The sequence below is a fragment of the Electrona antarctica genome, assembly GCF_951216825.1.
Source record: "Electrona antarctica genome assembly, chromosome: 19".
Classification (NCBI taxonomy): Eukaryota; Metazoa; Chordata; class Actinopteri; order Myctophiformes; family Myctophidae; genus Electrona; species Electrona antarctica.
In genome coordinates, this window is record NC_136800.1 from 2,457,464 (window position 1) to 2,601,642 (window position 144,179).

The 144,179-nt window shown below is 43.1% G+C and overlaps 3 protein-coding genes across 3 annotated transcripts in view; all 3 read right to left on the reverse strand.

Moving 5' to 3' along the window:
* Positions 1 to 4,650: 4,650 nt before the first annotated feature.
* On the reverse strand, positions 4,651 to 11,055 carry LOC306912379 (RING finger protein 11-like). Its single transcript, XM_079488557.1, has 3 exons — positions 10,315 to 11,055; positions 9,413 to 9,582; positions 4,651 to 5,770 (listed from the first exon to the last, which is right to left on the reverse strand). The coding sequence occupies exons 1-3, from the start codon at positions 10,426 to 10,428 to the stop codon at positions 5,599 to 5,601; spliced, it is 456 nt and encodes a 151-aa protein (XP_079344683.1). The 5' UTR covers positions 10,429 to 11,055; the 3' UTR covers positions 4,651 to 5,598.
* Positions 11,056 to 11,774: 719 nt separating this feature from the next.
* cacna1eb (calcium channel, voltage-dependent, R type, alpha 1E subunit b) lies at positions 11,775 to 108,186 on the reverse strand. The gene is made up of 47 exons (XM_079530184.1): positions 107,859 to 108,186; positions 107,329 to 107,598; positions 101,692 to 101,797; positions 101,040 to 101,179; positions 71,668 to 71,771; positions 70,287 to 70,445; positions 60,791 to 60,981; positions 60,151 to 60,254; positions 59,389 to 59,504; positions 57,155 to 57,208; positions 54,350 to 54,421; positions 52,643 to 52,852; positions 52,286 to 52,398; positions 51,018 to 51,130; positions 49,279 to 49,410; positions 48,065 to 48,134; positions 47,173 to 47,290; positions 46,333 to 46,400; positions 46,152 to 46,186; positions 42,050 to 42,853; positions 41,229 to 41,524; positions 40,780 to 40,951; positions 39,602 to 39,731; positions 38,682 to 38,741; positions 38,374 to 38,480; positions 36,437 to 36,533; positions 34,946 to 35,106; positions 33,228 to 33,365; positions 31,164 to 31,365; positions 29,040 to 29,204; positions 28,309 to 28,419; positions 28,093 to 28,173; positions 27,816 to 27,935; positions 27,435 to 27,500; positions 26,935 to 27,026; positions 26,069 to 26,243; positions 25,817 to 25,944; positions 23,247 to 23,343; positions 23,013 to 23,118; positions 21,597 to 21,704; positions 20,581 to 20,681; positions 18,231 to 18,337; positions 17,510 to 17,609; positions 16,442 to 16,549; positions 15,658 to 15,796; positions 14,609 to 14,772; positions 11,775 to 13,885 (listed from the first exon to the last, which is right to left on the reverse strand). The coding sequence occupies exons 2-47, from the start codon at positions 107,595 to 107,597 to the stop codon at positions 13,343 to 13,345; spliced, it is 6,852 nt and encodes a 2,283-aa protein (XP_079386310.1). The 5' UTR covers position 107,598; positions 107,859 to 108,186; the 3' UTR covers positions 11,775 to 13,342.
* A 19,755-nt stretch (positions 108,187 to 127,941) lies between these two features.
* klhl14 (kelch-like family member 14) overlaps positions 127,942 to 144,179 on the reverse strand; it is a gene marked incomplete at its 5' end in the record, with an annotated part of 31,344 nt that continues 15,106 nt past the window's right edge. The window contains 6 exons of the mRNA XM_079530148.1: positions 127,942 to 128,130; positions 128,984 to 129,141; positions 135,423 to 135,581; positions 141,553 to 141,743; positions 142,950 to 143,028; positions 143,529 to 143,618. Of these exons, the coding sequence (XP_079386274.1) occupies positions 127,990 to 128,130; positions 128,984 to 129,141; positions 135,423 to 135,581; positions 141,553 to 141,743; positions 142,950 to 143,028; positions 143,529 to 143,618 (818 nt within the window). The 3' untranslated portion in view covers positions 127,942 to 127,989. The remainder of the gene's footprint in view (positions 128,131 to 128,983; positions 129,142 to 135,422; positions 135,582 to 141,552; positions 141,744 to 142,949; positions 143,029 to 143,528; positions 143,619 to 144,179) is intronic.

The following is a 144,179-nucleotide window of genomic DNA, read 5'->3' on the forward strand; positions in this document are numbered from 1 at the left end:
TGGTGTTTTATCATGGACATTAGTGAGGACCAATTATATGAAGAGATGTTGAAAAGTGGTGAAGTGGTCCTTTAACCACAGACTAGCACTATGCAGAGTCTTAGGGCCCTATTATGCATGTCTTAAGTACCAGGTCTTATTACTTAACTTAAGACCTGGAGGCGTGATCAATGCCATTTGGCTATTCTGAGTGGCCAAACAGCATTGACCACGCCTCCAGGTCTTAAGTTAAGTCATAAGACCTGGTACTTAAGACACGCATAATAGGGCCCTTAGTTGTGGGTCTTCAGTTTAGTTGCACTAGTTGTGCAGAGTCCATGGGCAGTATTATGCGTGTCTTAAGTACCAGGTCTTATTACTTAACTTAAGACCTGGAGGCGTGGTCAATATTATTTGGCCACTCAGAATAGCCAAATTGATCACGCATTGATCACGCCTCCAGGTCTTAAGTTAAGTCATAAGACCTGGTACTTAAGACACGCATAATACTGCCCCATGTGTCCATGTACTGCATGAATGTAGCATTAATACAGTGATGCAGGAAATTCTCTTTTCTGTTATAGTGTGTTCCGTTATATGTTATAATGTAAAATGTATCTGCCAATACTTCTGATAATAGAAAGATCTACCACTTGGTGATCTCTCAAGAAACATTTGCAAGGAAAATATTTCAGCAGGATCGCTGTTTAGTTTGATGGGAGCTCTCAGACTATTGAGCAGGAAGCAAGCTAATTTGAAAGTTTCAAAAACCTTAGTAAAAAGGCAAAGGTCTTCAGCTTTGATTTAAAAGAACAGAGTTGTAAACAAAATAAAAAATAATGCAGAATGTGACTGCACTACATCAATGTGACCAGAAGCTGGCAGTCATAACCACCGTTTAATGAAGCTCCAAAGTTTCAGAGCTTCAGAAATCATGGTTTTGCCCATTACTAGGAGACTCATTGGGACTAGAGTAGACAAACAACTAATTAAAATGTTATCGTACTGACAATTCACATATCTGACTTATAGCACAAAGTCACATATCAGCTGAAATGTTCACAATAAGGCAGCCTAACTGAAAATGAATGAGTCTCCATAAATTGAGTGCAAATTTGCCCTAAACGTCACATTATTTTGTGAAGTTTGTGTTAAAAATGACATGCTTTTATTACAATAAGGCAAAAGCTAGAGCATGGTTATACTTCACACAAAAGACGAAACTCTGAGCGTCATCAGGACCACTGACCATATTATGTTCTGCTGGGCTACCATTACAATTTCATGTATGACAGTGTTTACTGATCAACAGCATTCTCAGATGAGAAGTCTGGATATCCTAAATGTTTTTATATATAATATATATATATGTGTGTGTGTGTAGGCTATATATTTGTGTATCACAATAATATGGCTAATTTTACATTGAAAGGAGAACCATTATTTTATTACATTAGTCATGTGGTGTGTTAGCATTGCATAAATGTATGGACTGACGGAACATTTTAGAAATTCTGTAATCATGCTTCCATAAATATACCCATTGTCCTGTATTGAGCTTGCCTGGCTTAGCCAGACTCATACCATGGATTCACTGATGCTCAGTGGCGTGCACAGACATTTAGAGGGGCAGGTGCTCAAGTTAAAAAAGGGCACCTTGTGCAGCGCGTGGAACCGGCCGGTTGCCTTAATCCATTTTGGGCGGGAACCCCTTTTGGTGTTAGCATTATGTTATGCTTTAGCTATTGAAAAATAGCAGATCTACAAGCTCATAGCGCGCCACCGAGTGGCGCGCTATGAACTTGTAGATCTGCTATTTTTTTCTTTCAAAAGGGCACATTGCCAAAAGGGCAGGGGGTGCTCTAGCACCCCCTAGTGTCTATCTGTGCACGCCACTGCTGATGCTTGGGGAGGAAGCGTCAGTGAATCCACGGCATGAGTCTGGCCAAGCCAGGCCAAGCATTGAGCGGGAGGCTCAATGCTTGGCATATTTCACATATTTCTAAATTGCAATAAGGCAATACCAAACTGTGCTTTCTGATTTATTTTGCTTTACACGAGGGCTGACAAGCCTTCAAAAACAAACAAACAAGAGAACATAATTTTCTCAGAGTCCAGAGACAGTTTAAATACAAACACTGCAAAAGAAAGCTTAACAGAGAAAGGGTTATCTCAAATGTAACTGTCACACCATAAGAGACATCTCTCTATTCCACTCTTGAATTCAGTTGGGACAGAGGTTTGCATAGTCAGACATGAACCAGTGTAATAGTTAAATATTGAAGGTGGTCAACCTCTTAATACAAACTAGTCTATACAAGTATAACAAAAAATGTTAAGGTAGAAGGTAAACAAGGTAAACAAAAAAAAGCAAGAAAGTGATACCTCTAGTCTACAATATCATGTAACTATGCCACAAATCAAATGGAAACCATTCACTGCAGCCAAATTTGCTATATTGCAAAGATTAAGAAAAAGACAACCACAAGTCATACAGTGTACTACGATAGCAATAAAGAATGTGACTGACATTGCACGGACTTTAGAAGATGTAAAAGTAAACAATGTAGCATGATTATTTTCTAAAGCCAGCCCATTTTCAAGCAAACCTCTGTCCCATTATTTGCACGCAAAACACAAAGGATTGAGACGGGGCAGAACGAAACGAACCAGAGGTTCTCACGACTGAATCACAACCACAGAACTCATGAAATACATCTTCAGGATTACTTCACCGCGACGAGTTGATACAGTTGTGATCAAAAGTTTACATACGTTTGTAAAGGACATACTGTCATGATAGTCCTGACTTTCCAATAATTTGTTCAACTGTTATTTTTCTGTGATAGGTTGATTGGAGCAAATGCTTCTTTGTCATACAAAAAAATCTTGAATTTATTTGTATTTTTATGAATGTTTGAGGGTTTTCTGAAAATGTGACCAAATCTGCTGGTTCAAAAGAATACATACAGCAATGCTAATATTTGGTTGCATGTCCCTTGGCCATTTTCACCCCAATTAGACGCTTTTGGTAGCCATCCACAAGCTTCTGGCAAGCTTCTGGCTGAATCTTTGACCACTCCTCTTGACAGAATTGGTGCAGTTCATCTAAATGTGTTGGCATCCTTGCATGGACTTGTTTTTTCAGCACTGTCCACAACTCCACATGTTCTCAATGGGGTTTAGGTCAGGACTTTCTAAAACCTTAATTCGAGCCTGATTTAGCCATTCCTTTACCACTTTTGACGTGTGTTTGGGGTCATTGTCTTGTTGGAACACCCATCTGCACCCAAGACCCAAATTTCTGGCTGATGATTTGAGGTTGTCCTGAAGAATTTTGAGGTACTCCTCCTTCTTCATTATTCCATTTACTTTTTGTAAAGCACGAGTTCCATTGGCAGCGAAACAGGCCCATAGCATAATACTACCAGCACCATGCTTGACAGTAGGTGTGGTGTTCTTTGGGGTGAAAGGTCTCACCCTCTCGCCTCCAAACATATTGCTGGTCATTGTGGCCAAACAGCTCAATTTCTGTTTCATCCGAACACATCTGACCACAGAACTTTCCTCCAGAAGGCCTTGTCTTTGTCCATGTGATCAGCAGCAAACTTCAGTCGAGCCTTAAGGTGTCGCTTCTGGAGCAAGGGCTTCCTTCTTGCACGGCAGCCTCTCAGCCCATGACGATGTAAAATACGCTTGACTGTGGACACTGACACCTGTGTTCCAGCAGCTTCTAACTCATTGTAGACTTCCTTTTTGGTGGTTCGCGGTTGACTCTTGACCATCCTGACCAATCTTCTCTCAGCAGCAGGTGATAGCTTGCGCTTTCTTCCTGATCGTGGCAGTGACACAACTGTGCCATGCAGTTTATACTTAAACAATTGTTTGCACAGTTGATCTTGGGACCTGTAGCTGACTTGAAATGGCTCCAAGTGACTTTCCTGACTTGTTTAAGTCTATTATTCGCTTTTTCAGATCCATGCTGAGCTCCTTTGACTTTCCCATTTTATTGTTTGTGGGTTGTGGCCAAAAGAGCCCTAAATAAGGCTCAGAGAAGTGAACACATCAGATGTAGTCAATCATATTCACTCAGTTTAAGTTAAGAGGCCATGCCACAAAGCTAATTTGATTGACACAACTTTCTACATGACCATGGGACATAATATAATTGCTGTATGTATATTTATGAACCAGCAGATTTGGTCACATTTTCAGAAAACCCTTAAACATTCATGAAAATACAAATAAATTCAAGATTTTTTTGTATGACAAAGAAGTATTTGCTCCAATCAACCTATCACAGAAAAACAAGAGTTGAACAAATTATTGGAAAGTCAGGACTATCATGACAGTATGTCCTTTACAAACGTATGTAAACTTTTGATCACGACTGTAATAGCTTTATCAATTGTAACTTCTGCATTGCAGGGAGAGAAAAACAAAGGAGGAAAGAAATAATGATAGTGCAAGATTACAGGTATATATATTAATATATATTGTTTCCGTTATTATCCTATAATTAAAGTGCAAATCTCTGGATCAGATTAAGTGTGTGTGCAAGCATGTCTAATGTTAAACTGATCCGCCTGCCCATGCAGAAATGAGCCCTTTACATTGGCTGACAGCTATTTCTCCACCTCTTATGGTAAAAGACATTAACCTTACACAATGATAGTTCAAACAAACCGTGTTTTCTTGATCTTTTTTTTTTTTTTTTTACTAAACTCATTTTCTGGCCGTTTGGGACTGGCAGTGGGGCCATTGTGGTGTAATGGACAATCTGAATGCGGAGGAGAGGGAAAGCCCACATTCATTATTTAGACCACATTGAGGGTGGACTTTGGATGATCTCTGCATTGTTTACATACCAAGTTGAACTAGGAATAATAAGCTTTTCTTCTTTAACACTGCAACAGGGTAAACTTCAGTCATTACTGTATACACAACAAGGACATTTTTACCGCGCCACTTGTGACAGCATCTTTAGGGGATATGGCCCGGTTGGTGTGAAGGTGCTTCTCGTATATGTTACCTACCGAGGCCTCGAATGGAAACTATGAACACTTCTTAAATGGGAAAATATTTATCAATTGCTTATACGCCCAGTCCTCGAATGAATCAGCCATTACGGGTGAACAATGTCAGTTGGGATGGGACACCACAGAGACCTGCTCAGGTGGACTCGTCATCCATGCTGTGCTCAGGATGAAAAGTCATCCCAACAACTATCCCTCACCTCAGATATTCACACGATCAAGCAATCCATCAGCGGTGCCATAGAAACACACTTTCAGCGTGACATGGACATAATATAAACAGCCACGTCCGCTCGTCTGATAAGAGACAGTTGTCTTACTGCCATGTCCAATTATATCAACATAGGCCGGCTAATTCAGTGTTAAGACCAAGGGGACAGAGGGCCAACATTCTTTAAAGTGATTGTGTTGGATCATAATCACCAGTTCTAAAATAGTCTCTCGGGTTAGATAGCACCCAACACAACTTGCTGCTCCCCTCAGCGTTAGAAGAGGGCAGTGGTTTGGGTTTGTGTTTGGGGGAATCGTTCCTAAATGTGGGGAGGAGGAGTCAGTCAGTCAGACAGACAGACAGGGGCGCTGTTCAGTTGGTCTCGTAGGTGGAGAGCAGGGCGGCGTCCACAGGTTCCATGCAGGAGGGGCAAGTGAAGGACCTCATGAGCCAGTCGTCTATACAGTCCATGTGGTAGATGTGCATACAGGGCAGGAACCGGATGGGGTCTCCATACACAAAGTCCATCATACAGATGACACACCTGCAAAAGGGTGTACAACAATAATTACTTAGAGACCAGATTCTACATTTTGAATGTCATTTCTAAAAATCATATATCATATATATAAAAACAAAACGAAAAAACATATGTTTTTATATCAGCGATTATGTATTCGGCCGCTGACCCCCATCTGAATATGTTTTGAATCAAGGACCCCCAGAAGCAAAGATATGAGACAAAAACGTTTGCTGTGAAAGAATATACAGTATATTCAAAGATTTCCGCCACATTTTCACATTGTTTCCAAAAACAACAGATCTACAAGCTCGCTTGTAGATCACAAGTAGCCGCAATTTGCAACTCTTTTTAATAATGGGATGAATCTAGAGTTGCAATACCCTCCATTGACTCCCCATTCATCCAATTTGCGTTTGCGATCTGCTTGTATTAAATGACATTAAGCTCACCATTGCAGCCAAGCTTGAATTATCCTCTTTCAATCTGCCGAGCTTTTGTTTCATAAAAATCCACCGTAGACATGTTATGAGCTACTTTGTCAAGAAATTCTGTGCAGGTGATTCTTTGTATACGTGTTGGAGTTTGGAAGCACTCGTCAAAGTCACTGAATGGTCCTGCGTACCACCCGTTTAGAATTTGCACATAATGCAGGAGGCAGCAGCGCGACCCGTTAATAAAAACGAGTGATTCCAAACTCCAACACTTAGAAAAAGAATCACCTGCACAGAATTTCTTGAAAGAAAGTAGCTCATAACATGTCTACGGTGGATTTTTATGAAACAAAAGCTCGGCAGATTGAAAGAGGATAATTCAAGCTTGGCCTAGAGCTGCAATGTTGGGGAGTTTAACGTTGTTTAATACAATCAGATTGCAAACGCAAATTGGATGAATGGGGGGTCAATGGAGGGTATTGCAACTCTAGATTCATCCCATTATAAAAAAAATCTAGAGTTGCAAATTGCGGCTAGATCACAAGGCACAGATACGTTCCAGGTCGTATAAATGGGTGCTGGGTGACATGACACTAGATATTGTCTCCTGGGATTTTAACCCTTAGAAGAGCAAACACGCCAATTGGTGTCATGTAATTAAATTCCGAGCAAGGGCAATTTCTCGTTTTTTATTAATATGTTTAGATTAATATGCTCCGGAGCGCTGTTTATATTCCTGACCTTTATTTCGAACTCCATTACCCAGAATTCCCGTGTCACGTGACACATGTGTATGTTTTCCCAAACTGACGCCCACTCCCCAGTGAACAGGGGGGGTTGACTCCTCCGAGGTGGAGGAAGAGTTTTTCAGACAGTTTTGCAGTCGCCGCGCTGCAGCAAAAAAATCCATCCGAAAAATGATCCATCCGTGTCCAGTGGCATTCTCCAGTCCCAGCCCATTGGCCGGGCTGCAACATCCACCCTCGCGGATTACACGTGTGCCAAGGTTTTTTCTTCTCCCCACCGTCCTGAGGAGTTGTTACCACCAAGGCTGATGCCTTCGCTAAAAGGTAATTTTATTGTATTCGATGTCTAGTAAGACGATCCCTATATTTGGCCCGAGCCGACCTAGTGCTGATATCGGATAGATGTGGTAGAACCATATATGGATAGATCTAACTGGCTTAGTCATCGTGACGGGCATAGTCGGAGAATATATAACAAGGGTCGGTACTATAGGTGATCGACGTAGCTAACAAAAACATCTGATCAAATTAATTTATTGTGCTGTGTCTTTGTGGGCCGAGTCGTGGCATGATCGCTACAAATAGATGCTTGTATAATTAGTATCACGATAAAATAATATGGCGACATTAGAATGACACACCAATGAGTGATCGCGGGTAATGTAGCTGCCCAGGGTATATCCAGCACCATCTCGTCGCCACATTCCACTGGCTGTTGGCTAGTTGCTAACAAACACTGCACAAATGGTACTGGCTATTGGCCGGGCCACAAGCCCGGGCAATAGCCAGTATTGCCCGGGCAATATCATATCATGGGCACCAAGTCATATCAAAACAATGTCCTTGGATGTGTTTTTTTATCAAAACTGTGTTTCTTCATAACAGGTTTTTGAGATACATGCATGAATAGACAAGGTACTGATAAGACTGTAAACATGGTATATATCAAAATGTGGGTTAGAATGTCTAATTTTATCCAAAATAAAAATAGAGTTTCTATCATGTTCCAATTCAGAGCTATTGGCCATTTTATATGGATTGGTCAGATTGGTCATGACTGACCATGCTATTTATAGATGGCAAAATATCTACAGTGGTACATGTGATGATGTGAGAAACCTTTTTTTAAATTGAACTAGACAACTCACCCTTTAAAATGAGATATGGCATGGGTGTGTACGCCCAGCAGAAAAAAAGTTATTTGGAAAATAAAACTTGTCTTCAACCGGCCATAACTTTTTTTGTTGTCCTAGAAACACTACACAGTGTAAATGCAGGCTCTTTTAAATGGCTTCCAACACAAAAACTAAACATTTTATCAACTCAGTTAATTTTCTCACAACAGAGAATTTTCAATAAATCATTCAAAAACGCAATTCTCCCATAGAGAAGTCTAGCAACTACATCGATTTGACTTGAAACTCTGAAAGAGTTAAGACGATAGAATTCAGAAAGCTACACGGCCCTCACACCTACGTCGCACCACCAGTCCTGATATGACCATATATATGTAGATCTCTGCATCTGTCAGTGCTTGTCCCCTTTATGTCCATCTAACTATAAATGCACCATGTCTCTGTCTGTACGTACGTCTATATGTGTGTACGTCTGTAATGCAACTCGAGAACCGTTCGCCCCACCGACTTCAAATTCGACACTATGCGTTCCACACCCCCACAGGGAGTGCAATGCCCGGTATCGAGTCGGTCGGAGCCACGGTTGTCCAGAACAGCCACAAAAGGCCTCTGCCCGGGCTCTGGACCTGATCTCCATATGGAGCTGTTGTGTTCTGACATCATTCCGACGTCTGCATAGACTCCATATTTGGCCATGCCTGACAAAGAACTCCATATATGGGCATAAAAGGGACACAGACATACCTGTGGTGGGGCATGCATTTCCAAGTAGGCCAGGCCAGTGCCATGAAGATCTCTGTATCTGTCTCTTGTCCCTTTTTATTCTGATATAAGGACATCTATTTATCTGTCAACCCGTGTCTTTTATTTCCATATATGGAGATCCCGGATACCGTGACAGCAGCTCCACGTCCGCCCGCCGGCTGGTCTTAAGCTACCGGTAATTTAGGATATAGGATAGGATAAAAGGACATTGTAATATGGTCGGTGTGTACTTATAGTAATGTGATGTAACCCTCTTAACTTACTGTTCTATCACTTGCCTTTACCCACTTACGAAATAGGCGTTACTGATGATTAGTCATTAAAAATAATAATAAATATTTTATGAAAGCAGAAATAGTGGTCCACCACAATATAATGACAATATTATAGAGGTATTTGGTTGATATTTTGATTTTGTCACCCAACCTTCCTTACTCTTAAGCGTGGACAAATTAAACCAAATGGACCCGTAAAAGGTCCATTTGGTTCCATTTATACACTCAAGAGTTAACTGCACATTGAGGCTTTTCCAAGTGTCTACAATGTGTGATGTTAGGGACGAGTGCATCACTTCCAAAGACTCACTCTCGGATCTTTTTCTCTGAGCCGTCTTGGCCTCCGTCGTAAACGCCCCTGGGAAGGTGCTGGATGAGGCCGATGCGCTGAGCGATGCGCACCTGCTCCTCCTCTGTCAACTGGGTGGCCAGGCGGGACTGACTAGGGGTGGGATGGTACATGGGCATGTGAGCCTGCTCCTGGAAGACAGACACACACAGCAAATATTCATCCTAATGTACCAATCAGATTATTTTTATTTTATTTAACCTTTATTTAACCAGTAAAAAAAACACATTGAGACTGCATCTCTTTTTAAAGTGGGAACTGGCCAAGAGGCAGAATACATAATTACACTTTCAAACGCTAACATGTCAAGTTTTACAACAACCAAATAATAAATCCATGAACAAATACCTCCAGAAACCTATAGAAAATATACAATAATACTCAGAAATAGTACACTAACAAATAACCGGGTACAAGAACATTTGTACACAAAAAACACACATGTACACAAAGTACATTTATGGACGGGAACCAACAAAAACAATAAATATATTATAAACCACAGCAAATATTCATCCTAATGTACCAATCAGATATAAACCACAACAAGTGATAACTCAAAAGCATGTCAATACCCTCAATAAAGTCTAAACAATGGGGGGTGTATGTAATGTATATACTACATAATAGATTATCATAAAGATAACTATCAAAGGTGGTGATGTTGTCTTTCTTCAAATTAAAATCGATTATATTTTCATCTATAAGAATAATGTTTGTTTTTTTAAGTAATCTGTGAACAATGGTATGCATGTCTGCTGGTGCTGTAGCTATCATGGCAAGGCAGACTTTTCAGTTGTCACAAGAAAAGGTTCATATATATTGCCACTTTGGACGGTTCAAGGGAAACCAGCTGCTCTCACCTGGTAAGGCGGAGGTGGCTCGAGGTCTGGATCACCATAACTTGCTCTGTCTGACTGAGAATCGTGAAGCAGAGAAATGTCATCCGATGTCGGAGATTTGAGACAGTTGCCCATATCCCTTTCTCAGTCCTGGTTCTTGGGTCTTGCTAGCAAATCAACCAGCTATATATAAACGTTAGCGTTGTGGCTCAACCTGAGGCTCTTGAGGGCCAGTGCTGCTTACAACAACAACAAGGCAATGTTGTTTACTACCACACCACTTCGATACTATTAACCTAACGTTACTTTATCGAAAACACAGCGACTCAATGTTCGATTGTCAAGGACGATTCCCTGCGCATCTTCTCAAAAACGGCGTGTATGAAAGCAGCAGTCAGTCGTGGCACGCATCAGTGAACATGTTAACGCGTTAACAACCTGAAAACATCTCACAACAAAGAAACTGCCCCCTGCTAAAGGCTAGCACAACTGAACTAGCTACCCTCTCGCTAGCCACAGCTGAGCGACGACCACCACAACTACAATATTTAATCTCATCCCTCGGTTGTAAAACTATGTTCCGGAAAAATATTCACTCTGACCGCATCGGCGATTCTCATATTAAGAAACGCAATGTTTGTTTCGAGTTGACATCTAGCCTTGGCCCCTGTAACTTCGTGACTACCATGAAAACAACAGTTTTTAGTCTGTCAGGCTAGCAGCTCTCTTTCTTCTACCCGAGGAGACGGGCCATTGCATATGACGTAGTGTGGCTTTAATTTGTTGTGCTTCTTTTGGAGGGGGGGGTGTAGTCTACGTCCCATCGCCTGGAGGGACAGTCGCGCTGTGATTGGCTAATGCTCTGTTGACAGGCAAAGCAACCACTGACGCACGCACGCGCGCACACACACACGCACGCACACAGTTCATGTAAAGGCAAAAGGCTGGTGCCTGGTGAATGATCTGTTATTTGTTAGACCAAAAAGTGGTGACAATGAGCTTTTCTTTTTTTTTATCCCATACTTTTGTAACACATTTTTCACCCCGTGCCAATTGCCTAATCTGTAGTCCAAGGCGCTGGCCCACTCCCTCTACCAACCTGGGGAGAGCCCCGAACTGAGCTTCAATGCATGATCAGGACCGCTTCTTTAATATCACTTTATATTCTGACAAACTATTTAAATACACCCTTAATCATGATGGGCCTTACAACATGTTATAGCTAGTAGGGTATAGTAGCTCCTATGGACCAGATCTACTACATGATACCTACTTAAATATCAACCAAATTACAAACTTAAAAAGCTAACAGGGATGAAAAGCAGTTTAGCTTTCTGGGGCATATGGAAAGGCACAACTATAAGAGTGCAACTGAGGACACTTTTATTTGTATATACAACTATTGTACACATAAAAACCAAACAATTATTTGCATTCCAGGAACTTATAATACAAGTCTCAATGTTTTTGGTTATGCGAGTTTCACAAACTTAATTGGCCATCTTCAGGCAAATAAAAAGAAATACAAAAGACCTTAAAAATGAACATTCCAGAGATCCCTTTACCTTTCATAGCGCAGTGGCTTGTAAGGTTAATTTCTCTCTCAAATCACAGCATAATTGTCATGTACATTTTATTAGTAAGTCATGGAGTGATGGTGTGTCCTGTAGTCTATAGTTCTACAGTTGGAAAGGTGGAAACATTGTTTCCGTATTGTTAGCATGTCCAGTGGAGTCAGTCACATCACGTGAAATATCGCAGGTTCAAAGAGACAAACAATAAATATAACAATGTGTAGATGTAGATGTTCCCGTCTTACAGTACAGTTTTCCATTATGGTTAAAGCTGTTAAGTGATGGATTGAAGCTGCTGTGAGTGTAATTGTGCTCCATTAGTCCTCTGCAGTCAAGCCACTAGAAACCATATCACAGTATCACATGTTGAGATTAGAACCCCTGTTCTACATCAGTTGCATTACTTGAACTGGTAGAAATGCAACAAATGGGAATGCAGATCACCAAGAACGATGATTAAACGAAAGTTATGGATTTTAATGCAATTGCTTCATGTTCATTCTTGCCCTTATTTGTTTGTGTATTTTGCAAGAACATAATATAAGGATAAATGGAAGTTTGGTATGACTTTATGATAAAAAGTCAAACCAACAAAAAAAAAGCCTCTTTTGTATGTGTGAACTGTGAAGTATTCACTTATGGTATTCACATCTCAAACTTATTATGGTTGATCAATCTCTACTTATCTCCCTCTGTCTCTCTCTCTCTCTCGCCAAATAAATAACAATCCTAAAAGAGTTATCAAAAAAGGTTTGTCCACCATACCATTTTGGGCTCAGAAATTGCCCCTGCACATTCACTCAGACCGAATAAAATCCAGCATTATTGAGTGTAAATTATTACTATCTACATTGACTTGTAAGGGATCGGAATACAATCTCTATCGACGTCTGCATTGTGCATCAATCAGGTAAAAGAACTATGCTAGCTGCAAAATATGTGACAGCAGAGAGACAATCACATTGCGCATTTACAAAACCATGGATTCAAAAGATAGTTTATAAAGTTCTCCTTTTGCACATAGTTACATATTCACACATCCCACAGACGTACACTGTTAAAAGCAACACTGAATCATTGTTTGAAATACCTTCAGAAATGACAATATCTATACACAAATGACATACTCTATTCATTCCTTTCACTTATGTTGATTTACACCATATCCCATGGCTTTTTGAGATTCATTATTAGTATTACTATAAATAAATGTGACGAAATATAAATTCTGCATCAACGTTGGCGACCGTTTTTTTTTCCTTCTTTTTTTGTATGTTGATTTTATTCATATTGTAACAAACCCCCAGGAAATGTCATAGCTTTGAAGCAATGACGCAAAAAAGAAAATACATTGTCTCTCACTCTGTACACTGAAGCATACTGTCCTCTGACATCTTTCCTACTCCTTCCAACACCACAACATGCCCAGCCCGCCCGGTCCGTCCCGTCTCCCATGTGTTGTCTCTCTCTCTCTCTCAACACCTGTCATCCTCCTCTGTGTCACTGAGTGGATCATCGCAGCCAGAGACGGAGACAGTCTGCGCCAGTCGTTTGCGGAAGTGCCCGTTGGGTACCTGCCAGCCTGTCCGCGAGTGCGGCCGCGTGGAAGCGCTGACGGTGTTCGATCGTCCCAGGCTGTGGGCCACGGCGGCCTCGAACGTCAACGTCTCCATGGGGTCCGGACTGTGCTCCTCGTCCTGTGAGGTGCTGAGGAAGGGCTCGGAGGGGTAGCGTTGCGGCGGGGACTGAGGTCGGGCCGCCTCGCTCTGTCTCTCGCACCCCCCCGCCGAACCCTCTGGAGCCTCCCGCGTCGTGGGCTTGCTCCTTCTCCGAGTCTCTTGGCCGCCGCCGCCGCGTTCGTCGTCGTCTTCGCCGACGGAAGTGCGAGTCGTGCGACACACCAGAGGGGAGTAGGAGATGTGAGGGTGAGTGTGTGTCGGGGTCTGTGACAGAGGCCGGCGGCCACTGGGGGTGCTAGACTCTGAAGTGGATGGGACGGGACTCTCTGAGCTGTTGCCCTGGGAACAGGAATTTTAAAAAAAAAACAGCCATATATCATTCGTTCTACAGGATGTCCATACAGTATATGTCCTTATATCATTCTACACAGGATGTCCACTCAGAGATTGTCAAGGGAGTACATTTCTTAACTAGGAATAGGATGTTTTGCGATGACGTGAAAAGAAAGCCGTTGCCTTACGCCAGGGGTTCCCAAACTGTGGTGCGTGCACCCCTTGTGGTGCGCGAACACCCTCTAGGGGGTGCGTGACATGAAAAGGGTAATGGCGGTTTTATGGTGTTTATTTAGCACAAATTGCAAAATCCCATAAACCACTGTTGTAAGGAGATGTATAGAGCAGCTGTGGGAGTATACAGCAGTTGCATGTCTCTCAGTGCCGTGACATTCTTTGATTATTTGCCATCATATTAAAAGATTTAGCATTTTTGGCCAAATACAACAAGACTTAGTGTTTTGGGGGTGCATCAGCTAGGTCAGGAGGTAACAGGGGGTGCACGGCCAAAATAGTTTGGGGACCGCTGCCTTACACCGGGGCTCCACCGGGCGCGTCACCGTCGCGTCTCCGTCACCGTCAGGGAATGTTCCCTTTTTAATCAATGAAGGGTGGCTCCACTGCCCGCGTTGCGTGACATTAACGCGTGCATTAAAATTGAACCGGTGCGTTTTTTGACGCACGCGACGGAGACGCAACGCGTCCGGTGAAGCCCTGGCGTTACGCTACCTGTTTCTCCTCGGGGTGTGCTCTCTCCACACTGGATGAGCGGGAGGGCTGAAGGCTCCTTTCCTCCGAAGTGCAGCGAGACGCTCCTGGGGAGAGCAGGTGACGGCGCTCCTTGGATCGGCCACGCTCCCCGTCCCCCTGCTGCCAGCGGTCAGACCGAGACACTGGAGGACCACACAGACACGGTGTCCCGGTGTCCCGCAAGGACATGGATTAAGAGAATAGGACGGTGCATGCTTTTGATTAGACATACCATTGGTCCGATATCTCAAACCCTCACCCTCACCCTAACCTCCCACGGGGCAGCACACCTAAACCTAACCTTAACACCCTCCCAACCCTTAACGCACCCCTCACCAACCTTAATCCGGTCGTCTTAACGCACCCCTCACCATCCAGTCGGACCAATGCTATGTCTAACCAAAGTGAGTAAAGAGAGGGTTGATAACAGTTGAACAGATCAGATACAATCATATATCACTTCAACATTTAGAATACATTTGAACTAAGATGTGACCGCTATCTTGGACAAAATGGCTGCTATCAAATATGACATGCAGCTAGCTTCACACACAAATAAGAATATCACACCCGTGTGAAGTGACTAGTGAGGGGCGCTCTTATCATCGTATGTCATCATACAGTACATCATCTCATTCTCAACCTTGAGTGGCACATACAGCCCTCTCTGAGGGCTGTATCTGGCACCACCCCTTAACCCTTATCCCTAAACTAATTTGCCATTTTTTACTATTTTAGAAAACCTTTAAAATAGTTCAACTAGCCGATCTACAAGCTCGATGTAGATCGGCTAGTTGAACTATTTGAAAAACTTTTTCAAAATAGTAAAAAATGGCAAAAAGGTTTAGGGATATAAGGGATAAGGGGTGGCGCAAGATGGAGCCCTCTAGAGAGTTAAATGAACACTCCAGGTTTGACAGTTGCATGGCTAGCTAACTAGAGCACACAAAAGCACATGAGCACAGCAGAGCGCACGTCACGTGCACAGAGTTAAGCAGCTGTGACAGTGGTTTTGGAACATGACTAACCGGCGGCCTTGTAGCTCTTGTGACGAGGTCGATATGCCAGTTCGGGGCTCTTCTCGTCCTCCTCCTGCCATAAACCGTTCACCCGCTGGTCCGCAACAGTGGATGCAGAGCGCTTCATGGAACCACCTGCAACCTCTGTCTGCTTAAGCGTGCGCGCGCACACACACACACACACACACACACACACACACACACACACACACACACACACACACACACACACACACACACACACACACACACACACACACACACACACACACACACACACACACACACACACACACACACACAGGGTACATGCGGTGCACAGATGTAAAACAATGGAGGGAGAGACACAGACAATACACACAATAAATGCAGGAAACGTATATTATCTAATAGATAAATAAAAAAGCACAATACAACACTGGATCCATGCAGAGTTCCTTTTTGATTGCTGCCCATGCTGTTTGGGTAAACAGAGAATATATTATTGTATCCAGTCAGAGGTTTTACCCTCTCCTTATGGCCAATGAAACTAAAAGGACAAGTCAGTTGAGGTGTCAGCATTCCAAGACACACCATGCCGATGTTCGGAATCATTCACTGAATCTAAAATCAGACAAAACATCAGGCAAAAACAAGGCAGCCACAGGCCCCCAAACCGATGTTCTTCCATGTCACAATGAATAGTGCTTAGCCCAGGTCTTCTCTTCGTGTACGACACCACGTGCATACAAAGCACTTAAAGAGTTGTGAGTCCATGCAGCCGTCGTAGCCTCACAGTGGCTTTAGGGTGTACCTGTGGCTCTACAGCCAGACGGGGCATGGAAGAGGCCCGCATACACAGGCCCCTGAAGCCTAGCGGGAGCTCCAGTGTAGCTCCAATCACACTACTGCACGCCCCCACCTAGGTGAGACCAGAGACACAGAGAAAGGGAGGGTGACAACGGTCGCTTTCTGGAACGGGCAGGGCTGTAAACGTTTTATTCTTTTGTAATTTTATCACCGGGCCATCTATCACAGTTCATCACTAATTGCCATCCAATCAGAAGCCATTCCAGCCAAGAAAGGGACAGAGTAAGAGCTATAACGACAACAAAGGAGACCGACTCCCAAGGAGAAATAGTCAGGAAGAACACAATGCTACATGAGAAAAGAGCGAGTGAGATAGACTGAAAGAGAACAGAAAAAGGCAGAGAGAGAGCGTGACATGAGTGAAACAGTTAACAGGGAAAGAACCAAACCAATATTTCGGTTTGTTTTTTTAAGTACATGCAGTCATGCATGATCATACCGCCGGTGCATCGACCGCTACACAAACAGTGCGACAACATCATCCCGTCTGTGGGCCCAAAGACATTATTCCTCAGTGAAAGTTTACAGTGGAGAGGACAAACACTAATATGCAGTTACATGAGCTGACCACGCTGTCTCGTTCCTCCAGCCAAAGAAATACGACTGCCGACAGTCGACCAAGACAGCATAGAGACAACACAACGTGGAGGACGAGGCACCGGTTAGCCTGCGTCGGCCACTGGAACCTCCACGGGATCAAGACAAGGTAGACAGAGACATAGCATTGCCATGCTCTGCAAGGCATTAGTGAATTGAAGGTGGTTGCACACTGGACGCGTCTTTCGGAAAACCGACGGGAAAACGCAGCTAAAAATCCGAAAAACACGTCCAGTGTGCAGGGACCTTAACACTGGGAATTCACAATACTGTTGAAACACAAGGGCACAATGCTGTTTGAACATTTCATGAATGTTTAAATCACTATGAGTCCGTTTCACTGGTAGAAAATCCATAATTGCAAGGTCCAACATGCACCTAGGTATCATTTATGGCTGGTTCCTCCCCTTCTTACCAGAGTCTGGTCCTGGCTAGGTTCTACATCTGAACCCAAGGGCTGCAAAAAGAGCTCCTGGGGTGAGATGGGACTCAAAGCCACGAATCCTCCCCTGGTCCTACACACAGGGACAGAGACAAGCAGTAAAGACACAGGGGACTTGCATGCTCAGTCTCATAAAGTAATAGGCCTCACTCAGACCTTTGCAGCATTGCTGCATGCTTGTTGTATGAATGTTGTGAGTGTCATGGCCGCCCCAATGCATTTCCAATGGAAGTCAAATGGTTTGAGGACTACATTTTGGACTACAAGCTGTTGTATGGCTTTCGGCTGTGTTTCGACTGCGCCCCTCCCCCTCATACAACACAAGTGTTGTGTCAGACCATGTGACTCCCATTGGAAATGCATTGGGGCAAGCTGTGTCACACCCTTTGCATACAACAAGCATACAGCAATCTGCTGTAAAGGTCTGAGTGAGGCCTTACACTAAAGGTCCCTGCACACTGCTGTGTTTTTGGACACGAATATCGGGGGCCAATTCCAGGTGCGCCGTTCTTTCCACAGTTTTTCCCGAAAAACGGACCAGTTTGCAAGGACCTAATCCGAAAAACGCAGCAGTGTGCAAGCACACACGCGCACGCACGCACGCGCGCACGCACAAGCACACGCACGTGCATGCACACGCACACACGCACACACACACACACACACACACACAGCGAACAAAGCACAGACTCACAGGGCTGAGCCAGCGCTGAGGCTCATCATGGGCAGTGGTTGGGTGTTAGAGTAGATATCCTCAGGGAGGGTAGAGGCGTCCAGACGTTTGAACATCAAGCTACTCTTCTGAAGAAAACGGACACATACAATGTTGTAAATACGTCAACTACAGGTCACGGGCTTTCTTTTTTTTTGTGATTAGTATTTTATTGGATTTTCATTCAGACAAACAGAACACCCACAATACAGAACAAACAAACGAAGAAAAATAAAAAATAAAATAAACACAAAATAACACAAATCGTTACATTACAAGAAAGAAAAGAAAAGAAAAAAAAGGGAAAAAAAACACAACTAGGAGGGAAGGAAGGGGAGGGAGGCTGTGTTCTTCTCGATAGAGACATATGTGAGCAGGCGAAGATCTACTGTAGGGGGGAGGGGGGGCAGCCAGTAGTCTGTCATTACGTAGTGCTATCATACAGAAGGAATCTGTCCCACTTCTGGTGGAACTGATCTATCTTATTTTTCATAGAGAATGATACTCTTTCATATGACGCTGTACTGTTTAGTAAGTTATGCCATTCTGTGATTGATGGTACGTGGGCTGATTTCCATTCCAGGTCACGGGCTTTCTATACAGTGGTGGAAAGTAACTAAGTACTTTTACTTAAGTACTGTACTTAAGTACAATTTTAAGGTATTTGTACTTTACTTTTCCAATTTCCGATTTCCAATTTCCAGTACTTTTACGTCTACTCGTCTCGGAGCCAAAATGTGTACTTTTACTCCACTACAATTATTTGAAAACTTGAGTTACTAGTTACTTTGGCGATTTAAATTTTGATTAGAAAACATACATTAACCACTTCAACCCTATACATTTCGGCCATTTGAAAATAGCCGATCTACAAGCTCTCAATGCGTCGCAACGCAACACATTGAGAGCTTGTAGATCGGCTATTTTCAATCGCTTTTCTACACCTTTTGAACTTGTGAAATGGCACAGTCTGCAACATGAATACTTTACTTTTGTACTTTAAGTACATTTTGATGCCGATACTTTTGTACTTTTAAGTACATTTCAAATTCCGTACTTTTACTTTAACACAGTCATTGCGGGAGAAGGATTTCTACGTGGTTCAAATCCCAACGGTCCGATGCGGGAAAGGGATTTCTACGTTTACCGCATGTTTTTATTGATTACTTTCAATCGTCTTTCTACACACCCGGGCACTTTACCAACTAGCATTGGATGATAGCGCAACACTCCGATCACGTGATCCCAAAAAAAAAGAAAAAAAATGCCTCTCCCCCTCCCTTCCTGAAAACAGGATGGGAGGCAACCCCAGTATTGTCACGTAATGGCTGCTCGGAGACTCCCATGCAACTCCGGGCAAAAGAATGGCTTCATACCAAGCCGATCGTGTCTGTGCAATGGGGTGCACCTCTTCTTGTTTCTCTCTTTGTTTCAGGGAGGGGAGGGCTCTCTCCTCTGTGTTTCAACGGAGGGGTTGTGTGTGTAATCTGACCCGAGCGTGACTGCAGTGTCTGTCTGTCAGATTTCTGTCTCCTTTTTTCTTCATATTCAAACAAAAAAACTGATTGTATCGTCCCTCGGCGAGCGGTTATTTCTTTATCATGATGATCAACGCCGGTCAGATAGAACATTGCAAATGTGTTGTGTTGTTACGAGAGTTGGGAAGGCTTGACAGCAACACTAACCGCCTCACAACAGTCGTTCCTCCTCGGAGGGAAAAACAGCAGGCGAACACGGCTATCCGAGTTGTAACAATACACAGCGTCTGACATAAAACCGCTTCTAATTAGGCTTTCTGTTCAAGAAGAGTACGTTACTACAAAAGCAGGTGTTACATAAAGGTGCATATCTCCAGAATGGAAGATGGTAAAAAAATAAAAAAAATAAAAAAATAATTAGAGTGGACAAGTTACGCTTTCTTTTGAGGTATGCTGTGTGATTCTCGCTATAAGAGAACATTTACTGTCGGCTTAGGAAAAGTTTGTTCGTCCAATGCTATCATGTAGCAGCGAGGGCCATGAAGTTAATTAGAATGGTCAGCAAGCTAAGTGTTAACAAAGTAGTTCTAAATTGCAGTATTGGTACTTTTACTTAAGTAAAACAATTGAGTACTTTTTCCACCACTGCTTTTTATACTAACTCATGCATCATTTCCATGCTGGCAGGTGGCCACGTTGCGAGTGCTGTAAGTAAGTAAGTACAAATCCTTCAGGGTCCATTTGGTTCCATTTGTACACTCTTCTGAGTCAAATGAACACTGATGATTTTTACTGTGTGTGATTTTCAGGAGAGGAAAAAAAAAAGAGTGTGTCTATGTATGCGTTAAGCTGACCTGAGCTTCTAGCTGTTGCCTCAGTTTCTTGGCTTTGTTCGTTTTGAAGTAGTCCATAATCATCATGGAAGCATAGATCTTACCCACCGTCATGTCAGTGTCTGTGGGGACAGGCATACAGTGTAGATGTAGGCAGGCATCGTCATGCATTTAAATACACACTGGCAAGCAGTAGGCAGCCCTACATGTACACTTAAGACCAATTTAACCCAGACTACTGATTACTAACTACTAGTAATTGGTGTACTGACCATGGTATTACTGTCCTTAACTGACCAGCCAACTGGCCTGAACTGAACCCCACGGAGAATCTAGGTTGTATTGTTAAGAGGAAGGTGTGAGACATAAGACTGAACAATACAAATGAGTTTAAAGCTGCTATCAAAGCAAACCTGGGCTTCCATAACACCTCAACAGTGCCACAGGCTTATCACATCCATGCCAACGCCCCATTGATGAAATATTTAGTTTAAAAGTAGCCCAGATCACGTATTGAGTGCATACATTAACATACCTTTCAGATGGTCGACATTTCTGTATTATAAATGTTTTTTAAAATAGTCTCAAAATATTCTAATATTTTGAGATAGGATTTTTTTTATTTTCATGAGCTGTATGCCATAATCAAGATTAAGACAAAAAAAAGCTTTAAATATTTCACTTTATGCACAACGAATCAAGAATATATGAAAGTTTCACTTGAATATTTGAAAGTTTCAGTTTTTGAATTATATTATGGAAGAAAATGAACTTTTCCACAATATTCAAATTTTTTGAGATGCACCTGTATATATAAATACATTATATATTATGTGTGTACTCTCCGTGTTTAGTTCTGGCTATAGTGTTTTAAAAAAGTTTAGATTTAAGATTTATTTTAAATTTAAAATGTAAAAGCCTCTGGCTTTTAACTGCATCTGGTGTCCAATGTGATTGTGATGTCCATGTCAAAAATCAATCAATCAATCAATCAATCAATCAATCAATCCCTAAGACGTGTGCAGATACACCCATACCTTTATTAATAGGCACCAGGAGGTCCAAGGTCTTTTGAGGAAGGTAAGGCCAGATGACACTGATCTCCTTCTGCAGCTCAGTGTCCAGTGCAATGCGATCCTCACCACCTGGAACCAACACACACGATCACTACATCAACACCACCTGGAACCAACACACACCATCACTACATCTACACCACCTGGAACCAACACACATCATCACTACATCTACACCACCTGGAACCAACACACATCATCACTACATCTACACCACCTGGAACCAACACACACCATCACTACATCTACACCACCTGGAACCAACACACATCATTACATCTACACCACCTGGAACCAACACACATCATCACTACATCTACACCACCTGGAACCAACACACACCATCACTACATCTACACCACCTGGAACCAACACACATCATTACATCTACACCACCTGGAACCAACACACACCATCACTACATCTACACCACCTGGAACCAACACACATCATCACTACATCTACACCACCTGGAACCAACACACATCATCACTACATCTACACCACCTGGAACCAACACACATCATCATTACATCTACACCACCTGGAACCAACACACATCATCATTACATCTACACCACCTGGAACCAACACACATCATCACTACATCTACACCACCTGGAACCAACACACATCATCATTACATCTACACCACCTGGAACCAACACACACCATCACTACATCTACACCACCTGGAACCAACACACATCATCACTACATCTACACCACCTGGAACCAACACACACCATCACTACATGTACATCAAATGGAACTCTCCAGTGTACAAATTGAATCGAACGAATGTTCATGGATCCATTTGGTTACGTCAACTTTGAGTTACAAAAAAAAAACATCAATCCAGAAAACTCAAAAACGAAATATATAAGAAATCAAATAATGAAAAATCTGTTTTTCAATATTAGATTGAGATATATCTATCTTCCGTTTTTGTATTTCTAGAATATGCATGTATAATGTGATTTTATTTTGCTGTTTCGCAGATGCCATGATATTAAAACAACATGCTCAACACTAAACAATATCCGAATTAGAATGTATCTAATATCCAGAGCGACTTACAGTAAGCAAGTTAAACACATACATCAAATCACTACACTGTCCTTTGTCCTTTGATTCAAATTTCAAATGCACAATATGGATGACAGTGTAGTGGCTCAGTAATCTAGGATCATAGTTAAATGAAGAACCTAGCATCAGACTATTATATCAGGAAATAAATAATCTGTACATTGAAACAGTAGAAACTATAGGATGCCAGGTCAACAATTGAACCTGGCATCCGTCTAAATTACATTGTTTAAGATTGTCGTCAAGGCCAGGTCAAGTGCTACGATATGCTCATCGGTGAACCCTGACCTCTGGCGATTTTGATATCCAGGGCGGTGCGGATGAGAGACATCAGCGTGGAGGTGAAGTGGACGGTCATGTCCTCGTCCACTGGCATGTTCATCAACACCAACCTCTGGGAAAGACACAGAAACACGAGCACAGGAGGGAGCAATAATACGTTGGTTAATTTCCTCGATGTCAAGCTTCTTTTCAGGCTGAGAATAGGGAGGACAGGGGAGATCTTACTGCATTCCTCAATACCTTGTAGGCAATCTTGGCAGGACACTTCTTCCCCAGGCCCAGCGGTGGCGACATGTGTGTCAACATCTCATACATGGCCGTGTAGTGGATACGCCCGCTACAGCAGAAACATGACAAGTAAGAATAGTGACTTTATGGACTTTAAACCAGTGCGTCTCATACTTTTCCCATTTCAAATACCCCTGTACTCTGAGAGAGCTGGTTAAATAAAGGATATGATGATGAAAAGACATGTTAAGGAGGGAATTAAAGACACATACTGCCAAGATTTGTACAATACAAGTAAGACGCGTAAACGCGGGAAGCGAACGAAGCTGTTGTGGCAGTCTGACACGCACGCACGCACACACACACAGAGACCTCTGTATCGTTCCAATTTCTGTTGCCCTCTGGTGGCGGGCACCAGCGTGACACACACACACACACACACAGACAGACAGACAGTTTTGGTCAGCTTCTATAGTTAGTGCTTCACTTCGTTCGCAACTAGACGTTCACAGGCCTTTGGCCCGCTCACATCTACCTTAAAAAAAGAATAAAATAAATAAAATAAAAAAAAGATAAAGGAAAATCAGAAGAAGGAAACGGGAAAGACGGGCGTCTTAAAACCGTTTTAAGAGGCTGTTTGTTCGCAATCTAGGCTTTATCCGCGTGAGTGAACAGAACGCGGATGTTCTGGGATCATTTCTGATGTTATGCTGTGTCGAGGTTACAATACTAACGCTTCTGAAGAGAAATGGATGTTTAAGACGGAGGGAGTGAGTGTAATCCAAACGGAATGTGCAGAACGGAAACGGTAACTGCAAAAGCTCGGTTGAAAACGCAGAGGTACGTAAAGTGAGTGACGTCAGAGCACAGGCAGCATAGCGGCATACTGTAAACGTCAGTTCCGTATACGTCACGTTGTGTGACTTTGCGCACTTTGCAACATGGCGACCTGTCCTATTGACGATATTCAGCCCGCTGCCATCTTGCCAGCAAGGTGATAACTAGGTGGAACTTCCCATAGACAGCCCATTCATCCAAACAGAAAAGTCCTATCGAATTGTATTAAACAACGTCCAATTCACAAACATTGCAGCGGTATAGAAAGCTTGAATTATCCTCTTTCAATCTGTAAAGTTTTTGTTTCATAAAAATCCACCGCAGACATGTTATTATGAGCTACTTACTTCCTGTCAAGAAATTCTGCGCAGGTTATTTTTTTCAGTGTCAGAGTTTGGGAGTGCTCGTTGGATAATCACTCAACTGCCCTGCATACCACCTGTTTTGAATTTGCACATAATGCAGGAGGCAGCAGGAGGTTGCTTTACTAAAAACGAGTGCTTCCAAACTCCAATACTTCAAAACCACCTGCGAGGAATTTCTTGACAGGAAGTAGCTCAAAAACATGTCTACGGTGGATTTTTATGAAACAAAAACTTTACAGATTGAAAGAGGATAATTCAAGCTTTCCGTACAGCTGCAATGTTGGTGAGTTTGACGTTATTTAATACAATTAGATAGGACTTTTCTGTTTGGATGAATGGGCGCTATCTATGGGAAGTTCCACCTAGTTAGCACCTTGCTGGCAAGATGGCAGCGGTCTGAATATCGTCAATCCGATCACCAACTCGCCCCAGCACAATTGTATAGATTGGTTTACAGCAAAAGTGAGAAATATTTTCGCTAGAACGCCGCAGACATGAGTCATGGCCTGGGACCCTGCTGTTATGGTGTATGAATAGGTTTCCGGCCTTAGAGTATAATGACTTTGATCTATGAGTCCAATCAGTGACTGACGAGGAGGGTCTGAGTCCAATCAGTGACTGACGAGGAGGGTCTAACTACATCATTATTACAGGGAAAAGAGGGATATCACATGAGGTGCAACTGCAGGTCTAGAATCAACAGAGCCTGGCGTTGCTAGAATATAGTTCATCGTGGTTATTCCATAGCGGCGAGGCGAGGGCAGACAGATGTAGCAGGTGTGTATACTTTAACATAATTGAATTCCTGAAAATGGTAAAATGCTGTCTACTGCACAACTCTGCAATATAGTTGAGTTTAATCTATCATTCCCTTGATGTCACTATACAAATTGTGGCACAGAAATATCAATTTCCTTATGCAACATTTGTGAAATAAGGGGATTTCTTTTATGCATCCGTTTTACATACACAATACAGTCGGTGATTTTTTTTTCCACATCTCCTCTGTAAGCTCTCTGCATTTCACATACAAATATCGCCCCCTGCTGGACAGAGTTGGAACATGAGCATCATCAAACTGTTTCAGGTCTCGTGAAACAAAAAAATCACACCCAGGTAAAGTGAGGGGCGCTAATATATTAAAGTCTATCTCATGTTGATCAGGTGATGTAATGGTGATGTAAAACAAACGGTGCAAACACAAACATTAAACGCCATTAACAATAAAGAGACAGTAAATGGCACATTATGACGTACATTTTCCCGTCATTGTCAATGGCGTTTACAAAACAAACATTGAATTAAATACAAACATTAAACCTGTGTATAGGAGGGGCTAGCGCCCCTCAAAAATAAAATAAGATGAATGACAGATCTCACCCTGCTGCTCGGTCATACTCTCCCCAGATGCGGACAAACTCATCCAGGTGATGGGGGCCAAGAATGGAAGAATCTCGCGTCAGGTACTCAAAGTTATCCATGATGACGGCTACAAACAGATTTAGCATCTGCGGAAATAACGATCAAGACAACGTGCGGTGAATAAAGTGGAGCATACTAAAGGGAGAGATTGGAAACAGGAGGAAAAAAAACAAACATGGGGGTGCATCATTGCATAGTGAGCGTCCTGACCAGAAAGGAACTGAAGAATATGAAACTGACGAAGTAGCAATAGGAGAACTCTGTCCCGCAGCCTCCCTCGTGGTCCGGGGAGGTGGTGAGAGGGTCTATGGAGGTGTCCTCCTCACACTCCTGGCCTCCCAAGCAAGAAAGCATGATCTCCTGCCACGACTCCCCCGTTGCACTCCTGCTGGACAAACCACACCGTTAAGGGCTGAGGACGATTCTACAAACGAACCTATAAATCCTGACAGTTTTCTGAAAAACCCTATGTTTCTATGTCAGTCGTTCTCAAACATTTTCATGTCAAGGACCCCCAAAAATATATGTAATTGGCGTGTCGACCCCCATCTGAAAATATGTTGTTCCAGGGACCCCTCCATAAGCAAAGATTTGAGTTAAAAACTCGCTCACTCTGAAAGAATATATATTCAAAGATTTGCGCCACATTTTCAGGATTCTTTAAAAAAATAGCAGATCTACAAGCTTGTAGCGCGGCACTCGGTGCCGCGCTATGAGCTTGTAGATCTGCTATTTTTCAATAGCTAAAGTGTAACATATTGCTTAACCCATTTAGGCCTGACGTCGAAATAAAAAAAAAAGTCTGAAAGAATATATGTTCAATTTTCAAAGATTTGTGCCACATTTTCATGATTTTTTTAAAATAGCAGACCTACAAGCTTGTAGCGCGCCACTCGGTGGCGCGCTATGAGCTTGTAGATCTGCTATTTTTCAATAGCTAAAGTATAACGTAATGCTTAAAACACCAAAAGGGGTTCCTGCCCAAAAGGGGTTCCCGTCCAGAAATAGGTTAACAGTTTCACTTTGCTAAGTTTAGATAAGCTCAGAATGTTTAGATGTGGATAAGTCATGCCCACCTGAAGAGCAGCATCAATGCGCTGAAGAATGTCTTGAAGTTGTTGTGCTGGTTGATGTGGCTCTCGTCATTCAACTTAATGTTTCCAAAGACCTGCAGGAAAAGTGTGCGGCTGTTTTCAGTGGGCTTTAAGCAACTACCTAGTTGACTATTCAACTAGTAAATCCACTAGTCGACCTTGTTGGTACTAGTTGACTGACTAGTTGATAAGAAAAAAAGTTTTTTTCCCCCCAATTTTGTAGGCCTCAATATCAAGTAGATTATAGTTATAGTCACCAATGTACACCGTTTTTAAATGTACAAATATTTATATATAATTGTTTTTTTTACATAATAGGTAGTTAAACAACTAGTCGACTAGTCGCCTAGTAAACTAGGCAACTAGTCAACTAGTAAAAATGACTAGAAGTGAATGCCCTAGATTACGCTGATGCCACTGCCCTGAACGTTAAGACATGTCGTTGAAAATCACTACATAGAAAATAACGTGAGGACGTATACCTGCATTCCGATGATGGCATATATGAAGAAAAGCATAGCGATAAGAAGACAGACGTAAGGAAGAGCCTGTTGGGGGTGGAGACAAGAGACAGTCCATCAGTACTTTGTCACACATGGATTGATGTCTGAAAAGATTTGTGATAATACGCAGTGTTCATTTATCCATTTGGAACTCGGAGTGCCCTTTGCGTTCTGCACCCTACAAATGTAAACAACGGTCCATTTGATTACATTTCTACACTCTCAACACTTTACTGTGTATAATGATGAAGAAACGTCCCTATACCTGTATGTATCTTTGAGGAATTCAAAGTGGGCATGTATACAAATGGACTCATAGATGCCTCAAAGAATTAGGAAGTAGGTTGCAATGTGTCTGACCTTGAAGGACTGGACAAAGGTCCACAGCAAGATTCTTATGGTGTAACCTTGTCTCAGCAGCTTGATCAGCCTGGCTGCTCGGAACAGCTTCAGGAAACTCATGTTGATGGTATTCAAAGACTAAAACCAGAGAGAGAGAGAGAGGGGGGGGGGGGGGGGGGGGTAAAACAAAGATGGAGGTACTGAGCAAGACTTTGCTTACATTTTTACCACACACATAACATATAGCATTACAGCAAAAAACAACAACAACAACAACAATTTAGGAATAACTTGCCTGCAAATCCACTATTATCTCAGTGATGCTGCCGAGCACAGTGATGAAATCAAAAATATTCCAAGTATCTCGGAAGTAGTTCTGTAGGAAAGGCCAATTAGAGAAACCATTGTGCATATCCATAAACAATCTTCAATACGACTCGGCACAAAGCGAGTCACTCCCATGATGGAGCATCTTCAAAATACTGTATTACAATTTTACTGTAGCACTCACCACAATTCCAAAAGCCATGATCTTGAGAATGCACTCCAAGGAGAAGAGAACGGTGAAGGCAGTATTCAGGTGCTTTAAGACAGTGTCGTAGGCCGCTGGAGCTGAGTGATACTGTGTACAATCAAACAAAAAAAGACTTAATTTTGTTATTATTATTTGTTTGCATATTGTGTCCAATATTTGATTAATTTCTTCTATTTTTGAATATGTAGTATATTTGTTTGTGCAAGATACCGGGGTTGTGGCTCTTTCAGAGCGGGAACTCTGGGGGGAGGGAGGGGTTAAAACATTTCAACAATTTTTGTATGCTATTTTTGACTCATATGTGACTTGAAAAATTAATAAAGAAACTTTGATTAAAAAAATAAAAAAATACTTATTAGGTCTTATTCTGTCATTGTATCTGTTCTTGACGACAAGGTAATGGCCTAGAGAGCAGTGATTCTCAACCTTTTTTTAATTTCAAAGACCTGCAGTTTGATTTGCATTAAGACCCCCATGTTATACCTATTTGGGACCCCAATCTACATGGTAAAATGTGTTAATTTAGGGTACAAATGGAAACAAAGGAACCTGTGAGTGTTCCATTTGTACAATCGGAGTGAGACGTGTAAGGGTCCCATTTTGTTCCTATCAATTATTTAGCTGCAGACCACCTGGACGGCTGGACCCCTCAAGGTCCCCAGAGGCACACATTGAGAAGCAGTGGCCTCTAGAGGCCGGTGGTTTACCTTCATCATGAGAACCACAGTGTTGAGGGCGATCATCACCATCACCGTGTACTCGAAAGAGGGCGATGCCACAAAATGCCACAGTCTGTACTGGAAGGTTTGTCTGTTCTGGGGCATGTAGCGCGTCATGGGCTTGGCACTCATGGTGAAGTCAATGCAAGCCCTCTGGAGAGAGAACATGGGGGGGGAGAGAGCGAGAGAGAGAGAGAGAGAGAGAGAGAGAGAGAGAGAGAGAGAGAGAGAGAGAGAGAGAGAGAGAGAAAGAGAGAGATAGTATGCAAGAGTTTTACATTCACCTGAAATGAGTGTGCCAATTCTGTGCATGTGTGAGTGTGCATGTGTGAGTGTGCATGTGTGAGCGTGCATGTGTGAGCGTGCATGTGTGAGCGTGCATTCATTCAAACCTTTATTTATCCTCAAAAGACAATGAGGTCACCCTCATTTGCAGTGTCGTCGAGGTACAACATCATACAACATTTCAAAGCAATAAACCAATACAGAACAGAACAGCAACATGTCCTCATCGTGTGATGTAGCACGCATGTTTAAAAACAGTTGCAGACACTTGGGGGGGTAAGTCTGCAATCAGCATGTCTGTGTGTGTGTGTCTGTTCCTGTGCACAGACACACACAGACGCGCACGTTTGTGAGCACATGCGCCATTTTGTGGGAGCATGTGTGCACATGTGTGCGTGCGTGCGTGCGTGCGTGTGCGTGCGTGGATGTGTATTCCAGTGTACGTTTGGAACACTGGATAAAATATGCAATAATATACTGATGTGTCTGAAAACGTCATGTAGACAAACGATGACAGATCTCCATCAACCACTAATGTCTGGTGAACTCAATGTACTGTACAATGTACTGTACAATGTACTGTAGTAGCTAAAACGGTCTGGAAACTATTCAGAAATAAGTGTAGTGTAAATAAGTGAAAATGCTGACCAGAAGCAGCGATCAAACGCATCCACCGGTGATAAAAACATATATATATGACCAGAGGGGGGGGATACCAAGATCAAAGGCATCAAATTTTCCACCCACCACATCGAACCCTGCACATGAATGAGTGTTCTTGTCCTTAAATTATGTTTGTTATGTCATCTTGTAACAGAATAAATATATATATATATATATCCCTCCATGTCCCTCCACGTGCCGGATGGCCCGCCCAGTACCGGATGGCCCGCCCAGTACCGGATGGCCCGCCCAGTACCCGCCCAGTACCGGATGGCCCGCCCAGTACCGGATGGCCTGCCCAGTACCGGATGGCCCGCCCAGTACCCGCCCAGTACCGGATGGCCCGCCCAGTACCCGCCCAGTACCGGATGGCCCGCCCAGTACCGGATGGCCCGCCCAGTACCGGATGGCCCGCCCAGTACCCGCCCAGTACCGGATGGCCCGCCCAGTACCGGATGGCCCGCCCAGTACCGGATGGCCCGCCCAGTACCGGATGGCCCGCCCAGTACCCGCCCAGTACCGGATGGCCCGCCCAGTACCGGCAGAGTAGTTCTGGAGCAGCGGATTGTGTGTCCCTGGTCTTTCCCTAATGGGACTGATCGAGGGTAGCTACTGGGACGTAAGTCGGGATTTGATCACCCCGGCCGGCTGGGTCACCCGAGTGAGGGGTATGATGTTGTGAGACCCGAAACCCCGATGACCTTGGGATACATCACTGAGGATACGTCCCAGGTGCATCCATGCAATGTTTTTTTGGTCTATATACAGCAGATCCAAGATATACATGCTTGTAGATCGGCTATTTCCGCTGTTCCTGAAAAGTTTCCAAATGTATGAACCTTTCTCAACATGGAATTGGATTATGCATAAATAATTACAATTAGGCGACCATGTAACAGCTGTGCCAGGCCTACTTACGCCAGGGCTCCACCGGACGCGTTGCGTCTCCGTCGCGTGCGTCAAAAAACGCACCGGTTCAATTTTAATGCACGCGTCGCGTCTCCGTCAACGCAACGCAACGCGGGCAGTGGAGCCACCCTTCATTGATTAAAAAGGGAACATTCCCTGACGGTGACGGAGACGCGACGCTGACGCGACGCTGATGCGCCCGGTGGAGCCCTGGTGTTAGTTGTGAGCAGTGAAGAGCTTGCGTTGCGTACGCACCTCGTTCTTCTCCAGGGTACACTCCTGGATCATCTTGTCGCCCTGCTCCTGGAACGTGATGATGATCAGGGCCACAAAGATGTTGACGAAGAAGAATGGGAAAACCACAAAGTAGACCACGTAGAAGACAGACATCTCCATGCGGTTGCCACGGCTGGGACCAAGGTTCTCCTCCGTCACATCGGTGGAGTGCTGGAGGACCCTGAGAGGACAAGCAGAGAGAGGACAACCTTTAAAGGACCACTTCACCACTTTTCAACCTATCTTCATATACTAGTCCTCACTAATAATCATGATAAAATGGCTACCATTTTTTTCTACTCAGTCTGTGTCTCATAGGACTGTGGGCAGTTCAGAAACCCGTCCACCAGTGACATCATCGATGGGGAATCCAAGCTATTAGAAACTGCAGGCTTTCTAGTCCTGAAAAGTTGCAATGCGAAAATGGAAGCCATCGTTCTCACGATAATACAAATCTAAACGTTTTTGTAAAAAAATATTGTTTAAAAAAAATCTGCCTAACGATGATGTCACTGGTGGACGGGTTTCTGAACTGCCCACAGCCCTCCTATGAGACACAGACTGAGTAGAAAAAAATGGTGCCATTGTATCATGATTATTAGTGAGGACCAATTATATGAAGATGGGTTGAAAAGTGGTGAAGTGGTCCTTTAAGCTGAAAGATCCTTGTTGTCCATATGCAGACCGCGGCCATCTTACCATATAAGTTAATGGCAAGGTGCTAACAAGGTGCAACTTCCCATTGGCAAATCCAAACAGAAAAGTCCTATCTGATTGTAGCACACAACGTCAAACTCACCAACATTGCAGCTGTACGAAAAGCTTTTTCTCTTTTTATCCTCAAAGTGTTTGTTTCATAAAAATCCACCGTAGACATGTTATACTTTGTATCCTTGCAGGTGATTCTTTTTCTAAGTGTTGCAGTTTGGAAGTGCTCATTAGATATCACTCAACTGCCCTGTGCGTACCACCTGTTTTGAATTTGCACATAATGCAGGAGGCAGCAGGACATTGCTTTACTGAAAACGAGTGCTTCCAAACTCTGATGGCAAGATGGCCGCGGTCTGCAAATGGTCAATGAAGAATGCACAGTTGCTTCTAATTAATTATCGCTGGCCAGCTTGGAAGTGACTGTGGGGAGTGGTGCGTTTCATATTTGTATGTCTCAACTATATCTTAATGAATTCCTGAGCATGGACATTGCAATTATTTTAAACATGTTGTTCAATTGATTGTTGGTCACCTGTCCAGTGCTGGCAAACCTCCTGCGCTGCTGGGGCCCTTCATGGAAGGGTGTAGCCCGTTAAAGTAGTTACCTCCAGTTGCTGTTCTTTTAGCGGTTGATGTGCCTAATTTTTGGACAGTCCATGACTGTGGATAATCTTGCATTGCCTGGTTGGTGTTTGGAGACTTTGGGTAAAAAAAAGAACCCAACAAAATGCATCCTTGGAGCCTTGGCGGCCGTCCGGTCAACCTTTACAGTCCTATAATACGCCAGGCTGGGTTTATTTCTTATTAGTTCGAGATGAAGATCCCAGTCGAGTTGAAGATCCCAGTCAATTTCTGTGACTAGTTGTTACATAGGTTTAAATCCCAGAGTTGCGATTCCCATTTAATGAACGATTCAAAATCGATTCATAATTTCCAAAAAAAAAAAATCTGGTTACAGTTACAGGAGTTTTCAGTTTGTGATATGAAATGTAAGCTTATCCTAATCACAGTAAACATGTCTTCAGTCATTTTCAAGTTACTGTAGTCAGTACTAGTCACTTCAGTTGGCTGGAGTAGATTGTGATGAAATCCTATGTATTGAATCGAGAATCATTTTGAATAGAGAATCGTTTTGAATCTGGGAAAAAAAATGGTTTTGAATTTAAAAAAAATAGTTTTTGGATTGAGAATGGAGTTGAATCGATTTTGAATCAAATCGTGACCCCAAGAATCGGAATCGAATCATGGGACACCCAAAGATTCACAGCCCTAGTTTGCGTGTGTGTGCGTGTGCGTGTGTGCGTGCGTGCGTGACTGAGCGCTCTCACTCACTGAGGCCAGCCCTCCCCTGTGGAGACGGTGAACAGTGTGAGGAGGGCCCAGCACACGTTGTCGTAATGGAACTCGTGCCTCTTCCACTCCCGCCTCTTCACCTCCTTCCTGTCTCGGCTGTAGTCAATGTAGTAGCCCCTGCAGGGAACAGAGAGGCCCATGGGTAATGGCTGCACTTCATTCACTAGGCTAGTCCATCAGCTTAAATATAGTAAAAGCTGTATTTAAGTTTTACTACCGTCGGTGCTGCGGTAGTGTGACCGTGTCATTCCTGCCTATACTGGTGGTCTCTGTCGTGTTTAGTTTAGAATAGCATGTCGTGGGTAGTTTCAGCATCGATTAAAGCAAAAATAAAATCTCACGACTGTAAAAAAAACCCGACTGTGTGGCTCCTTTCACGAGTGTGAAAGGAGCCACACTAGCGCAACACAATGTAAAAGGATGATGTTTTGGTAGCCATACAGCTAACCAGTTGAAGAAATTGCGGATTGAGGTTGTTAACAATTGCGCGTATGAAATATCGGAGATCATTAGGGTTTTCTGGAAGACTGAAATAACTAATAACCCGAAAGCTTACAACACCGTAAGCTTGTAAGCTTGTAGATAGCCTATTTTCGGTGCAGGACACAGTTCTATAGACGACATGCTGACTTCTAGGGAATCCAAATGACTGAAATCAGTCGTGGCAACTGAGAACTTTACGGGTAAGAAAAGTAACGCACATCCTCCAATTGGTGCCGAGCCAAAACTGTAGAAACAGCAAACAATAAAAAGAAAGCAGGGGCTCGCAACTCACTTTAAGATGATCCAAACTTTAATTAGCGACAGGCAGGCAAAACATATGACGTTTCAACCTTATGGTCTTTGTCAACTAGACATAGACGGTCGAAACGTCGTATTTTTGTCTGCCTGTCGCTAAATAAAGTTTGGAGCATCTTAAAGTGAGTTGCGAGCCCCTGCTTTCTTTTTAACTAAGAACTTTAATCCATGAGTTTGACTTAAAGGGATAGTTCAGATTTTTTTAACTTAAGTTGTATGAAATACTTGCCATTAATATAGTGGTTGCAACTGTATTAATTGATTGCCCGAGTCCTGTGGTGGGAGTTCTGCTCTGGTTTTGGTCAATATTAAGTAGTTCGGTCATTTTGTGGGGGGCACTGGGGCCACGCAGTAAAAGTAAATGAATCCACAAAACGAACGTAATTTGTATTGTTGACCTATTTCTAAAATATTAGCGCGACTTTCGTTCAACTTTGACCCCTCTATCACATGGAACAATTTTTTGGGCGTAGTGATATGGACACAAAAAACATAGTTCTGTGTGATAGAGGGGTAAAAAAAGAACGGAAGTTGCACTAATATTTTAGAAATAGGTCAACAATACAAATGACGTTAGTTTTGTGGATTAATTTACTTTTACTGCGTGGCCCCCAGTGCCCCCCACAAAATGACCGGAACTACTTGATATTTCACCAAAACCAGAGCAGAACTCCCACCACAGGACTCGGGCAATAAAGTAATACAGTTGCAACCACTATATTAATGGCAAGTATTTCATACAACTTAAGTAAAAAAAATCTGAACTATCCCTTTAAGAGGACTATCAGATTGCTATTACGTCTGACATCATGTCGTAGCATAATTGGTTCCGTATCCCGATCAAGCAGCGAGGAGGAACATGGATTGAGCCGAGGCTTTTGAGTTGAGTCGTCACTCACTGGCACTCTTTCTCCGTGTTCATGGAGCTGTCCGTGCAATAGAAGAACCTCCCCTTGAAGAGCTGCACGGCGATGACGGCGAAAATGAACATGAAGAGCTGGTAGACGATGAGAATGTTGAGCACGTTCTTGAGAGACGTCACCACGCAGTCAAACACAGCCTGCGGGGAGACACACGAGAAGCATTAACCCATTCAGGCCTGACGTCGACATTTTTAAAAAAAAGTTTTCTAAATCATGACAATTTTCGGAAAGATTTGAGGCACATTTTAACGATTTTTCAAAAATAGCAGACCTACAAGTTCATAGCGCGCCACTCGGTGGCGCGCTATGAACTTGTAGATCTGCTATTTTTCAATAGCTAAATTATAACATAATGTTTAAAACACCAAAAGGGGTTCCCGCCCAAAATGGGTTAATGGTTAATGTGGTTAAACGCTAACGTGACATGGATGCGTTCCAGGTCTCAATGGATTAAGAGGTAGAGAGTGACAATTGGCTTATGAGAGTGTACATCACACCAGTTAAACTTAATAAGTATAATTGTAATATTCCAGATGTATGCACCAGATGCGGTGAAGATAGAGGCACATTGTTCCACTGTCTATGGTCCTGGTCCAAAATGTATGGAGTTTTGGGGGAAGGTCGGGCAGGAAATACAGAAGATTTTGTCAATAAATATTGTACCAGAACCAAAGTTCTTCCTGCTCGGTCTATATCCGGAGGGACACAAGATAAAGCGTAATGAACAAATGTTTATAGATATGTCTTTTAAAAGCTAAGAGAGTGATAGCATTGACCTGGAAGAGGCCAGACAAACCAAGTATTACACAGTGGTTCAGGGAATTGTCTTTATGTTTACCTTTGGAAAAGATTGCATACATTCTTAAGGACAAACAAGAAATGTTTCAGGAGGTGTGGGGCCGTTTTATAAGATACATAAAGAACAATAATTTGTCACATTTAATGGATGGCAGCGGTGGCCGAACGGATAGCGGCGCGGTCTTGATACCAGAAGGTTCCTAGTTCGAATCAGCCGCCCGACACGTTAAAATTACCACCGCTGAAGTGCCCTTGAACAAGGCATTGAACCACTACGATGAAATGTGTTCTATGAGCAGGGCCTGGCTGGAAACAAGTTCTTGAGCTTAGCCCAGATACCCTGGGTAAATATAGATTTCATTTCATGGAGCTGAAGAGGAGTAGTGCTGTTGTTGTTGTTTTTGTTTTGCTTTGTTGTTGTTTTTGGTTATTGTTGTTTTGCTTTCTTTATATCAGTAATTGTCTTGTACTGTTCATTGTTGTTTTTTTGTATATTTGTATTGTCATTTGTGTGTAAAAAAGGAAAATAAATACATTGTTTGAAAAAAAAAGAGGTAGAGAGTGATGAAGAGGAAGGCGGACGCAATCTCAGTCCATTAGGTATTTGACTGGAACTCTTGACAGATGGGTTAGGTGGAGGAGAAGCTGCAAAGCACGGCAGGCAGGCACCTTGAGTTTAGGAAGTCTCTTGATTGTCTTCAGGGGCCGCAGAACTCGCAACACTCTCAGGGACTTTATGGTCTTGATGTCTCTACCCTTGTTGTTCCTGTTGGTGTTTACAAATGGTGTGTCACACAACTATGCTGTCAAGTTGAGACACAAGGACAGACAGTATAGGCATGCAGACATGTAGAGGACAAAATAGACACGTAAGTGCACTGCAGTTCCACACACTATTTGAATGGCAACACAAGAAATAAAAAACAACAAGACAGGACCCAATAATGTGCGAAAAACAGACTTTGCCAAAGCGAATGATCGGTTTGAAAACACTGTGGAAAAGATTGACACCATCTTAGCATAGGACCTCAATCTATTTGGACTGGATGACTCGTTGCATTCTGAATGTTAACAATTGAAATGTAACAATTATATTGTACTGTGATGCCCGAGAGAACTTGCTTATTCTCAAAAACAGAAAAGAATTAAAAAAAAAGTAAAAAAAAAAAAGACAGGACCCAATAACTGCGTGGCTTCAGATTTCATGTGGAAGAGTGCGAGTCATCTATGACATTATTATGATGTATGAGCGTGACTCCACATTCAGGAGGTTTCAGCGCAAAATGTGACCACCGTTGACTTTGATTATATAGTTTAAGTTAAATATAAAAAAACCAAAATGTGTATGGAGGTACTTCCTTGGCCCACTGGCAACGTGCACATGAAATTTGGAAGTCCAGCGGTTCGCGACATTAGCCTCGGACACACAAGACACCAAAAGGCAAGAGCACTATTGATCAAGGCGAAAGGTCAAAATGAGAAATGTAACGACACAGAAATATTAAACGTAAACGAGTGTATGAGATGCTGTTTACCCCATCACATTCCTGGGAGCACCAACAGTGATACAATCCACAGGAACAACAGAGAAAATGTAGGCATAGAGAGAAATACACAGGGAGGATCAACAGCTATAAATTACACATGTATATTCACAACAGAGACATGAACACTGAAGTCATTTGCAGTGCAAGAAAATGCAACGAGATTGATCACAATCGTGTAGAGGGAGAAGAAAGCAAGGTAAGGTTCTTGGGATTTTAGCAGCATACATTAGGGCCATAATCTACGGTATACAGTACATATTTAGTCTGAGCATGAAATAAAAAACAATTAGATACAAGCTATCCTTCCTACCCATTCGAGGTATAGCGTTTGCGGTGGAATACGAGCAACGTGTTCCACACAACCTTACATCGCACATTTGTCCAAATGTCCACACACACACACACACACTCACACACACACACACACACACACACACACACACACACACACACACACACACACACACACACACACACACACACACACACACACACACACACACACACACACACACACACACACACACACGTGGGCTTTTTAAATAGCCAACGGAATGCATTTTTATAGCGCCTTTAAAGTGCCTTGCAATATGCATTACTGTTACTGTATGTACATTCGCACGCACGCACGCACGCACGCACGCACGCACGCACGCACGCACGCACGCACGCACACACGCACGTACGTACGTAAAAAGCAGTAGCAATACTGCAAGGCACGAGCCTGCTCATCGGGAGCAGTTAAGGGTTCAATGTATGTCAAGGACGCTGAGGCCAGGAGGAACCGGGGGATGGAACCCAGGAACCTTCATGATCATAGCCACAGTGCCCTGTATACTTTTTGTGAGTTTCGTCTCGATCTAAAACGTCAATCGTTTTGTCTTTGAAAGAGCCGTTCAGGCCCTGCATTTGCACCGGCCTAATGGTTGCCACATGGAGCAGAGCTTGCTGAAGGGAAGGTCATTCATATAACATGTTGTATATATGCAGAGCAGAGATGGTTTGCTGCAGTGAGTGAGTCATTAGTCATCACCAGGCGAGTGCCTCGCCGTGACTCACGTTAGCGCAAAGGCGATCAGCGCTCCCACCACCACGATGAAGTCCAGAATGTTCCACATGTCACGGAAGTAGGAGCCGTCGTGCAAAATGAGACCCTGGTCTATCATCTGGAGAGAAATCATAACACCATGTCCATATATACAGTACACCGTAGGCGTGCGTCCATATATACAGTACACCGTAGGCGTGCGTGCATGTAGAAATGCGCAGTGGGCCACAAACCTCTCATCTGTATGGTAGAACTTTAAAAGGGCAGTCACAACGGAGGCAACATTTGTGTATATATATATATTCTATTTCTTTCCTACCTTAATAATCATTTCAAAGGTGAAGACTCCAGTGAAGACGTAATCAAAATAGCGCAGGACCTGTACAATTATAAACACAAACAATTATATAAACACAAACAATTATTATGAATGTTGTTCATTTTTCAGTCACACTCTGCTGCGCTCACCTGACAGCTGAGACCCAGTGGTAGTCATGGCTGGAAACGGAGCAGCTGCACTCAAGCAGTAATTAAGGGACCTACTTAAGGTCAACTTACAATTAAGCGATAACCGATGGCAGGCCGTGGTCGTAGAATATTGTCATTCTATCACAATATCTCATGGCTAAGTAGAGTGGGCCTAATTAAAACCGCTGTAATGACAATTTAATTACAAGGAAGGAGATCCTCCCAACTGCCTGTGCAAATAAGCTGGATGCAAGATGTTCATTTTTGTTTCTTTCGCCAATGTATTCCTCCTGCTTTCTAATCTCTACCTGTGATCTAAAACTACACATCTTTCCCGACACAAGTCGTTGAGGTAGCCCATTTCATGTATTTTCCCCCCCAGAGTCTATCGACTCCTCCATAGTTAGGTACTGTACCTCCATGTGTAGGTCGGCAGTGACAGGGCCTGCGGTGCATACTGTACAGGTAATTGACACCAGACAGTGGCCTTGTGGTTAGAGTGAAACTGGGAGGTCGGTGGTTCGATCCCGGCCGGGTCATACCAAAGACTGTAAAAATGGGACCCAATGCCTGGCACTCATCATCAATGGGTTGGATTGGGGGGTCAAATCAACTAATGATTCCCGAGCGCGGTGCACGCTGCGGCTCACCGCTCCAAGAGATGGGTCAAATGCAGAGAACAAATTTCACTGCGGTAACGTGTGAGACTAATCGTGCGACTTTGACTTTGACAACAAATAAATTGGGGAGAGCCGGGTTTCCCCATCACACCTTGTTTCTGTCCGAGTTGGTGCAGACAGGGTCCTCGGCAGCCAGGGCGATGCTGCTGGCCACAATCACCAGGAGGATGGTCATCTCAAAGTAGCGCATAGTGACCACATAGTGGCAGATCCTCCTGATGCTGTGATTCAAAGGGAGAGATGCTTACCGTTAGTTGGTGAGAGCGGGGACACTACCACCACTGTACCAGGACAATGAGGACGATTCTGCAAATGTCTTCTAAATCCTGACATCCCGATGTTTCTATGTCAGTGGTTCTCAAACATTTTCATGTCAAGTGACCCCCAAAAATATATGTAATTGGCCGCCGACAAAAATAGCAGATCTACAAGCTTGTAGGGCGGCACTCGGTGCCGCGCTATGAGCTTGTAGATCTGCTATTTTTCAATAGCTAAATTATAACATAATGCTTAAAACACCAAAAGGGGTTCCCGCTCAGAATGGGTTAAGCACCACATGAACCATAGAGAGGCCCTATTCTCAGCATGGAATGATAGGCCAACATTTAGCAAAAACAAATTAGGAAAAAAAAAGAAAATGAATCTCACCCCTGAAATACCACAAATTACAACACAAAATCTATATAATAATAATAAACTTAAGCTCGAAAACCCACTTTAAAAACAAATGAATGCTAAACGGAAATTCAAAACATGAAGCCAAAATGAAATAAAAACAAAAAACTGACGAACAATTTAAAACCTATAATAATAACCTTGCTGTGTATATAGACAAATAAACACATGGTCCCTTTATTAAAGTTAGAATGATACACATAGCAAGACGTCCATTTGTACACTCTGACTGCGAGTTAAATGAACGCTGATCAGTGGCGTGCACAGACATTTAGAGGGGCAGGTGCTCAAGTTAAAAAAGGGCACCTTGTGCAGCGCGTGGAACCGGCCGGTTGCCTTAATCCATTTTGGGCGGGAACCCCTTTTGGTGTTAGCATTATGTTATGCTTTAGCTATTGAAAAATAGCAGATCTACAAGCTCATAGCGCGCCACAGAGTGGCGCGCTATGAGCTTGTAGATCTGCTATTTTTTTTCCTTCAAAAGGGCACATTGCCAAAAGGGCAGGGGGTGCTCTAGCACCCCCTAGTGTCTATCTGTGCACGCCACTGACGCTGATAGATGTGGTGATCCAGGTTAGTAAATAAATGTCTCACGGGTTGGAGGGTTTGAAGATGAACATGCTGTCTGGCTCAGCAGGCTTGGTAGGTCCAGGCTGCTCCTCCTCCTCCTCCTCCTCCTCCTCCTCTTCCTCCTCCTCTGTGTCCTCCTCCTCCTCTCTCTCCCTCATGTGCTCAGCCGGGAACGCCTCCAGCTCTCTGCTGTTCACTGAAACACAAACAAGAGAATAATGACGGAGCTGCAGACGGCCGGGCTAACCCATTAGTAATAAGTAAAGAGCCACGTACGTGTGCCGTCTCATAACTGAATCATCGGGAAAGACTGGTAAATGTGATTTTTCTTTTTTTGCCAGACATTCAGGGGACTCCGACACTGCGGTCGATAAATGAAACTATATGACACACACTGAGTCACATCGCAGACAGCCGCTTGACTGCCGAGCGACAGAGAGGAGGAGGAAATGCAGGTGAAAAGTGTCCTATACCTGTCATCATGGGGGGCCGCTGCAGGAGCGGCTGTGCCGCAGACATTTCGATGATCACACTTCCCTCGGGTTTCGACTTCAGAGGCGGCGCCGGGTGGTTCTCGGTGTCGGCGAGCCCGACAGACAGCTCCGTGGCTTCCGTGGCCTGCTCCACCACGGGAGGGTTTGGGCGGCAGAGGAGTTCATAGTGGCCGCCGGCCGCCTCGCCCTGCTCTGCCCAGCAGGAACTACCCAGAAGAGAGGGTTCACACTGGGGAGGCTCAGGGATGCCCCCCGCGCCAGGCACGCCACACACTCTGGAATGGGGGAGGAAAAAAAAGGAATATATGACTCCAGTGAAAACAGCACCATGACAATGTTGCAAATGCTGAAATAGAGCGCCAAAGTCCTGACGTCACTCGCTCATCCCCTCGATTCCCCTCGTTCACGGAAGTCATTTCTCTATGGAGAATAACATGGGGTCATCTTAAAATCGTTTCATATAAGCGTCGTGGTCCAAAAATAAACAACCTGTCTCTGCGTTATTGTCAGGGAGGTGTCTCTGTATCGTCATACATGATACAGTCTGCTTATAGCGAAAATGTAACTAATTCAGCAGCAGTAACAATAGCGTTTTCTCTCAGTCAGTTGATTCTTCATATCCATATGAGTGTAACGGCCGAGATGACATGTTTATTTTTCAAACACAGTTCTTATATGAGGCGATCTAAAATCCCCCCCTATGGGGATTACAATGCAAATAAAAAGTACATGAACCCGTGGATTTGCGCCCTCTACCGATATTGACGTCAGACTTCGGTGCTCTATAAGTCAAGTATTACCTCCCGAGTTCATCTCCAACCTCGGCGTACGGGTTCACTATGCAGGTTTCCCCGTCCTCTTGCGCCGCCGCCGACCCTCCGTCTACCACCTCTCCCTTGTTCTCACGCTCGTCTCTTTCCTCCGCCTCGTCTTGCGCCGCCGCCGCCCCTGCCCCCGCCCCACCTCCGCGTGGCAACTGGGCGCCGTCCAGACTCTTGGCCTCGGCGCGGGAGTCGCGGTGACGGTGCCTCCGATGGCGCGATGGGTCGTCCGGCCCCGGGGCGGGCCGACACTTGCGCGCCACTCTGTGCCTGCCCCCGCCCGCCGGCCGGTGGTGGTTCACCACTCTCTCTTCCGTCAGGGTCTGCATATTAGGCATGGGGGGCTCCGACTCCGGGGGCTCGGGCAAGGGGATGGCGATGGACATCGGGGGCTCCGGCATGAGGGGCATGCCCACGGACATGGGCGACTCGGGCAGGTGCGCGGGGCTGACGTCCGAGGAGAGAGCGGGGGGGACGTTATTACCGCCGCCGGGGGTCTCGCCTCCGGCGCCGTCCTCCGTGGGACCGCCAAACAGCACCTCTTGGCTGTCCATGTGGCGCCGCTTGCGCAGCTGGTTGGCCCTCTGCTCCCACACGGTCATCTTGACCTTTCTCCTCCTCTCGCGGCGGTTGACGAAGGTGTTGGAGGCGATGTTGAGGGGCTGCTTGTCCGCGGTGGTCCCGCTGGAGTCCTCCTCCTCCTCCCCCCCCTCCCCCGGGAAGTTGGGTCTGCCTCGGTGGATGATGGCTCGTTTCCTATAGAGGTAAGGTCTTCTCCTTCCCCTGAGGGGCACAGTACAACATGGCGTCACCAGGGGGCAGCAGTGAACCCACGTCTAATATATCAATGATGAGAAACAAAACCAAAGCACTACCTCCCAGGAGAAAATATATATATAAACAAAACAAAAATAAGAGCAATTTTTCATTGCATTCATTATTACAAAGAAATAATTTTGGGCAAAAGGAAAGGCTGAATAATTTGAGCTATACATAATACAAGAATAATGTTTTTAAAAAAATCATAAAAAAGAAAATACCTGAGGACAGGACAAATAATCCAAAACAAAAATCAAGGCCACAAGAACAAAAGGTTGCGGGGATTAAAAAAGTGAGCAAAACAACTTCTCTAATCGAGTAGGGGAACTCAAGGGAGAAATGTTTTGTGACAAAGCAGATGCAACTTTACTTACTGGTTGTCAGACTCTTTGGGTGTCCATGAAATCAATGAGTGATCATTTGAAAACAAGACATTAGTGTTTTCCAACATACACAGGACAAGAACAACTGTTGTGGCACGTTCCAAAACTAACAGGCCATCTCAGGCTTATTATAGGGTCATAAGCCCAGAGACCATGAATGTTTATATAGAATATTATATTTTGTATTGATTTTTTATACATTATGATTACTATTAACCCATTTAGACAGTTTTCTGTCGTTCTCAAACATTTCATGTCAAGGACCCCCAAATATCTATGTAAAAGAGTTCAAAACGATCGCTCTGAAAGAATATATATTCAAAGATGTGGGCCACATTTTCACGATTTTTCAAAAATAGCAGACCTACAAAATAGCAGACCTCATAGAGCTTGTAGATCTGCTATTTTTCAATAGCTAAAGCATAACGTAATGCTTAAAACACCAAAAGGGGTTCCCGTCATGAATGGGTTAATACATTATTGAATAATGGTTGTAGCAATCAATATGTTACTTATCAATGAACAAAGAATCATTTGAACGGACTTGAAAACTGTCCCTTCAATATACACAACATTTTGGTCAGTGCCACACAACAGGCATTGAAAAGACAAACGTGATGGAGGCAGCATTACACTGAAATACACTGTCAAAAGAAATGACATCTCGGTAGCTGTGACACATATATATAGGACCAACATTCAAATATGTAACGTACAAATGATACACTTGGTGTCACAAATAAGAGTCAAGGTAATGTAAAGTTTGGCCAATTATTATCTCCCTTCATAGGCAATTATTAATCTCTGCGCAATGCTGGGTACATAAAAGCGTTGAATGAGCACTCAATCCCCCATCTTGCACACCGTATCGTTGGGAATGTGTTTCTTTGCTCCAGCCACATTCTCCCCAGGGCCAGATTAGGTCATTGGGGGCCGGTGGGGGGCCGTGGGCCCAGGGGCCCCTTTGGCTCTCAGGGACCCTTCTGGGAAATTGGACCGCACGGTACTCGGTTTTGAGGCAGTGTTGATTTCGTCGACTGCAACTAAGATGAAAAATGTTCGTCGACTACCTTTTTCCACGGAGGAAAACTAAATGGAAACTAAATGAAAACTAAGCTATGATGACTAAAACTAAGACTAAATATACTGACAATTTCGTCAACAAATAAAAACTAGAAATGTTAGGAAGGGACTAGTGGACCCTATAAGTCATTTTTCAATTGGTTGCATGCTGAAAATAGCCGATCTACAAGTTCACTTGGGCTTGTAGATCAGCTATTTTCAGCAAGTGAAAAAAAAAGAGACTAAATCGACTAAATCAACTGTAGATTTAGTCGACTGAAATCTTAGGATATAACACTAAAACATTCCGGGTGACTAAAATGTGACTAAAACTAAATGAAAACTATATTCAAGAGACTACGACTAAAAACTAAAATCTAAATTTGCTGCCAAAAACAACACTGGTTTGAGGCAATGAAAAGGGCTCCTGGGGCCCTTCATTGGCCGTCGATGTTGCTAAATTTAGGTCAAAAAGACAATAAAAACATGAAAATGTCGCGCGAACGCACGCTATGGGGGCCCCCAAAAAACCTACTGGCGAAGGGGCCCTCGTGGGGGATAATTCATCCCTGCCTTCTCCCCCAAAAGAGGGTTAGATCCAGGGTTCAGCCATGTGCCTTAAGCCCCGGAGCTGGAAGGGCTTTTGGAGGCTCATTCAAGGACACTTATAGACCCGGAAAAGGTCAAATTGGCGGGGATCAAAACTTGTGTTCTTCCAATTCCACCATGGGTCAGTCATGCCTCCAGTAATATCCCCAACCCCCAGAACAACGCCTTGTGAGACCCTCCTATATGCACCTGTAATATGTATAATTATGAAATCATAAGCCCAGGATCTAGACAGTACATTAGGTATGCCTCGATCTACCCAGTAGAGAATGGCATACTGTACTGAAACTTCCCAACCTCTCCAAAAATAAAAGAAGCAAAAACAACAATCATCATTAGGCCTGGTATAAAGCCCCTGCAGAGGACAGTTGCACAGCACGGCATGCAGATCGTTGTCAATTAGTCAGAGAGGGGTCGTCCTTGTAGAACAATTACAGCACATTACGCTACCAACATAGAGTTCCTATTGCCAATACAGTTACAATACAACTGCACTAATGCTACAGTACAACGGCAATCTAGACCATGCTTTTAAAATCAGGCATACTGTATACGATGCATTCAACCAGTCCATAACACCTTCAACATGCCTTTCTAGCTCTGCATTCACCATGCAACCAAAGGCACTAGAGGAACACATCCAGCAGTCTCTGCTAATTGCCTACAGCTGGTTCTCAGAGAGAGAGAGAGAGAGAGAGAGAGAGAGTGAGAGAGAGAGAGAGAGATAGAGTCCATAATCACTAAAAGATTCCTGCTTATATTGTGTAAATGTTAACTCTACAGGGGAAGCCCTGTAGACTTCTGCTGAGCTCCTCCTCACCAACATTGCACGTAGCACGATAGGACGGACAGGTGTGGTTTTTTCCCACAGCATTCAAAACTTAAGTACTTCCCAGGTTGGTTTCACGACTCGCTCGCACAACCAAGAAGCATAATGAAATAGTGCTGCTCTAATGTCAGTCCTTCCTTTTTTCCTTTTTTTTTCCTCTTTTTTTTTTTTTTTTTTACAAATGATGTGATGGAATTTGGTAAATGAGAGAGTTAATTTGGGTAGTTACCCAAATTAACATGCTGGAAACAACTCTTAAGAACTACTTAAGGACTCTGAACGCTCTGGGTAACCCATTCCAGGCACGGCCATTCTGACTGGTTTAAAACGGATCGGAATGACTTACTCAGACATCAAGCCGTCTCTGCCTCTGGCATACCTCTGGTTGAAGAACGCCTCTTCCTCCTCTTCATCCTGACAAAGACAACAAAAAGACTAATATGAAGTCAATATATCCCCAATGATTAGCATCAGGTGGGGGTGAAATGGACATCTCACTCCACAAAATACAAAATGAAATCAGTAATCAATCAATCGGTAATCAACTGAAATGCAAACACCTTGGTCAGTTCCTGTGCGTTGGCTAAATTGTCCACGGCGATGGCCAAGAACACATTGAGCAACGTGTCTGTTCAAAGAGTAGTCAAAGGGCATAACAAAACAACATTCACATTCCTTTATTATTTTTTTATTACATTTTTATTAAGACAGTCTGACAGCCCCTTTCGGAGTTAACAGCCCTTTTTCTGAGTCGATGTGACAACACGACAGCCTATGGACCATATGCAGACCATAAGCGGCCATCTTACCATTTAAGTTAATGGCAAGGTGCTAACAAGGTGCAACTTCCCATTGGCAGCCCATTCATCCTGACAGAAAAGCCTGACAATCTGATTGTATTAATCAACGTCAAACTCACCAGCATTGCAGCTGTACGAAAAGCTTGAATTATTCTCTTTTTATCCTCAAAGTGTTTGTTTCATAAAAATCCACCGTAGACATGTTATACTTTGTGTCCTTGCAGGTGATTCTTTTTTCTAAGTGTTGCCGTTTGGAAGTGCTCGTTAGATATCACTCAACTGCCCTGCGTACCACCTGTTTTGAATTTGCACATAATGCAGGAGGCAGCAGGACGTTGTTTTACTGAAAACGAGTGCTTCCAAACTCTGATGGCGAGATGGCCGCGGTCTGCAAATGGTTCAAAAAAAGGTTAAACTCATCTGAACGTTTGGAGGAGCTCCACAGGGGTTTTGACTGTGAAACATGGTGGAGGGAAAAAAAGCACGGTGTGTGAACATAGCCCTACTACATCAAGGGCACTCTGAGAGGGGCTCAGACAACTCATGGTTCTCAGGGTGTGGGCAAGGAGGGGGTGACGGCCGGGGTCTTGTTAAGGATACAGTTTCCAAACAGGGTGAGCACTATGAAGTAGATGGAAGACCACATGCCATACTGCACGCCACCCTGGGAGCGGATCCCGTCGTACATCACCTCATTCCAGTCCTCGCCAGTCAGAATCTGCAAAAACACAACGGCAGACCCGTAAGACATTGTTACTCTACTGCCTCCTGTGTTTCATTTGACATCTGTGAATGGCCTGGAAAGATTTTATTTTATTAACCAAGCAGGGAAAACATAATGCATTTACTGCAAAAAAAAAAGGCAATGCACAGTAATCAGTATAGCCATCAAAATGTTATTCCATAGAGTATAATTGTCAGCTGCGGTGGCTCAGGGGTAGAGTGGCTGGATGGTAACCGCAAGGTTGCCAGTTCGAACCCGGGCTCCCCCAGAGTTAGTGTCGAAGTGTCCTTGAGCAAGACACTGAACGCCTAATTGCTCCTGATGTGCTGGTTGGTGCCTTGCATGGTTTCCGCCGCCATCGGTGTATGGATGTGTGTGTGAATGGGTTGATGTAATGCACAGTCTATGTAAAAGCGCCTTGGATAAAGCCGCTATATAAATGCACCATTTATCAGCAGATCTGACACAGATGGTTTTGTTACAGCTTCCAATGAGATACCATGGATCGCACATTGCTTTCATGTTGTACTTGACTGTGTTGAAACCTGTGTGCACGTATGTATGTGTGCACGGAATGCGTGGGACGGCCGCTGCAGAGGCAGCGGTTGGATAGCGAGCAAGCGAGCGAGCAGCGTTGTTTTAATCTTGGCCCTGGGGGTGAGAAATATCCCAGGGTGCAATGTGTCATGGAGAGAATGTAGAGTGAGAGAGAGAGAGAGAGAGAGAGAGAGAGAGAGAGAGAGAGAGATACGTCTGTGGTAGGCTTACTTGAAACACGGTCATTATAGCAGCTGGAAACGTGTCAAAGTTGGTGGGAGTGTAATCTTCAAAGATGAACCTTAGAGGGAAAGCAAAGAGAATGAATGCAGGGGGAAAATATGACCACGGATAAGGAGAAGAGAGGGGAGGTAATAGAGGAGGAGGAGGACAGCTATTTTCATCCAGACTACTCATTTCCTTTCCCCTCCATCAAAGACACGCGCAATTGAAAAGGAATATTGTTTGGGGTTTTTTTCAGCGTATGATTACCGCTGAAGAAACCGGCGGCATGCGTTCAGTCATGCAGTATGAAAAACACGTGGCAAATCAGCACGGCAAATCAATGAACAAGGCGAATATAAAGGCAAGTGGAAAAGCTGAGAACTACCTCTGATAAACCCTTTAACCATGCTGTATATATATACCTCCAGGGGCCCCTCTTTTTCCCCCATTACACCAAAATGTCTTCACTGAAAACAGCCAATGTACAAGCTCAGTTTTTGAGTAGTGCAACAACTCCCTTACGGAGCTATGTGTGTGTGTGGGTGGCTGGCTGGGTGGGTGGCTGGGTGGGTGGGTGCGTCTGAGCACGAAAACAGCATGGTTGTTTTTCACCACCTGTGCGCAACCTAACACACACACAAACACACACGCACAGCGGCACATATTAACTGTATACTGTATATGGTGATTTCGGGTGTACCAGTACAGTACAGTACAGTACAGTACAGTACAGTACAGTACAGTACAGTACAGTACAGTACAGTAGAGGGACCCCCACACGGTAACTCTGTCATTTCTCAACCGTTTCGGATGCGGGGCGGCTCGCCGGAATCGGGCCGGCACCCTGGGTGCGTTCCTATGGGTCACAGTGACAGTACAGTACAGGGTACAGTAGAGGGACCCCCACACGATAACCCTGTCATTTCTCAGCCGTTTCGGACACGGGGCGGCTCGCCGGCGTCGGGCCGGCACCCTGGGTAGTTCCTGTGGGTCTGGAACCCCCCCCCCCCCCCCCCCCCCCCATGGAGTTGCACTACTCACTTCACACGGGTGTGATTTTCAGCTATTTCCGCTAAATCTTCACATATCTTCGCCTAATGATTGCCGAATGTACTATTTATGACATGTCCAGAATAGGGACGCATGGGTCAAGGCCAGGGCCAGCCCTAGAGTACTGAAATCACTTGTGCCAAATCACTCCTGAAGACATTATTACTCACCTGCCTCCAAAAAGCTGCATGCCCAGCAGGGCAAAGACCACGACGAAGAGGAAGAGAAGGAAAAGCAGGCTAATTATAGACTTCATGGAGCTCATGAGGGACACCACCAGGTTCCTGAGAGACGCCCAGTACCTGGCAGAGAGAGAAACGCTGTGTTAGTCACATCCTTTTATCTAAACAAATAAAACACACGAACGCCAATGTTGATTTCGTCGACCAAAAACGATAAGACGAAAAATTAAATGTTCGTCGACTACCTTTTTTCACTAACGAAAAATGAATGGAAACTAAATGAAAACTAAGCTATATGATGACTGAAACTAAGACTAAATGTATTGACAATTTCGGCAACAAATAAAAACTAGACTAAAATGTTAGGAAGGGACTAGTGGACAAGAGATCCAGTATAAGTCATTTTACACTTGTATTGCATGCTGAAAATAGCAGAAATACATTGTAGTCGACTAAATCAACTGTAGATGTAGTCGACTAAAATCTTATGACATTTAGTCGACTAAAACTAGACACTAACACATTCCAGGTGACTAAAATGTGACTAAAACTCAATTAAAACTATTCAAAAGACTATGACTAAAACTAAATAATCAAAATGTGCTGCCAAAAACAACACTGATGAACGCAAAGGTACTTTATATAGCCTAGAACAAGCAGAAAATGTGTTTTTTCTTCGCGCCGCGTGCTGACAACAACCCCAGCTGGTAGGAGTACTGTATGTGCAGTGACTAATTAGCCTGGCTAATAAGCCAGACTAATATCGCCGGCAGGCAATTCTTTTTTGCCAACGGCTAAAAAAGTGCCCAGCTTGGGACATATGAATATGAATAAACATATGAATATGAAACGTATGAATAAACTTGACCTTGACCTTGATTCGGTCTGGCTTATTAGCCAGGCTAGTGACAAATACCACCTTCACCACCCGGCAGTGGCGTGCACAGATAGACACTAGGGGGTGCTAGAGCACCCCCTGCCCTTTTGGCAATGTGCCCTTTTGAAAGAAAAAAAAAGGGAAACTTTTTTCTTTCTTTTTTTTGTACAGTTAGTGTACAAAAAAACTACTACTGTACAGTATGTGGACCATGGTGACATTGATTTCTTAATTTCTTAATAAAAAAGCTTCTAATATATTATTTAGACCCCAAAATCTATAAATCTCACACTATTAAGGCAACCAGCCGGTTCCACACGCTGCACAAGGTGCCCTTTTTTTCACTTGAGCACCTGCCCCTCTAAATGTCTGTGTCACTTGGGTCAGCGGATATCCAGAGCTATCTATGAATCCCAGTATCTGTACTATGGTAATGGGTATGTAAGGGTTGCATACTTAGTTTAGACTAGTCATTGGTTAGACATAAGGGTTGGGAGAGGGTTAAGGTTAGGTTTAGGTGTGCTGTCCTACAACTACAACCTATCTCAAACCCTCACCCTAACCCTAACCTCCCACAGGGCAGCACACTTAAACCTAACCTTAACCCATGTCTAACCAATGACTAGTCTAAACTAAGTATGCACCCCCTGCCTCGTGGGAGGGGTTAGGGTGAGGGTTTGAGATAGGTTGTAGGACTAATGACTAATGACTAACTAACTAAATGTCTAACCAGCAATGACTAGTCTAAACTAAGATACACGTATTATGTAGCCTGATAGGATGTGCATTTGCAACTTGCATCGTCCCCTACTTGCATGGTTACAAGTAGTGTTCGAATGCAGATACTTACTTGGTGATCTTAAAGATCCTAAGGAGTCTCAGTGCCCTCAGAACACTGATGCCAAAGGACATGCCAGGTCGGAAAAAGCCCCAAACCACTTCGAAGATGCTGCCAAAGATCACCTGCACAGAGTATAGTCAACCCACACAACAAGCACAGTATAAAACCCCTGTTAACACTCTGGCCGGCCAAAACGGAGGTCTCCGTCCTATTATAATAATTACGCCCAGGACGGAGATTAATCAAAAGACGGAACATTACTCGTTTCATAACAGAGCGCACCTCTACGTCTACAGCCTGGGAGCGTCTATTGAGCAACATTCAATGTCATTTCCGGTTGGGACGTCATCCAAAGCCTCCCTCCCTTTTAACACAATCAGTGCTGGGATTCCTTCAAAATAGAAGCTCTGGGGTGCCGGAAAGACATGGCCGATCTCCTCTGAGGTCTTTTGGCTACATGCCGTTATATCTAGCACTAAACCAAGATGGCACCTTGATATGGGTTCTGAAGCTGCAAATCGCTGGCCGCATTGATTTAATGGTTCCAAATGACGCTGGGCGATAAAGAGTGTTAATCATGCACACACAAGAATGGCTGCTTTGTGTAGAAAACCTGGCAGGTGCATCTTTTCCCATTTACGAAGAGACAGAAACAATTAAGTTGTATCTACAATTAAGTACTTCGGAAAAAAAGCTGTCAAGATAGCAAATGACCTCCTCTCATCCACTCTGCAGGGAGTTCGAACTACTTCCCTCTGGTAGACGGTACAAAGTACCAAAAGATAACCGTAACATCTTTAAAAAACATCCTTCATCCCTAATGCCATTAAGGCACTAAATGATACCATGTCTCGCTAGATTTGGTTTTTTTTAATGTATTTTTTACTGTTGTCCTGCATTTTTGCCATGAAAATAATTGTGTAAGTGTTGTTGCTGTTGTTGTCGCGGTTTGTTTTTTTACTGTTGTTGAGACCGAAGACAAATTTCCACACGTGGACAATAAATTAAACTAACTAACTACCCAGATTCATCATTTACCAGAAATCCCCCCTCTGGTTTGCATGATATTGGACTGGGTATATTCCTCTGGGTCATAGATAGTGCATGTAACCACGTGGATCGAGGTTAGGGTCTCCTGTAGGAGAACTCAAACATCTAATGTCCATCCAAGGGGGAATCCAGCCCATGAGGCTTCTGGGGCTTTCAAGCAGTGCTACTCTGATATCCATGTGCACAAAGCTATGGTGGATTCTCACTGTGAGATGAACAAAACTTACCCCACAGTCAAAGCAGTTGAAGGATGAGTGGTAGTAGAGTCGGAAGCCTAGACCATACATCTTCAAGAACATCTCACCCATAAACAGCCCCAGGAAAACAAACTCTGCATAGTCTGGAGAGAACACAAAGAGTATCAAAGGCAATTACACTTACAAACACCACCCGAAAACAATATGAAAAATGTGCCATATGGAGTCAAACATAACCATTAGTGGGAGCTAACATGGAAAATAACTTAAAGCAAGCAGGTGGAATACACATTAACATATACAGTAGCATAAAAAATAATAAAGAAAATAGATAAAATATTCATGGACGGTAAACCCTCCAGGACAAAGTTTGGTACTGAGACCCACAAAGGAAGATGGAGAGCCAGTCGGGCTGGTTGTGGTGGACGATGGCCACGCAGATGGTGTTGAGCGCCACCAGACTGAGCACGGTCCAGTAGAAGGTGTCCGTCTTCACCATGCGGCGAATGGAGATGCGGAGCATGCGCTCCTTGCGCCGAATGTAAGCAGCGGGGCCTCGCCGGCCACTGCGGTAGTTCACCCTGGAACGAGACATGCCTGAGACAAAGAGAGAAGTGTTGAGGCCGAGTTGCAAGCCAACAAGACGAATGAGAACGGGTGCAGTACTTAGTTTAGACAGTACTTAGTTTAGACTAGTCATTTGGTTAGACCAGTCATTAGTCCTACAACTACAACATATCTCAAACCCTCACCCTAACCTCCCACAGGGCAGCACACCTAAACCTAACCTTAACCCATGTCTAACCGATGACTAGTCTAAACTAGTCTGACACAGAACGTATTGGGGAAGTCTCATGTAGGATTTCCACGTCCTCTCAATAGAACAACAGCTACAGCGAGGTTCCTACTTCCTATGGCCTCACTCAGACCTTTACTGCATTGCTGTATGCTTGTTGGATGAATGTTGTGTAGTGTCATGGCCGCCCCAATGCATTTCCAATGGGAGTCACATGGTTTGAAACAACATTTGTGTTGTATGAGGGGGAGGGGCGCAGTTGAAACACAGCCGAAAGCCATACAACAGACTTCCATTGGAAATGCATTGGGGCGGCCATGACACTACACAACATTCATCCAACAAGCATACAGCAATGCAGTAAAGGTCTGAGTGAGGCCTATCAGTGGTGGAAAGTAATTAAGTACTGTACTTATGTACAATTTTGAGGTATTTGTACTTTACTTGAGTATTTCCAATTTCCAGTACTTTTACTTCTACTACACTACATCTCAGAGCCAAAATTTGTACTTTCACTCCACTACAATTATTTGAAAACTTTAGTTACTAGTTACTTTGGAGATTTTGATTAGAAAACATACATTAACCACTTCAGCCCTATACATTTCGGCCATTTGAAAAGAGCCGATCTACAAGCTCACAATGCGTCGCAACGCAACGCATTGTTAGCTTGTAGATCGGCTCTTTTCAATAGATTTTCTACACATTTTGAACTTGTGAAATGGGACATTCTGCAATATGAGTACTTTTACTTTTAGTACTTTAAGTGCATTTTGATGCCGATACTTTTGTACTTTTACTCGCGTACATTTTCAATTCCGTACTTTTACTTGTAACGAAGTAGTTCTAAATTGCAGTATTGGTACTTTTACTTAAGTAAAACAATTGAGTACTTTTTCCACCACTGCTTCCTTTTTCTTTTTTTTTTAAATTTTTTATCCCACAATTTTGTAACCCATTTTTTTTCACCCAGTGTCAATTATCTAATGTAATCCTGGGCGCTACACTCCCTCTGCCAACCTGGGGGGGCAGCGGACTGACCTCATGCCTCCTTCTATGCATGAGGAGTCCAAGCTGCTTCTTTTCACCCGACAGGGGAGAGTTTCCCCGGCCGGACGTAGCGCGTGGAAGGAACACGTTATTCCGACCAGTTCCTTTCCCCTCCATCGGGCGCCCCGGCTGGCCAGGGGGAGGTAGTTTAGAGACCAGGATTACGGCATGTTTTTGTGAGGGTACCTATCCTAGAGGACACGGGAGAACATGCAAACTCCACACAGCTGCTTCCTATCCTTACTGACCTGCAGTGTCCTGACCTTCTCCAGGAGCCCCTCGGCGTGCACCCGTCTTCTTGCTGGTGGCTCGCTTCAGCACTAAACGGTTTACGCACAATTAGGACAGAGCTGAGGAACATAATGACGATAATAATAATAAACACAGCCTTCACACTGAATTATGAAGCCTGGGAATTAAACATCTAGCTTAGGCCAGTGGTTCTCAACCTTCATTTTATTTGTTTAATTTATTTTTAAGCCGTGAACTCCCCAAAAGAATCATATTTGAACTGTGGACCCCCCAAAATAATCATATTTGAACTGTGGACCCCCCAAAATAATCATATTTGAACTGTGGACCCCCCAAAATAATCATATTTGAACTGTGGACCACCCAAAATGATCATATTTCAACTGGGGACCACCCAAAATGATCATATTTCAACTGGGGACCCCTCACCCTGACAGGCACTTGGAATTGTAGGAGTTGAGGCATTACATTTTGTTTGACTCGGTTCCACGGCTATTCATCACTTTCTTATGTTATTTGACAATTTGGCCAATGTTTGACCAGTTTTATAGAATAGTTTGTCGATTATTAGATGCAGTACATTTTTGAGGGCCTCCTATTTGCCCAGCTTTGTGTACCACATTTGTGATGATTTGATTGGCCAGTTTTGTGTGTTTGTGGGTACCAAACATAGCGATGATTTGATTGGCTGAGCACGGAAGGTGATGTATGATGATGAATGATGATAAGAGCGCCCCTCACTTCACAGCGTGGCGTGGATGCGACGCGTTGTGAGCTTGTAGAATGTAGATCTGCATCTGCTATGTATTTAAAACGTTAATAATACATGCAGGCCAGGGTCTTCCATGTTTTTCAGGTCAAGCCAAGGACCCCTTAGCTGAGAGTGGGAGAGAGATCAAGCAGGGACCCCCCCCACTATACATATGCTATTATATTATACATTAACTGTGTTGCAGATTAAAATAGACATATAGACTTGTTTGACAGCACTGCCAGTGTGACCTGTAAATTAATGTTTTGTTTATTTGTTTCTTTTCTATTTATGTTAGTAACATTAATTGATGAACGATAGGCTATTACATTTTAATCTCTTAAACCGTCTATACTCAAAACCTCAAATTGACCTTTATGGTATACAGTATATAATAATTATAGATTAGTAATCTAGATTAGTAATCTAACACAATAACCAGCAGAGAGCAGACCCTTTGTTTACTGACAGAATTCTATAAATTGAGTTGTTTGAGATGCAGAGCTATAATACTAACCTACAGTAAAACAATAAATTGCTTTAATTTAAATGTAATGCATTTTTTTTACATGTTTTGGGAAATTAACAGAGCTTTAATATAAATCCTTTATATTGTGTTGAATCGCCATCAAATCGCATCGTATCGCAATGTCCAGAATTGAATCGCCATTAAATCGCATCGTATCGGAAGAGGGGTGAATCGATTCCATGTATCTCTAAAGTATCGTATCGCTGGCAGTGCATCGAGATGCGTATCGAATCGGCATCAGTGCTGAGATTCACATGCCTACTTCACACAAGTGTGATTTTTATTTAATTTATAGGTAATAAAAAGGTCTTAAAGGTCCTTAAATTGACACTTTCTGGGGACCCCCCCCCCCCCCCCCCTCCTCCAAAATCATGTGAGACTAGGATTCAGTTTAGTTTATTTGAACATCTTCACAGAATCAAGTACAAATTAGAAATCAGCAAAGAAAAAAAACAGACGCGTTTTTGTCCTGATTCCCGACCCACAGGTTGAGAACCACTGGCTCTGTGGAAAAAGGCCTTCTCCACAGACAGTTGCAGTAGACTCAGTGGCGTGCACAGACATTTAGAGGGGCAGGTGCTCAAGTGAAAAAAAGGGCACCTTGTGCAGCGTGTGGAACCGGCCGGTTGCCTTAATAGTGTGAGATTTATAGATTTTGGGGCCTAAATAATATATTAGAAGCTTTATATCAAGAATTGATAAATGTCACCATGGTCCACATACTGTACAGTGCACACTGTACCAAAAAAGCTAGAGCACCCCCTAGTGTCTATCTGTGCACGCCACTGAGTAGTCTGCATGCACTGTATGCCCTGTGAACATTCTCACTGTTCTGTTACCATGACAACAATTATGCCCACAGTTATCAAAGCTAATTACAGTAACTCCATGCAGTTTAGTTGTAGCTATACGTTCCTATAAGACAAAGCTGAACAGTACAGTATGCTTCACACTTAGGTTCCCACTGAATGGAGGTCATAGTGGGGTTTTCCTTGGTAACCAGTATGCCAAAAATAGAAAAAAACATATGTATAGGCTAGGGCATTAAGCAACTAGTCGACTAGTTTACTAGTCGACTAGTAAATCCACTAGTCGACCTTGTTGGTACTAGTTGACTAGTTGATAAGAAGAAAAAAAAGAAAAGGTTTATTTTTTTTTATTTTTTTTTTTCCCCCGATTTTGTAGGCCTCAAGATCAGGTAGATTATAGTTATAGTCACCATGTACACAGTTTTTCAATGTACAAATATTTATTTCCAATTTTTATTTTTATTTTTTTACATAATAGGTAGTTAAACAACTAGTCGACTAGTCGACTAGTAAACTAGGCAACTAGTCAACTAGTAAAAATGACTAGAAGTGAATGCCCTAGTATAGGCATTGGTCTTTGCGTGTGTGTGTGTGTGTGTGTGTGTGTGTGTGTGTGTGTGTGTGTGTGCGTGTGCGCGTGCGTGTGCGCGTGTGTGCGTGCGTGCGTGCGTGCGTGCGTGCGTGTGTGCGTGCGTGCGTGCGTGCGTTTTACCATCCAAAGCCGATCTACCAGAGTTCTTATTCTCCTCTGCAAGCATCACTTCCTCTGAAAAGCACACAATGGAAATTGCGGTTAAATACGAAATTAAAAATCAGTTCATATGCATATATTGGACAAAGAACCTCTCAATCAAGGTGGAGTCAGCCTCTCAATCAAACACTGCTGAAGGCTATACCACATAACATACAGTACAATGCATGTACAGTGCCACTCACTCCTACTCTCTCTTCACCGGCTTCCACTGGCATGCACATTCACACGTGCGCACACGCGAACGCACACACACACACACACACACACACACACACACACACACACACACACTCAGTGAGTCAGTCTCACCTTTTCTCGCCCTTATACCTGCGTGGGAGACAAACACTGTACATTGCCACGTACAGCACTGCAGTGTGCAGCTCGACAAAGCTATTCTATAACATATACATCTACAACACTATACAATCTCATTTGTAAAGCAGCTAGAAGAGAAGAGAGAGAGAAGAAATCAGCAACCTCTTGGTTCCTGCGTCATATTTTAAGCATATATTTGGATTGGATCTCTCTTTTTTGTGTTGTTCGTGTTGTTGTAGGTTTTTTCTTTCTTTCATTCTTCTCCTCAGGAGAGATGTTCTAATCCAAGGATCAGTGAATCTGCGCAAACACCCCCACACACACCACCATCACCACGAAGACACTCCATCCACTGCTGTTCAAACAAAAAGGTACATGCGGTATAGTGTACCATAGTGTGCCCACGGTAATGCCACGAGCATTTTCTTTATGGCAGTATCGTGATAACAACATCGTTAGTTACATCTTTATACTGACTTACTATATAGAAAAACACTAATCTCTGAATTGTCTTTATGTTTACCTTTGGAAAAGATGACATACATTCTTAAGGACAAACAAGGAATGTTTCAGGAGGTGGGGCCGTTTTATAAGATATATTAAGAACAATAAATTGTCACATTTAATGGATGGAGCTGAAGAGGAGTAGTGCTGTTGTCGTTTTTCTTTTTCGGTTATTGTTGTTTTGCTTTCTTTATATGAGTAATTGTCTTGTAATGTTCATTGTTGTTTTTTGTATATTTGTATTGTCATTTGTGTGGGAAAAAGGAAAATCAATAAATACATTGTTGAAAGAAAAAAAAAAAAAAAAAAAACACCAATCTCTATCTAAATACTATCTAAATAAATGTTGGTGGTAGCCAACATTTTTAGTTTGTGACATTTGTAGTTAATGGTCCTCACCAACACAGGTGTGCGTTCTTCTACATCCCATCTTGGTTACAGTGGCGGACAAGCATTTTCAAAGACGCCAGAATGCAATCTATAACCACGCTTTGGTGGAATCCAGGACTTGTGAGGACATATTCATCAATCTCATACTGTGGAGGCGAGCTGTCGATCTGTGTGGGGCCAGGCCCTTCCAGGCCCACTCGTATCGAGGGAGAGCGAGGGCATTTTCCTGCAGCGGCTAATGCCACGGAGGCCGCCAATTGCCGACGACACCACCCGCGGCAGTGTTTCTCGCCTACCCAGAACCCCTAACCTCACAGGGAAGCCACGGCTGATTTCTAACCAGCAATGCATGTCAGGAGCTACGGGTGAGTTTTAACCAGCAACTGACACCCTATACCCCAAACCCTAACCCTAACCTCACAGGGAAGACACAGGGGATTTTTAACCTGCAACGCATGTTTTGGCAGTCGTGGCATCGGCCGCCGAACAGACCGATACTGCGGAACGGAGCGGCGGTGAAGTATCATAATCCCCCCCACCTTCCCTGGCAGGGAGAGAGAAAAATAGGTCTGGGGCCGAGTCCACTTCAATTCGGCATACAGTAGCGCAAACGTGGCACTCTCTGCTGATTTCTGATCATCTGCACCTTTGTTAAATTGACGCACACACACACACACACACACACACACACACACACACACACACACACACACACACACACACACACACACACACACACACACACACACACACACACACACACACACACACACACACACACACACACACACACACACACACTCACTCACTCCTCTCTCTCTCTGTCCATCTAATTAATTAGTCTCATGTCCTGCAGCTGTGTCTAGTTTCTCCCGGATCCTGCCGGGAGCTGCCTATGCCATATAGAAAGCATAGGTGAGTTCCAGTCTAGTTAGCCAATGAGCACCATGTGTACAGTAATGATCTATTATGCTGTCCAGTACCTGCTCTGTCTATCCAGGCCCGGTAGCCATTAAGTTCTCTTTCCACTTGCTGCTGGCGTCTCAACTTCATGAATGCGCGTCGGTTCTCCACTCTCTCCCTTTCCTTGGCAAATTCCCTGCAGAGATGCATGAGCGGGGTGAAATTACAGCCTCTCTCTGCTCAAGAGCGGTGCAAAATACACGTATGATGTGTAGTTATGACATTCAAGCTGCACTGATATTAACACAGACACACAGTGGCGTGCACAGACATTTAGAGGGGCAGGTGCTCAAGTTAAAAAAGGGCACCTTGTGCAGCGCGTGGAACCGGCCGGTTGCCTTAATCCATTTTGGGCGGGAACCCCTTTTGGTGTTAGCATTATGTTATGCTTTAGCTATTGAAAAATAGCAGATCTACAAGCTCATAGCGCGCCACTCGGTGGCGCGCTATGAACTTGTAGGTCTGCTATTTTTGAAAAATAAAAAAAAAAGGGTTTTTTTTTTTCTTTTTTTTCAAAAGGGCACATTGCCAAAAGGGCAGGGGGTGCTCTAGCACCCCCTAGTGTCTATCTGTGCACGCCACTGATGTGTAGTTATGACATTCAAGCTGCACTGATATTAACACAGACACACATGTTCACACACAAATACACACCCATGCACAGATAAACGACCACACACAAACAAGAGATTTCACATGCGCACGCGCAAACGCACACGCACACGCACACGCACAGTGTGAAACAGACGACACTGTGTCTGCCATGCTGTGATTATGCTCACCCTGAGAGCACTCCCAACACCAGGTTCAAGACAAAGAATGAGCCAATAATTATGAGAGGAATGAAATAGATCCAGTTCCACGTGGGACCCAAGGCATCATTGGTCTAAAAAGTAATAGAATGACATGAATATATATAAAGCCTATTCAATTCAGACTTCAGCAAAAGCAGTTTGGGTACAACAACAATAACAATCCTAATACAACATGGATATTATTATGATTATTATAATAATAATTATTATTAGTTAACCCATTTTGGGCGGGATCCCCTCTTGGTGTTTTAAGCATTATGTTATACTTTAGCTATTGAAAAATAGCAGATCTACAAGCTCATAGCGCTCATAGCTCATAGCACATAGAAACATGAGGTTTCTATGTCAGTTAGAAACATGAGGTTTCTATGTCAGTTAGAAACATGAGGTTTCTATGTCAGTTAGAAACATGAGGTTTCTATGTCAGTTAGAAACATGAGGTTTCTATGTCAGTTAGAAACATGAGGTTTCTATGTCAGTTAGAAACATGAGGTTTCTATGTCAGTTAGGATTTAGAAGACATTTGTTTGAATCGTCCTCAGGTCTAAATGTGTTCATGCCGCACACAGGTCGCCAAATGTGTATCTCACATTGTGAATGAACTCACATTGTAGAGAACGGCCGTCCATCCCTCCATGGTTATGCACTGGAAGACCGTGAGCACAGCAAACAGGATGTTGTCGAACTGGGTGATTCCATCGTTGGGGCCGATCCAGGTGTCGTTGCAGTCATACCTCTCCGGACACTTCCTCACCCCACACGCAAACTCCACCTCCGACGAGTCTACGGTCTCATTTTCTACTTGAGAACAAAAGGACGACATGGATGGTTGTTGGAAAAAAACTAAATGATTAAACTGATTCTGGTGGCAAAGACGACGATGTGATCATACGGTTGCCATTCCTAGAGCTACTTTCAATCCTGTTAAAACACATAGGCTACCACTTAAATAACGGGTTTTTCCAGTTGCTTCGTTGATATTGATATTCTGATATTCAGTGTATACAATTCTTATTTTAAACTTGGTCCCAGTAAAAAAGGAACATCTCAGGTGCAGTATAGTGACTGGGCATAATTTATGTTTTTATTAAATGTTTTATCAAATTCAACATATAACAACCATAAGGCGGAACCAGGGCAGAACGAGGCAGCCAGAAAGAGCCTGCTGGTTACTGTGGTTACTCAGTCATCAGAAGAAGGCTGACAAGTCTGACTCATTCACAACTGTGGCCATTAATAAAAACACTATTTACTGTTACATTATGAATTATGCATGTCTGAGCTGACTTTTCGACTGATGGCCTGTAGTGCATTTCCCAGAAGCACTGTTTTGCTTGCACGTTAGTTAGATGAGCGTGCTCAAATAATTATGATGATGATGTGTGATTGGAAGTACAGCTCTTGACCTGTGGTTAGAAGCATTGTTCCTTGCTAGATCTTCTCGAATGTGCCAATATGGAGTCACATAATTCTGTTTCAGGGGTTCTCAACGTTTTTGGTTGGGGACCCCCGAAAATGCTTTGGCCATGTCTCGCGACCGCGGCCCCGCCCCCACCACCAATACAATTTGACCGCTACAATAACCTTAATAATACAGAAAATACATCAAAAATAAATACTGAAACCAGATATAATTAATTGATTAATTTCCATGTTCCAGCCAATCAGGTGCAAAAATAAAATAAAATCTGGTGACCCCCCCAAAATAATTCCGGGACCCCCTGAGGGGTCGCGACCCCCAGGTTGAGAACCCCTACTGTAGGTCATCAAATTAACAACAGTAACAGTGATATATTTTATATTCTGGCTGACAAGCCAACATTACAAGACAACATTACATGAATTGGTTTGTTTCTTATTCAGTATCCATAACGATATAGTAACTGTATAGAAATATCGATTTTAATTCAAATCGAAGTATATCGAAATGTAAACAGCAAATATCGTATCGTTTGACTTTGTATCGTATCGTTTTGAAATAGAGATAATCGGTATCGAATCGATTTGCAATGGAAATAATCAATTTGATCAATGCTAAGTATTTGTGCATTGTATTTAGCAATTTTAAGAAGAAAAAATAAAAAGATGGATTTAATTACCTTTCCATTCCATATAGCTACAATTGGTCTATCGATTAATGTGTGTATTCTCAGTGTTCATGTCAAGGCGTGGGTTTGTTCATAATGTGTTCGAATACAATGTCCATCTATTTGCCAGAGAATCCCTTAAAAAACCTGCACTATCCACACAAGTTTCACACATATTTAATGTATTTGCTAAATAGTTACTGTATCGATTTCAAATCATTGAATCGTATCGTATTGTATCGCCATAATGAACCAATATCGTCCATGTATCGTATCATCACCAGCTCAGTGGCCGTGTGGTTAGAGTGTCCGCCCTGAGACTGGGAGGTCGGGGTTCAATCCCCGGCCGGGTCATACCAAAGACTCTAAAAAATGGGACCCAGTGCCTCCCTGCTTGACACTCAGCATCAAGGGTTTGGATTGGGGGTAAATCCCTGCGACATACTAGCGTCATGTCCAGGGGGTGTACTTGTACATCAAGCTGCCTCACGCTACAGAAACAGGAGATAGGCTCCTGCCCTATGGGCCTCATGGCTACAGAAACAGGAGATAGGCTCCTGCCCTATGGGCCTCATGGCTACAGAAACAGGAGATAGGCTCCTGCCCTATGGGCCTCATGGCTACAGAAACAGGAGATAGGCTCCTGCCCTATGGGCCTCATGGCTACAGAAACAGGAGATAGGCTCCTGCCCTATGGGCCTCATGGCTACAGAAACAGGAGATAGGCTCCTGCCCTATGGGCCTCATGGCTACAGAAACAGGAGATAGGCTCCTGCCCTATGGGCCTCATGGCTACAGAAACAGGAGATAGGCTCCTACCCTATGGGCCTCATGGCTACAGAAACAGGAGATAGGCTCCTGCCCTATGGGCCTCATGGCTACAGAAACAGGAGATAGGCTCCTGCCCTATGGGCCTCACGCTACAGAAACAGGAGATAGGCTCCTGCCCTATGGGCCTCATGGCTACAGAAACAGGAGATAGGCTCCTGTCCTATGGGCCTCACGCTACAGAAACAGGAGATAGGCTCCTGCCCTATGGGCCTCATGGCTACAGAAACAGGAGATAGGCTCCTGCCCTATGGGCCTCATGGCTACAGAAACAGGAGATAGGCTCCTGCCCTATGGGCCTCATGGCTACAGAAACAGGAGATAGGCTCCTGCCCTATGGGCCTCATGGCTACAGAAACAGGAGATAGGCTCCTGCCCTATGGGCCACATGGCTACAGAAACAGGAGATAGGCTCCTGCCCTATGGGCCTCATGGCTACAGAAACAGGAGATAGGCTCCTGCCCTATGGGCCTCATGGCTACAGAAACAGGAGATAGGCTCCTGCCCTATGGGCCTCATGGCTAGAGAAACAGGAGATAGGCTCCTGCCCTATGGGCCTCATGGCTACAGAAACAGGATAGGCTCCTGCCCTATGGGCCTCATGGCTACAGAAACAGGAGATAGGCTCCTGCCCTATGGGCCTCATGGCTACAGAAACAGGAGATAGGCTCCTGCCCTATGGGCCACATGGCTACAGAAACAGGAGATAGGCTCCTGCCCTATGGGCCTCATGGCTACAGAAACAGGAGATAGGCTCCTGCCCTATGGGCCTCATGGCTACAGAAACAGGAGATAGGCTCCTGCCCTATGGGCCTCATGGCTCGGCAAGGCTACTTACTTTACTTATCGTATCGTATCACTGTTAAAATGTATCGTTACACGGTGTAACTTACACCCCTAATAATTAGTTGTCCCTGCACATTTTGCACATATTGTGAAATACAGGGAGAAGGTAGCGGTTAAATGTTTTGTTCAGGTACACTTCGACGACGCATAGATTGGGCAGTTGATCCGGTGACCGCCTCTCTGTACCCATTCAGCTATGGCGGCTGTTCCAAGGTTGCTCATCCAACAATATTTTCAATAAATAAGAGGCTGCGCATCAACAATGTTTTTTTTCTCAGTGGAGTGCTATAGACCCAAAATCCAGTATACAGATAAAAAAAAAAATAGGAATAGAAAAAATCCCCAAAATGTAGCACACCCCAAATTTCTAATCAACAGAGGACAAAGTAACCAAGCAACCACTGGCTTCGGCTAAGAGCCCTTCATCAGAGCAACAATGTTTTCCATACTGTAGTTAGTTGATAAATGCAGTGGATTCAGCAGGTCTGTGTAGAGGCGGGTTCGAGCCCTGCTGCCCACTCAGCATATTAGTCACGCTGGGCAAAGACCTACAGTACGCTGTAGACGGTATCATTTGTTTGGGATCTCCTCACTGGTCAACAAAAACACCTTGAAGACCTTAACAGGAGCCCTTGTACAGGGTTTCTTTGACTATGCATGCACCTCCTGGTACCACAGCACCTCAAAGGCCCTTAAAACCAGGCTCCAGACTTCCCAAAACAAACTGGTCAGGCTCCTACTTGATCTAGCCCCCCGAACCCACCTCACCCCTGCCCACTTCGACAGGCTGGAATGGCTTAGGGTCGACGACAGAGTACAGCATCTTGCAATGGGTCTGGTCCACAAGATTCGATACACCACCAAGATACCCATGTACCTGTCTAGATACTTCCTTAATGTTAACGAAGTCCACACCCACAACACCAGAGGGAGTGCAACGAACCATGTACAACCCAGATCCGGCACAAACAAGGGACTAAATTCTTTTCGCTCCTATGCCACCAAAATGTGGAACGCCCTACCAACTGTCATTAAGACATGCGAATCCCTTGACTCCTTCAAAACCGCTCTCAAAGGGCACCTACGGATGGCTGCAATTCGAAACTGGCCCCCGTAAAATCTGAATCCCCCCCCCCGCCCCCCCCTTCTTTCCCCTCACTGTATATATTTCTTTTCCCTTTTTACCTCCTTTTTGATGAATTCCTGTTCTGTCTATAGAAGTGTCTATTTGTACGTCTCTAAATGTTTTGATGATTTGAACATGGTGGACCCTGTTGGAAACAAGTGTAATGCTTAATTGGGTCGTCCACTCACAGTTAACAGCCTTTGTATTGAGTTTGTGCTTGAAATGTACTGTAATTCTGCAAACTGTTAATAAATTCTTCAATCAATCAATCAATGGGGCGGAAGTTGCGGGATTTCGGCGGAAGTACCGCTCATGGAAATGACGTTGACGCTTTACAAATCAGTTTACATTCTCCGTGTATATGAAACAAGTGTTGTGATTGGTCGAAAGAATATCGTATCCGGGGGAAAATGCATCGGAAGGATGTTTTCCCGGCCGAGACTTCCGCCGATACCGTCTCGGCCTTAGGTTGTGACCATGGGCTTTTCTCTTCGCAGATGAGTAAGGCCTCACTCACACTGTTGCAACATGCATGCATGCAAACACGGAGAAGACAAATGTTGTATGCATGTTGCAACAGTGTGAGTGAGGCCTAAGGGTGTTGTGTTGTATGAGGGGGAGGGGCGCAGTCGAATGTGCCCCTCCCCCTCACACAACACAATGTTGTGTCAAACCATGTGACCTCCATTGGAAATGAATTGGGCGGCCATGATACTACACAGCATTGATCCAACGAGCACGAGAATTGCATTAAAGGTGTGAGCTCAGCCTAAGCCTGCATGGGACCCAGGTTACATATTAGTAGCACAGCTTGGGTGCGGCGAGTTGTCGAAGCAGATGGTAGGTGTGGCGTCTTCCAGCGGTCTAACGCATTGTAACGGGGATAGACTCCTTGGCTGATACCTACAATAAACCTCTCCAACCTACATAGTTATAGTCACAGACATTTATTTTTTGCTCCAAGAGAAGTAGCGGCTACTAGTATTCATATTCCAACAGTCCACTTGTAATTAAAGTTGAATTAAAGTTACATTAGCTATTTGGCATTCGATTTGATGTTTTCTAAATGACATAACACAACAACAATACAACAACACAATAATAACTACACCCACATTGTAATTGGGTGTGGGTGGGAGCTGGATTTTGAAAAGGGGAGTGCTGGTCCATTAAATTGCTGAGAACGACTCCTATAGGCCATATAGGTCAAGGAGGGGATGATTAATAATCACCTCACCTTTTTTCAGCAACTGTAGCAGACATTTCCACTCCCAACTTCAACTTGTAGACGGAATGTGACACTTTTGGTTATATTTTAGGACACACATCCCACTGTATGAGCAGAAACCTCATCTTTATTACTTTAGATAAACCTCATACTGAAGGCACGGCGTATCTCATTTTTACAACATTCTACTAAATTGAAACCATTGTCAAATTAATGATGCATATATTGCACTTCTCTCCCAATTACATAAAATATTCAAATACTCTTCACCCCTCTGTGGGAGTCAAAAGATTAAGGAACTCTGTCTCACTAATGTTTATAACGTCATAGTGACACCTCCCAAGGCTTTTCATAAGAAGTTTCTCCTGCCCCCTCTAACCGTGCTATTTAGGTAGGTAGGTAGGTACAGTAAAAGTAATAATATTTGAGGAGGGAAAGTCAGGTGGAGTGGAGGATAAGCATGCTATTCGGGGTAGTGAAGCCAGGTAAAGTGAAGTATACGGTAAGCAAGCTATTTGAGGTGGTGAAGCCAGGTAGAACGGAGGATAAGCAAGCTATTTGGGTTGGTGGAGGCAGGTAGAGTGAAGGATACAGGTCACAGTCCACACCGCTAGCCCGAAAATTGCTGCTGTATAATTCTATAAATCTGAGAATGACATGTGGCTGAAGGAATTATAGGAAATGCATTACATGTATAGAAAAACTCTGATTCACTATGTCGAAGAGGGACTCAGAAAACCGGGCAACCTCTCTAACAAATAAAAGAGAATGGTCGAATGTTGTTTTGTTTTTCCCCTGTGCATTTGTTGTCTGTGTTGGTTCTGTTGTATTTTATACTCCTTTTAAACATGTATAAACAGAACACCTTTTTTATGTCATTATAGTGGGCGATGGCAGCCAGTAAATACAGTGGTGTGGCTCGTGTGATTACAGAGCAGTTGTTGACTAATTAAGAGTAGCCAGCGGGGAGCATCAACTTTAATAATACCTGTTGGCAGGCTGCTAGACATAGCCTGATCAATGAATGCTTCAGTTCCTGAGACAAAGACATTCACAACGCTCTGCGAATTGAGTTAACCTGACATGCAGTAACCGGTCATGAAAATGAATAACAGAAAACAACAAACACAGCACAAATCACTCTGATTTGAGTGGTGTTTCTAAACCACTCAAATCAGAGACATGCACAAATAAGGTGCACCGTAGATAACTCCTGTAGATGGTTTTATATACTGTAGAGTATCTGTAGAGATATCTGTAGAGATATACTGATATCAGTATCCGAAAAGCTGCCTAAATGCTGGTATCGGTATTGCCGGAGTATTGCCGGAGTACGTGGCCGGAATTCTTCCACCAAACACAGTTGCTGCGGACGGTGTGGTACAATTTATGACTGAGGACTAGGAACCAAGTTTAGGAAAGGAACCAAAACACTACAAAACAGCTAGTGACCTTCAACTGTTTGCAGAATGGTTGTGTACCAAACAAGGTTAATAAGGCCTTAACAGTTAACAAAAACAGGAGCTCTCAAACTAACTGAAACATGTAACACACAAAAATGACCCAACAAGGACTGACTGGGGGAACAAGACTCATACACGAGGGGTGATTACAAACGAGATACACACAGCTGCCGCAGACAGGGACACAAAATAAGAGAACTAGATAGGGAAGATAATACACACAGAAGACCTAGACAAGACAATGAATGAGGCACAAAGTGACACAAAAGTCTCAGTCATACTCATAACACACATGGCATGTTCTTAAGACTCTCAAGTCAGTCAACAGAGACGGAGGATAATCTCCTTGCTTTCGCTGCTAAAACTGGGTGGAGACAATATTAGAGAAACTACATTGCAGAACCAATCCAAAATCATTAGGATGATCCTTCATATTGGTGCCGGTAACAAGATTTGTTTTAAAAGCAGTGAGTACACAAAGATTTGTTCTCACCACTGTTCTAGCAACTATAGCGTGCATTTAGAAGTCTGGGTAGGCCTACTGTAATAATGGGTAAGTGGAGATCTCCAATCGTCTGACTATACCTCCCCAAATTTGTTGTGAAATCCCAGCAGGATTGTGTGCCTGGGCTAGAGTTCTCAATCTCTGCCCGAACCCGGCCCGGCCCGACCCGGCCCGACATTTTCCGGTAGGGCCGGGCCCAAAATGCACGATAATTAGTCGGGCCGGGCCGAGCCTCGGGCTCTGTGATTTTCCGTGATTTTTTTTTTTTATATAATTTTATTATAACAAAAATAACAATTCTGTTGTTTGTGTAATGTATTTATTTAATATGAAGAGGGCTGAGCTGGTGAATGTTGGCGATTAACTTTTACAGTTTAGGCTATTATACTATATGTGACTGAAGGAGGAGGAGGCGATGATCAGCAGCAGCGCACCAAAGTGACAGAATAGAACGGTGGTTGTTGAACTTGCTACCGCTGGCTGGCCTCTGGTTTGCCAACCAAATGAGCTGCTTACTGCTCAGCATCAACTATATAACTTAAGTCAACTTGCCATATCCTTAAATGTTTTATAAGACCATCGATTTATCCGCAATAGCTCGTTTTGGAAACGTCGGGGCTTAACGAGACACTGCTGTCTCGTTGAATCCAGCTGGGTGAATAAGCTAAATTAGGCTACCTAATCAACGGTAAATGCTCCATATAACTAAGAAAGCGCCTGCACGTAATATAGTTACATGATGACCAAGCAATGTTACAGTCACACTGTAGGCTACAGCTATTTGGTTTACAAATCGTATCGCAGCGCACTGTAGCCTACAGCTATTTAATTTCCCCATCGTAACGCAGCGCGCCTCGTTGTGTGCCCACTGCCCAAAATAAAAGATCTGCAAGCTGTCGACAGACTCGACACGCCATCGAGCGGCATGTTGATGGTTTGTATGTCTGTTCTTTTGGTTAGGCAACGCACATTACGCGTGGTATGTGGGTTTGAGAGGCAATGATTAATGTAAACTATACAGTAACCTACAGTAGTAGATTATAGCCAGGTTGACAATTGTCATAATATTGCCAGTAGCCTATTGGACATAATTAACTGCGTCACTTCAGAGGATCGCTGCTACTTTGATTCAGAAGATGTTTACTCACCCCTGGAAATTGCTGGAAACCATTAGAATGTTGAAAATGGAACATTATCAGCCAATTAACGTGAGTTACATCAATCCTTTATTTCGGCGACTAGACTATTGCGTTCTCTGACACGGTCGTCTCAATAATCCACGGCGCCGCGGCCATATAGTGGCATTTTTCTTTTTCCTTTTTTTCTCTCTTTTTTTCACTCGGGCTTTTTCGGGTTTTCGGGCCTGACATTATGGTAATTGTTAGGGTCGGGCCGGGCCTCGGGCCGACCCAGTTAGGGTAGGGTAGGGCCGGGCCTTAATTTTCAGGCCCGATGAGAACTCTAGCCTGGGCAGCTCCTCGTTGACAGTAATGCTCATCTATTTATTAAAATGTTTTCTCATTATCTTGAGAATAAACACGGCTTATAAGATACATTCATTGTTGACCTTAGTAACCAACCAGCTAATTCCCCATGTGATCTATACAGCTTTTCCCAGCAAGCACGGCCAGGACCTGGGCGAATTAGTGCCGTGACGATGTCTCTATTGGGCCAGATGAAGTCAAACCAAGATCAGATCTGGCCCAGAATATCACCTGATTTAAAACAACATAAATTCTGCCCACTGAGACGGACGTCCCTGGATGAATCGGAGAGAGTCCAGATCAACTTAAGTCATATCATAACTAGTCAGATCTGGCCCCGAAAAAGCGGTATTTTTTTCAACTGGCGAAGACGTCCTTGAAATGACGTTGTAAAGATCATCCCCATATGGGCTGTGATCTGGCCTAGTCCTGAATGTCTTGTAACGTCCCCGGAGGACGTCGTCATAACGTCATTTGGCTTGGCTGGGTTAATTCAAAACTCTTCAATGAATGTTGGCGGTGTGTAAGGATGTTACCATGGATGCTATCTGACGGCAGGCAGGTGTGATGAAGCTTTCCGCTGTAGAACTCCAGACCGATGATGGCAAACATGAGGATGGCGAAGAACAAGAGCAGGCCAATCTGGAGCAGTGGGATCATGGCCTTCATAATGGACTTCAGCACTATCTGCAAGCCTGGAGTATAGACACACACACGCACACACACACACACACAAAGCAAAGAGCGTCAGAATTATGAACCGCAAGCTAAGAACGGTCCTGGGCTGATATAAAGCGTACTTGCGCAATGACAATTTTCTTTCCTTCTTTCTTTTTTTTTGCCTCAACTGATTGTACTGGATGAATTAATTCTCTAAATGATTATAGACCTGCTGTATACAATAGAACAGTGATTATAGACCTGCTGTATACAATAGAACAGTGATTATAGACCTGCTGTATACAATAGAACAGTGAGTATAGACCTGCTGTATACAATAGAACAGTGATTATAGACCTGCTGTATACAATAGAACAGTGATTATAGACCTGCTGTATACAATAGAACAGTGATTATAGACCTGCTGTATACAATAGAACAGTGATTATAGACCTGCTGTATACAATAGAACAGTGAGTATAGACCTGCTGTATACAATAGAACAGTGATTATAGACCTGCTGTATACAATAGAACAGTGATTATAGACCTGCTGTATACAATAGAACAGTGATTATAGACCTGCTGTATACAATAGAACAGTGATTATAGACCTGCTGTATACAATAGAACAGTGATTATAGACCTGCTGTATACAATAGAACAGTGATTATAGACCTGCTGTATACAATAGAACAGTGGCTCTCAAAGTGGGGTCCAGGGCAGTGTTGTTTTTGGCAGCGAATTTCTATTTCAGTTTTAGTCATGGTCTCTTGAATAGTTTTCATTTGGTTTTAGTCACATTTTAGTCACCTGGAATGTTTTAGTGTTAGTCTAGTTTTAGTCGACTAAATGTCATAAGATTTTAGTCGACTAAATCTACAGTTGATTTTACGCTTGGTGAAAATAGCCGATCTACAAGCTCACACCTCTTCCCAGCATTTTTTTCTAGTTTTTAGCCGTTGACGAAATTGTCAGTATATTTAGTCTTAGTTTTAGTCATCATAGCTTAGTTTTCATTTAGTTTCCATTTGGTTTTCGTCAGTGAAAAAAGGTAGTCGACGAACATTTTTCGTCTTAGTTTTAGTCGACAAAAACAACACTGGTCCAGGGTCCCTCACGGCTCCTTGACGGGGGTTCCAAATGAACCCTCACGGGTCTGTAACTTTGTCTCTCTGAGTTATTTGAAATGAAAAGGTTTGAGAACCACTGTAATAGACAATAGTTACATGAGATAAAGGAGAGCAGCAAGACTCACTGGGGATTCCGGAGACCAGTTTAAGAGGTCTGAGGACCCTCACTGCCCTCAGGGTCCGCAGGTCGACTGGGATGTTCATGTGAGCACCAGCAGTGGCCATAATCCTGAAGGACAGCAGACCACGTGCACACACACACACACACACACACACACACAGACACACAGAAGCATACACACACCCACACATTTCCATCCAAACATTTCTACTACTGTACAGTGGGGAGAGAGACTGTCAACATCTCTTTTTACAGCATGTCTCCTATGGGCCGACATCATACCAGTTGACATTAAAGTTGACATTAACCGATGGCAGTAGACGATATTTATCTTAAAACAACCACCTCTGCATCCACGGGATACAATACTGTTTTTTAATTCTAGTTAATTTAGCAAGCTTTAGTTGTAATAATCATTTCTTCTTCTGTTTTCTACATGAATATAACCACATTATAACTTTAACCATATAAAATTAAATGGGAGTTAAATGCTGCAATTAGTAAAAAATAGCAAAATATGACTCCTAAGGTCGTTGAAGTGGGACTCATAAAATGTCCCTGGGACTCATCTAAAAGACCATCCCTGCATCCCGGGACTCATTACATTGAAAACCTATTTACATCACTGTATATCTTATGTCATCTGCAGCCTACCAAGTTGTAGATTCTAGTCATTTCTTACTATGATGATTTATTTTGTTTCTGCACAAAAAGCGGGTAATAATAATAACACCAAAAAACGAAATAAACAAATATCTCTATCGGCATCGGCTATCGGCTAAGTTGTTATTTTAAACATCGGTATCGGCCAAGGATGTCCATATGGGTGCTCCCCTACATCAAACCCATTGGCCTAGACCCGTAAGAAGGGCAGTGTGTGCTGGGTGAGCAGCCTTCATTGAAAGGAGTGCATGGGCAGGGATAATCTAGTCTAGCTCAATGCTGGCCACATGATGATCCTCATAGAAGCCATCCTGTTATGTCTTGTTCATTTATGTCCCATTACAATTTTTCTGAATTGCTTGAATGAATCTTTTGTCCATGTCTGTGGCAAATGTTTGATTAATCCATTGAGACCTGGAACGCATCCATGTCACGTTAGCGTTTAACCACATTAACCATTAACCCATTTTGGGGCGGGAACCCGTTTTGGTGTTTTAAACATTATGTTATAATTTAGCTATTGAAAAATAGCAGATCTACAAGCTCATAGCGCGCCACCGAGTGGCGCGCTATGAACTTGTAGGTCTGCTATTTTTGAAAAATCGTTAAAATGTGCCTCAAATCTTTCCGAAAATTGTCATGATTTAGAAAACTTTTTTTTTTAAATTTCGACGTCAGGCCTGAATGGGTTAAAAGGGGAAAAAAAGGAAAACCTGGTATTCTGTTCATGTAATGTGGCATGAAAGCACTAACTGCACTAATAAGACCCAATTATTGAAATCCCCAAAATGGAATAGACTTGGACCATGCTGCACAGTCACTGGAGTTTCTCTTTTTTTATTTTCACCCAGTGTCAATTATCTAATGTAATCCTGGGCTCTACACTCCCTCCGACCAACCTGGGGAGAGCAATGGACTGACCTTGTGCTTCCTTTCAATGCATGAGTGTCCAAGCTGCTTCTTTTCACCTGACGGGGGGAGTTTCCCTGGCTGGACGTAGAGCGTGGAAGGAACACATTATTCCAACCAGTTCCTTTCCAACCAGTTCCTTTCCCCTCCATCAGGCGCCCTGGCTGGCCAGGGGGAGGCAGTTAAGATACCAGGATTACTGCATGTTTTTTGTGAAGGTAGGAGAACATGCAAACTCCACACAGAAAGGCCCTTTCGCCAACCCCACGTTCGGTATGGGCACTGATGACGCGGAGGAGAGAACACGCCCCCGGCGGCCACAGCGCCCCCCCCAGGACCTTCTAGCTGTGAGGCGACAGCAGTTCCGACTGTGCCACCGTGCCCCGTCAGTGGCAAAAAAAACCAATAGTATCAAGCACAGCAGGTTTGGAAGGTGGGTGAGTGAACTGCCAGTCTGTAGCCAATGAAAAGTTCAAAGCAATCAAAGGGCACTTTAGGAAGAGAAAAGACGGTGATGACCCCCTGACAAGGCCATCATGAAGGGTGCTTGCTTGGTGTAAGGAACTTCCCTTCACACAATTCTGTACACAAAAGTAACAGAGAAAGCATGCTGTCAATTCCACTCCACAGGAGCAAGTCAGTCAGTTAGGGCCATGCAAGAGGTTACGGAATGTACTTGCTCATCTGTGCGCTGATGGGCGTTACCTTAAAATTAGGTATGGTCTGGCACAATGCTATCTTAGGCACAGTTTTAAAAAAAGGGGGGGGGGGGTATTTTGATATTTTCACACTATTTAGAGAGTGCATTATTGTGAGTTCAGACGCACGCACAATTATAATCAAAATCCATTCAACATGGTAGATGACATTTCTGAAAGACTCAGCATTGGGGTTGAAAAGATTATGAATGATCTGGGCCATATCAGGCATACAGTTGGGTGCCACCGATATTGTCCCTTATCATTTGATCCATTTAGGCCTGACCTCAACATTTTAAAAAATCCTTCTAAATTTCTGAAATAAATATTTTCACGATTTTTCAAAAATAGCAGACCTACAAGCTTGTAGCGCGCCACTCGGTGGCGCGCTATGAGCTTGTAGATCTGCTATTTTTCAATAGCTAAATTATAACATAATGTTTAAAACACCAAAAGGGGTTCCCGCCCAAAATGCGTTAACTGTCCTTTTGCGCAGATCACGCAAACCTCAGCAAAAAGAAAAGGACAATATCGATGGCCTCCAACTGTACATGATTGCATAGGACAAGTGTCCATTGCCATCAGCCATATCGCCATGCTGGGAGCTAGCATAATAAATGTAAATCGTTTTTGTGCTCAGAAACACCAGACAAACTACAGGTAACACACATTCTAACTACCACAAGTGAAGGTGGACAGTACACCCCTCTACTCAAATGCGCCCCATGTCTTGCACCATTGGTCGTAGTGTCCTTTTGCGCATTTGGTTAGCATTTTAATTGTTGTAGTTTATTTTGTACGGATGGTAGTGTTATGAAAATGCACTTAAAGAGTTTGGGGGGGTTTGCGCCCAACCCGATAACTGCTATATTTGGAGTTCCCAACGACAATGCACCAATTACCTCTCCCCAAGCCAATTTCATAGCTTTTCCTTCACTCATAGCGAGGAGACTTATTCTCCGCAATTGGAAATCTGATAAACCTCCAACATTCACAAGTTGGGTCAAGGATGTTCTATCCTTTATACCGTTGGAGAAGCTCAGATACAACAGGTACAAATCTCGACCAGAAATTTGTAAAGGCTTGGTCCCCTTTCATTGAATTCACCCTTTCACTGTCTTTTGATGCTGTATCCTAGCTGTTATAAGTGTTTTCCTACATGTAATTTTTCTGTTTCCCTTCATTTTTGCTTGTCATGTTTTATACTGATAATTGGATGTGTGGTAACCTATTTTCCTTATTGTACTACTGTCTGGTTAGAGTGTGGTTGGTTCACTCAGTGACGGATCAACCCCTCTCAAGGCCCTGGCGCTTCACAAAATCAAAAGGCCCTACAGATTCAGCCAATTAATTAATGAATTAATTAATTAACATGCATTTCGCCGTTTAGCGCATATCCACTACTGCCTGCGCTGCCCGCTGACAGCCTGACACACAAGACACAGCCGCACTGGGCACAGCCTTTCCAACTTCAGTCTCTGCTAAACTATTATGTAAGGACTAGGAGATTACTTTATGGTTATTAATACAGTCATTAACAATAAACATGCAGCAGCATGTTTTGTCTAAATTGTCTTTGTGGCCAACAAATGTAGCTACATTTGCAAACAGTGCTGTTGACCATGTTGTTACATGGTCCATATAACGTGTGTACCAACAGACAATGCCAATATGCTATATTAATATTAGAACGTTTTAAAGACAGATTAATTATTGACGACAATGCAACCAAGTTGTGGTGGGTGCAACGTCACTGAAAACCTTCATAATAGCAAATTAGCAATTACATTAATTTACTCACGAGTGCTGAAATCGTGAAATGGAGGATGTAAGAACACACTTTTGTTGCATTAGAGCAGGGTAAATATGAAGTTTTGCGCCAAGGTCTTGTGTTTATATTCCTCTTACATAGGCTGTAGGCTATGTTATTGTCGCAACAACAACACACGTTGGTCGGTCTGAGAGAGGGGGCCTTCCTGAGCGAGGGGGCTTCTGACTGTCGCTTACTCGCTTCCCCTCTGTCGGAGGAGGAAGCGACGCGCAGCCGTCGGGAACCCCCCCAGGCCGACTGCCCCCCTCTTGCTGCTAGTATCAGGCTGCTACAGAAACTGTCAGACGAGAAGACCAAAAACACTAGCGGGGGTTCCTGTGTTATATTTTTCGACAGAAGCAACAGTTGTACCTATAGTCTCGTACCGGGCCCTGCAAGCTTCGGGCCCTGGCGCTTAAGCTCCACCTAGTTCCATTGTTAGTCCGGCTCTGGGTTCAAACTGTGTAGCCCCTTAATCTAGTAAAAGGCAATTTTTATTGTATTTATTTTATTATTTCTTATTTTATTAATTTATTATTTATATCCTTTATTACCCTTTTTTTTATTTTTTTTATCGTGGTTTATGGTTTTATTATTGTTGCTTTTGTTGTTGTTGTTGTTGTCTTATTTTGTGATGGAACCGGGGAGGGTGGGGTATATGTGGGGTTGTTTGTCTACTAAAATTGAAAATCTTATAAATAAAGTTTTGGGGGGGATGAGGAAAAGATGAGGAAAAGCATCCAAGGGAAGCGATTGAGGAAAAACTGTGGGGGGGATGAGGAAAAGCATCCAAGGGAAGCGATTGAGGAAAAACTGGGGGGGGATGAGGAAAAGCATCCAAGGGAAGCGATTGAGGAAAAACTGGGGGGGGATGAGGAAAAGCATCCAAGGGAAGCGATTGAGGAAAAACTGGGGGGATGAGGAAAAGCATCCAAGGGAAGCGATTGAGGAAAAACTGGGGGGGATGAGGAAAAGCATCCAAGGGAAGCGATTGAGGAAAAACTGGGGGGATGAGGAAAAGCATCCAAGGGAAGCGATTGAGGAAAAACTGGGGGGGGATGAGGAAAAGCATCCAAGGGAAGCGATTGAGGAAAAACTGGGGGGGATGAGGAAAAGCATCCAAGGGAAGCGATTGAGGAAAAACTGGGGGGGGATGAGGAAAAGCATCCAAGGGAAGCGATTGAGGAAAAACTGGGGGGGATGAGGAAAAGCATCCAAGGGAAGCGATTGAGGAAAAACTGGGGGGGATGAGGAAAAGCATCCAAGGGAAGCGATTGAGGAAAAACTGGGGGGGGGATGAGGAAAAGCATCCAAGGGAAGCGATTGAGGAAAAACTGGGGGGATGAGGAAAAGCATCCAGGGAAACGATTGAGGAAAAACTGGGGGGGATGAGGAAAAGCATCCAAGGGAAGCGATTGAGGAAAAACTGGGGGGATGAGGAAAAGCATCCAAGGGAAGCGATTGAGGAAAAACTGGGGGGGGATGAGGAAAAGCATCCAAGGGAAGCGATTGAGGAAAAACTGGGGGGGATGAGGAAAAGCATCCAAGGGAAGCGATTGAGGAAAAACTGGGGGGGGATGAGGAAAAGCATCCAAGGGAAGCGATTGAGGAAAAACTGGGGGGGATGAGGAAAAGCATCCAAGGGAAGCGATTGAGGAAAAACTGGGGGGGATGAGGAAAAGCATCCAAGGGAAGCGATTGAGGAAAAACTGGGGGGGGGATGAGGAAAAGCATCCAAGGGAAGCGATTGAGGAAAAACTGGGGGGGGATGAGGAAAAGCATCCAAGGGAAGCGATTGAGGAAAAACTGCAACAATTAGGGCGGCAGCTCATTCATGTAAAAAGCTGCATCTACATTTACAATGATGTAAAACAGGGGTTCTCAACGTTTTTGGCCGGGGACCCCCGGAAATGCTTTGGCAATGTCTCGGGACCCCCGTCCCGCCCCCTCCCGACCCCCAATATAAATTGACTGCTACAATAACCTTAAACCATTTTGGGCGGGAACCCCTTTTGGTGTTTTAAGCATTGTTATAATTTAGCTATTGAAAAATAGCAGATCTACAAGCTCATAGCGCGCCACCGAGTGGCGCGCTACGAGCTTGTAGGTCTGCTATTTTTGAAAAATCGTGAAACAAAATCTTTTTTTTTTTTTTTTGAAAATAATTTGGGGACCCCCTAAAATAATTTGGCGACCCCCCGAGGGGTCGCGACCCATGGGTTGAGAACCCCTGATGTAAAACACAGCAGCGACAAGACAAGAAAAACTAACAGTCACACAGGTTTGGAGATGATTCTTTGTTTTACACTAAACAAAATAGCTGAAAGATAAACTGATCCGTCCACACTGCTGGTCCGGAGCGCGAGTGAGTGGGTGAGCAAGGGAGCAAGAGAGTGAGAAACTTATGTAATTAGCTAAACAGATTCTTTAGTTTTAACAGAGATAAAAGGACAACAAATCCACATGCACCTAGCAGCCTTCTGTACTCACATCTGCCCACTCACTCACTGATATCTCTCCACCTACACACAGACATCGAAAAACAACATTCAACCAAGAAGGGAGGAATCAACACACAGTAAAATCCTTGAGTTTCAATGTAACCACTTAAACCCTGTGTACTTTGTCGATTGTATAGACCCCTACTGGTCTATACTTGGCCCCCTCCTTTTTTCCCCCCCATCTACACCAAATCTCTTCCCACGAAAGTAGCCAATCTACGCAACATGTTGTAGATCTGCTATTTTTTGCCAAATGTATTATGATGGCCTGTCCATAATATGGACGCTAGGTTCAAATCAACACTCTGGATTTTACTGCACATCTTTTCAGCCTGCATAAAGAAGTCAGATATGATATGAATGGTCATACCAATGAAGCACACCTTCATTGGTAAGAAAAGGTCTTAAACCTTTCTTACAGTTTTTCCTCAATCGCTTAATTGGATGCATTTCTGAAATTCTTGGAAGATAGTGCCTCAAAACCCCATACCATTATATTGGCAAAAACACAACACAGTTGTCATAGTGTTGGATGCAATTTTCATTCCACTTTGATATTCCAGTCAAAACTGATTTTTTTCCTCAATTGACTATGTATGTACTGTACATTTCCCATTTGCATAGACACAGTTGTTCATTGGGTAATTCAATGCAGATGTAGTGATTTAGACCAGTGCTGGGATCGAACCCTGGTGGTCCCACTCATACTGTAGATATATATTTTTTTTTAAATAGATGACTCATTGGCCGCTGCAGTTCGTTGGAGACAAGAGTCTCCAGCGTAAGGTGGAAGTCAAGCGGAAGTGCTGAACGCGGCTGCCTTATAGTTATGGGATGAAATACACCAACAACCTCTGCGTCCACGGGATGCACTACTGTACTCAGTAATAATCCACGTGAGAAAAAGAAAATTGCGAGAAAAGAAAATTGCGGTAAAACAATAATCCACGGACACGATCATTTTGCATGGCCGCATCCGACCTCATCCTATGTTATAAACAATAAAATCCACGTAGGAATCGTTGTCGAACCACTAGTTTGTAATAATAACAACACAGTCTGACGGGCGCCACCATCATGCTCAGAGACGAGCGCTGAGCGCTGACATGCGGTGAGCGGAGCGCAGCCTGGAGACCAGAGCCGTTTAGAGAGAGAGAGAGTGGCGAAAACATACCGTTCGTTCAGTGACTCATAATCTCCATGAATAGAGCACCGAAGTCCTGACGTCACTGCCCTCTACTACCAGTAGAGGGCAGTGAGCGCCATGGTTCATGTATGTTTTTATAAGCATTGTACTCTCCATAGGGGGATTTTAGATCGCCTCATATAAGAACTGTGTTTGAAAAATAAACCGATCACCCCGGCCTTTTCACTCATATGGATATGAAGCATCGACTGAAGGTGGAAATGTACAAATATACCCAAAGAGTAACAAAATAAGCGTTAGAAACGAGCCAAACAACCCAGAGACTACATTTCCGGGTAGGCTGCTTCTGCCCGCAGCCCGTCGCACAACAGAAACTGAACGTTAATTACGTTTATTTTTATTTTTATTTTATTGATATATAATGTATCGTGGTTAGTACGAGTCGAGTCACCACCAGCTGAGCTTATGTCAACGAGGAATCTCAGGAACGCAATATGTTGACAGCTGGGCGTGACGTATATGCTCAGCGGCATTGCATTCATATGTAGTTTCAAGGCTTTTGCGGTCACATTAATTCCATTTTCTCTAGAAACTGGCTGTATCAAATATGAATGGACATCATTAACGACGCACAGCCACTCCCCTGACAGAAACGCCGAGGTGGTCGGTTTATTTTTCAAACACAGTTCTTATATGAAGCGACCTAAAATCGCCGTTTGGGGATCTCAATGCAAATAAACAAATACATGAACCTGGAGATTGACGCCCTCTACTGAAAGTGACGTCAGACTTCGGAGCTCTATAAACAGTGAGCGGAGTTGTCGCAACTCTCTCATCTAAACGGCGCTGCCTCCGACAGAAAGACAGGGGAGCTACATTTTTGAGCATGACAAGCAGAGCAGACCCGATTGAATGGGAAACACACATCGTGTAAAGAACGCCGACACTGTTTGTTGAACCGGTGCCCCCACACACACGTTAAAATGCCCCCCAAGTGCCAAAGCCAACTGCAGGACAAAAGAAAATATTAGCGTATGTGTAATGAAAACATAAAGATTTATTAACAGTTAAAACTGGCAGAATTATAGATTTTATATAGCCAAAATAATATGAAATGTGTACAGCATTTTTTGAATTAATATTATTAATTTATTTTGCTAGCTTTAGTTATAATAATAATTTCTTCTGTTTTCTACATGAATACAACCACATTATAACCAACCATATAAAATTAATTGGGAGTAAAATGCTGCAATTTGTAAAAATGGCAAAATATGACTCCTAACGTCGTTGAAGTGGGACTCATAAAATGTCCCTGAGACTCATCTAAAAGACCATCCCTGCTTACCGGGACTCATTACATTGAAAACCTAACCTATACATCACTGCATACCTATATGTATCTAATATTTGAGTCTGTGCAAACAGACCACTAGGGGGGCGCGCCCAACGCGTTTGCACAGCTTTTTGAAAACCTTATTAACCCATACCTAACAGGCGAACACCACACCAAAATTCAAAAACTAGTCACCAAAAGCTAAATCTCTACAAGTCTGCTCCCAGCTATATCACCAAAACTCATACCGTTTTATTTATTTTTATAAAAATGTTAACTTCCTGCAGGGATAGGTGGGGGAGTCTGCAGCAAAGGCCATCAAACACTCTCAGGCATATACAGTGGGAGTAGTGTACACTACTGTAAAATGAAATGAAATGAAATGAATGAAAATGAAAAAACAAAATGAAAATTGTGTCAGGCTAGCCTAGGTTTGCTTGTACAAGCAAACCTAGCCTGACACAATTTTCATTTAGTTTCACTTCCGCCAGAACATGGGTTTTTTTAATGGCCGTGGCTAGAAATTCAGGGCTTGAGCGGTTGAGTCAGGCTACAAGCAAACCAGCAGCTCTTTAGAATTTGCACTTTGGGTTACAGATACAGTATACTGTATCTGCCTTGTGGTAGTCTAGCACACTAACACACATGCACGCACGCACACACGCACGCACGCACGCACGCACGCACGCACGCACGCACGCACAAAGGAGATGCATACATGGGCACAAATAATTCTAAGTGCATTGGAGTTACACTTATACAATCATGGCATGAGCTTTCAATGTACAGTAGGCATGTCACTCACCAAAGCAGAGACACCACAATACAAAACGCACGCACGCACGCACGCACGCACGCACGCACGCACGCACACACGCACACACGCACACACACACACACACACACACACACACACAGTACGTACAGAAACAACAAAGTCCAATAATGAGTACCACAGACGAAAAATAGTCTAAGTCCAAAATTTCAGACTGACCCCTCCACAAAAAGGCCTCGTTGTCCTGAACCCTTATCTATCATTTATATATTATGGATCAATAGTGTGGACTTAGACTGTTATTCGTCTGTGGTACTCTCAATTGCAGTCTATGTATCTAGTACCTACATTCAATATGTAATATTCATTATACAATGACGACCTGCATTCAAGCAGCACACAGAGACCGATTTCTTCCTGACTTCAAGGGTATCACTCACTGTTGTACTGTTGCACATTATTGTAACAAAATGAATTCATACATGATGCCCAGAATGCGTCAATCTCTCCCACACACCTACACCTACACCAAGAACACAATGGGAAAAAACACAGCCAGCATCATGTTCTGAGCACACAGTAATGAACAGCTCAAACATTGTTAAAAACGTGGAATTAGCCCATTTTGGGCGGGAACCCCTTTTGGTGTTAGCTATTGAAAAATAGCAGATCTACAAGCTCATAGCGCGCCACCGAGTGGCGCGCTACGAGCTTGTAGGTCTGCTATTTTTGAAAAGTCGAAGAACGACTGACATAGAAACATAGCAGAAAACTTAGAATCTGATCTCAGGTCAAAATGGGTTAACATGCTAATGATAATGACTACACATACTGTACAAAAAAATGCTTTGGGCAGCTTGCAAAACAAACTGTGATATCATAATAATACTACATTGTTTGGGCACATGCAAAAGAGGCATTTATTTGGGATTAGTCCAGGGCAGGGGCCTGCATCACCATGCTGGCTTGTGGTGAGAAATGTTGTAAAATATCTATTTTGGCCACAGAAATAAAACATTTAGCAGTCAATAATATTATCAGAAGCATAGACCCTGGCCTAAATGTATACCAATGGACTCTTAATGCGCTACACATTTTAAATTCTGACAGTATTTCTGGATTCATGAAATCACCTATGACAACTAACTTGGAACCGATAAACCAGCTGTTTATCCAGTTCAATTATGAATCATGGCAAGATTAGAAATGAGACCACCACTGCCTTCCTATAAAATTCTTGACACTATCCCCACCGTGGGGAAGAGTTCTAGTAATATGAGCTATTAATTGAATTTCTATAATTATTTGGGGGGTCTGTGGCATTGGTAGAACAAGACTTTCATGTGTACCTATTTTGGGGAGGAGATTGGCGTACAAGCAGACCGATGAATTGAAGATTTAAAAGGAACCCTGGCTAATAAAACAAATATGCCTTAAAACATTATTCTTGCCCTAAATAAAATAAATAAAAACACCAACCCTAAAAACGCTTTGATGCTCAGTATTACGTTTTTTTTTTTTTAGAACGTTCATTCCATACATTCCATGTGAGGTCCATACATGCTCATAATTATGACATCATCAACAAGCCAAGCCGACCCTCATAATAACAATTTTCTCCCATGTGTGCGTCCTCGCAAATGGCAAGAGTAGCCGATCTGCATGAGATACTGCAGCGCTGTCGTCGGGAGGGGGGGGGGGGGAGGGCGGGTCGCAGCACAAATAATATGCGAGTAGTGCAACCAAATCTTCATGCAGTGACGTTCCTGGTGCATGGTTTGTATTGCTATTGTTTCTCCAATTGCAGTTAAAGAGCAGCAGTCCATTGTGGGTATGGTCCCTCGTGCAGACCTCGCTTAGCAGCCGATATCAATCCCGTCAGTGTATACATGCTGTTACGTGGCAGAGCCAGTGTAGCAGAGCGCACCTGCAGTAATTTAGATACACAAAGAATGATCAAAGTGTAAGTGTAGCGGAACCAATTAAGGGCCGTTTCCAGAGGAAGAAGCGCACCTGTTTTTCTTTCTTTATCTGTAAGTGTAGCGGCCCTTTGCCAGTCAGGGCAAACCTGGCAACAGGCGGGGCTCAGCGCTTGTTGGGCCTGATGGCAGACAGTTAACACCTTGCTTGCCCGGACCTATTTAATCCATTACTAAAATGTGCCCATCATTTATAGCACCCGGACCACTTTTACCGGCGCACCGGAAGTTGTTGTGAATGTCTGTGTAGCAGCTAACAATAGCCACACCACTCTAGAGTCGGGAGGTAAGAATAAATCTATCGTGACTAGCGACTGGACCGCAGAGGGCCGTCAAACACAGGATCTTTTTTCATAATTAGACGGGATGATTTAGATCGCGAGTTATGAACGTTTTAAGATTTTCGTTTCCGTCAGCTAAACAGGCAGGGAAAATGGATACTAAAGGAAAACTAAGCTATGATGGCTAAAAGTAAGACTAAATATACTGACAATTTCGTCAACAAAAAGAAACTAGACTAAAGGAAGGGACTAGTGGACAAGAGATAAGTCATTTTACACTTGGCTGCGACGCGTTGTGAGCTTGTAGATCTGCTATTTGCAGCAAGTGTAAAAACAGTCATTACGGCCTGCAGGTCATGAGGTCACTAAGGCCTCACTCAGACCTTTACTGCATTGCTGTATGCTTGTTGGATGAATGTTGTGTAGTGTCATGGCCGCCCCAATGCATTTCCAATGGAAGTCACATGGTTTGTAGTCCACATTTTGGACTACAAGCTGTTGTATGGCTTTCGGCTGTGTTTCGACTGCGCCCCTCCCCCTCATACAACACAAATGTTGTGTCAAACCATGCGACTCCCATTGGAAATGCATTGGGGCGGCCATGACACTACACAACATTCATCCAACAAGCATACAGCAATGCAGTAAAGGTCTGAGTGAGGCCTAAGTGTGCATCCTCTGGGGGAGAAATGGAGAATGACATTTCCTCAGCAGGACTTATGGCAATCCACCTTGTGGTCAACAACATCAGTAGGGTTCATCTTATGAGGAGCATGAAGGTGCACAGCAAATTCCATGGAATTCCAACCAGTAACTAGACGGACAGACCAACTGACCGACCGTCACTGTCGTCCTTAGAAGATCTCTGCTGCTAGCAGAGCCATATGTCAGAGCATGTTTTGTTGTATGATGAGGATTAGAAAAGAGTGTGCAATTAGAAATAACAGGCCATTTTAGACGTTTGTTGCACACCTAGGGCTCCATTTTCGTCACCGCTAAACCCCTTATCCCTAAACTTCTTTGCCTTTTTTTACTATTTTGCAAAAGATTTTTGAATAGTTAAAATGGCCAGTCTACAAGCTCACAACGTGTCAATGTAGAGGCTAGCTGAACTATTCAAAAACTTTTTTCAAAATAGTAAAAAAAAAAAAAAAAAAAAGGCAAAGAAATGTAGGGATAAGGGGTTTAGCGGTGACGAAAATGGAGCCCCTAGTGTCCAGGTATGTACAAGGTTCAAGGTTCACTTTGTCATTTCACATGTTTGCACATATAAATCGTACTCAGGACCTATCAATAAAAAGAATAAGCCAAGTGAAAGAATGTATGCAGAGTAAGAACACACACACATGCTGTCGTCCACTACGTTTTTGGCCAGAGGCAAACGATATATAGCTGAAGAGGGTCACACAAACATGTGTGTTCACACTTGCACGTGAGGTTTAATTGGTATGGTTGGCTCATGGTCCCTTTCCTTGTCCCAGAACCGCAGTACAAGGTACTTTGTAATTTGGGAGACAAAATATTTATGTTGATCCAAGACGTCACATCCATGAGGTTTGCCGGAGGATATAGTGACCATTTTAGGAATCCCAGTGAATCAGATTTGGTTTTCATTCTAACTTGGTGTGTTTGTCGCTACACACACACACTTCTCACTCAGATTAACATTTTTAATTGAGCTCGGCGTCCCAACAGATTACCTTCCAGCGAGTCATTAATTTCGAAATGGAATGAATGCCGCCAGCGTTGGCCCAGTGGCCTTGTTTTGATTCCCAGCCGGCCCCTGTGACACATGTGCACATTTTCTTTTAAGTCTGACTTACTTCTGCTGTGCCAGGAGAGAGAGAGAGACAGAGAGACAAATAGAGAGAGAGAGCGAGAGAGAGACACACAGACAGACAGACAGACAGACAGACAGACAGACAGACAGACAGACAGACAGACAGACAGACACGCAGACGACACATTAAGACAGACAGACAGACAGACAGACAGACAGACAGACAGACAGACAGACAGACAGACAGACAGACAGACAGACAGACAGACAGACAGACAGAGACCAGGCAGACCAGGCAGACAGACAGACAGACAGACAGACAGACAGAGACCAGGCAGACCAGGCAGACAGACAGACAGACAGAGACCAGGCAGACCAGGAAGACAGACAGACAGACAGACAGAGACCAGGCAGACCAGGCAGACAGACAGACAGACAGACAGAGACCAGGCAGACCAGGCAGACAGACAGACAGAGACCAGGCAGACCAGGCAGACAGACAGACAGACAGACAGACAGACAGACACATTAAGACAGACAGACAGACAGACAGACAGACAGACAGACAGACAGACAGACAGACAGACAGACAGACAGACAGACAGACAGACAGACAGACAGAGAGACAGACAGACAGACAGAGAGAGAGAGACCAGGCAGACAGACAGAGAGAGAGAGACCAGGCAGACAGACAGACAGACAGACAGACAGACAGAGAGACAGACAGACGACCACAACATGTGTCAGATACTGTAAGTGGTATACGAAACAAGGTCATCCGTTATCGGTTCCAGATGTCAAGGTGGAAAAGATATTATTTTCATATCAAGGCCCATTATTTATTGGGCATTTGAGCCGCGGACCACCATTTGATGACATTTAGCCTCTCGGACACAGAACGTAGAATGTTTGTGTTATCGTTGGATGAGATTTTGCATGCATGCTGTATTGATGTTGGAGCCATTAGGAGAGATAACAGGAAAACATTCAAAACTAGAAAAAGTGCCCTTCTGGGCACAGGTCTCCACCAGGAGGATAGGAGTGTGTGTGATGTTTGGCAAAATGTTTAGGAGTAATATAAACATGTATACTATTTTTGTTTCTTGCAACAATTTTCTTCATTTTGTTGAGGAAATGCAGAGCCAGATCACTCATAGCATCTCTGAGGATAGAATTCTGGATGAGCAGGACATGTGCAGCATTTTGTACAAAACGGGCTACTCCTGAAAACTTTGGAAGGCAATGTTAGCCAATCAGTGTAGAATCTGAGAAATCCAACAGACTGTCTTGATCACATGACTACAGAGATCATGTGTACCGTACCGATTTGCGTGAGATTTGGATGAAATCTGTGCGACTAACATAAACAATGTGTTTTGCAGAAATCGGCCTCATGGTGGCGCTATAACCGGCAGATGTGGAGGGATGCAGGGAAAATGTTTTTCCATGGCCTCTAGGGAGTGCGTATACATAAGTTGACGATGCAGTTATAGGTAAAAACCGGAATTGGCCTGTTATAGCGCCACCGTGAGGCTGATTTGGGAAAGAAATAGTGGCATGTCGTCCTCGGCCTAGTGGAAATGTGCGTGTATAATTTGATGGAAATTGGACACTGTGTTTGTGATTTGTGGCATTTTGTTCGAAACGGACCAATCATGTGAGCTTTGGAAGCCAATCTTAGCCAATCAGGATGGAAGATGGGAAATTGTGCAGATCTGTGTTGATCACATGACTATGGAGATAGTGTATACCGAATTGTGTGATGTATGGATAAAATGTGTACGAGTTATCGACAGAAATGTGTTTTGCCTAAATCGGCCTCATGGTGGCGCTATAACAGGCCGTTGAGGAATATTTGGGGCAGAGGTTCGTCGTTGGCATCCAGGGAGTGTGTGTGCACAGTTTGGCATAAATCGGGCCAACGGTGCCGGAGATTAGCTGATAACGGACGGACGGAAGGACGGACGGACGGAAGGACACACACACACACACGGACGGAGTGCAAAACATACTCTCTCCCCATGCCTTCGGCCTGGTGGAGACAATGACAATTCTTCTACAGTACATCCTCTAATTGTGTAGACTTCTTGTAAATTAAGTAATACAGATGCTTAATACTTTTAACTCTTGAGAATGTAAAATGAAACCAAATGGACCCTCAGGAGTTAACCCATTCTAAGCGGGAACCCCTTTTGGTGTTTTAAACATTATGTTATAATTTAGCTATTGAAAAATAGCAGATCTACAAGCTCATAGCGCTACGAGCTTGTAGGTCTGCTATTTTTGAAAAATCGTGAAAATATTTATTTCAGAAAACTGGAGGATTTAGAAGATTTTTTTTTTTAATTTTGAGGTCAGGCCTGAATGGGTTAAAGATCTAAAAAGGGTCCATTTGGTTACGGACTCTCATTCAGTTGGGGACCACCTGGAACCCTCCCAAGGACCACTGGTGGTCCCCTGATCCCTGGCTGAAAACCACTGCTCTAGTTGTAGGAGCAGGTTAATTTTAAGCGGCACAGTGACATATTTCAAGACGGCGAGATGTTACTATGGATATTAATATACAGACCTGTGTGTATAATGTGGATCACTGCCTTCCTTTAAAACAGGCCTGGAAATCCACCTTTCAGGAGGCCAAAGGGGGAGGTCATGACCACTTCTCCCTTAGAAAGGTACGTGTTCACTCCCTCCCCTCTTTACCCCAATTTCTTCCCTCCGTACATAATAGTCTTTTATTGCGACCGCACGTCGCTATGAAAACTATGAAAACATGCACTTCCCATCAGTCCGTCCCGTCCGTCCGTTAGTCACCCCACGCCTCCATATATGGCCATGCCTCATGACATCACGTGACATCACTTGACAACACGTGACATCATCAGGGATCTCAATATGAATGAATGAATGAATGAATGAATGAAATATTTATTTTCGTGTCATGCCACTTTGGCCCATCCCATATGGGATTATATGACACATTTTACATATTACATTGGATACAACTGACACTACAGTCCTTCCTGTTCATACATATTTGTATATTATTAAAACAAAAAAACAAAACAAAACAAAACGAAAATAAACACAAGGCCATTTTACATGTAAATGGCCCTCCTCCTCATTGACCAGGCCTTTTCAAGGAATGAGGCAAATGAAAAGGTGTACTTTTGAAACAGGCGCCTCAGTCTCTCGAAGTCCTCCAACCATACAAATTCATGGTATGGGTCTATCTTAACACTTTGATTGCTGGAAGATCTCAACAGGCCTATTTGGATGTTGCTGCCATTTAACATTGCACAAAGGCCTTGTTCGGGGGCCCACAGTAAAATGTTCTCTTATAGCGAGAATCACACGCCTACATCAAAAGAAAGCTGAACTTGTCCACTTCAATTAAAAAAATACATTTTGATTTTACCATGTTCCATTCTGGAGATATTGACCTTTTTGCAACACCTGCATTTGCCTGGAAGTGGTTATCTTGAACAGCGAGCAGAGTTATGGATGGTTTAAAGTCAGAGACATTGACAGGCAGATATAAAATTGAACCCAATAAATATCCTATACATCCTATACACCGAATGAAAGCCCTGAATGTGTACTTTTACGAGGAAAACAGTAAACATTGATCCCATCTACAGTTAGACAGTAATTGGTTATTGAATGCAGCTTGTGCCCACCAGATAACTTCAGAGAAGACATGGACGTGAACTCCTCAATATTCACAAAATAAGGCCTATAGCGACATATAAATACTATATACCGTATGAAACAGAAGACTCTCTGCTTTCATAAGAAAAAAACTTCTACTGTAGTAATAATAAAAATCACACCCCTGTGAAGTGAGCGGTGCAACTCTGTCCCATATTGCACCACTCACTTCACATGGGTGTGATTTTTATTATTACTACAGTAGAAGTTTTTTTCTTATGAAAGCAGAGAGTCTTCTGTTTCATACGGTATATAGTATTTATATGTCGCTATAGGCCTTATTTTGTGAATATTGAGTTCAGGTCCATGTCTTCTCTGCAGTTATATCTGGTGGGCGCAATGTGCATCCACCCAGTATCCAATTTATGACAAACTGTACATGGGATCAATGTTTTCTCTTTTCCTCGTAAAAGTACACATTCAGGGCTTTCATTCGATGTATAGGATGTATAGCATATTTATTGTGTTTATTGTTATATCTGCCTGTCAATGTCTGACTATAAACCTTCATAACTATGCTTTCTTTTTGATGATGATTGTCGCCTCGCCTAATCTATCTCACTGCTTTCATTGTTTTGATCGCAGTAACATTGGGGGGGGGGGGTCATGGGCACATTGGGCAGCAAAAGTCTTGATCCGTACGGCTATAAAAAGTCCCATTTCACCGTTCGGTTCAGAACTATAGTATAACGGTGAGACGCTTTGTCATCATCAGCTGATTTTGTTTTTCAAGCTAGTGAAGTATATTTACTAACAAGAGAACATGCCTGGGCATGCAGGTTGGAGGCGATGGAGGAAAAAAAAAGATTCCCCCGGCTGTGATGTCAACGACAACGGATCACAACACCACGGTTTAGGACGCGGAAAAGTTCGTTATACATTACACCCGGGTCGATTACGTCCCCGATGCGTTCATTGCGGTCTTATCACTACAATTATAATGAATAAAAAAGCGTTACAATCACACGTCCGAGCGATCTCCGATTATGACGGTTCTGCATGGCGATACGTGATCCACCAACGGCACACTGTCTTTTTTCCGAGAGACAGAGCCAGCCAGGACAGAGCCCCCATCTCGCAGGCTCCTCCTGCAGGAGAAACAGGAGGGGAGGGGGGAATCGAGTAGTATAGTGTTGTGTGAAAGCCAATAGCTGGAGGAAAGCCTGGTGAGGCGAGGTTAGGTTAAATTTGATTCTTTTCATACACCGACTGGATCATTCCATGGGCGCGTCCATTTTAGACTGGCTTAGTGGCTTCTACACGTAAAGCGGCCCGCCCTCCTGTTTTCAGGATGGGAGGGGGGGTTTTTTTTTTTGGTTTTTTTTCTGATCACGTGAGCGGGACTAAGCAACAATGATAGGGCGATGGTTCTTCATTGTCCGGGTGGGTAAAAAGATGAATGAAAGTATGCTATAAAAAAGTGATTGAAACGTATTGATACGTGATCCGCACCCGACGTTTGATTAATTGATAACGTATTGATACGCGATCCGCGTTGGGAGTGTTAATAAAAAGTCTTTCCCTAATAGAGTTGTAGAAAGGACAATAAAAAACAAAATGCATTTCATTTTCGATTTCATTTAGATCACACAGACTACATAGTCTATCCTCCTCCACCGTACCTACATATCTACCTGTCTCAATATGCAGACCAAGTATGCCAGCTCTAATTTGGGCACACAAGGATCGTTTCTTTTTTGACAGATTATACTGTACATAGTTTTCTGTCTCGTAGACATGTTTGATCTCACAGTATGTGCGGAGCTTTGGTTTACACCATATGTCCAGTGCCCATCTATCCTTAATAAAAATAATTTATTTTATTACCTTAACCTCTATTTGTTGTTTATTATAATAATGGTCTTCATAACCCGCTCTCGTAAGAATGTCGTACATGTCCGTAGCCCAAGTGCCCTTGATCAAGATATCCCACTCAAGAATCCTTCTTACAATTCTGTTAGAGTTCAACTCCAGTATTCTGTTCCACAGACGTACCATGTGTACACTCCACCGTACCTCATTGGGTTCCCATCCCGTATCTCCTTGTATGTAGTCGCGACGTAGACGACATCGCCAGCAGCCCTTCTCCATATATGGGAATGTCAATAATAAAAGCAACAAAAAGATCCATATATGGGCATTGTTGTGACGGTCTCATGATAACCACTGTGGTTGCCGCGACGCGACTCGCAAATTAACCAAGTTGGTACAACACATGGATCTCCATATGTGGAGCTGACTATCATCACCTGGATCTCCATATATGAATATGAAGGCCATGACACTGACCTCATCAAACCCTGGATAGCCATACATGGATTGTTTGACATACTAGATCTGCATATATGGAGCCGCGACCAGCAACTCTACATCTGACCTCACCGACACCAGATTAATAGTTAAAACTCCTGCTTCTCAACTGTGCCGTATTAAGAAGCGCTGTTGTTTCAGCAATTTATTCATTATAAATTGCATTTAAATATTATTTTACTTTGCTCATTAGTGATTTCTCATCATGTTTCAGTTTCAGTTATTATTATTGTTATTAAATATCTAGCCTATCCTTCCATTCCGTCTCCCTTTGAGAACAGTGAGAAAGCACTTTTTTTTGTTGACATTCTAACCGCGATACATAATTCATTTGCATACTTAAATGATTGACGTTCGGAGGATTCCTCTCAATCCCCATGGTAACGCCATGAACTGTGGGTAATTTCTTTGCCAAAGTCAGCCAAAGTCAACATCGATGCTGACTTACGGAAAGGGTGCATAAATGGGGCGGGGCTGAGCCCTCACTGACTTACCGATGTCAAATGGGACAGCCCTCAAGCCCTCGCAGACTTCACATGAACGCGCAGCTAAGTCTGTGAGGGCTCATTGAGTCAGCAAGGGAGCGGATTGGAATTGGGCCACTGAGTGAAAGATTCTCTATTTATGAAAGAAATAAAATACTGATGGCGTTTTTATTTTGTAATTTTAGTTGTAGAGGGCAAGTATAATGTTTTAAGGCATATTTGTCTTATTAGCCAGGGATCCCTTTAAAGCAATATAGTTTTCTGTTTCTCTGTCTGCCACTATTGAGAAGTCTGGATTTTGGTTCATAAATCAATTCTTTCTCTGGAGATTATGTTTGGCTATACTTGCCAAACCAGTCTGTGCTTTCAATTGCATTAATGCAACTATAACATAACTTTGACCAAATAATTCAATACAAATTGGAGTGGATTATTTATCATACAGTATAGTAGAGAAAAGTCAAATCTTTGTAGTATAAGCTACAATGTGTTCATTTGTAAACAAAGCCACATAAATCACAATATAATAATAATAATTATGGATTGCATTTTTATAGTGCTTTTCTATGCACTACGTGCCTACTCAAAGCGCTTTACAATGGTCCATTCATTCATACATTGGGAGGTGAAGTGGCGAACAGTCAACGCCAGCGTCCTCACTTCCCACATTCACACACCGATGGTGTCCGGGTAGCTCAGGCGGTAGAGCTCTCGCCTTTGGACCACAAGTTCATGGGTTCGATCCCGGGCACCCTCAAACTCGGCATATGAGTAGCACGGCTTGGTGCAGCAAGTTGTGCGGGAAGTATACTGGGAGCTGACGTGGGGCTCCACCTCAGCAATCCATCTCCCAGGGGCCTAGCGCATTGTAACGGGGACAGACTCCATCTCCCAGGGGTCTAGCACATTGTGACGGGGATAGATTCCATCTCCCAGGGGTCTAGCACATTGTAACAGGGATAGACTCCATCTCCCAGGGGTCTAGCACATTGTAACGGGGATAGACTCCATCTCCCAGGGGTCTAGCACATTGTAACGGGGATAGACTCCATCTCCCAGAGGTCTAGCACATTGTAACGGGGATAGACTCCATCTCCCAGGGGTCTAGCACATTGTAACGGGGACAGACTCCATCTCCCAGGGGTCTAGCACATTGTAACGGGGACAGATTCCATCTCCCAGGGGTCTAGCACATTGTAACGGGGATAGACTCCATCTCCCAGGGGTCTAGCACATTGTAACGGGGATAGACTCCATCTCCCAGGGGTCTAGCGCATTGTAACGGGGATAGACTCCATCTCCCAGGGGTCTAGCACATTGTAACGGGGATAGACTACATCCCCCAGGGGTCTATAGCGCATTGTAACGGGGATAGACTCCATCTCCCAGGGGTCTAGCACATTGTAACGGGGATAGACTCCATCTCCCAGGGGTCTAGCACATTGTAACAGGGATAGACTCCATCTCCCAGGGGTCTAGCACATTGTAACAGGGATAGACTCCATCTCCCAGGGGTCTAGCACATTGTAACGGGGACAGACTCCATCTCCCAGGGGTTTAGCACATTGTAACGGGGATAGGCTCCATCTCCCAGGGGTCTAGCGCATTGTAACGGGGATAGGCTCCATCTCCCAGGGGTCTAGCACATTGTAACGGAGATAGACTCCATCTCCCAGGGGTCTAGCGCATTATAACAGGGATAGACTCCATCTCCCATGGGTCTAGCACATTGTAACGGGGATAGACTCCATCTCCCAGGGTCCTAGCGCATTGTAACAGGGATAGACTCCATCTCCCAGAGGTCTAGCACATTGTAACGGGGATAGACTCCATCTCCCAGGGGTCTAGCACATTGTAACGGGGATAGACTCCATCTCCCAGGGGTCTAGTGCATTGTAACGGGGATAGACTCCATCTCCCAGGGGTCTAGCGCATTGTAACGGGGATAGACTCCATCTCCCAGGGGTCTAGTGCATTGTAACGGGGATAGACTCCATCTCCCAGGGGTCTAGCACATTGTATCGGGGATAGACTCCATCTCCCAGGGGTCTAGCACATTGTATCGGGGATAGACTCCATCTCCCAGGGGTATAGCACATTGTAACGGGGATAGACTCCATCTCCCAGGGGTCTAGCACATTGTAACGGGGATAGACTCCCGCATGTTACCGGCTGATACCGATAATAAGCCACTCCCGACCTACTGGAGGCAATGTGGGGTTCAGTGTCTTGCCCAAGGACACTTCGACATGTAGACAGGAGGAGCCGTGATATGGTGTATATATAGGGCATGTTGAACTTGCAGATCAGCGTTTTCTGGTATAAAGTATTAAATGGAATTGAAACAACTGAGGTTTGGTAGGTTGGACCAAGCAGAAGACAACCAAACACAAATCCAACCAGCCTCTGGCAACTCCACCCTGTGCCAAGCAACGCACCAACCTTCAATCAGGCTGACCACGCATACTAATCACTGGGGTATAAACTTACTGTAAATCGCAAGTTTCCATCACTCTGCATCCTTGGCCGTTCATGCCGCACGGCCCATAAATGACCATACCCAAAGTTTATTCAATAAACAACAACCCTAAACCTATTTTCTGTCTAATGCTTGGTCTTCCCTAGTGATATCATCCTTAAGTTAATGTGGTGACTATTGCATGTCTCTCATTTGGCCAAATGGATGCACACATTACATGCACACGTGCATGCACGCTCTCTCTCTCTCTCTCTTTCACACGCACGCACGCACACGCACACGCACACGCACACGCACACACACACACACACACACACACACACACACACACACACACACACACACACACACACACACACACACACACACACACTTTCAGATTTCCACCAAGCGGTGTTTGAGTTAAACCTCCCAGTAGGGAAGCCGAAAGCAGCGTGCACTCTTTGACTCTTGCCAGGCAATGCCAGTCGAGATATGAACTCCCTGAACTCTGTGATCACTGTGACTGACGGTGTAGCAGTGGAGTTGCTTCCAGCACGTCTACCGTCTCTCTCTGGACACACAGGAGGAATCGCAGTGTAACTTAACCCATTTCGACCTGAGGACGTGAAAAACCCATGTTTCTAGGTCAGTGGTTCTCAAACATTTTCATGTCAAGGACCCCTAAAAATATATGAAATTGGCGGCCGACCCCCATCTGAAAATATGTTGTTCCAGGGACCCCTGGAAAAAAACGTTCACTCTGAAAGAATATGTTGATTTGCGCCACAAACCAGACCTACAAGCTCGTAGCGCGCCACTCGGTGGCTTGTAGATCTGCTATTTTTCGATAGCTAAAGACATATAACATAATGCTTTAAAAAAAAGGGGTTCCCGCGCAAAATGGGTTAAATATTTGAATTTAGCAATGTTTTACATTTATCAGTGACTCTATAAGCTGCTTCAAGGGATCACTTGACATTGTCAAATGTAGTTTGTTAATTATCTTAGTGGTGCATAGGTTCCACAGTGGCACTCTGGATTACACAAAAACCTTGTTAACATTGTTACCTCACAAGCTACAGGCAATGGACTTGTGACTACTGACTAGCATCTGCCCCTGATTTTAAAAAGGTAGGTCAGTCAGTTGTGCCCTCATTAATGCTAGTAAACATTGTGACCCAGTGGGTTACAACGAAACCTGTCACAAAGCGCCTGCAACAGACGTTCACCTTGGGCCTCTGCTAAATGCTCTGTCAACACGATGCTCGAGTCCCTTAGAGCATTCTGTCAGAGGAAGAGACAGAGGAAGAGACAGAGAGAGAGAGAGAGAGAGAGAGAGAGAGAGGAGAGTCCGACTCAGAGAAGGCAGAGGAAAAAAACAGGAAGGAGAAAAACTGTGAGAGAGTGAGAGAGAGAGAGAGAGATGTGGGAGTCAGGGTGAGATGAGATGTCAACATGCCAACAGCAATCTTCCCAGAATGTACGCTTATAGCAATACTGTATGCAGTACACACAATCAAGTTAATAATGATTAGCTTCTGTGTGACAAAAAACATTGACAGTATTCTAAGTATATGCAATATATACTGGTACCTAAGAGCAGGGGTTCTCAACGTAAATTGACTGCTACAATAACCTTAACCCATTTTGGGCGGGAACCCCTTTTGGTGTTTTAAGCATTATGTTATAATTTAGCTATTGAAAAATAGCAGATCTACAAGCTCATAGCGCGCCACCGAGTGGCGCGCTACGAGCTTGTAGGTCTGCTATTTTTGAAAAATCGTGAAAATAAAATTTAAAAAAAATCTTTTTTTTTTTGAAAATAATTTGGGGACCCCCTAAAATAATTTGGCGACCCCCCGGGGGGTCGCGACCCACGGGTTGAGAACCCCTGCCTAAGAGGAACAGAAGAATAGCCTCGTTGTGTTTACTGTCATCTGCCTCCATCTTTCTCCCTCAGCCCATTTTCTCTCGCTGCCTTTTCTTCCTTTCTCTCTCTCCTCTCGTTCTCCCCAGCAGCTACTCATCCTGTCTCTTTCTCTCTCTCCTCTCGTTCTCCCCAGCAGCTACTCATCCTGTCTCTTTCTCTCTCTCCTCTCGTTCTCCCCAGCAGCTACTCATCCTGTCTCTTTCTCTCTCTCCTCTCGTTCTCCCCAGCAGCTACTCATCCTGTCTCTTTCTCTCTCTCCTCTCGTTCTCCCCAGCAGTTACTCATCCTGTCTCTTTCTCTCTCTCCTCTCGTTCTCCCCAGCAGCTACTCATCCTGTCTCTTTCTCTCTCTCCTCTCGTTCTCCCCAGCAGCTACTCATCCTTTCTCTCTCTCCTCTCGTTCTCCCCAGCAGCTACTCATCCTGTCTCTTTCTCTCTCTCCTCTCGTTCTCCCCAGCAGCTACTCATCCTGTCTCTTTCTCTCTCTCCTCTCGTTCTCCCCAGCAGCTACTCATCCTGTCTCTTTCTCTCTCTCCTCTCGTTCTCCCCAGCAGCTACTCATCCTGTCTCTTTCTCTCTCTCCTCTCGTTCTCCCCAGCAGCTACTCATCCTGTCTCTTTCCTTCTGCATAGAATCCTCAGGCATGCATTCACGTTTAACCCATTTCGACCGGAGACCAGATTCTACAAAATGTCATCTAAATCCTGACAGTTTTCTGAAAAACCTATGTTTCTATGACTCAGCGTTGCTCAACCTTTTCCATGTCAAGGACCCCCAGATGTATCTGTATTTGGCCGCAGACCCCCCCCCCCCCCCCCCCATCTGAAAATATGTAGTTTCAGGGACCCTCCAGAAGCAAAGGTATGAGTTAAAATGTTCATTGTGAAAGAATATATTCAAAGATTTGCGGCACATTTTCACGATTTTTCAAAAATAGCGTTACAAGCTCGTAGGTCTGCTAGGTCTGCTATGAGCTTGTAAAGTATAACATAATGCTTGAAACAGCAAAAGGGGTTCCCGCCCAGAACGTGTTAATTCACAGAGGTCCCGGGGGCGATACTGAAGCAGGTTTTATACCCAACTGCCAATCCACTTATCCACCCACCTATCTGCTGGCTGCGAAAGGCCGCGGCTATGCCATGGAAATACACATTTTCTCCATGCATCGGCTGTGTGGTTTCAATGGCTGAATGATGCTGCACACAGCGTGCTCTATACTGACATCAGCCAGATGATGCAAAAGCTGTGGAATTTAGCCAGTGGTGGAAAAAAAAGTACTCAAACGTTTTACTTAAGTAAAAGGTATCAATACAACAATGTAGAAAGAAATGCTCCGTTACAAGTAGAAGTAGTCCAGAATTCATTAGTAGTCATGTATTCATTATGCGGAATGTCCCATTTCAAGTTTTCGAATGTATAAAGAATCTTTAAGAAAATAGCAGATCTACAAGCTTAGGAGATCTTCTATTTTCAAATGGCCAAAATGTATATAGGGCTGAAGTGGTTAATGTATGTTTTGTAATAATAATCATAAATGTACAAAGTAACAATAATAATTGTAGTGGAGTAAAAGTACAATATTTGCCTCTGAAATGTAGTGGAGTAGAAGTAAAAGTACTGAAAATGTGACATACTCAAGTAAAGTACAAAAACCTCAAAAGTACAGTACTAAAGTAGTACTACTGTACTAAAGCTGCTATAAGCAATAATATGTCAACATTTGAATTACCTTTTTATTTTTTGGTATTCAGACAGCCAGCAATGGGTAGAACGCTCCCAAAAATAATTAAAAAATATATATAATATTTTGACATATTATTGCTTATAGCAGCTTTAAGTAAATGTACTTAACACTGAGCTATACTTGGTTGCACATCGTGCCATGTGCCCAAATTAGCAGATCTACAAACTCCCAAAGTGGATCGCAAGTACTGTATATAAACCAAGCATTACAATTTGCAGATATTGCTGGCACCCCTTTTGGTGTTATCATTATGTTATGCTTTAGCTATTGAAAAATAGCAGATCTACAAGCTCATAGCGCTCCACCGAGTGGCGCGCTACGAGCTTGTAGGTCTGCTATTTTTGAAAAATCGAAGAACGACTGACATAGAAACATAGCTTTTTCAGAAAACTGGATGTATAAGACATTTTTAGAATCTGATCTCAGGTCAGAATGGGTTATGGTACACTAGGTAATGAGATAATGCACATTCACACATGAATTGGATATTCTCCGTTTCAGTCTGTTCCAGGCGATGTATCAGCAGGACTTGTGGATACAGGCTTATATTATGTGTTTGCAACATCGACACATTTCCATGAGGCCGAAACGTCAGATTGTACGTCACATATTATATACCAGCTGAGACATGTGTAGCATGTCCTTACCCCTCTATGCCTTTCATTTCCTATCTCTCTACTATGCTGTCATAATAAAGAGAGGGAAACAAAACAAAAACATTTTAAACACTTAGATCGATAGCAGCTTCGGTTGTGTAACAAGCGCTTTATCTTATGCCACTACTCTTATGTGATAATGTGACTATACATATATATTTTTTATTGTATTTTTGAGTGGTGTAAACCACTCCTACAACTGGCTTTGTTAGTTTACGTGTCTGTCTGTCTGTCAAAAAAAATTAGCACGGTTGCTATGGTCACCCAGTTCACACGGGTGTGATTTCATTACGTCAGACATTACGTCAGACCACAGCTGATCAGTCTATATAAGACCTTACACCACTCAGTTCACACGGGTGTGATTTTTTCCATTTGGAGTGTAAGAATCACACCTGTGAAGTGAGTGGTGCAACTCTGTGTGGCACAAACACAAACAGAGCCACGGGATAGAAAACCCATTGGACTAAACCAAATTATAAAACAGCAAAAGGAAAACTACCTGACACATTGGAAAGAAGCAACACAAAAGCAGAGTAAACTAGAATGCTATCTGGCCCTAAACAGAGAATACGCAGTGGCAGAATACCTGAGCACCGTGACCGACCCAAAACAAAGACAAATCCTAACTAGGTACAGACTCAGTGAGCACAGTCTTGCGATCGAGAAAGGCCGTCATAGGCAGACCTGTATCCCGAGAGAAGACAGACTATGCACCCACTGCACACAAAATGAAGTGGAAACCGAGCTACACTTCCTAACCATCTGTCCATTGTACCAAGACATCAGAGACACATACTTCCCACAGATTACAACCACACACGGAGATTTTGAAAACACGACCAATGACAAAAAACTCCCATATCTGCTGGGCGAAGTACAACAATGTGCAAACACAGCAGCAAGATTTGTGAGTTGCTGTGATAGGAGAAGGATATCAAACGGAACACAACCACCCTAAAGACTAATCATTGTGTATATTCCTGCACTATACCTGCATCCAATGATCTTGGTACATAGAAATTGATCTATTGAAGATTCTGACTTTCAAATGTACATATTTTTTGTTTTGATTGTATTGCTGTATTGTGCTTTCTGCTTTGGCAATGTAAACGTATGTTTTCTCATGCCAATAAAGCCCTTTGAATTGAATTGTGTGTGTGTGTGTGGGGGGGGGGGTTCCACAGGAACGCACCCAATGTGCCGGCCCGATTCCGGCAAGCCGCCCCGCGTCCGAAACGGTTGAGAAATGACAGAGTTACGGTGTGGGGGTCCCTCTACTGTACCCTCTACTGTACTGTACTGGCACACCCAAAATCACCATATATACAGTTAATATGTGTGTGTGTGTGTGTGTGTGTGTGTGTGTGTGTGTGTGTGTGTGTGTGTGTGTGTGTGTGTGTGTGTGTTAGGTTGCGCACAGGTGGTGAAACACAACCATGCTGTTTTCGTGCTCAGACGCACCCACCCACCCAGCCACCCAGCCACCCACACACATAGCTCCGTAAGGGAGTGGTTGCACCACTCAAAAATATATTGACTTCTAGGAAACGGCCCAAGTGTCCACACTTTGAATGCATATAACACCACGGGTGTTTTTTATTATTCTTGTACAGCAGGTCACACATGTACTAAGAGTTTTAATACAGTCAACCACTAATGAGAATGGCCTGAAACCTTCCATCTTTAGGCTGTCTCAGGTACAAGACGGATATAGGTTTGCTCTGTTGGGACAACTCAGAGGGTTCTGTCGGGACTGGTCCTCGGAATAGAGGGTATGCTATGCGCGTGACATCATCATCATACCCGGAAGTTATGCAGGAACGCCTACTAAGTTGCAAAAAACTACTTTCTGGCCTTGCCAGACCATACATCCACACAGACAATTCCTATCTGATTGCATTAAACTCACTTTGCCAAGTCACTTTGCCACTGGATTTCTCATTCACTGTATGCATACAGACATACACACATAGCTCCGCATAGGAGTGGCTAGCACCACTCAAAAAAGAAAGAAAAACATACCATGTAATTGATAGAAGCAGAACCACACACACTATAATGCACCAATATTGTAGGTCTCATCCAAATGTTCTATTTGAACAGAAATAGGCCAGACAAGAGGCATGCTTCACAGTGAAGGGTCCCTTTGTACACTCTCAGATTGAAATGAACGCTGGGATTATACAATGTGTATCACTCACCCGCTGAGCACTACTATGAAGTCCATCACATTCCAGCCGTTCCTCAGGTACGAGCCTTTATGGAACACAAACCCCAGGGCCAACAGTTTGATCCCTGCTTCAAAGCAGAAGATTCCAATGAAATATGGCTCTGTCTTCTCCTGCAAGGATGACATGCACAAGAACAACATTCATCGTTTGGAAGGAAACGTAGGAGCTGAACTGGTCATTCAACATGAATCCATTAATGGCCAATGCACCGCAAAGCCGGCAAGCGTTGTGGAAATTGACACTTACACATTTTTACGCTCTCGGATTAATTTAACCAATTTTGACCTGAGATCAGATTCTTAAAATGTCTTCTACATCCTGACAGTTTTCTGAAAAAGCTATGTTTATAATTATGTCAGTGGCTAAAGCATAACGTAATGCTAACACCAAAAGGGGTTCCTGCCCAAAATGGGTTAAAAGTGAGGGTTTATATACATATACAGCATACTGTATATGTAAAGCATGATTTATACTTCAAGTAGTATAGCTTGTATCTACAAGCTTACAACACGTTGGATTGCAATGTGTTGCGAGCTTGTAGATCGACCTTTTTGGAATGCGACAAAGTAGCCTATATAAGTCAGCTGTAAGGAATGTAGACGAAGACAGACTGGGTCCTCACCAATCTCTTGGCCATGGGTGTTTTATCCTCTCCGGGGAGGTGCTGCTCCAGGGCCAGGACAACGCAGTTGGCTGTGATGGTGGCCAGGATCATGTATTCAAATGGTGTATGGGCCACAAAGTTAAGGAAAGCACTTTTGTCAAAGGGCAAAAACACATACTGTAGATTGGTGCTATACCCGTGGAAAAACACGAGGACATAATTACGTGAGAACATTATTTTTGACAAATGCCCAGACCTAGAGAACTGATTATGATTACTAACATGGCGGAATGAGTAGAGATGGAAACAACGTATGCTGCCTTATACGTTGTGTTTTTTTTGTCAGTTTTCATTAGTGTTTCAAGAATCACATGACACACACACACACACATGACATGACAATGACACACTTCTCTTACTGTGCACTACTGTATATGATTTCTATTACAGTAATTCTTCACGCAATGGAAGCACGAGGAAACAAGGACACAGAAAGACAATTAGATGGATGGATGATTTAAGCGATGGGTGAATTATGGAATGGCTTGTATTTCCTGGCATTGGAAGCAATCTGTTAGAGGGAATGCAGTATCCATGGCAACCTTGGCTTTTTAAAAGTGCTTTATGTAAGGAGAATAAGAGAGTGGTGGAGTGAGGGAGTGATTGAGTGAGTGAGGGAGTGATGCAGTGAGGGGGTGAAAGAGTGACGCGTGAGAGAGAGAACTGGGGTAATGGAGTGATGTAGTGAAGGAGTACACAGTAGCGCAATGGAGTGAGGAGTGACAGAGTAGTAGTAAGAGAAATCTATGAAAATCTGGGAACTAAATCGTTACCAAGACATTTCTTCACCAATGTGTTTCTAAAGGTGTCTAATAACATGTACTAAAAGTTTGAAATTCAACTCCCGTGGGAAAATTGAGTTATTAGCATAATATGTGACCATACCCATAACATCCTATATAAGGCAAAAAAGTCCAAATTTCATCATTCTTTAAGTAGCATGTGACATATGAAACTAGGGTGTTTGCATGATTCTGAATCCATTCCAAGCATTAGATTTGCACAAAAAACACTCCTTGGGAGGAAAACGGCCACACAAACGTGATGAGGTCAGCACATTTGGTCAACTGGATATGGCCTAATTTAGCCCAAGGAGTGTTTTTTGTGCAAAACTAATGCTTGGAATGGATTCAGAATCATGAAATCACCCTAGTTTCATATGTCACATGCTACTTAAAGAATGATGAAATTTGGACTTTTTTGCATTATATAGGATGTTAAGGGTATGGTCACATATTATGCTAATAACTAAATTTTCCCACGGGAGTTGAATTTCAAACTTTTGGTACATGTTATTAGACACCTTTAGAAACACATTGGTGAAGAAATTTCTTGCTAACGATTTAGTTCCCAGATTGGTCAAATACCTGATAAAATGCCCTTACTATAGGGGGGTGAGGGAGTAATGGAGCAATGGAGTGATGGATTGAGAGAGTGAGCGAGAGAAGGAGTGCAGGAATGAGAGAGTGAGCGAGAGAAGGAGTGCAGGAATGAGAGAGTGAGGGAGAGAAGGAGTGCTCTAAAGTCACTTTCATCACATTGGGATATCGCGTTTGGTATAGGAGATGATTTCTCAAACTTGTATCATGAAAAACATGACTGGATTCCAGTTGCTCTGTGTCTGTGTGTGTGTGTGTGTGTGTGTGTGTGTGTGTGTGTGTGTGTGTGTGTGTGTGTGTGTGTGTGTGCGTGTGCGTGTGTATACACACATGTATACACATACTATACTGTGCCTCCTCAATCATCTAAAGGCCATTTCTCCTTCATTATTGATTTTCTCGCCTTGAGTGAAAATGGTGTCACTAACTCAAATAGGACAGCTGAGATAGAGCATCTGGAACTCACAGTGACTGAGACTGCCAGGTTCACATCAAACCAAGGTTTTTGAAAGGGGTGCAGTACTTAGTTTAGACAGTTTTTGGTTTAGACTAGTCATTGGTTAGACCAGTCATTAGTCCTACAACTACAACCTGTCTCAAACCCTCACCCTAAACCTAACCTCCCACGGGGCAGCACACCTAAACCGAACATTGAAAGTTGTTCCCAACAGTACCAGAGACACAAACACACACGCATGATTTGGTACCACCATGATCACAGCCAAATCTGGGCAACATCATACCCGCTCCAAAAACGACCTTATTTTAGAAATCCACATTCTGAATTCTGAATTGGGTAAGACAGCCTTTCATTACCATGCACCTCACATGTGGAACTGTCTTCAATCAATCGTAAAACTGTATAACTTGATTTGACCTGAACGTTTTAAAAGACTTTGAGATCTAGCTGTACTTGTTCACTCTGAATTGTTTCTTATCCTGTAATGTATTTGTGTTTATATTGTATGTTATGTGTACTGTAATCAGGGCATTATTGGAAAAGAGAGCTTGCTCTCAACTGTACTTCCCTGAATAAATAAAGGTTAAAGAAAGAAAAGAAAGAAAGATCATCTACGATTTTGTGAGCACTTTCTCAGCAGGTCCCGTTAGGCAGAGATCAGGTGACCTCAGTGGTGAGCTCACTGCTGCCCAGTGGTCAGCTTATCTTTCTCTCCAAAGATAGTTTTTCTCTATAAAGATATTTTTAGTGCCTTTTCTGCCTACAGTATAGTGACAGGAAAAATGCAGTGTTGTTTTCGTCAACTAAAACTAAGATGAAAAATGTTCGTCGACTGCCTTTTTCCACTGACGAACACTAAAATGGAAACTAAATGAAAACTAAGCTATGGTGACTAAACCTAAGAGTAAATATACTGACAATTTTGTCAACAAATAAAAACTAGACTAAAATCTTAGGAAGGGACTATAGTGGACAAGAGATCCAGTATAAGTCATTTTACACTTGGTTGCATGCTGAACATAGCCGATGTACAAGCTCACAACGCGCGTTGAGCTTGTAGATCACTCAGCAAGTGTAAAAACAGACATTACGACGGCATCAAGGCCTGCCAAAATACATTTTAGTCGACTAAATCAACTGTAGATTTAGTCGACTAAAATCCTATGATATTTAGTCGACTAAAACTAGACTAACACTAAGACATTCCAGGTGACTAAATGTGACTAAAACTAAATGAAAACTATTCAAGAGACTATGACTAAAACTAAAATAAAAATTTGCTGCCAAAAACAACAGTGAGGAAATGAGGTGCGACCTTAGAGTATATATTAATAGAGACAGCACCCGATATCTCCTCCCATCCACTTGCATTAAGTTGCTCAAAAGTGCATGAGGCGATTTCACTCCTCCTTCCGGGTAGGAACAGAGTGCATTCTGGGATTGATTGGGCCAAACACATGAACGCGCTGCCGTTGACTATCATTGCACGCGTTCAGCGTTCACGTGTCATCAATGCACGTGCGCAATGATAGTCAACGGACCAGCGCGTTCATGTGTTTGTCCCAGCGCTTCAATACCAAATTCGGCCACTATGTCCATTTCACCTCAGGGTATATTAATATATACCGACATGCAGCAAAGGTCGTCGGGATCGAACCCACGACACGCTGTCAGGTTGGATTGGCAGCCCAGCGGACCGGACCGCTAGGCCGGCCCAGGCCGGTCAGTCTATCATTACCCTAACCCCCACACAGCCACAGAACCTGTGTGTATAACAGTGACATATCATTGCAATTATGGGTGATTATTGATTATGCTATAATACAACCCAAAAGGAAACCTTAACAAGAAAGAAAAATAGTACCGTTTTTTATATCTCTCCTCTTTTACACTCCTTTCATTGGCTTTGTGTTGCTGCTCGCACATCCAGTGTACAAAACACTGATGCTGGCCTATACACAGCAACCAAAGACATGGCAAACCCTATACCGCTTCAAGACATGATACACAACCCAACAACCCAACCCCAGTAGATCAATTAATACTGGCACGCTGTCCGAGCTTTCCCTATAAAACACCCTGGACAACGTTCCACGCGTCCTAGATTCTTCTCCCTACTGGCTTACCCCAAACTGTGGAATTAAGCTTCCACTTTTTGCAGTCAGAAGAACTGCAGACTTGGATGTTTATTTCTACAGTGGAAAAGCAGCAAGCAGATTTTTTTGTACCAACACCTACTCATGGCCAGGTTCATATTCCAATGAGCCCTCTGAGGCAGCATAGATGTGCCTACATCCCACCCACACACAGCGAGCAGATCGCCACATGCTAACCTCCTTCCTTCTACAATCTACACCAGGGGTTCTCAACCCGTGGGTCGCGACCCCTCGGGGGGTCGCCAAATTATTTTGGGGGGTCCCCAATATTTTATTTTCACGATTTTTCAAAAATAGCAGACCTACAAGTTCATAGCGCGCCACTCGGTGGCGCGCTATGAGCTTGTAGATCTGCTATTTTTCAATAGCTAAATTATAACAATGCTTAAAACATCAAAAGGGGTTCCCGCCCAAAATGGTTTAAGGTTATTGTAGCAGTCAATTTATATTGGGGGTCGGGAGGGGGCGGGGCGGGGGTCCCGAGACATTGCCAAAGCATTTCCGGGGGTCCCCGGCCAAAAACGTTGAGAACCCCTGATCTACACTGTAGCGTAGACCCAGCCAGCCCACAAAGTCATATAAGATGAATGTGTGTGATTCTGTGATTCATTCTTTTCTTACTTTACACCAGTGGTTCCAAAACTTTTTCATGTCAAGGACCCCCAAATTGACACTAATTAGCCCGAGGACCCCCCATTTGAAAAGATATGCCAGGGACCCCCCATAACAGAAGGTTTTTACGGCTCTAGCAGTGATTCTCAACCACTTTCATTTCAAGGGTCCCCGTATTGACCTGAATTAGGCTATGGCGCCCCATTTAATGGCATTTCTACCCAATTCATATCGTAAAGTCAATGTTCATTTAACTCCGAGAGTGTACAAACGGAACCAAATGGACCCGTTGGTTCCGTTTGTACACACTCAGAGTTACAGACCCATAAGGGTCCATTTGGTTCCTAACTATCATTTAGCTGGGGAACTCCCTCAAGTACCCTATAGGGGTCCCCGGACCCCACTTTGGGAACCACTGCTTTACACCATTCAAACCAGTACATATGGCAGCCTAACTGTATATCTCAAATAGTTATGTTATCGCTGACCTAATGCCCTAAAAGTATAGAATACCGTAATATGCAAATAAGGGAGAATTATGGATAGCAACACCAATACATTTTACAGTACAGGCCTACTTATAATAATACAAGCTTAAAATGACCCTGAACTCAGGATAAGTTCTATGGGACACCAGCTGATACAAAAGGACCAAATTATCACTTCAATTCATTAAAGTATAAACATATAAGCCTCCTAGATCAAGATCAAATCTTCGAATTACAGCAACCGTTACTCGGGAGCTGTCCGTGGTGCTGCTATAGTCTGTCAGGCGATTTCCTAACAGCAAACTCGTATACTATAGACGCGTACAGTGTCACACACACACACACACACACACACACACACACACACACACACACACACACACACACACACACACACACACACACACACGACTAACAAGGATAAATAATGTCAACATGCATTTAACATGTAGCCTACACAGGCGGCTACACAGCCTTATATACATTATGTGGAAGGATATGGCCACTCGATGATTCTCCTTGCGTATTTCCTAATGACGTTGTCCTCCGCAAATATGAAGAGCGACCTGTTGACGGTGAGACAGTTCTGTCGATGGGGGACGGGGTTGTACATCGCCATGGTTCGATCCCTCTGCGCCTTGGCTTGCTTCAGGGACACGGAGGAGAGCCCCCCGGCCGATGCCGAATCCTGGCCGTCTCCACCGCGCTCCGCATCCCCGTCTCCGGAGTCCATCGTGTTCCGAGCAGCCTCGTCTCCGAAACCAGCCATTCTATATGTGAGGAAATTAGGATATCAGCAACGGGGTTCAATGTTGTTGTTTTTCCGCCACGAAATGAGGCGAAAAGTTGAAAATTCTGACGCGTCGAGACGGATAAAACATCCACTTTTCAATCCAACAGCCAACCTGTTTGAATGCAAATGCGATTCCCAAAAGTTGCAGTTGTAGTAGCATCCGTATCAGTAAGGCAACACATTTATAATACAACAGTCAATAATGGACCAAAGGAAATGAAACATATCCATCTATACCTCTGAAGATGTGGTTGCACAGACTATCTCTTTCATTCCATCTGTTCGGAGCTGGTAAAAGCCGCGCACTGAGCTATCAGACAGCACGTTTAATTGAATGACGACCAGATGCACGGTGGTGGAATATCCATAGAGTTTATCCTACAATTTCCTTCCAAGGTCTACAAACAACATTACATTTCAGTCGGCACTCGGTAGCGTGAGAGCTAATTGCGAGGAAAAAAAACAAAAACAAAGAAAAAACACTTCCAAAACACTTCCAAGTATAGACTTCACAAACTTTACAAGACAGGAGGAGGGCACACACACGCACACACACACACACACACACGCACACACACGAACCGGAAGATCAAGTTGAAATAATGAGCCCGATTTACCGATAGTCTACTTCAAATTAATTTGCTCACTAATAAAACAATCTAAAGTGTGAGGGAGGCGAATAGCTGGAATACAGTCAGCTTTCAATGTTACCACCTTGCTGAAAATATAGGAAGCACGACATAACAGCCAACTAGCACACTCCTCGAGGCACCCTCCCACAGTGTTTCACGAAGGCTATTTGAAAATGTAAAGCTAGGGTAACATACGGGAGCCATATTAGTCCTACACACGTGTTGGGGACCAACAGGTGTTGCAGACGAATTAATTAGTTCTACGCCAATCAGACTGTTAAGACAAATTGAAACACCTGTGTTGGTCCCCATCATGGCAGCTGGTGTAGGACTACATTTAAAACTCATGAATAGGCCTATGCATATTTTAAGAACACATAACATTTACAAAATAATAAAAATAAAATCTCTCCAAAGTTTGGTCTCTGAATAAGCGACAGCGCAGTATTCAAAAAGACTTGAACCATGAATGGAAGTCAAAGAGTGAGCGGGAGATGTTAAAACATGCATTTAAGTTTAACACTAACATTAGAAACATTACAGACAGGGGTAAACATGCTTCAGAACATCAAATTAATTAAAAAAACAATTCCCTCCATTATGGTCAAGGTAGTAATCTAATGTCCTCATAACATAAAAATCACACCTGTGTGAAGTGAGGGGCGCTCTTATCATCGTACATCAACATCATCCAATAAAAATGAATACAGTATACTTCCTCATGAATTAATTTGTCAACTTATGTTATTATCTATGTTATTATCTTTTAACCATGATACAATGTTACAAAAATATTCAATGTATTTAATGTATATAATGTATATATATACATATATATATACATACATATATATACATATATACATGTACATATATACATACAATACAATAATATGAACTATACTGTTATTAATACAGACAGCCATGGTGTAGGCTACTATCAAAATATTATAAAACTGGGTCATTGTGCTAATATTGGAGTATAAGTCAGGAGTATAAATAGGCCATGAAATAGATCTGAGGGCTGCTCCCTTTTTTTGAGAGAGAGAGAGAGAGAGAGAGAGAGAGAGAGAGAGAGAGAGAGAGAGAGAGAGAGAGAGAGACAGAGAGAGAGAGAGAGAGAGAGAGAGAGAGAGAGAGAGAGAGAGAGAGAGCTTTACACATTCAAGGTGAGCGGGACCTCGTTATAGGCAACTGGACTTCCTCTTGCCATCTGCTGCCTTCTTCCCCTTAGAGCAGACGATAGGTCTATTCCTCAGATTTCCACTTTAGATCCAACAGGGAGCATCACAGCAAATTATATTTAATTTGCTGTGATGTATTGAATGACACTAAATTGTAGCAACACATTTTTGAGGGGCGCTATATCCCCTCCTATGTCCAGCTTTGAGGGTTTGTGTAAACACTAACAGTGTCCTATACTCCTAACACAAACACTAACATTGATTGACAATGAATGGCCAGTTTTGAGTGTTTGTGCAAACACTAACATTGTGTAAACACAAACTTTGAACACGAGAGAGACTCAGAGTGGAGTCGCTGCTTCTTCGCCTGATAAGGAGCCAGTTTAGGTGGTTCGGGGATCTGGTTAGGATGCCTCTCGGGCGTCTCCCTATGGAGAGGTCCTCGAGGCACGTCCGACTGCGAGGAGACCCCGGGGCGGGGCGGGGCGAGCGCTGGCGTTTTGGCATGGGGGGGTCAGATCAATATATGCCTGCATAGAGTGAAAGTACAAGCTCATAATGCAATGTGTTGTAGGCCATAGAATTTAGATCTTCTTTTTTTGAGTGGTGCAAACCACTCCAACAACTGGCTTTGTTAGTACCCGTGTGTGTTTGTGCCTGTACGGGTGAGCATGGTTGCTACAGTAACTATAACAATAAATGTGTAGTTGCACCACTCAGTTCACACGGGTGTGATTTTTTTGTCTATAATGACAAAATAGGGTTGAATCAGGTTGAAAGTGGTTCATAATACATTATGTAGCATAATACCGTAGCAATTGGTATGGCTGGCAGCTCTGTGAACGTCTAGCCGTGTATACAACACAATGTGGGCATCTCCAAAACACCACGGATGACTATTTTGAAATCAGCCAAGAGATTATTATGGCAAGGCTGACATTATACTGTACGTTAATCCATTGAGACCTGGAACGCATCCATGTCATGTTAGCGTTTAACCACATTAACCATTAACCCATTTTGGGCGGGAACCCCTTTTGGTGTTTTAAACATTATGTTATAATTTAGCTATTGAAAAATAGCAGATCAGAATTACATTCAGCTTCAGAGGTCAAGTTGAAGTCTTCACAGATAACTGGTTTAGATGGATTGCTCATGTTTCTACCATAAGACCTGATTTTGTATAGTTTCAGTTAAACCTGTTTAACCTGTATATGCACCTGTTTGAGGTACTTATGTATTATGAATGATCATCGATAGAGAAGAGAGGCAGACATCTCCCCTTGTGTGTATTGTACGTATATTGTCTTGTTTTGTTTTCGGTTGTATGTATTGTCAATTGTCAGTCGTTTCGTTTTCATGTATGTTTGATTAAAATTCAATAAAACGTAAATTGGAGAAAAAAAAAGAAGAAAAATAGCAGATCTACAAGCTCATAGCGCGCCACCGAGTGGCGCGCTATGAACTTGTAGGTCTGCTATTTTTGAAAAATCGTTAAAATGTGCCTTTTTCTTTCCGAAAATTGTCATGATTTAAAAAACTTTTTTTTTTTAATTTCGACGTCAGGCCTGAATGGGTTAAACAGGAAAACAATCACCTTGGACGAAAATGGCAATATAATGTGAATAAGTGAGCATGCTGCAGCTCCAAACATCATGCTCTGATTCTGTTCCCTATACCCCCTCCTACTCTCTGTGTATAACACAGACCCCTGTATCAGTTTAATGATGTAATACGACCCGGAACAATGACCTGATGCTAAATATAACACATTGGTCATCATACAGTTGGAGGCCATCGATATTGTCCTTTTCTTTTTGCTGAGGTTTGCGTGATCTGCGCAAAACCCCTTTTGGTGTTTTAAACATTATGTTATAATTTAGCTATTGAAAAATAGCAGATCTACAAGCTCATAGCGCGCCACCGAGTGGCGCGCTACGAGCTTGTAGGTCTGCTATTTTTGAAAAATCGTGAAAATATTTATTTCAGAAAACTGGAGGATTTAGATGGATTTTTTAAAATTTTGAGGTCAGGCCTAAATGGGTCAAATGATAAGGGACAATATCGGTGGCACCCAACTGTATCTCTGGACATAATGGCATGTACTGTGTACAGTCACCATGAGTCATGTGCACATCGGTCGGATTATTGGTTCACTGCAGCTGCAGGTACAGTACTATGATCTGAATGATGTTATATGGTTTGTATTAATATGCATACATGAACAACTAGGCTATATAACCATTTATTTCATAAGCTCTGTGTCATTCACTTCATTGTTTCCACTGAAGAAGAAAAGAATCACACCCGCGTATAAAGTGAGGGGCGCTCTTATCATCATGCATCTTCGTGATGATATTGTCAATGGGAATTTAATCTTTGTGTTAGAACAAAATAGCCGATTTGCTCGTCTACATATGACGTTATTCTCCATTCGTTGTCAATGGCCTTTAATGTTTGTGTTAACACAAAAAATGGCCGATTTGCTCAGACATACAGTATATGACGTAAATTCTCCATTCAGTGTCAATGGCATTTAATGTTTGTGTTCTACTGTATCTACTGTACACTATAGCTGAATATAGGAGGGGCTGGCACCCCTAAAAAAGGCTTTTTTTACACAAGGCCCTCCAGAGAGAGATCTATGATGGTTGTCCAGTAAAAACATTTGTCCATCTCTACATTACATTCTCTCTCTCTCCCTCATTCCCTTTCTCCCCCCCCCCCCCCCCCCCTCTCTCTCTCTCTCAGTTGTTTCCATAGCGACATAGCATTGCATTTCTGCTCTGTTCTGTTCTTTTCATTTCATTTTGCCAACAAAAGTCATGTTGCACAACAGAGCATCCTCTTCTTCCTACAGCAGAAAGATGTCTTCCCACGCACGCACGCACGCACGCACGCACGCACGCACGCACGCACGCACGCACACACACACACACACACACACACCATATGCACACACCACATGCACGCGCGCATGCATGCAAGCACCTCAGGGTAACTGTGCCTCAATAGCACACCGTGTCAAGGATTCACTCTGTGTGAACAAAGGCTGCAACTGGACAATTTCAAGGAACAAGTTGCAGGAAGCGTTATTTCCAGCTATGTCTGCTTCAGCATTATTGTATCTACTACCAGAGTAGCACAGAGGTAACGCTAGTCCATTTCAAAGCAATCACTGCAATGATGATTATACAGGTTTTTGTAATGACATTATGCTCAGCTCTCCTTTCAGCCTACTCAGAGGGTCCTGAAAATAGCAAGCAGGACATGTTTATGTAGTCTGTCAGAGGGTCAAATGTAGAAAAAGCCAATCAAAGCAGATGATACAATTATCATGGTTATCGTGGTTTTAAGCAAAAGGCCTGTTTTTTGCCATAAATCAGTGGTTCCCAAACTTTTCAGGTCGAGACCCAAAAGAGAGATTAGACGTTTGCCCCGGAACCCAATCTAGTGCAAAGATCGCAGATCTACAAACGCACAATGTGACGCTTCACGGCACGTTGCAACCTTGTAGAGCAGCTATTTTCACTATACTTCTTAATTATAATTTGTTTTTATTTATGGCAATTCTTAGATTTGTTTGTTTGTGTTTCAAATGTATGAAATTATCGTACTTCTTTTTACTTCTTTACTCGAATCGTAACTCGTAAAAATTGGTCAGTGACCCACAAATGGGTCACAAGTCACTCACGACCTACTGTTTGGGGAAAACAATAAATGACACAAAGAGATGAGAAGCTTTCCCTCAAGGTAATATGGAGCAGCATGCATGCATGCAGTGTTCTCATACTGTATCTTTATAGAAATACAGTAGCATTGAAGAGAATACTGTCCAAGCAGAGTGATGGACGGGTGACATGTTCTGTGAGTTAAAGCTTTAATGGGTGTACTTAGCACCATAACTCAAAAAAGAGCATTTATGTAATTGCAGACAGGATTTCAACCCCATTGATTGGAGTGGTTTTAAGTGCGTTTTATTTTTCTCTCTGTTCCCTAGCAACTGACACACCGAGTTATGTCAGTTTGAGCCGACTAACAACTAACATTTACATACATCGTGGTGATTTTTGATAATCCAACATTTTACGAAAATAAGCAGTAGTTATGTGAAATTATAGATGCGCCTCCTGCTTCTTCAATACTAGAAAAAACGATTAGGCTGCAAATTCAAGCATTTCTTCAACTCAACAGTAATGTTTTAATACTGGATTACTACACAAACTACACTGGATTGTAATGTTTTGTCACAAAATGACATTACCATATTATACCGGCATGCACAACACATATATTGAGCATCATTCAAGCCAAAGCAACACATGGCCTTTGCAAAAGGTCTTCACGTTTAGATTGTTCTGCTTTATTTGACTGATTATTACTGTAGTTTGATTCTGTAGCATCCCCTAATGGACATATAGACACAATACATGTTTTAATGAAAAATCCTATTCCTCGTTGTTCAACCACAGGATACTGTACTTCATAGACAGAGGCACCATCATCAACCCATCTTTCTTTTCAATGTAACAATGTGCTGAATGAGTTTGCTGGAGATGTGCACGCATGAGCATGGAAATGGGAACGAACATACTGTACAGTAACACAGCACGTACTGTATAATCGTGCGTGCGTGCGTGCGTGCGTGCGTGCGTGCGTGCGTGCGTGCGTGCGTGCGTGCGTGGAGGGAGGGTGTACTGTACACACTGTATCCTGTATGTGCACATATACAAGAGTAACAGGTAAGAGGAGAGAGACGCGAAGAGAGAGCGAGAGAGACAAGAGAATATATGTGGCCAAATTTGACTGAGGGACTGCCATTGGATTTTTTTTAATTTTCGTTTTTCATGTCATATGAAAGTAGGGAATCATAGCTTCACATTGACATATTGGTTGTTCAGTTTGACCCACCAGTTTTGGAGATATGGCTTATAGAGTAATGTCTTGCAGCTACATGTTTAAGCATTTATTTCATATTTACATGTCGATTTCAACTTTGACACTTATTTCAGACATGCTCTAGTACTGAAGAGTCTGCCTGTGCTATTAACTCATTTTGGATAGATATATATTTTTGAGTGGTGTAAACCACTCCTACGACTGGCTTTGTTAGTTTACGTGTCTGTCTGTCTGTCTGTCTGTCTGTCTGTCTGTCTGTCTGTCTGTCTGTCTGTCTGTCTGTCTGTCTGTCTGTCTGTCTGTCTGTTAAAAAACAATGAGCATGGTTGCTATGGTCACTCAGTTCACACGGGTGTGATTTCATTACGTCAGACATTACGTCAGACCACAGCTGATCAGGCTATATAATACCTTACACCACTCAGTTCACACGGGTGTGATTTTTATTTTAGTTCTTCTCCTCTGGTGAAAAGCTGGAATTTGCACGATGGCAGGCTCTCAGTCAAATGTGGTCACATATAGTGGAGAGTGTGTTGGAGGTATACAGTAGGAGAAGATGGACAAGGGGACTCTAGGGCTGCTAGCAGTGAAGGGTGGGGGCGGTATGGAGGGCCACTCCACATTCCAAGTGATGGTAACCGGATAATCAGAGCGATGTGGCACCAAGGTTCAAAGTTCCACAATGCAAGTGTACTTAGCATCACCATTAATAATGCGCATCAGCATGACTGATCGGCGAACACACCACCGACGCATGCCTAAAAAAGAACGTCCATGTCCATCATACGTCATCATACAGTACATACATCACCTCATTCTGGCCCAATAAACTATTTGCGTCCTCACTTTTGTCTGTGTTTACACAAACCCTCAAAGCAGGACATATAGGCCCCTCAACAACAAATGAAAGCAGTGGGAATTTCATCAGTTCAGTGCAATTATTAAAACTAAACAGTGCTTTTACTCATGGACAAGAATGCAGTGGTTTTCCCACTGCAATAGTCATGTAATAGGTCATGTTCTGTATGTATAATCATGTATGAACATGCTGTAGTTAATTGATGTGAACTTTCACCCTTCCTCTGTGGTATAGTTTGTTTTGTTTCCCATCTTTGAACATCTGGGAAGTGAGCATTGTTGTTTTTGGCAGCAAATTTCTATTTTAGTTTTAGTCATAGTTTAGTCACCTGGAATGCTTTAGTGTTAGTCGGGGCGACTGTGGCGACTGTGGCGACTGTGGCTCAAGAGGCTCAAGAGGTAGAGCAGGTCGTCCAATGATCCATGGGTCGGCGGTTCGAATCCCGGCTCCTCCTGTCTACATGTCGAAGTTTCCTTGGGCAAGACACTGAACCCCAAATTGCTCCCGATGTGCTGGTTGGTACCTTGCATGGCTTCTGCCGCAATCGGTGTATGAATGTGTGTGTGTGAATGGGTGAATGTAATGCACAATCTATGTAAAGCGCCTTGGATAAAGGCGCTATATAAATGCACCATTTACCATTTACCATTTTAGTCTAGTTTTAGTCTACTAAATATCATAAGATTTTAGTCAACTACATCTACAGTTGATTTAGTCGACTAAAATGTATTTTGGCGGGCCTTGATGCCGTCGTAAGGACTGATTTTACACTTGCTGAAAATGGCCGATCTACAAGCTCACAACTTGTGAGCTTGTAGATCTGCTATTTTCAGCATGCAACCAAGTGTAAAATTACTTATACTGAATCTCTTGTCCACTAGTCCCTTCCTGACATTTTAGTCTAGTTTTTATTTGTTGACAAAATCTATTACTATGACTAAATCGTATATTTAGTCATAGTAGTCATCATGGCTTATAGTTTTCATTTAGTTTTCATGTAGTTTTTGTCAGTGAAAAAAGGTAGTCGACGAACATTTTTGTGTACTTACTCCCACTCTTTCCTGCGGGCCTGCGGAGTGCACTGGATCTTGTGGGCCTGATGGGCCATGATGACGTCCTTCTGGTCCACGAGTCCCCCCCGCCGCCGATGCATGCTGTGGGGGCTCACGGAGGCCGAGCTGGGCTCGGAGGAGCCGTCGTCCCTTCTTCTGTAGGGCAGATCAAAGCTAGCGGCCCTGGGCGGCAGCGCCAGGTACTCGTCCAGAGCGCGAGGGACCTGCAAGGAGCAGGAACGAGAGCCTTGGGCCAGGCCATGGCGTGATGCGGTGGAGCTGGGGGTCGTCCGCCAGGCCTCGGGCTCGGGGAGGGACAGGGAGGACTGGACGTCGTGGATTTCTCCAGCTCCAGCGCCCCGGCTTGGGCCAGACCTGCCCGAGTCGCAAGGGTCAGTTGTAAGAGAGAGAGATTGGTCTGAACTGGTGAGCATCTCTGGAGTGTTTGGCTGCTGCGTGGAGAGGGTGAATAGTTTGGTAGCTACCAGGTTTCACCATAACGCTGTGAGGGGTAAAGAGAAACACTCAATTAATTACTTTGTAAAAAAAAAAAAAAAAAAAAAAGGCTGTTCTTCCCCCATTGCTCAGACATCCGTTGACCTTCAATCCAAAACAAAGGGTGATTTTGCCTCCAATTACCCTCTGCTTCTGGTGTTACTGACAGAAAAGATATGGTCTCTCTCCACTATAGCGATAGGAAGACCTTTGTAGTCCCACGGGGACTTGACCCAGCTGATGTCTGTTCAAATGGTTATGATGAGCACTCAGGGGAGAGCAACTTTAGACACATAGCCAGGGCTGGGAGGCAAACCGGGGACCTTGTTTCCACAGACAGGCAGCCTCTCTAATCCATTCAGCTATGGCTGGCACCCCTCAATTCACCCCTCAATTCACTATTCGAATGTATCTGGCCGGTCCATCTCGAGCAGTTGGGTAAAGATTCACCTGAATTCACCTCATTCTATCAATTGTTGTATGCTGTGGCTATTGTGGTTCGGTTCCCCTGCACTGTCGACTAGCCCATACCAAATGGAGGGAATCGAGAATTCACAAGAAAGGAGATATTGAATGGAGGAGCCACATTGACAGAGTATACATGCATTCATTATAAATATATATTTTGCTGGTTGGTAGTTCCGTTCATGTTCAGAGTGAAACTCAACTTTAAAGCTGTCGTCCTTGATGGCTGCCCTTGTCAGCAGGACTTATTTTAATAGAAGGATATCGAGCACACATTTTTGTGGATGCACAAAACAAAACAAAAAAACAGCTTAGTTGTGATGCAGGCATCACCTGACACCTATACAGCAGCCTATATGGATCAATGTTGTTCCTCACTATTTTTGCCATGCTGTTGCTAATATGAGTTTTTGTGTGTGTGTGTGTGTGTGTGTGTGTGTGTGTGTGTGTGTGTGTGTGTGTGTGTGTGTGTGTGTGTGTGTGTGTGTGTGTGTGTGTGTGTGTGTGTGTGTGTGTGTGTGTGTGCGCGCGCGCGTGTGTGTGTGGTGTGTGTATCACACGGCCACACGGCCACACAGCCAACTCAAGGTACGGCCACGGAGCCGACTTGGGGACCCAACGCAGCTCCTCCAAGGAAAACAAACAAATGAACGGAGCTGAATGTGAATCCCCCCCACCGCCCACCCCTTTTTTCCCTCACTGTATATGTGTCTTTTCCCTTTTTACCTACATTATGATGAATTCCTGTTCTGTTCTTTGTCTATATAGAAGTGTCTATTTGTACGTCTCTAAATGTTTTTGATGAATTGAACATGGTGGACCCTATTGGAAACAAGTGTAATGCTTAATTGGGTCGTCCACTCACAGTTAACAGCCTTTGTATTGAGTTTGTGCTTGAAATGTACTGTAATTCTGCAAACTGTTAATAAATATTTCAATCAATCAATCAATATGGGGGGTGTGGGGGAAGGGGGGGGGGGGGGGGGGTGACAAGGCTGCAAAGCAGGAGTTTTAACACAAGCCGGTCTGAATCAGAGGAAACATGGCCATTTCCATTGAGCTGGAGCTGAAAGGATGGTGACAGAGAGTGGGAGAGCTGAGGCAATGACAGTGACTCACACACATCAGCAACAGGATGCTTAAGACCAGCAAAGAACACAGTATACATGTCTATTTCTGCCTTAACCTGCTACATTGCCTCGGAAACCCAGACGTTTTTTTTGACAATGAATGGGGAATTTCCGTCATCTGAGGATGAGCAAATCGGCTATTTTGTCAAATTCCCATTGACAATGAATGGAGAATTTACATCATATGTATCTGAGCAAATCGACATGTTACGTCATGATGATAAGGGCGAGCAAAGCTGCTATTTTTGTCCTACACATTCCCATTGACAATGAATGGAGAATTGACGTCATGTGTTGTACCGTACGATGATAAGAGCGCCCCTCACTTCACATGGGTGTGATTCTTATTTCTACTCGGAAGAGACAATCTGAAGCAGACATAAGGCTAAGAGGTAAATGCACACTCTGGATTTAGGTGCAAGGATGTGGCTATATGCCCCCTATATTATCAGTGGTCAGAAGATATATTTCAGTGCACTATTTAGCATCCCAAAGGCACTTGAATCAACACACCTGGAAACACAACACCATATACAGAAATGTCACTGAGACAGATGGATTCCTGAATAGGTCACTGCTGTCTGACAATTGAATGACCATGAACAGTTGGCATGACAGACAGTTCTATAGGTTAACTTATGCTCTGCCTATACCTCTTAACATTAGCCTACACAGTAGGCTATATACAGTTGGGCGTTAGCCTATTCTTTCATTTATAATCCATATTCAAATTAACAGTAGGCTAACGTTACTGTCAATTGCCAAATACATATAACATAATACATATATAATCATCGAAGTTGGATTTTCCCCTCTGCCGTCTTGCAAAAATGTATGTCCATCAACAGAAACAGTGTGTGGGAGTCAGACCCCCTATAGCTGCACCTAATTTGTTGCGTGTCAACAAACTCAAATATATCTGACTCCTAGGTATTTTATTTATTTAATTTTTAGCTGTTTGATTTCACTAAAGACAGTTCTGTTTCACCATGCAGCGCGCCCAACCAATTAAACGAATAACATCCCCTATCAGACGAGACAATTACGATCAAACAAACGTGCAAAAAAAAAAAAAAGCTCTCTCTGGGGAACAAAATTAATGGAGCGTAAAGTCAAAACGCCAATTAGGTATATTGAAAAAATAAATAATGAATCAATTTGCCAATTTTGTTTTACCTCGGAGTGATGCGCCTTTCTCCTCCATCATTTCGAAATGGATCGAACCGCGATCAAATGGACACATTCAGCCTCTCGTTCCAAGTTTAGTGATTTGAATGAATTCCTTGAGTGATGATTTCCGCTGTATGGCCAGGGCTAAATATAGGAGCAGGTGGCTCGGAGCCAAGCAAGGAGTCTAGCGGCGATGAACGAAAATATGGAGAAGAAAGATGATGGATTTAGAGGCGTGTATCTAGTTGGGTATTGGTATATAAAAAAAGTGGATTACTTTATATGTTTCAACTTCATTTGACAGACAGACAGTAGCCAACGTACTGTTATCCATTCCTTACGGTACCTTATTATAGTCATACTCGGTCGCCATGCACCACCCATTAAGGTCTCTGTCTCTCCAGAAAGGCGAGAAGTTCTTGTTCGTAATGTATGTGTTTTTGTAATCAAATTGATTAAGAATGTTCTACACTAGAGTCGGGGGTTGACGCCACCGTCAGTAGGGGGGGAAAAGTCATTAACGGGAAACAGATGGCTAGATTCGCCACTAGATGGTGGACTAGGCTACCTGAGCCACTGAGGTGTATGTCACAAAGTCGATTCTACTCACTCAATGCCTCGCAGATCATGAGACGAAATAATGTAGGCCTGGCTGTCGTCTGCCATTGATAGTAGGCCTATTTAAAAATGACCAATAATAGTCTATAACTGAGTCGAAGTTCATACAGCCCTGCCTCCGACTAGTCACCGGTCCGGACTTATTTGAAGATGGGGATCGAGTCAGAGAGAGTTATAGAACCACTTTTCAACCCATCTTCATAATAAAAAAAAGCACAATTTCTTGTCGTGTCTCATGGGAGGGCTGTGGGGGGGCAGTTCAGAAACCCATCCACCAGTGACATCATGATCGTTAGGCAGATTTATTTTTAAACAGGGGTCTTATCGTCTTATCGTCGTACATCATCATGACGTAAAATTCACTGTCTATTTGCTCAGACACTCGACGTAAAATTCCCCATTCATTGTCAATGGGAATTAAATTGTTGTGTAGGAGTGGTGCAACAACTCCTATAGACAGCTATGTGTGTCTCTGGCTGGCTGGCTGTGTCCGAGCACACAATAAAGTTGGTTTTCACAACCAACTGTCACTGTTGCGCAGCCTAACACACACATATTAACTGTATGATTTGGGGTGTTACAGTACAGTACAGTACAGTACAGTACAGTACAGTACAGTACAGTACAGTACAGTACAGTACAGTACAGGGACCCCCTGGAGACCCCCACATGGTGACTCTGTAATTTCTCAACCATTTCAGATGTGGGGTGGCTTGTCGTAACCGGGCCGACACCCTGGGCACATTCCTGTGGGTCTGGAACTTCCGCGGACCCCCCGGGGACCCCCACACAGAGTTCACCACTCACTTCACACAGGTGTGATTTTTTATTAATGTGAGATTGATGGCTTCCATTTTCGCATTGCAACTTTTCAGGAATAGAAAGCCTGCCGTTTCTATTAGTTTCGATCCCTAATCGATGACGCATGGTGGACAGGTAGGCCTATTTGCTATTTTATCATGATCAGAGGACCAATTATATGAAGATGGGTTGAAAAGTGGTGAAGTGGTCCTTTAAGAATTCAGAATCTCAACAAAAGAGCTTTAGTCCTTAGGCCGGGTGAGATATCGTTGCCCTAAAAAGGGACAAGACATATGTGGTATAATTTTGTTCGTCTGACATCCAGGAGTGCTAAATTGTGTGATAGCAGTTTCAGAAGGGCAGCTGAATATGATTTTAGGGGTATAATCTGATTATGCAAAACCATATAATTCATTGTTATCTAAACTCCAAAATTATTCACTTTTATGCACATTTCTGATGTTTGTACCATGGATGGGCATGGCCAACATCATAATAGAACAACAGACATGCTGAATTATACTTCTTGTAGCCATACCGGGAAAATCCACAATTAGGCCTTATTATCGGTTATTGTTGCCATAAAAAGGGACAAAGCGACAATGTGATTTTTGTATTGCTACATGTCTGTAGTTTATGAAATGATGTGATAGCAATGTCAAAATGGCAGCTGATTACTTGTTTTTGGCCCTTATATCTGATGATGAAAAAAAAATGGTATATAGTGAAAGGCATAACTCAACGACTAATGGGCCGATTTGGATGATTCTGACATCAAAGTATACATTTATGGGGTGCTGAGTTGATTTAAGAGGTGACTGAAGCAATTCAAGTTCAGGGTCATGTGTCAAAGGTCAATGTCAAGGTCATTTTGGAGCCAAAATGTCCTATAATACTACACATGTCTTGGATTGGTTTTGATCACGTTTTCTCCTGTCTACCTCTGATTCGGAAGCCGTAGATTAACGTTGCACAGGTTGTGGAAGAGCGCCCTCTATCGTAAACACTGAAAACACCAAATTACGTCTATAGATGTCAATGGCTGTATTGAACTATGTAACTTCTTCCTCATCAGAACTGTCCTGTTGGCCCAGGCGGTGGCGTAACCGTCTGGGCACCCGACTGGTAATCCAGTCGCAGTGTGCCGCGGGTTCGACTCCCGAGCCCGACACGGCCTTTACTGCATGTCTTCCCCCATCTCTCTCCCGTTTCCTGTCAGCCTACTGTCTGTCCCTTCAAAAATCAATAAAAGGCGTAAGCCGCAAAAAAAATATCTTAAAAAAAAAAGAAGAAAAAAAAAAAGAACTGTCCTGTTCAACTGTAGGCATTGAATCTTCCTCAGGTGCTTGGTTTGTACAGTTCTGGAGTTTGCAGAGGTCTGTACATCTCAAACCATTGCTGAGACAACTGCAGTTAGGAAGCTTGCATACTTGTGCACATTTACAGGCCAAACACTCAAGGACTACATCTGGTGCATGGGCTGTGCGCATCCACTGAATTGCTAACTCTCCACCATCAACAGTTGTCCATCCACTCTGTATGGGATCTGGTGCAGATGGGTGAGTCTGCAGAGAGCATCTCCATATTCTAGTCTGGTAATTGGCACGGAGGGCATGGAGAAATAGACATTATCTACATGGTGGGGGTTGACTGGAACAACTCCCCTCTCCTGGCACAGAAAAGATGGTAGCGGATCTCGTTCACGTCACTGGAGGTGGTCCCAGACAGGTACCAGCTACAAGTGAACTGCTGCAGTCGGTCAAATAGCTCTGTTGAAACATCCCAAGTCTGGCCAAGTTGTTTGAATGTCTCTTGAAAATCAGGGTTTTTCTTCAATAACCTCAGTGCATTCAGATTCCCATGACCAGCAAAGGCACTCACAATGTCACATCCTGTAAATATGTGACAGACTCTCACACTGTGTGTGTGTGTGTGTGTGTGTGTGTGTGTGTGTGTGTGTGTGTGTGTGTGTGTGTGTGTGTGTGTGTGTGTGTGTGTGTGTGTGTGTGTGTGTGTGTGTGTGTGTGTGTGTGTACGACGTGTGTGTGCTTATCTCTAAGTTAAGTCTAGTTGCGTTTATTACATGTTTTCATGAGTTGCGTTGTGTGCTGGGGTACAACCTTGAGTTTGAGAGTTCCTGACTCTTCAAAGTAATGACTAAATGGTTTCTACATCCTCATAAACCCATAAAAAGACGTATCATTCAGAAGTTTAAGATGTACCCTGTTTCAGAGAGGCAGGTATTGTGGATTTTCCCGGTATGGCTACAAGAAGTATAATTCAGCATGTCTGTTGTTCTATTATGATGTTGGCCATGCCCATCCATGGTACAAACATCAGAAATGTGCATAAAAGTGAATAATTTTGGAGTTTAGATAACAATGAATTATTATGGATTTGCATAATCAGATTATACCCCTAAAATCATATTCAGCTGCCCTTCTGAAACTGCTATCACACAATTTAGCACTCCTGGATGTCAGACAAACAAAATGATACCACCTATGTCTTGTCCCTTTTTAGGGCAACGATATCCGATAATAAGGCCTCTAATTAAGGACTACTTGGCTGTAGAGCCCAAGGCCTATAGGCCTATACTTGGCTGTAGAGCCCAAGGCCTATAGGCCTATACTTGGGTGTAGAGCCCAAGGCCTATAGGCCTATACTTGGGTGCTACTGGTTGCTGAGGAAGTTCAGACATGTGATCAAAATAACTGCAATCCAAACGTTCGCTGAGTTCATACTAAATTATTTATTATCTGACCAAAAGTCCTATAGCCTACTTTGTTCTAGATACAAAATAAATATAATAACAAACCGTGTCCGTCAAACGCACAGGATATACAGAACAAATTCACAGTCAAAAACTAGTTTACCTCTGCCACTAGCAACACCTGCGCCTGATTAGGGCAGGAGTTAAATACCCTCCCACCATGTAACCATGGCATCCTTGATTGGCAAATTGACAATGAATCATAGAAACAATATGGTGCTCAAATGGCTCTTACACTGGCTTTTAAAAAACATAGCCTAGTGACAGAAAATAGGTTGACAGTGGGCGGCCTCAGGTCATCATATTAGGCTATTTGAGAGGCAGAAGACCAAGCTGATCTCCATCTCCAGTTCTTTTAACAGAAGAAAATACAATTTCAGGTCCCAATGCCAAAAGGATAGCACCGAAAAAAGACCTTGCGGTCTTGTTTCCATTCGGGTCCCATGCATTCATTCACTACATAATGATGACAATAATCGAGATATCTCAAAAACATGATAACTATGTACAGGTGGAAGTACCAAAACATCTAAATACAAATAAATCACTCGGAGGGGGGTATAGGGAGGTTGGGCAGTCATCTTCTCTCCTTTTGACCCACTGACATTGATAGGTGATTTTTCAGAGCGGTTTTAAAGGAAGCCAGTGATGTGTTTGTTTTGAGGGAAGGGGGCAGGGCATTCCACACCTGAGTGGCAGTGCTGTGGAAAGTGAATTTACCCATATTTGTTCTATATGTGGGTGCATGGCACCAGATCATTATTTATACTCCCTCTAGTGTTGTGGCTGTGAGAGTTGCTCACCTTTGTGAAGTAATCAGTTAAGTAAATGGGGACTGAGGGCACAGAGGGCAGGGCTGAATTTACAATTTTGAATGTCAGCCCCATTTTCAACTGCTTGACTCTGTCTTCTACCCGGAGCCATCCTATGCCATCAAAATGTGTTGCATAAAGGTGGGTCATGGGCCCTAGGCCTAGAAGGAGTCGGATTAGTTTTTTCTGGGAGGTTTGAAGCTTAATTTCTTGTGACATTGAAATGTTCGAGAACCAGGAGGTACAGGCGTAGTCAAATATGGGCTGCATATTTATATATGAATACACAAGTGAAATCGGAAGTGACAAAAGTGCAGACAAAATTGTGGAACTGGAACAATTTAAGCTGATGAATCCTACTCTTTCCTGATTGGCTGCAATTTGCAACCCACCTGAAATTGTATTTTCAGTTAGTTAAAGTCCTACTATTTGTCACATATACATTGCTGCAATGACCCATCTCTTGCCATGCAGCCGACCATGCCGCACTCGGCAATCATTTGTAGTTGATCTACCCCCCCCCCCAATCCAACCTTTGAGTGCCAAGCAGGGAGGCATTGGGTCCCATTTTTACATTCTTTGGTATAACCCGGCCGGGATCGAACCCTGACTTCCCTGTATCAGGGTGGACAGAGCTGGTCAGTTTATTAATGAGCTGGAGAGATGGGGAGACCCCTCTTACTGAACAAGCACTCTATTAGCATTCATTACTGTCTGAAAAAAGGTTTCACTTTTTCAAGAGGAAAAATTGAAAAAGAAAACATTAAAACCTCTCTAACTACAAACACCATACACGGCCCTTGTTCTGCTCTCTGCACTTTTCTTGCAGCTGCTGGCGGATGGTAAAGATCATGTCACGCGTGCCTCTGCCTGCACAGAAAGCACTTGGGATTCAGGGACAACATTCCCAGCTACATGGCTGATGAGTCGGTTGAGGATGATTCTCACTATAGGATCTTTCCTGCGATGGTCATCAGGAGGGCTATACCACGATGGTTATCGCAGGATGCCCTGTCCCCTGTCCTCTTGTATAGGTATCTTGGTGGACTTCATCGTTCTGCCAGATTACCTGGTAGGCACTAGGCCTACAGGAACGTTAGCTTCTCAGTGCCATACCAGATTGAACTGATTTTGATTTTGTATAAACTAATTCAGCCGGGGACCCCCTGGAACCCCTTGCCTGGCTGGAACCCACTCAAAAATTCCATTTTGGGGCCTGGGCCGGCCGAGCGGTTCAGGCACCATAGGCTGGTAATCCAGCCTGACAGCGTGTCGCTGAGTCGGTTCGAGTCCCGATCCCGACGACCTTTGCTGCGTGTCTTCCCCCATCTCTCTCAAACTACTGTAGTCTATCAATAAATTGACTGTACATATTTAAATATTGTTACTGTATTTCCTGTATTTTTGCTGTATTTGCTTTTGTTTGTTGTTTTTTGACTTGATGTATTTTTTCTTTGTTTTGTTTTCACACTGCTCTGTGCAGCACTTTGGAACATTGTTTTAAAAAGGTGCTATATAAATAAAATTCATTATCATTATCATTAATACAGGCAAAAAGCCCAAAAAATATCTTTTTTTTAAAAAGGCACTTTGAGAACCACTGATGTATACATGTATGTATGGCACTCACAGAAGGGCAATTCTTGTAATTTAGAAGGAACATTCCATTTATGTATAGATAGATATGTTTGATTCAAGGCGAGTTTTCAGAGTACTTCTGTTTCGTCTAATCAGTCGACTGTCAATGGCTGTGACCACGTACAATCATACATAGTCATATAGATCATCTGATTTGCAACCTCTGTTAAGTAGTCAAGTCATTCATTTCCTGAATATTGAAGTGCAGGAAAAAAAGTAGAGGAGGGTTTTGTAATCATCAAGAGTCAATTTATTTTCATATTCTAAAATGCAAAGGACATAACAGGATTTGAGAATAAATCCAAGGTTGAGTGCACAAAAATGTTTCACTGCAAGCGATTATTTACAAGAATGAAAATCAACAAACTTTACAGAATTCACCAGGTACTGCACCAATATTCAACTTTTGTGAACCTATCAGCACCGTATAGACTATACAGTGGAGTTGAACTGTAATGAAGATTTTCTTTTTCTAAACCAAAAGAACATCAACAGTTTTAAGGGAATTGAAATTTACTATTAGTGCATTATGCACCACAGTATGCATTTTTCTTCATACCTTAAAAGGGCTTAACAAAAGAAGAATCCAAATTATTTTGATATATAGCCAATCTGTATGCTCACAACACGCCACAGTGGAGTGCATTGTGAGTATGGCAAAATCATTGAACATTTTCCCCCTCCCCCCCCCCCCCCCTCACACTGTCCGCCAGAGTTAAAGTTAAAGTGGTTAATCTTTAACATATAAAAGAGAACAAATCAAAACAATGCCTATACTTCATCAATTGGCACTTTTCCTCAGCTGTGCTACCCATTACCCGTGCAAGCAGTGAATAATTTGATTGTACCATTACTTTTTGTACCACATTTACCATAGTGCCGTCGTTTAAATATTCAGAATAAATGTTCATTCTGCACATTGTCTTCTTGCTCACATAGCATAAATAATACGTCACAGACATCAGTTCTGGCAATATTTGGGCTTTCAAGCAGATACACCGTAAGGAAATCTCTGTTCATACAGAAACAAAACTTGTCGCAGAGTGATATGCACAAACTCTTACCCCCATCAGCTTATTCACCTCACTATGACTCTTAAAACTCTTACATTTACAGAAAAAGCTCTCTGGATGTTTCACTGTACTTGTTGTAATCACACAAATGTTCTAGAGAGGAAGACTATAGTAGAATAGTTGCATATCGACCTGACCAGGGGACACAGCAGGATATCGGCAGAATCCTGCATAATAATTATAATAATAATAATAATAAAAAAAAGAATGACAAGGAATATACAATTTGATCATTATTATTCATGTTAATTCAACCTGCCATGGTTTTACTTTGTCCCATTCAAGTTTGGGACCCGCCTTCCCCCGATAGTCAGTCCTTGAAACAACACTGCATTTTGCTTTGATTGATGCCTCTAATAGTTACAAGATACAATGGATTTGAAAGCTATTAATTCTGTTCCAACACTATGCGTGCTATAGAAGAGAAGCCAAAAAACACTTACTACCAATTGAAACAAAGTCTTGATATGAAAGTGACCATCCCGCAAAAGTTCAACACACATTTGAGTTTAAATACATGAATCACATTGATTTCGTTTCAAACCTTCAGTAGGCAAATAACGAAAGTGCTCTTGTCAAACCTGTAAAAAAATAATTTATACACGTCGCCCCCCCACCCCACCCCACCCCCACCCCTGCCTGGCTGTGTGATTGGAGGGTTCGTCACAAAATCATTCACAATTGTTTCACTTTAGCGGCGGTCACTGGTCAGCCATCCACTCGCTGTGCCACTCCTCTGTGTCGCCGCCTGTCGTTCTGGTTAGTTGTCATTTGTTAAACGGGAGGCAGGCGGGCAGTATGACGGTGGAACAGGCGGGGCCTGCTAAAGGCTCTGCAGCCTCTCCCTCCAGCTCTGTCCACGAGCCTTTCTCTGGGCTGTAGCAGATGGTCGAAGACTTGTAGGCCCCCTAAAAACAATCATTTGGAGTCGTCACTCTATGAATCGTCCGCACCGCCGTTGTTTTGATCATTTCAGCGTACAGAATAAAATACTAATGTGACTGTACAGAGGAGACAGCCAAGTGTGTCGGGCGGAAACCTTGTGTTGGCTAAAACTTTTCAGGAACGAGGAAAAAAATAGCCTGTGTTCACATGGATCCAATGTAGTTATTTATTTAGTCACAAGATCTTGTAGTTTTCATGGGTTAATAATTTATAAAAACCCACAGACAGACTTCACCGCTTTCAACCTGGCATCCCGTTTTTGGGCATGTCAACATGTTCAAATATATAGCGAATATAACAGATCTACTACAAGCTTGTAGAGCAGCTGTTCTCATTGCTATCATACTAACTAAGGCAGGCATTCATAAAAAGATGAAATATGGAGCCACAAGGTTTCTGAGCAACAGCAACGATAGATAATAATTTGAGATGTCCCGATACTGTATCGGTATCGGAAAAGTATCGGTATCGGCCCTTATTTGTCATATCGGGTCATATCGGTATCGGCGAATATGCCAGTCTAACCACCGATCCGACACAGGGGTAAGGGGTTGACACTACAGGTAAATAAAATGTTGGGGCATGTGGAGTTTGCTTTCGAGTTGCCCAAACTGCAAGTGCACATTTGAGTGAGGAGTCTGCTGTAAACACAACACGAGATATATAGCTAGATAGCTATAAACACAACACGAGATCACAACACTGGTATCGGTATTCGGTATCGGCTAAAACACAGAAATTGTGGTATCGGGGTCGGATCGGGAACGAAAGAAGTGTATCGGGACATCCCTAATAATTACGAGTGTGGGACCTTACCATGCTCCAGCTATAGCCCCCCACTAAAAAGATGCTGTCGTCCAGAATGGTACAGCCGGGTCCACTGCGGCCTTCCAGTATAGGGGTCTGGAGGATGTTCCACTGGTCTGCCTTAGGGTCATAGCACTCTACCAGCATCACGTCTAAGTGGGAGAACCCTAGGAGAAACGGTGGGGAGGAAGACAAAAAGAGAAAACCCTTATTGCTATAAGATACTGTACATGTAGCCTGGAACTCACCTATGCTTTTTATGGCATAGGCAGCTCCCGGCGGCAGAAACTATGCGCAGCTGCTAGACATGAGACTAATTAATTAGAGCGACAGAGAGAGAGAGAGGAGTGTGTGTGTTAATTTAACAAAGGTGCAGACGATCAGAAATCAGCAGAGAGTGAGTGTTGTTTGTGCTACTCTATGCCGAATTGAAGTGGACTCGGAACCAGACTTTTTTTTTCTCCCTGGAAATAAAAATGTCTGGGTTTCCGAGGCTACTGTACATGTGCTTGTGTCCTTTCAATCTGCTACAACCAGAAAAAAGACCAGGAACTAGAAAAGTGTGGTTGCCGCAAACGCTTACATAGGCCCCTCCCACCAATTTTGCTAGCCAATTACAATGTCAAATCACACCTGTGATTATATGGATGGAAGTAATTCGGAGGGGATTTATCCCACAAAAATCATGTTTTTGCAACAAACGGTAAAATTTTTTGCATTTACGGCGCCCCCTATGGAATTGCTTTTGGCTCTGTGTTGATGCCATCACCCAGGACATGTGATTCAAATTTGGGGTGGATTGGACGTTTGGTTCATGATTTGTGGCATTTTTTGTAAAATAGGCCCCGCCCACTAACTTCGGACGACGATTAAGGCCGAGCGATACGGACAAAAACATTTCTAAAATTCAGATTTTTTTTAAACGCAATCGGATAGGTCCAGAGATAATGTGTACTGATTTCTGTGAGATTCGGCCAAAATCTGTAGGTTTAGGAAAAAATGGCGGAAAGTCTATCCTGACGGAAATGGACGTGGCCTATATAGGGAGATGCGCCATGACCCAAGGAATCCAGGGACCTACGGTTCAAGAGTTATAAGCCAAAACGTAAGGTGGGCTGTTATAGCGCCACCATGAGGCCGACCGATATAATCACAAGTTAATTAATTTTAGTAATTATTATGAACCTCCCCTCCAAGTTTTGTAACTATAGCGCTTACGGTCTCTGAGGAAAAAATACTTGAACGTGAATTTTTGCATTTTCCCATTCATGTCAATGGGGAAATTTAATGCACGAATAAATTAATATCAATTAAACTATACAACATTTCTCTTAGCAATGAGCAAGCACACGATTCCCGATGAAGCCGGTCGATTTGACACATGGCTCAAGTGCGTACAGTCAAAACTGTGGGAGGAGTAGTGCGGTAAAGTTTAGGGTTGCTCTAGTCAAATAATAGTGTTACAATCACAATAGTCTGGTTGTTAGGGCAACCACACTAACTAGAAAAAGTGCTGTTCTCCACCAGGTCAGGAACATTTGTGATGTTTGGAAAGAAATATGTCTACTGGTGGGGCTATAATAAGGCAATGTTATAAGGATGGCATTAATTCTTCCTCAACGTAGTGGAAATGTGCGTGCAAAGTTTCACAGCAATTGGATGCTGTGTTCTTCATTTGAGGCATTTTGTTAAAAATGGGCCACACCTATAAAAAATCACACAGATCCGCCTTGATCACATGACTATAAAGATCATGTACCGATTCTGATTTGCGTGATATTTGGATAAAATCGTAAGGAAAAAATGTGTTTCATATATGTCGGCCTCTTGGTGGCGCTATAAAAGGCACATTCGAAATAAGCAGGTCAGATATTTGCAAACTTTTTGATCACATGACTATAGAGATCATGTGGACCATTTGCGTGAAATTTGGATCAAATCTGAAGGAGGATTACAAAAATGTGTTTTACATAAGTCAGCCTCCTGATGGCGCTATAAAAGGCAGATGTAGGGAGTGCGAATACAAAGTTTTACACAGATCGGTGCAGTTACAGCCGGTCAAAACACAAATTGGCCTGTTATAGCGCCACCATGAGGCTGATTTAAAAATCACACCTGCAATGTGCCTTGGAGTCAAGCACAGTTGTTGACTTAAACACAGGGTTGTAATTAGTGTGGTTGCCCTAAAGGGCAACCAGACTATTGTAATTGTAACACTTTATTAGTGTGGTTGCCCTAAAGGGCAACCAGACTATTGTAATTGTAACACTTTATTATTTTTATTATTTTACTAGAGTAAGACAAAGTTTGTCCCACTACTAGTCCCACAGTTTTGACTGTACGCACTTGAGCCATATGTCAAATTGACTGTAAAAATCGGGAATCGTGTGCTTGCTCGTTTCTAAGAGAAATGTTGTATAGTTTAATTGATATTAATTTATTAGTGAATTAAATGTCCCCATTGACATGAATGGGAAAATGCGAAAAATCACGTTCAAGTATTTTTTCCTCGGAGACCGTAAGGGCTATAGTTACAAAACTTGGAGGGATAATTCGTAATACTTACTAAAATTAATTAACTTATAATTATATCGGTCGGCCTCATGGTGGCGCTATAACAGCCCACTATACGTGTTGGCTTATAAGTCTTGAACCGTAGGTCGTAAATTCAAAATTCCTTTCTCCCTGTATTCCTTGGGCCATGACGCATCTCCCCATATAGGCCACGCCCATTTGCGTCATGATAGATCTTCCGCCATTTTGAATTTTCTCCAAAACACACTTTTTGCTCCTCCTCCTACAGATTTTGTCAAAATCTCACAAAAATGTGTACACATGATCTCTGGACCTTTCCGATGAAGACACCACAGGCGGAATTTTGATCGTGCGTATCGTTCGGCCGTAATCAACTTCTGAAGTTAGTGGAATGGGCCTATTTTAGAAAAAATGCCTAAAATCCCGAACGAAATGTCCGATCCATCCCAAATTTGAATCACATGTCGCGGGTGGTTAAATCAACCAAGTACCAAAAGCAATTCCATTTTCATCCATAGGGGGCGCCGCAAATGCGAGAAATGTAACCGTTTGTCGCAAAAACATGATTTTTGGGGGATAAATCCCCTCCGAATTACTTACGCATGATCGCAGGGGTGACGCGACATTGTAATTGGCTGGCAATATCAGTGGGAGGGGCATATGTGAGCCACTGCGGCAACCACACTTTGCAATTTTTTAAAATTGCGACCTTTCTAGTTATTCTTTCTATAGTAACCCTAAATTTCAAACTACTACTCCTCCCACAATTTTGACTGTACGCACTTGAGCCCTATGTCAAATTGACCGGAAAAATCGGGAATCGATAGCTTGTACTTTGTTAAGAGAAATGTTCTATAGTTTAATTGATATGAATTTATTAGTGATTTAAATTTCCCCATTGACATGAATGGGAAAGTGCGAAAAATCACATTCAAGTATTTTTTCCTCAGAGACTGTAAGGGCTATAGTTACAAAACTTGGAGGGATAATTCGTAATACTTACTAAAATTAATTAACTTATAATGTTATCGGTCGGCCTCATGGTGGCGCTATAACAGCCCACTTTACGTTTTGGCTTATAACTCTTGAACCGTAGGTCGTAAAATCAAAATTATGTTTTCCCTGGATTCCTTGGGTCATGACGCATCTCCCCATATAGGCCACGCCCATTTGCGTCATGATAGATTTTCCGCCATTTTGAATTTTCTCCAAAACACACTTTTGGCTCCTCCTCCTACAGATTTTGTCCAAATCTCACAAAAATCGGCACACATGATCTCCAGACCTATCCGATTAAAACACCAACTGCAGAATTTTGATAGTGCGTATCGTTCGGCTGTAATCGTCGTCCGAAGATAGTAGGAGGGGCCTATTTTACAAAAAATGCCATAAATCACGAACGGAATGTCCAATCCATCCCAAATTTGAATCACATGTTGCGGGTCGTTGAATCAACCAACTACCAAAAGCAATTCTATTTTTATCCATAGGGGGCGCCGCGAATGCGAAAAATCTAACCATTTGTAGCCAAAACATGGTTTTTGGGGGCATAAATCCCTTACAATACTTACACATGATCACATGTGTGACTTGAAATTGTAATTGGCTAGCAATATCAGTGGGAGGGGCATATGTAAGCCACTGCGGCAACCACACTTTGCAATTTTTTAAAATTGCGACCTTTCTAGTTTTTTATACTGGAGTAACCCTTTTTTTGAAACGCTACTCCTCCCACAGTTTTAACTGTACGCACTTGACCCATATGTCAAATTGACCGGAAAAATCGGAAATGGTGTGCTTGCTCATTGCTAAGAGAAATATTGTATAGTTTAATTGATATGAATTTATTAGTGATTTAAATTTACCCATTGACATGAATGGGAAAGTGCAAAAAATAACATTCAAGTATTTTTTCCTCGGAGACTGTAAGGGCTATAGTTACAAAACTTGGAGGGTAGGTTTATAATAATTACTAAAATTAATTAACTTATAATGTTATCGGTCGGCCTCATGGTGGCGCTATAACAGCCCACTTTACGTTTTGGCTTATAACTCTTGAACCGTAGGTCGTAAAATCAAAATTATTTTTTCCCTGGATTCCTTGGGTCATGACGCATCTCCCCATATAGGCCACGCCCATTTGCGTCATGATAGATTTTCCGCCATTTTGAATTTTCTCCAAAACACACTTTTTGCTCCTCCTCCTACAGATTTTGTCCAAATATCACAAAAATCGGCACACATGATCTCCGGACCCATCCGATTAAAACACCAACTGCAGAATTTTGGTAGTGCGTATCGTTCGGCCGTAATCGTCGTCCGAAGATAGTAGGAGGGGCCTATTTCACAAAAAATGCCATAAATCACGAACGGAATGTCCAATCCATCCCAAATTTGAATCACATGTCGCGGGTGGTTGAATCAACCAAGTACCAAAATCAATTCCATTTTCATCCATAGGGGGCGCCGCAAATGCGAGAAATGTAACCGTTTGTCGCAAAAACATGATTTTTGGGAGACAATTCCCCTCCGAATTACTTACGCATGATCGCAGGGGTGACGTGACATTGTAATTGGCTGGCAATATCAGTGGGAGGGGCATATGTAAGCCACTGCGGCAACCACACTTTGCAATTTTTTAAAATTGCGACCTTTCTAGTTACCCCTCCTTCCGTGTGTGTGTGTGTGTGTGTGTGTGTGTGTGTGTGTGTGTGTGTGTGTGTGTGTAATCAGCTTCAGTGGTCAATGGGTCAGTGTGTGTGTGTGTGTGTGTGTGTGTGTGTGTGTGTGTGTGTGTGTGTGTGTGTGTGTGTGTGTGTGTGTGTGTGTGTGTGTGAGGCTTCGTACACACATAAAGAACGAATGTGCTGTGCTCTGCCTGTGTTTGATGGCCGCCTCAATGCTTTTCCAATGGAAGTCACATGGTTTGACCAAACATTTTTGTTTGGTGCGGGGGACGGGGGCAATCAAACACAAGTGTTTGGTCAAACCATGTGACTTCCATTGGAAAAGCATTGAGGCGGCCATGAAACACAGGCAGAGCACAGAACAGTTGTTCTTTATGTGCATGTGTACGAAGCCTAAACAGACAGACGTACAGACACACACGGCCAGTCATTGGAGTGGTTAGGCACCACCTTCCTCGGCCTAGTGGGAATGTGCCTGCGAAATTTCATAGAAATCGCACGTTGTGTTCATGATTTGAGGCATTTTGTTCAAAACCGACAAATCCTGCAAAGTTGGAAGGCAATCTCTTAGCCAATCAGGATGGATTATGGAAGATCAGACAGATACGTGTTGATCACATGACTATAGAGATAGTTGTGTACTGATTTGCGCGATGTATCATAATGGATATAATCTGTACTAGGCTTTAGTTTACATATTGGGTGACCCAAAAGCAGGCTGCCCATTCTGATTATGTGGATTTCATCCTGACTGCTATCATGATTGGTTCTGATGAGGGCAGAGGTTCGGAATTGGCATCCAGGTAGTGAGGGCTCCATTTCCGTCACCTCTAAACCCCTTATCCCTTTTTTTGAAAAACATTTTTGAATAGTTCAACTAGCCAATCTACATTGACACGTTGTGAGCTTGTAGACTGGCCATTTTAACTGTTTTACAAAAAGGCAAAGAAGTTTAGGGATAAGGGGTTTAGCGGTGACGAAAATGGAGCCCTGCATGTGCACAGCTACTGGGCCAACGGTGACGGAGATTAGCTGTACACGGACGGGTGGACACGCGGACGAACGGATGTACGGACAGGGTGAAAAACATACTCTGCACCCCAATTCAATGAAAACCTGTCGGTCTAACATTGGCCATCACCGTCTTTCAATGATGGCGGCCATTGCTTTTATATATGATTCCACTGTTTTTCTACACAGTAGCTGAGAGAAACACTCGTCCTTACCTTTCAAATGGTTTCCCCCGATAGCATAGAGACGGTCATTCATGCCAGCTAGGGCATGAATGGCACGCTTTGTGTTCATATCCTGTTTCCTGGCCCACACGTCCATTATGGGGTCATAGCAGTAGAGCCAGGACACATACTCCCCATTGTGCACTCCACCTGCAACGAGTACACAGTAAAATCCTCCGCGTTAGTGTAACTTTTAAGAGTATCAAAATGGACACACTTCTACACTCTTTACTATAAAGATAGCATAATGCTGTTATCACTCGAATGGAAACACAGGCTGTTACCGTACAACTGTAGGTGTAGCAAAGCAAACTAATACTTCTAATTGGGGTTGTCCCGATCGGATCGGGAGATCGGAAATCGGCTCCGATCACATGATTTTCAAAAGATCGGAATCGGGGAGAAAAAGATCCGATTTTTAATTGTCAATTTTAATTTCTAATGTAAATCTCAAAGAAAGATGTATAAGCAATGAGATTTTGTAAAAATACTGTTGTGTTTATGCTAGTCGTTTTCCTTCTGGTCCCAGTCAGAGATCATCAAACAAAGACTAGTCACACTCAGAGGTGTGAAAGACACCTATTATGAAAACAAAGGAAAAGCGACCCCCGCTATGCATGATGTCATAGGTGTCTGTAGTACTCTCTCTGAATGAGAGAGATACTCTTTAAGAGTTTTAACTTGACTTCAGCTCTATAAGCTGTAGAAATGCCCTTGAACAAGGCATCAACCACTACGATGAAATGTGTTCTATGAGCAGGGCCTGGCTGGAAACAAGTTCTTGAGCTTAGCCCAGATACCCTGGGTAAATATAGATTTCATTTCATTTCATTTCAGAACTGTATTCACTCTAATTAACCAATATACATCATTATTTTGCTATGATTCCATGCTTTCATAGAAAGGGAAAAAAAACACATTTTAATAAAAGTAAAGTCACATTTGCCTTTCAATAATTGAAAGGCTTATAGAGAGATGACTTCCGCACACCCGGTAGGTTTGGAGCAGGTGCGATGATGACGAGGCATATACAATGTTGAAGGAGGGACACCCGCACACTGCCACTTACTGGTTTCAGAGAGTTATAATTGAAAGGCAACACAACAGACTACACTAGAGTGAAATACATTAGGATATTTGTTATTGTGATATGGCTTAAGTGTTGTGTAAAAATATAAAGATCGGATCGGGAAAGATCGGGAAAAATCTAATGATCGGAATCGGATCGGGAGCAAATAAACGTGATTGGGACATCCCTACTTCTAATTGATCAATAATACGGAGGTCTGTCATATTAAAGAAAGACGTTTACAGGACGTTGATTTAGCCCTCTGACAGGTGTAAAGGTATCCTTACAGTTTCATTTATAGCGAGATATCTGCCACTGTAAAGGCAAATGTCACTGCAGGATATTCTTGCATTTCTTGAAACGTTGCTTACCTAGAGAGTATTTTGAGATTACAGCCAGTAAGTACTCTGTTTATGATCAGTCCAGATTTATAGCCATAACTAAAGGCCTATTCATAGTCTGGATTTTCGGAGCTGAAATAACGTTGAGTGGTGGTGAGTAAAAACAGAGAGAAGGGCTGGAGCAGTGGCGGTGGTTTGCTCTTCACCGTGGCTCGTGACGTCATGTTGTAGTTGGGTGGTCACCTAACCACCGAAAATCCAGACTATGTATGAGCCTTTACAGTTTCATTTATAGCGAGATATCTGCCACTTTGAAGGGAAATGTCACTGCAGGATATTCTTGCATTTCTTGAAACGTTGCTTACTTAGAGAGTTTTTTGAGCTTACAGCCAGTAAGTACTCTGTTTATGATCAGTCCAGACTGATCAGACTGATACTGTACATGCTCCAACTTCCTGCTTTACAAATTGAAGCACTTCAACCGAGGTGAGAAAAAAAGAAGCGCAAGCGTCTGATCAAACAATAATCCAACATAAAAATCATTATATATAATATTCATAGATTGTGTGACTGTGTGACTGTGGCTGCTTTTACATAGGACGCACTAAGCGCAGACTAAAAGACAGACTGGCAGAACACCAGTACGCAATGCGAACTGTGAATAAAGGACCCTGCACACTGGACGCGTTTTTCGGATTTCTAGCGGCGTTTCTCCGAAAAACGCAACCACCTTAACCCTGATTACCCCATGGCTGCACACTACAAAGAGGCTCATCACACCAATCCAAGCTCTTTAAAATGATTGCTATAGAAATCATCCCTAAAACTGTGAGAGGTGGTGAAATCGGGGAGAAACCTTCTGGATTGTAACCCTTAAACTTAAAGCCACAAACTTCCCAGGTCTCAATGATGAAATCGATTTTTCTCCATTTTTCTAAGGTCTTCCTTCCTCTTCTTTTTCATTTTTTTTTGTTTATTATTATTATTTTTTTTCATTTTTCTATATTTGTATTGGTCATGTATTTTTTATATTGTGGACATAATTATATTGTTGTATGACATTGATTGGTCTGACATTAATTGTTCTGCAAGTGTTTTCAACCATGATTGTTAGTTATCCTGTGGTCACTATAAATTGTCATGTTGTACTTATAACTATGGGACCCTGACGAAGCCTTGACAGCCGAAACGCGTTGGTCGTTTTTTTAATGCTCTTGTCCGAGCTGATGCCATTTAAATAAAGGCCTTTTATACCTGATATACAACAGAGTGCCTTGGACCTCCTTTCGTTTCTCCATTATTGGACCCTCGCCAACGAGCACCTGTTTACAGTTTTTGAGTGGTGTAAACCACTCCTACAACTGGCTTTGTTAGTTTACGTGTCTGTCTGTCTGTCTGTCCGTACCAAAAAAAATTAGCATGGTTGCTATGGTCACCCAGTTCACACACGGGTGTGATTTCATTACGTCAGACATTACGTCAGACCACAGCTGATCAGTCTATATAAGACCTTACACCACTCAGTTCACACGGGTGTGATTTTTATAACCACACGGACCACGGCAGTGCTTCTTCCTCTTTGTATTCGACATAAAAACCATTGGTTTGTAACAGCTAGAAGGTAAAATTGTTCTTCATTTTTACAAAATGAACGGTGGAGGTGCAGTATACGTGTTATTGGGGCAGCGGTGGCTTAAAGGTTAGAGGAGCACATTTGTGACCAAAAGGTATCCGGTTCGATCCCCCGGACCGGCAGGACAAATCTGGGGAGGGGAAGTGAATGGCCACCACTCACTCCTCCCCCAGCACCGCTGAAGTGTCCTTGAGGCGTTATTATGTATCCCACCGCAGTTCTAGGAAAGCCCTGCTGTGATTGGCCAGTAGTCGTTGTGATTGACAGTTCTCGTTTTTGCGACCAGTCATTAGTCCTACAACTACAACCTATCTCAAACCCTCACCCTAAACCTAACCTCCCACGGGGCAGCACACCTAAACCTAACCTTAACCCATGTCTAACCAATGACTAGTCTAAACTAAGTATGCACCCCCCCTAAACCTAACCCGAACGGCCTAACCTCAGTAAAACGATGCCTTCCCGGGAGCCAATCAGACACATGGTGAGGTGGGTCTACCCTAGAACGTTGGTGGGATTCATAATCACGCGTCCTTGAGCAAGGCACTGAGCTGCTCAGTGGCCAACAGTCTAGGGCCTGACTCACACCTTCGCAACAGATTGATGTATAGCTGCTGCATGAGACGTATTGACTGATGCAAGCTCACAATGCATTTCCAATGGGAGTCACATGGTTTGACACAACATTTGTGTTGTACGAGGGGGTGGGGGGCAGTCGAAACACAGCCGAAAGCCGTACAACACAAATGTTGTGTCAAACCATGTGACTTCCATTGGAAATGCATTGCGAGCTTGCATCAGTAAACAAGTCTCATGCATCTAGCATCCAACAATGTTGTATGCTAGATGCGAAGGTGTGAGTCAGGCCTAAGACTGCTGAAAAAGAGCACTGGTGGTGCTCAGCCTACCTACGTACACTGGGTAAATTGAAGGTTTCATTTTTGAGTGGTGCAAACCACTCCAACAACCAGCTTTGTCTGTACCCGTGTACCCGTGTATGTACCCGTGTACCTGTACGTGGCCCCACGCACAGGTGAGCATGGTTGCTATGGTTAGTGTGTGACTAGGCTTGGGCGATATAGATTTTTTGATATCGGTATTGATAACGTGAATAATACCGCGATAATCGGTATTATCGGTTTTATTAATAAAACATTAATATATCACACTGACGGGCTGAATTTCCCCTCTCCTCTCCTCTCCAGTCAAAATTTCCCCTCCTCTCCTCTCCTCTCCTATCCTCTCCAGTCAAAATTTCCTCTCCTCTCCTATCCTCTCCTCCAGTCAAAATTTCCCCTCCCCTCCCCTCCCCTCCCCTCCCCTCCCCTCTCCTCTCCTCTCATATTTGCATGACGGTAAAATTACGATATTAGTATTATGACGGTATTCGGTATTATTTATATACTCCGCGATATTACCGGTATTCGGTATTATTTATATACTCTGCGATATTACCGGTATTGATTTAAAATATCGCGGTAAACGGTAATATCGGTATATTGCCCAAGCCTATGTGTGACGTCACTGCACCACTCAGTTCACACGGGTGTGATTTTTTTAAATGTATATTACAATCAGTGTTGTTTTTGGCAGGAAATGTTGATTTTAGTTTTAGTCATAGTATCTTGAATAGCTTCCGTTTAGTTTTAGTCATAGTATCTTGAATAGCTTCCGTTTAGTTTTAGTCATAGTATCTTGAATAGCTTCCGTTTAGTTTTAGTCATAGTATCTTGAATAGCTTCCGTTTAGTTTTAGTCATAGTATCTTGAATAGCTTCCGTTTAGTTTTAGTCATAGTATCTTGAATAGCTTCCGTTTAGTTTTAGTCATAGTATCTTGAATAGCTTCCGTTTAGTTTTAGTCATAGTGTCTTGAATAGCTTCCGTTTAGTTTTAGTCATAGTGTCTTGAATAGCTTCCGTTTAGTTTTAGTCATAGTGTCTTGAATAGCTTCCGTTTAGTTTTAGTCATAGTATCTTGAATAGCTTCCGTTTAGTTTTAGTCATAGTATCTTGAATAGCTTCCGTTTAGTTTTAGTCATAGTATCTTGAATAGCTTCCGTTTAGTTTTAGTCATAGTATCTTGAATAGCTTCCGTTTAGTTTTAGTCATAGTATCTTGAATAGCTTCCGTTTAGTTTTAGTCATAGTATCTTGAATAGCTTCCGTTTAGTTTTAGCCACATTTTAGTCACCCGGAATGTTTTAGTGTTAGTCTAGTTTCAGTTGACTAAATATCATAAGATTTTAGTCGACTAAATCTACAGTTGATTTATATATCTACTACTACTATCTTACATATCTACTAAAATGCATTTTGGCGGGCCTTGATGAAATCACTTGCTGAAAATAGACGATCTAAAAGCTCACAACGCATTTTCAGCATGCAACCAATTGTAAAATGACTTATACTGGATCTCTTGTCTCTTGTCCATTTTGTCCAGTTTTTATTTGTTGACGAAATTGTCAGTATATTTAGTCTTAGTCTTCCATGTAGTTTTCGTCAGTGAAAAAAGGGTAGTCGACGAACATTTTTCGTCTCAAGTTTTAGTCGACGAAAACAACACTGATTTGTTGCTTTGCAGCAGAATTCCCCCTGACAAAAAATGACTAGCCGGGCATGCCTGTAAATAAAGGCAACTCTAGACCAGGGGTTCTCAACGTTTTTGGCCGGGGACCCCCGAAAATGCTTTGGCATCGTCTCGGGACCCCCGCCCCGCCCCCTCCCGACCCCCAATATAAATTGACTGCTACAATAACCTTAAACCATTTTGGGCGGGAACCCCTTTTGGTGTTTTAAGCATTGTTATAATTTAGCTATTTAAAAATAGCAGATCTACAAGCTCATAGCGCGCCACCGAGTGGCGCGCTACGAGCTTGTAGGTCTGCTATTTTTGAAAAATCGTGAAAAAATAAATTAAAAAAAAAATCTTTTTTTTTTCTTTTTTTTTTTAAAAATAATTTGGGGACCCCCCAAAATAATTTGGCGACCCCCCGGGGGGTCGCGACCCACGGGTTGAGAACCCCTGCTCTAGACGAGCAGAGGGGGTTACACTGAGGAGTGGCAGAGGATTTGTCCTGACCTGAGATGTAAATCTTCCCATTGTGCACTGCTCCCGCATGGGCGGCCAGGGGCTGAGGCAGCGATGACACGTATTTCCACTCGTTAGTCTCCAGGTTGTAGGACTCCACGCTGGAGAGGTAGCCCGCCTCGTTCCTTCCACCAATCACGTACAGGTGCTTATCCAGGCGGCAGGCAAAGAAACTGGCTCTCCTGAGGAAGGAAGAGGAGGAGGTGTCAAAGCAGACAACATCATTACACCAACGATGACAGATTCATTGAATACTTATCAACAGATGTGTCTACTGTGAGATGGGAATTGTTTGCAGTGGACAGATTTGAAGTGAACTACGGATTCTATTTTGGAAATACAGCTAAGTTATAAATCATTAGAAGGAACTGTGAGAATGTGGTAAAAAAAGAAAGGGTTAATTGATATATAATTATCAATTAACTTTGTATTTAACCCATTTAGACGTGAGGACGATTCTACAAATGTCTTCTAAATCATGACAGTTTTCTGAAAAACCTATGATTCAGATATTAGTGGTTCTCAAATAGTCAAATTATTTCATGTCAAGGACATTGGCTGAAATTGGCTGCGGACCGACCCCCATCTGAAAATATGTTATTCCAGGGACTCCCTGGAAGCAAAGATTTGAGTTAAAAACGTTCGCTCTGAAAGAATATATTCAAAGATTTGTGTCACATTTTCACGATCTTTCAAACATAGCAGACCTACAATGTAGGCTTGTAGATCTGCTATTTTTCAATCGCTAAAGTATAACATAATGCTTTAAAACACCAAAAGGGGATCCCGCCCAAAATGGGTTAAGTTTGTATTTCAATGTGTGTATTGTTACTTGCACATACAATGCAGTTGGTTGCAACATACTGTCAGTGAAATTCTTGTACTTGCACTAAGCCTCTTCAACAGTGTAGATTCCATTTTAAACTGGATCTGCTACTACTAGTACAGGGGTTCTCAACGTTTTTGGCCGGGGACCCCCGGAAATGCTTTGGCAATGTCTCGGGACCCCCGCCCCACCCCCTCCCGACCCCCAATATAAATTGACTGCTACAATAACCTTAAACCATTTTGGGCGGGAACCCCTTTTGGTGTTTTAAGCATTGTTATAATTTAGCTATTGAAAAATAGCAGATCTACAAGCTCATAGCGCGCCACCGAGTGGCGCGCTACGAGCTTGTAGGTCTGCTATTTTTGAAAAATCGTGAAAATATATATATATATATATATTTTTTTGAAAATAATTTGGGGACCCCCTAAAATAATTTGGCGACCCCCCGAGGGGTCGCGACCCACGGGTTGAGAACCCCTGTACTAGTAGATCAAATACAGATAGTCAGAATAAGAATAAGAATACAAATAGCAATAACATTATTCCATTGATAATTTACCTCTCCTGCATAGGTGGCAATTGTATCCAGCTGTTGAATCTGGGATCATAACGGCTGACAAAATTAGTGCTGTGTTTTCCTGTAAAAGAAACAATAATAAGCTCAGTTTTCAATATTTTCAGAAAATATAATACATTGCATATTAAACACTACAGTAGGCTATGTAACGTATACAATACAATAAAATACAATTCTTTGTTCAAGGTTCTTTACTAAACAAGTATTTAGATTAGATTTTTATTTCAATTATTTATTTATCCTTTATTTAAGGGAGAACTTTGTTTAGTTTTTTTCAACCAATGTTCATGTTTTAGGTTGTTATTAGAGAAAGTAAAACATGAGTGTTATTTATTTATTTTCATTTGCTGCTTTCTTTCGTTTTAGCGATTTTAGCGATTTCTGTTTTTTTTTTACAAACTTTTACAGCGATTTCTTTATTGTTACTATAGTCCAACTAGACCCCAGGAAATGACATCTGGTGTGACTCCAGTCCATGTGACTGCGGCATATTAGAGTGTGTATGAAGTGCGTAGATGTGTTTCTGGGTAGTGTAGTGTAGTGTAGTATGGTATGTATTACCGTTGGGGTTCCATTGGTCCTCTCCACCCATCAGCACCAGGAAGTTCTCCACCTCAACCACACAGTGATGAGCGCTGTTGTAAGGCATAACTGGACACAAAACAAACACAAATGATGTCACTTAGCAGCAACCTCAAGCCCATGTCTTCTGCAGAGGACAGAACTAAGGTGGTCTTTACACGAGAACGGTGTTCATAGGAAACGGCAAAATAAAGTATCGTTTGCTGGTGTCCCTTTAGACGAGAACGGCGTTTTCAGGAGGTGAAAAGGCAACAAAGTTAAACCACCTCCCAGAGAGTGGAAATCTTTGAGAACGCCGTTTCCTATGGTCTCCATATAAACAGGCAAAACGGCGAATCCGCAAAACAATATGACATCATGGCTTACGTTGGCTCACAACGCATATGTTTATTAGTTCCTACAATGAACAAGCCTCCCTCCTAACAAGTGCCGCTCATCAGCGATGGTGAATGCACAACCATGATGTAAATTAAATGCCTTGTGATAGGTGGCAGGCAGCAGCGTTTATGTAGCCTAATGTATTATAAAATATATATAACCATCCCGTGGCGTGCTCTGCCTGCATGCTCTGGGCTGCCTGTCAGCCTGTCTGTCACCTCGATGCGTTAGTAGAAAGCAGGCAGCGAGCGA

Excerpts from the sequence above, each read along its gene's own strand:
- LOC306912379 (XM_079488557.1), bottom strand. The coding sequence starts at position 10,428 with ATGGGCAACTGTCTCAAATCTCCGACATCGGATGACATTTCTCTGCTT. Across the intron at positions 9,583-10,314 it reads AGCCACCTCCGCCTTACCAG|GAGCAGGCTCACATGCCCAT; the intron begins GTGAGAGCAGCT and ends TCTGTCTTCCAG. Across the intron at positions 5,771-9,412 it reads TCAGAGAAAAAGATCCGAGA|GTGTGTCATCTGTATGATGG; the intron begins GTGAGTCTTTGG and ends ACCCTTTTGCAG.
- cacna1eb (XM_079530184.1), bottom strand. The coding sequence starts at position 107,597 with ATGGCTGGTTTCGGAGACGAGGCTGCTCGGAACACGATGGACTCCGGA. Across the intron at positions 28,420-29,039 it reads CTGTGGTTCTCATGATGAAG|TATCACTCAGCTCCAGCGGC; the intron begins GTAAACCACCGG and ends GATTGTACACAG. Across the intron at positions 27,027-27,434 it reads ATGCCATCATCGGAATGCAG|GTCTTTGGAAACATTAAGTT; the intron begins GTATACGTCCTC and ends CTTTTCCTGCAG.